Below are 104,831 nucleotides of genomic sequence, written 5' to 3' on the forward strand. Positions count from 1 at the left end.
AATCATGTACTCCAAATTTACTTATGTACTATGTGTGTACAATTCTAGAAATTTGTTAGCTGAATTGCCTCCTAAAATACGATAAAGCCCTGTTCTCTTCATTGTACTATTCTTACCTAACTTATATACATACTTAAGAGTAACTTCTGTATAAACCTTCACTGTTCGTTCATAGGATCATATTTATTTAAACATATTTAATAAGAGTTATATGAAAAATGTGTGTAAAAGCACTAACAATTAGAGGTTGTAAGGCTAAAATATTTTATATAGAAAAAAAAAAAACGATAAATGTGCAGCCACCCCATTGTGGTTTTTTTTGTTTTTTTGTTAATGTCGTAAATTCTGCTGAACATGGTATTTATAAAGATTATTTTACTTTAACTATTTACCTTTACTTTTCTGTTATTATATTTTAGTGGTTATGTAAGAAACTTCTATAAATTTAAATTTCGTTTAAGATAGATTGAGTATTGCGGTCTTGGTATGAAAAATATTTAAAACATGTACATATACTATAAATACATATATCGATAAAAAAAATTATTTCATGAAAACTTATGTCTGATTTTATATGAAGTTTGGTATACACCCAAAAGCATTTATAACTTTCCAGTTAAATATCCATTTTTTTTAGCAAAACATTTGACGAAAAAGTTCCTGAGCTAAGAGATATCGTAAAATGTATTTTAAAAGTTCTTGTAAACAAAAGACTGGGAAATATGCGTATTTCAATAAGAGTATTGTAATAGAGCTTAACAGATATATATGTAGGATTTAACAGCAAATGAATTTCGAGGGGAATAATACCGTATAGAAATATTTGAAAATTTGATTGATTTTTAAATATGGGCTCGAGTTTGACAAGGAATGAGAACTCGTCATAACTACGAATTCAAAGAAAAGCTAGATTGAGAAAATAGAATTATGTGATTTAGGTTATAAATTTGTCATACCTACAATATTGCATAACTTGTGGATCGTAGACGAAAACCAAAATAAGTAAATAGGATTTAGAGTGAAGGTTTTGGAAAAATAGAAACGAAAAGATATATTATAACAGTCAAAGCTATATAAATTGGCGCACTCCAACACAACTTCTTAGCTTCTTTATATCCCAATTCCCCCAAAATGTGGCCATTTGTTTTAATAGACTGCCCATTAAGTTCAAGAAATAATAAGGGAAAATCCAAGATTCCGACAAAAACGAACTAAATGAATGATGTTTAAATATTTATTTCTTAAAACACTTTAAAATTTTGTTTAAAAAAATTGCAATAATCATGCACATGTATAAGTTCTATTATTTATAAAATTTTTGTTCCCTTAAATTCGCAACCAGGCTTGGTTCAGCACTTGATTTTAGTGGCAATGATAATTTGAAAGTATGGGCTGAAGAGATTATTACGATCCTAACCAACAACTATATTGAAAGGGTTCCTTTTTCGTGTATGTAAGTTTTAACGTTGGAGTTGAGTTGCAATTATTAATTTTCCCAACACGATTTATTTTATTCAATAATGGCGATTCGAGAATCCAATCAGAACTTCGAGTTTGTCCTTCTAATCAGATTCACAAAAGCCGTAAAGAAATACATTTGTCGGAGTCCATTGATTTTAAGTGGAGTTTGGCTTACAGCTACAGCGTGAATCAATAACTAGATTACCACATTATTTGTTTAAATGCCGTTACTCATTTTATATGAGCTTCGAATAAATAATATCTACAAATTTAATGTAAATTAAATATAACCGCTGTCTAGTGCCGTTAACTCAGCTCAGGCTCCGCGGCCCCATGCGTGGCACATTCCGGGGGCTACCCTTGGTCTTTGCAGTCTTCCGAGCGTCGTCGACATTTTCGTCTTCCCCGAACAGCAGGGCGGCCAGGCTAGTCTCGAAGGTTGTGGCTTTTCGTTGTGGAGGAGTCACGGAATCTTCTGCTCCATTGGTTATTGGTCCCTTCTTAGTGGGGGACGTACTTAAAATGGTGCTGAGCGTCAATGGGGTTGGGCTACTGGAGGAAATCGTTGTCTTTGGACGGGTTGTAGGAGCGTCCAAGTGGATTTGCGTTGCGTTTTGACTAACTAATGGTAATGCTAGAGGCTTCTGCGTGTTCTCCAATACTTTCAGTTTTTCATTAGTGGGAGTTTTAGGTTGCTCTCCTCTCTCGATGTTGAAGTTAGGTGGATATATTGGCTTGAAACCGCCCTGCAGTTCCGGCTTAAAACTGTCCAAGTCGATGGACTTCTCCGTGGTGTTTTCAACCATAACCCCCTCTGTATGCCTTTCCTCTACAGGCTCGACATCGGCACGATTAATATTATTCTTTTCGTATACTGAATGAGCGGTCGTTGTGGGCACAATGCTCCAGCTGTTCAGAGGAGAGTTCATTGGCGTGGCATCGCTCGCACCGCCTACACTAATACTGGGGTAAAAAGGGGCCATGAAATCTCTCTCAAAATTTTGTCCTCGCAAATTAAAATTTGCACTTAGATCGTCCTCCGTTTGCGTGTCACTATTTCGTATTTCGTTGATAACTGGCGTGGCCAAGTTTACGTTTGAGAATTGTTGATCCCTTTCGGCAACGTTGCGAAGATACGGTTGCTGCTCTGTTGGTGTGTAGGCAATAGCGATGGGCACCTCTGTTCCACTATTTAATGCATCCCTAATAGGTGCAATCAATACGCCTTGCACCGACGCCTTCGGCTGCAACTCAGTTAATGACGAATCCGGTTTCTCAATGGGATAGGGGAAGTGGCCGCTAGGTATTTTCTCAACCTTGGGCTGCTGCGGTTGAAGTTTCTTATTCTTAAGAATCGGCTCCTGCGGCTGGTCGTGTATGACAGAGAAGGGTGTGTTCTGATACTCACTACCGGTGAGTGCCTCCGCATGAGAAAAAGATAGCGACGGAGCTTTCATATTTTCACCAGCACCGGCCTTATTTAATTTCTCGCCACCATTGGGAAACACAACGTAGAGGCCATTCTGTTCGTTAGGTGAATACGGTTTCATTTCTTGTGGGTCCATGTCGGCCGTCACTTGGATCTCGCCGGCGCCGGTATCATCATTCGGCAAACTCACCGGCTTTTTCTGCGAGTGAAGCATTTGAAGTGTGACTACAGGCTCTAGTTTCTTCTCATCGCCGCTCAAACGTTCCTTGCTGGACGTCACCGGCTGTGGTGGGTCATTTATAACCAAGTCCTCCTCCTCGAAATTGTATAGCCCGGTAGATGCGCCTGAGGGCGCATGCCGCTCTGTTAAATGCACGTTGGGGCGAGGAACATGCAACCGTTCAGAAGGAGGCTGTGGCCCCTGTTCTCCATAGGGCGAGGGCGGTAGTCGATAAACTCGTCTATTTATATCGACGCCATTGGGTGGTGGACTTAGTGGGTATTCAGGCTTTCTGTTAAGAGGGTAACGGCTCTGGAGCTGCTGTTGAGCTAGGGGCTGGCGGCGGTGTGCGAACTGCGGAGGCGCCCCGGTATTATATGGACGCTTCATGCCCTGTGCGACTCTGTGCACGTTACTGGGATCCTGCTTATATTTAAGCGGATGGGCATTGGAAATTTTGGCGTTCGGTCGGAATTGCGGTAAGATATTTGGCAGGTCCATGCTGATTCGGCTGTTGCTCTGGAAATTTTTGCGTTGGAATTCATTGTAATGGGGAAAAGGTCCTGTTGGCTGCTCGTGTGGTCGATGTCCCGGAGTTGGGGGTGATTGCGGCGCAGTTGGGTTGTGAGGATAACGCGGTGGTGGCTCCATGTTCTGGGATGGGGAATGTGGGAATTGTTCGTTGCCGCCAGGATGTTGCGAGGCAGATTGCTGTAAGGTAGAGAGAATTCGAGGTAAGAGTATATGGAGATCTAATTTAAATATATGCTTACCAGTTGCTGCTGTCTGTGCTGGCTCATGGTAAGTACCTCATGCTGTTGTATTTCCAAATTGGGGTTTCTGATAGAGCTCGCACCTTTCTCATGTTTATTTGAGGGAAAGGTCACAGGGTTGCTGCTTTTGATTTTTTGTAAGCTTAGCGGCTGAGCATGACCATTGATGTGTGAGCCCGCAGGTGGACCGGGCAAGACGGCTGAAGAAGTCAGCTCCATGGACTCATCGTTGGCGGGGAATCGTATATTTGTCGAGACGAGAAGCTCCTTCGTGTCTGAGTTGTCAGTGGGTCCTTCAGTTGGATGTGCTTGTAACTGCGTAGAGGGCTGTTGATAATTCACAACGGTTGACAGCATGGGTCTCTCTGACCGGTTCGGAACAGACGATTTGGTGGGACGAGAAGGGGAACCGATTAAGGGCAGCTGTTGGTAGGGCGAGGGCGCTTCTGGGGGACGTTCACCATAGCCGAATGGCGCATAGTTTTCGTTTTGTTGAAAGGAGGGGTTCGGCATCTCTGGCATCGGTGGAACTGGACGTTTAATACTGGCTATGTCCTCATTTATAACTTGGCCGTATTGCACCCCGGGCGTATCCTTTGATAATAGCGGATTATTCCCTATAGTGCCGACGTTATTCAGATGCCCCATTTGTTGGCTGCCCAACACAAATGAAGCTGACTGTTGGCCAGGTGAGATGACCACATTATTTATCTGACCAGGTGTTGGACGATACTGCATTACGTGTGGTTGTTGTGCTTGGTACGATACGTACTCGTTGCTGTGGACTTCTTGGCTGCCTGAAATAATCTTCTGTTCGTTAGCGGGTAGAGGTGCCTGATGCCCGTACGTTTGGCCATCGGACACTGACGAGGTGGTATAGTTTTTAGACCGTAATGGCACACTGGGAAGGTATTGTGGTTGCATTGCGAATGGGGACGGCCTGGAGGGTGCGATAGGTTCGATTAAATTTCCTGAGGCATCAAAACCCTGATTTTGCTGATAATTATGAGCCACAGCAGATTCCTCCTCCACTAGACTGTTGAAGATATCGCCCAGCGTCATCGGAGGCTTAACTGTAGCTTCCTGCGCCTGAGTCTTTTTATTGCCCAATGTGTGGTAGACGTCTGCGGGTTCCAAATTTGGTATGTGGCTGAAGGCCGGTTCGCTGACTGTAGTCGATCGTATGGGATCTTCGGTGAAGACCACAGGTGGACTGCTACTTGAAGTGTAAATTTTGACGGTTGATGCTGACTCTGTGGGGAAAATGGGGGCCTGTGGAGTGGGATGGTGAGTAGTGTAATCCACTATGTGGCTGCTTTGGGTCGGCTTAGATGGCGTTGCTGTCGTGGTGGATGGAAGCTGTTTCTTAGCCACTGCTGTGCTGTTTGCCATCGGAGTGGTCTTCTTTATTGGCACAAACTTTTTTCGTGTGGGGCTGGTGCGTACCGTTACTGGCGCTCCCGTAGTCGTAGTTGATGCAGGGCGGCGTGTTGTCGTGCTCTTTGTAGTCGTTGGTCTAGCACTAGTTGGAGCCGAGGTGCTAGCTACTTTGACGGTTGTGGTTGTTTGGACCAAGTTAGGTGTCGCTGCGGAACTTGAGATGTAACCGGCCGTAGTGGGAGGTACTGCTGTCAGTTTTGTGGTTGGCACCGTAAAGAAGTTACTGGCGTTATGAATGGGAGGAGGTGTAACTGGTGCCATAATTGATGTTGGTTTTTTATTCGTCACATAGTTCTTATTACTGCCCTGGTACTTCAAGTTGGCATACGAGCTAGACACCAGTGGGTATACAAATTTCGACGAGGAATACTTAACGGGAAGATTGAGAAAGTCGTGTATATTTGGCCCGCCTCCACTCAGTACGATTTTCTCCTTAGAATCGACTACCTCGTTTGCTGCGGGCTCAATGCCTGCCGGCTTTTTGGCGCTAAAGTCCAGCTGCCCAGAAACAGGATCTTGTCGAGCATAGTATGGCTTGCCATCATTAAATATCTGATTGGGCAAGACGTAGCTAGTGGAGATTATATCTTCCTCGCCAGATAAGTCTCCGCCTCTTGCTTCCATACGCAATTGGCTGGACGGTATTTCAGTGTCGGTTGTCGTTGTGCCTTGGCTAGAGCTCGCCAACAGAAACAAGAGCAAAACGCAGTAATTTATGGTCTGCATTTTGCGTGTCAAAGTCAATTGCTGGAAGTATAGGAAAAACAAATAATGTTACTTTCCACCTTTTGTTAGCTAATGACTTAAAAAGAGTTGAAATCTTGAATTTCATAGCTAAATAAATATACAAAAGATTGTAACATTTATTACAGAAATAAAAAATTGCTGAGCACGTCATTCCACAGTTGTACATATACTATATACAAGTATATATATATATGTGTATTTAAGCCTTGGCGAAATTGACAAGGCGATTAGTTTACTTTCTTTAACTTAATTGAGACTAGCTACTAGCTAGGTTATTGCTGTAATTTCAGCGCCAATTCCGGTCTCTGAGCATATGATCACCACCCCGAAACAAACACTTTTGTTTTTCACGATGCCATTAAAAGAGTGCTCCTCAAGTTATTGTCATGTTACCCATGAGTTGGTGCTTTGTAAGGGGCTATTAAGAAATGACTTTTGAACTATACATTTATCATGGGAAATTATGTATACTATATGACTCATAATGTTTATATATACGTACGTACATAGTGATAAATAAATAATGATAGAATGATAAATCTATGCAAAGGTATGTACATGTTTAAAAACGTGACGGAATGAGGGAAAGTGTTTGTCTTCTTTAAAATTTATATTGGTATTCGTTTTAATTTTTTTAATCTTAATTTTAGAAATGTCTGCACTTGTGGCATTTTTTTGTTACTGAAAAATGCATATTGACTTGCGTGTTTTATGTGGATATGAATGGCAAGCGAGGAAAGTAAAACATTCGGGCCCGCTTCCATTTCCGCTTCCGCACGAAGTAAACAAAACCAAATGCACAAAATTTACAAACGGATAAAAGAGTATGAATATGGCATCGACTGGTGCCAGTTAAAGAAAATATTAATAGAAGTTTTTTTTTTCAAAGGAGAAAGTCGGTACTAAGATGGGAAGTAAAAAAATTGCACCCACAATTAGGTTGAATAAATGAAGGCATGAAGGGAAAACAAACCAATTTACTGTGTCGCGAAAAATGTATTTTTCAAACAAAAGAGAATGATAGATTATTATTATTACTGAAATGTACATTTAATTTTTTTTTTGTATGACATTGAAATGAAAAGTTTAGTTTGCCAAGTATGTTTCAGTTTAAGGATTTCTTAAATGCTTCCTGGGGAATTTAACAAATGGACATTGAAATATAAATAAACATTGGGAGAGTTCTTCTTATTGTAGCACTACACTATGCTACCAAATTTTATTGGCAAGTACAGCAGCAGCATTTGCACATATTCAAGACATAGGAATAAGACATGTTTATAAGCCATCTATTCTTGCTTAATACACATACAAGTATGGATAAAAAGGGTTTAAAATGAACGTCTTTTACTCGTATTATAGTTTTAAATATTTTCGCATTGGTTCATGTCAAAACTGAACTGCATATACTATACTTGTAAATTGATTTTGCCGTAAAAACAATTTGTTCTGTTTTTTTTTTTTTTTAAAGTCTTGTTTACTTTGGAACACACCTTGTAATAAATTTAATTTTTCCAACGCTTCATTTATTAGTGGCAAACAGCATAGTTTTGATTTATTCCCGTATGCCTCTCATTACGAAATTGATTAAATATTAGGATAGTGAGTCAGGGTATCTGTAAAAATGATTCAAATATTTGTAAAACTATGTACCTTCGCCTACTCTGGATTTATGTTCTCTTTAATGTCATTGAAAGAAAGTGTATATGTATGTAAAAAAAATGCTATTCTCGCTATTACCTTGTCGATAGGCGAATATGCTATGTTGTCGGTCGCGCTTACAACAAATTATAGAAAAGCAAACAAGTTTCATAAATTGTGACCCAATTGCCCAGTTTTCGTTGTCGTTGTTGTTGGCTTGAATTTACATACATTCATAAAATGTACAAGTACTCGTACGTACATAGATGGACAGTTTTGAGTGCCGACGTGAGTGTAAAAATTGTTTATATAAGGAAGTAGATACTTCAGTTCTCAGACGACTTGTCATTCTTTCAACAGCTTATTTGCATAAGACCTAGACAGCGTTCCCACTAACTAAGAAGCGTAGTAAAACAAATAGTATAACTATCTTCTATTAACATGCAATAATCCACAATTATATTTATAAGTGGCGAAAACAAAGGAAAGTAGTGTAGCTATATTTATACATCAGTTCGATAAAATCGACTTTGAAAACGAACCGAACGGCACTAGAAAGCAACGGACAAACACGTACATGCATTACCATTTCTCTTTAGGAGAAATATTTAAATATAAGCTTCAATCTCCATCTAAAGTTCCAAACTACATTCCTATACATACGAGCGTTTTCTATGATTTCTACACCAACAACCTTTTTTATTTGGTATAAGTACATAGTACACCTTTCAGTATATATGTACTCGTACTAGAATTCAGAAGACTACTAGCTTTAGACAATGTAAAATATATTTGTTCATTAGGTAGTCCACAAATCCACTCTTTTGAATGTTTCATATTTCATAAATTTACAAAACCGAAAAGTCAATGGGTGAAATGGCTATAGGGACGAAGAGCTTCCAAGCTATAACTTTAAGAGATGTTAGCTTCAATAATTCCCTTTTTTATTCCAGCATTGCTGGATATACGTTATATATATGTGCACAGAATGACAAAACATCTATCTGTCAGCTAGTCAGCACGGGCTAACACATTTTGTTGAGCTTCGAAAAATAACCATAAATTTGTAAATCTTGCTCTCATACTTCTGGAGATCCAGACACACAGGCGGACATGTTAACGACTCATCTTGTCAGGGTGATTAAGAATAAATACATAGTATAGTAACAGTAGCATGCAATAAGATATATATCTCACTGACAAAATGAGTAGGTAAAGCACGTTTCTTTTGCAAAGTATACGAGGTGTTATCACTAATCCAAACTGGGTATGTACAAGTATTTTTTTAGCTTTCGATGTGTCTATGACTCCCCGCTAGAGACGTTTTGTTATAGCTCCCATAAATGTATCTTGGCTTTTTGTTTTCAAATTTCACAGTTACATTGTTTTAGTTTTTTGTCAAGTTTTTACTCGTATAATGAAAGTTAGTGCCGGAAATGTAATCTTTGTTCATGCACAGCAAGAAGCTGTTATTGTTAAATACTAATTTATTCATTTGAATTACTAAAATTTTCATTACCGAAAAAAAAACACTTCATTAATATGCATATCTGTATAGCAGACGACTATAGCATTCCATTCATTTTTTTAATTGACTTGCGGTGATGCTTTCTTTATTTTATTTGCACTCATAAGATTTTATGTATATTTATAGAATGCACTTAACTATTTTATGCAATTGAATATATACATATGTACGTTGTTGTTATTCATCTATTATTAGTAATAAAAAATTGTTATTTATGTTTTGAAGTTCAGGGTTGTTTTAACCGGTCCTGCGCGCACGACTCTCGCATTCCATTTTAGTTTTATGTAGAAAACAAATCAAATGCGCTTCCGAAACACTAAAGTGAATAACTTTTACTTTTTGCAAACGTAAAGCGTCTAAATTTCAAAGCTTCAAACAAACTATTCCATAATTGCAAGACACAATATAGCTTAACTTTATTAACCAATAGTAATGACCATCGTTGTAAAAGTAATAACAATCCAAAAAATAAGCTCCCTATGCAGTACAAGACTTAAAGCACTGTGAGAAGGAAGTTTCAAAAGTAAAACAAAGCGAGGCCAAACCTAAAGCCCAGTTGGTCAATAACCGATTTTAATTTAAACTGTCGTTGAAGAGCTGATTTATAAACCACTGCCTGTTTGCCGCTTTTCTATATTTTTTTTTCAACACCGTTGTAGCAGCAGCGACTTTCACTTTTGCCAGCCAAAAATTTCTCGTTGATCTTTTGACGCACATACATATGCAGTATAAATACAAACGTATATACACTAACAGTCGTATACCGATAGAGAGATAGAGAGAGAGAGAGAGAGAGAGAAAGAAAGGAGAGAGAAACGAGTTCGGGAAGAGAACTGCTTACAGTCTAGCAAAATTGTATTTTAGCTTTGAAAAATACAATTAATCCTAAGAAATTCCAGTTTGAAATGGCGCCAAAGAAAAATTGGTAGCCTGTGGAGCATATGTAATTAAAATGAGTGAAAATTAATAAACTCACTGCCCTCCCACACACACATACACAGAAGTTGCTGAGTGTATGCATGCACTCTCGACCAACGGCTTTTACTTACACAATTTACCAGCTGACCTTATTAACGGCCAATGCACAAATATTCGCTGCCGAGTGCGCCAGTGTTGTCACCACAGAATGTTTTCATGTATGTGGATGTGAGCGAGTATCGAGACTGATGTGTGGTATGTCCACAATTTTATTAGGACACGAGCTTAAAATATGCAAATATTTCAACTATATATGCAAATTGAAATTTTGTATATATGTCATAAAAATTGGTCAGTGACATTGAATTTCATTTATTTTTTGGAAAAATTTTCACTTTTTTGGTGTGTAATCAAAAAAGAGAGATGAATCATTTCAGTGTAGAAAAAACTAACGCTTTCGCATATTTGAAAGTCATGCACATTTTTTATATGTACATACATACATACATGTGTGTAGCTGCGTTCATAAGAATTACCTAGCGGGTCAAAAGCAGAGCCAAAAAAATGAAACATATGTCACACCGTTATAGTCAAGCCATATTATATAGAAACTCAATTCCTCATTAGCTAAATAAGGTAGGTCGTTTCAGACGAAAACTACGCAAAATTATGGTCTCTAAAGAATAACAATGAAAGTAACAGTTCGTGTTTATAATTTTATATTTGATTCGAGCAGCAGCGGCAATAAAAAAAGAAAATCTGGTACCCTTGTAAGAAGCACAGGCAAGTAAATGGTGAAATTCTTTCCTACTATATATTTGTGTGCAATGCTTATGAAGTGTTTATATTAAGCTTCTACTATTCTATCATAAATGGAGCGAAAAACGCACATACGTGTTTGGGGTTAAGAGTATTAATAGAGCGGACTCAAGCAAACAAAATGTATGTTTTCAACTCAGAAGAAATCAAAAAGTTCGAGTAAGTTTTGGAATGAGTCATAAAATGGATAACTATATGCTAGGCTTGACAAATTTTGATCTGTGGGCCCTGATAAATGTTGTTAAGACAGCTAAATCCATTCTAATGAACTTATTATAAAAGGTAAGCTGCCAGGAAATAGTACATAAGATAATTTGTAATTATGTAGATAAGTACATGCATATGTGTAATAATGCTGCTTAAATAATTCAGATGATTGGCTGAGCACGCTACATATTTATGTATGTATATACATACCCGTAAAATGTTTATAATCACGCGAACTCAGTAACTTCGAACATCAATTTATATAATAATTCAATGGTATGTATTCTCTATAAAATAACATGCATGAAAACTTCAACGGTACGCCTGAAATAATGCAATACCACAGTAGTTTAGAGCAAAGAACTTTACAAATTAACATATTTGGTCCGCAATTATCGGCATTGTTAGTAAGAAGTTGAAGCCGAATAAGCGGCACGATTTTATTTGGGTCAACGAAATTAGATAGAAATCAAAATATGACCATATGTATCTAGGTACATATGTTTATGTCGAAAGAATTTGTTGTTTGTATTGGAGAAATTATTACCATAATAAATACAAGCATTTAGAACATTATATATCGAAATGATTCTTAATATATAAATGCAATGAAAAAAAAACTGCCAAGCTACAGTTATAAAACAGAAACAGAAGAAGGCAAAGAGGCCAAATTGTCGATCAGCTCCAACAAAACAAAAGACTCAGGGCAGAAACTTGGTCATTTTTATGCATTGTCGCATACTATTTACCTAATTATTGATGTGGAACTCGTTTGGTGCATTTGTATGAATACAGTCTTTTCCTGAGTGTACAATGCATATCTTTGTCGTTCTCCGACGAATTAGCTACATTTTATAAGTTACACGACCATGTTAGTTATTGCCTTACCCAAAATGCTGGCTCTGGCTTCCGAAGTTATGAGGCGTTTCTTTCTTTGTGGACGCTGCTTTATAGAAAATGACCACAATTCACTACTTTCGAGAGTGCAAAGGTATTCAATGCACACAGCAACGGCGCATAACTACCGTTTTATTATTTCCATTTACAAAGCCGTGCAAAGGTAAATTGAAGTTTTCTTTATTTCACGCTATTCCTCGTCCGTGATATCTTACTCTTTTGCTTGCCACTTCTGAGTCAACGCGGCAGAAACTCACAGAACGAACCAATACCAACGATTATTTCAAATATTATTTTTAACAGCTCTCGTACTTTTCGTTTAACATTTCTTTTGCGCACTTTCTGCCTCTTCGCGAACACGACCGTTGCGTTCGATAGTCTTGCACTGAATGAAATTCAAGCTGAGTCAAAGAAATTTTTATTTAAAAGAAAGCACAATCAACCAGCTGTAGCTGTACACGCACTTCGGCCACAAGCCATGCTGTAAAACAACTAACAGAGCTACTGTTAAGACCACTGTTTACATTTTGAAATTGAAATTTACTGCTCTGGAACATTTTAATTGTTTTGTAAAGCTTGTGGGATTATATTTTTAATGCTGATTAGGTGCTATTAATAGCTACTAAGCTACTTACTAAGAACACGGTTACGAAGCTGCACTTTCATTTTGGCATGGTACTTTGATTTTAACTATGAGTTATGCAAAAATCCAAATGGACAAGTTTTATAGCGTTCCATTATAGTTTTATTGTCATCGACAAATGTTGAGACTCCCGAATAGCAATGACAGTGAAAGCGGAAGCGTTCATTGATGTGCATTTTGCGCAAAAGAGCAAGAAATACTATAGTTTAACAATGACCGAGGCAACAAATGTTCAAATTACTTCATTCGTAGAAATCATGAACGTACGCAATCAAATTATGTTGACAGTGTTTTCTTTTGTACTCAATTTTATTTTTATAATTTAGGTGCATACTACAGCTATTTGTACCAATAAGCTGCGATGTTTTTCAATATTTTACAGTAATATAAAATGGGATAAAATACGCAAATCCATATGTATGTTGACATATAAATAAGTACATAAGTCTGTTCAGTATTTGAGGTGAGATCCTTTAAAATGAAGATTCTCTCCAATTCGTCTCCAATTTTAAATAAGTTAACATAAACAATTAATTAATTATATTGCAATTTGTATGAAGAAACTCAGATACCTGTAATCTTTATTCACATTTATGACTTATTTTTTTATATAAAGCAAACTCACGTTAAATAAAGAAAACAAAATGCAAAAAAATACATAATAATGCCGGGCCAAAGTGAAAGCAAATTCAACGCTCAAAGGTGTGGGTGGCATAATAGTAACATTATTTAATTTTTCTTTCTGGTTTATTTGTAGCAGTGTCGATGTTGAGTCAGTGGGTCATTTCGGTAAGGTGTCTGCTTGTTAAATATAAGTTACATTTATTTCAGACTAATACATTAAATTCTATGAATTAAATAAGGATATATACTTTTCCGATGCTTTTAGCGCATTTCATTTAATTTAGGTGCCAGTAAACTGACGGTCACTAGAGTATGCACACTTGCACTAACTTTATTTGTAGCTCTTTATTGCGCACTCGTCCCTTAACGACCCTGATTAAATGGATTATCAGGGGACTTGTTCCACTCTTTCATAAGTAGCTGCTTCCACTGGGACATACGGAGTTGAGGATTTTCCGCCTTAATGCGAGGAAGGTTTGCGGCTTCAAAGCTTTTGTACGCTGCACGCATACGCTTTTCCGGGTGTTTATCTTCTTCATCATTAATGCTAAAATTTAAAACAAGCAGGTAAATTTATATTATAAAAAATTAAAACCCAATTAAGTTAATATTTTAGTAGATATACTCTTTTTAGGTACCGCCTAATACACTCCAACCCATACAGAAAAAAGTTCTCACCTCAGCACCGCCAGGGCCTGGTCAACATTTGTAGCTAGACATGTATCTGCCATTGCACGATTGAGGTTCTCCTCAATGACAACGTTTTGCTGCACGACAGTACGAGCGGCGGGTTTGTTGGCAGAATTAATTGCTTCAATGACTCGTTGTTTTTTGTCCAGTTCTTCCAATATCTGCTGTCGATTGATTTTTGCAAGTGGTTGCTTGCCCTGCGTTCGTATGGAGCTCATTTCCTGGTCCAGCAGTACTTTTGCTTCGGCCTTGCGACGTGCAGCTTCTGCACGTTTTAATTCATCATTCTCGCGGCGGCGCTGCTTCGCCAAATTTTTCTTGTCATCATCTAACCACTTGACATCTTCTGCCTCTTTTGCCACCCGTTCCTGCGCTGCCTTTTTTATTGCATCCTTTCGTTCACGCGCCTCCACTGCTTTTGAGTTCAAACCCATTTTCTTTGGCATGGTGTTGTTGTTGTGTGTGCAAATACTAAGTGGCCGTGTTTCTGTGATTTTATTGTTTTTAGTTATTATGTTCTAACGATGCCTATAAAATATCGATGGTTGAACTTCCTCGACACTCTATTTTGATAAAGATGGACAAATTTCGATAGTTTTAAATACTGTTTTAGTATTTCATTCAATTCAACGATTAAGTACCATCAGTATTTTCAAGACCGATCAGCTGCTCAAACACTTGGTATTTCCTCTCAAGTTCATTCGAATCATTAGTGGTATTCCTGCAACTAATTTTGTTTTGTAAAAGCCCTCCTAGCAAACAAAATATATTTAAATAGACTCCCTAAAGAAAGTACTTACAGCTAAAACTAATACATTGAAGTATACTTTGGTTGTTAAATCAACTTTAAATAGGGCTGCCCAAATATTTTCTACATGAAAAATTTGCATCTAATCTGATTTATTCACTAATAAAAATTAAAGTCAGCTGCAAGAGTAATTTTTATTTCACTAAGAAGCAAGAATATATATTTTTATAAATGTACATATATTACACACACACTCAGCGGAAATACGTGCATCCCTATGTGGATATATGCAAGTATACATATTAATGTAGCTATAAGCGTATTATTTTGAAAATATTCGATATAGGATACCGTATCTATTTTACTTTTTGCCCAGCTCAGCTGATCGCTGCGCCGATTTTTCTACGGCATTGATCAGAGTCGCCCTGCAATTGTGATGGAATAAATTGTTTAGACTGTTAAAGTATTGAATTTACGCTACTTGCCTAAGGTTCCCTTTTTCCAATTCGTGGACCCCCACAATGGTAGAACCACCGGGCGAGCACACTTCATCACGAAGAACTGCTGGATGCTTTCCAGTCAAAAGCACCGTTTTAGCCGCTCCCAGCAACGTCTGAGCAGCAAATTGCAACGCCATTTGTCGTGGTACTCCTTGCTTAACACCTCCATCTGCTAAAGCCTCGATGATCGTGTAAACAAAAGCAGGGCCGCAGCCAGAGAGGCCAGATATTGCATCAATCATTGTCTCCGGCACTTGCTGTGCCACTCCAAGTGAGTTCAGCATTAAATGCACCTTTTCAAGGTCTTGATGTGTAACATGAGAGTTTCCCGTGTAGACAGTGCAGCCTTCCCCGATCTGCATTGACGTGTTTGGCATTGTTCGAATAATTTTAATTTCTGAGCTGCCGAAGAAAGTTAATTTATCTTCCAAAGACTTCACAGTTGTGCCTGCTAACACTGAAATGAATAGTTTATTTCCATCCTTGGCCGACGGCACGTATGTGTTTTTAAGTGCAGTTGTGCAGGGCTCTAACATGTGTGGCTTTACACAAATAAAAATGATGTCGGTGTGCTCCACCACTTCGTTGTTTTCGTCTGTGGTGCCTGCGCCAATCTCGCGCCATCGTGCGAGGTTTTCAATGTGCGGTCCCGATGTCAGAACTTGGCTTGGCTTTACTATTCCTCTCCCAATCAACCCGGAACCAATTGCAAATGCCATGTTGCCTCCTCCAATAAACCCGATGCGTTCGTCCAATTTTGCCATATTGCAATTAATTTGATTCCGACTTTTTCAAAAACTTGTTTGCAACCAACAGCGATTTTCCTCTCCAGTAATAATTTCTTTTACAATATACACACATATGTTTGTATGCATGAGTTCGTATGATATGTTGACGGAAAAATTTGTCGATGGCAGCTTTTCGATTACACTCGATTTTAAAATATAACCTTTTTTTATTTGGAGTACAGTATTTTTCAGCTTGGCAGTATAATGTTGACAGTAAGAAATGTACTCGATAAGAAAATCAGTTTGTGCGGGAAATTTAAAAACTATAATTTCGTGCAAAAACAGATCAAAGATCAGAAGAAGCAGAATATATTGGCTCATCTTATTTTCTAGGGAATTCCAGGGCTTAGCGAGAAAATACGCTTGTTAAAGATAATGCAGATGTGTAGCTTTAGCGTCACTATTCATATACAATTTAATTTGATGATCACACTTTCGACGTACTGAAGGGTACATGTATAGTCGTATATGTATATATGTATATGTATAGTACATACAAATATTTTATATACACATTGAATAGGTTATCTGATCTAAGATTTGATTCAAATCGGTGTATAATACATACATATATTTTACAAAACAAATAATAAATACAAATACGAATATTAGCTTTGGGGCTGAAAGCTTGAAAACCCATAAAAATATATGTATATAATATATGCAATGCACTCAATTTTAACTCGGACATTATCATAAACAAAAAAATTTTTCATACATCTTAAACATGATTGTACCTATGGAAACTACATACAAGTATATGATTAGTAATCCGATTTTAGTATATGTTGTAAATTTATTTCATCCTATATAGTGGTTCAATTCGTGAGGGTTAGACAAATTTCAGCGTGATTTCATTTTAATAAATGTACGGTTAGTTGAAAGAATCAAACAAAACGCAATGCATAAAATCTAAAAAATGTATTTAGTATATAGATAGCACAGTTTTTCAGTGAAATAATAGTCCAATTATCTTTTTACATAATACTATTGGATGTTAGCAACTCGGGCCATATAAGCAAATGAAAACAATCATCTTGAAAGAGTGTTCTTTAGTTTATTTACAATTGTTGATTTTGCGATTTTTAATGACATTTAGCGAAAATTGAAACAAATCTGCTTTAATAACTATAATTTAATTTTCTGAACAAAATTAACTACTTAACACAATAAACGTAAGAATATAGTTTTTTTTTACTAGTTTTTTATTTGTGCATAAGCTCAATTTTAATTTTGCAAGATAGCCTATAGACTAATGACTCTAGAATTTTAACATGTAGCATGAAAATATTTTATAATCGTCTACGATTTCCATATGTCAGTCTTATTTAACTAAATTACTACCTAAATACATACATATGTATTTACAAATTTAATGTGCTCTTGTAAAATATAAATGCATCATTTAATGGCAAATATACAAGCTAGCAAAAATATTAACTTTTGGACATTAGTTTAAAATGGGAAATGTTAAAAATTCACTACATTAGAAATTACCTACATATGTTTAACAAGTAGAGTAAGCAATAGTGGCGGTAGTTCTGCGAGTGATTTCGATTTTTCAAATATTGATCTAACTAATTGAATGCCTAAAGGATGTGGTAAAATGAAACTGTCGAGGATGGTTTCCTTCTTAAATGCAATCAAGCCAAAAGTTAGTCCAGAGTCGTTTCTGCAGAGAACACTTTCATGCGTATTTTATAACATTGAAATGGGGCAACAAGTTACTTTTGTGAAACGAAATCATTTACAAATATAAATCACTCGCAAGATTACCGCTAATGTAGAAATAGTCTGCATGAATTCATCCATATTTTGAGCAACACAGAATACTTTTTAATGTCATGCTCATAGAACCCATTGATTTGAGCGATCATTAGAGGACATACGAATATTGTGCGTACATGGGGAACCAATTATGAGTGAGCTCTATATGGCAATTCATTCTTTTTGAGTACAAATATTTCAGTTGTCGTTTTGAATAAATTCATGCGGACATTTGATACATACACACATATAGTATGTGAACGGAAATATGTACCTAAATATGTACATGCATGCGTAATTGTACGCCACTTGGATACCTTTAACTCTAACGAAGCACTGCTTTTAGCTTTGCATTTTATTGCTTATAGCTCCGTTGTGGTTTCCACCTCTGACCTATCCAAGTCGTTAAGATATGAGAATCCCATCTGACCGTAGCTCCGCTTTCCGAAGGTGACATTTTCGTTTGTAAGGCTCAGATCACCATGGGAGCTGTTAAAACTGAAATCAATACAAAAAATACATAGTATGTACTTCTGCAGTGACACAACCAATTGAGTAACTTACTTTGGATAAATCGGGCCATTGTGTTGATTGTTCCGACCTAGGGTGCCATCATTTCCTGTATTGGCAGTTATAGCACTGAGAGCTCCCACGCCGCCAAAGGTGTTGGAACGTCTGTCCATTGTGCTGTATGAATTGTTTTGCGAGTTCTCAAGATTGTTGCGGCTCATAGTATCCGATTTAAAGCCGTTATTCTGATAGTTGTTGCTATTTATGTGCTTGATTCGTCCCAGAGTCAATGTGCCCGGTAATGTGCCGTTATTTGGAGAGGCCAGTGGGTTTGCGTTATTTCGATGAAAGGTGTTTTGACGATTATTCATAGTCATATTACTATTCATGTTGTTAAGGTTGTTATGACGACGCAGAGTCGCAAAGGTGGCAGTAGCGGCATCTGAGTGAGTGGGACTAGATTGCCCACCGCTTTTGTTTTCCTTGTGCGTAATATAACTAACGTTGTCTAGCGAGAAAGCGTGATTCTTGGCACTGAAGTCAATTTGCAGATCATCGTCCCCATCAATCGGCACTGCCATTGCCAGCATTTGAGTTTCATACTCCTTCATATTAGCCACAATATCGCCAGCGTTTAAGGTTTGCGAGTTAACAATCACGGGATCATAGCGCGTGGTACTAGGAGCCGAGTAATGACTTATGCGCTGCTTAAAGTTTTTGTATCTAGAACAAAAATAATGTTGATTAATAATTATAATATTTCCTTAGTCTATACTAATATTATCAAGAGGAAAGATTTGATTGTTTGTATGTTTGTTTGTTTGTTTGTTTGAATTGAAAAGGCTCCGAATCTACTGGACTGATTTAATGGATTCTTTCATTGTTGTGTAGCTTACTATCGACGGTTAACATGGGCTTATTATATTTGCAAAAAATAATGGAATCCTTACTAAAACGCCTATAAAGTAACCAGAGGTGTAAAAAAATGGCCTTAAAAAACTCCTGAACAGCATGCTGTTAATTCATAATCATCCACGAAACATTGTCACTTTAAATATTAAGGAAATATTATTCAAAAGCCCTCCAGCCAAATAAAAAATTACAAATCGATCGACAACGTGATTAATATTGAAGACATTTAAATTCACTAAACCCTTCTGGACTGACGCCACATGAATTGACGGTAAAATTAAGAATTGCCATCGTGCTTTTGAGAAATTTAAGCCTTCCTTCAGACGAGGCTGCTTATTAAGGAATTGCAGGACAATTTAAGTGTATTAACTAATATCAATGGCGATGATCCCATTTGATCATTTATATGGCTTCAATTTCCGGTGGTGCCAAGGCCAAGCCTTCGAATTAGTATGGATCGACATACGAAAGCAATGTTTAACTGTATGTTGACTTATACCGGGTCGGAGCTCCTAAAAATCAATTTGTTTTGCTACCACAAAATAAAACATCAAATATCTTTTACAGAGAACATTTGACCTAATAAAGAATAACAAAAAAATATAAAAACGAACAAAAAATCATTAAAATAATAATATCCAAGCTAAATTTGACTCCTTCTTAGTAACTCATAGCAAAATGAAGGGTGTATGTGGCTTAAGTGTGTGTGTGTTATAAAAGGTAAATTTTTTTAAATTTTTGTAAAAATACCCGTGCGAAACAGGGGCAGGACGCTAGTATACAATAAATATGTATTGCATTGATCTTGGAACATTGCCTGGTTTTTTTTAAACTTACTTGGACCAACTTGAACATATATACACGATGCCAATGGTGCCCAAAACCAATATAATAATGGATATGGCAATGAGCGTGTAGGGAAAGATTTCATTATCAATAGCCATGGTCGCCTTGACCTGCAATCAAAAGATTAGTCATAGTCATTAGTTATTATATATAGTAACTCCTCACACTTACTCTGTGGATTTGGTGTTTTATGTTAATCGGCCCATAGATTCCTTCTGCAGTTGCGTGTGCAACTCCCGACGCCGCATATGTAAGATCCGGTAAGAACTGCTGGACGACGCTATCGTTGCGCATCAGCAGCTGCTCAGTCTTGGGGTCGATTAAGTAAAACCACACGTCTGTGGCTGTGGCATTTTCCATAACTGTCCCATTGTCCAACAGGAACTTTCTATTGCTGAAGCGCTCAATTCCACTGATCAGCCCTTTCGACTTTTCCTCGATCACTTCTTCCAAAGCGGCAAAGTGGCTGCGCAGCTGGTTGGGTGCTGCATCCGAAAAGGCTAGAGTCATACGGTTGAGATCTGTCAGTAGATTAACCACGATGCGAGCTCGCGTTCGGTGCGAGTTCAGCTCCAGCCCGTCGTTGTCGCGAACTTCTGCAAAAAATATCATTGGAAAGTGTGCTCCATCGCGGAAAAGTTTGGTCGTTCGCAAAACACCCGTATCTTCGGTTATCATAAAACAGGTTGTGGGCTGCAAAAAAAATATGCATGGATGCAAAATGTTGACAGAGTTGTGGCGCGAGTCGAACACTTACGTCGTCGTTATCGTTGGTGCTTCCATCATCGTCTTTGTAGATGCTGTAGCGTAGCATTCCGAATTTTCCTGAGTCGCGGTCAGTGGCACGTACCTCCAAAATAGGCGTGTCTATGTCCATTTCGGCTGTAACGACGGCGTAGAAAGTATCCGTTCGTCCATGTAGTCGATTGAATATAAATTCTGGCGCGTTGTCATTCACATCCTGCACAATGATCTTGACTGTTGCCTGATTCTTTTGCGAGTTCACCAAATACTTGTGGGAGCTCAACTGAAGCTTCAATGTGTAAACCGTTTGATTTTCAAAATCTAACGATCGGGCGAGCACAATACCGCAGGCATGATTCTCTAGCGTCACATTGAACACGCCCTGTTCATTGCCTTCCACAATCTCGCATTTGTATTTTGGAGCATTACGCGAATTTATAATCTGCACAAGTTTCAATGTAGTGTTTACACTTGTTGACTCGGGCACGTCTGTCGTATAGCTATCGTCACTAAATGCTAGTTCCATGTGCTCGGAATCTGATTTTAGGCCGCTGTCCATTTTACTGTCCATCATGTTCTCTTCGTTGGGATCCAGAATCGAGGGCCGGACGAAAACAGGAACGGTAGCCATTGAACTCAATTGTGGTTCACCCAAGTCATAGGCGCGTATGTCCACGTGATATTCCGTATCTGTCTGCTTCCGTAAATCGTCACGTATGCGTACGATGCCAGTGTCCGGATCGACCTGAAAATACTTAAGGGCTTTGCCACGACCCACTAGTTCGTAGCGCACTACGTTGCCAGGTGATGTGCCATCGGCGTCTACGGCCGGTACTGTTGCTATAATCGCACCTATAGCCTGATCATCACTTATTGTTATAGGCTCGGGCATTGAAATAAACACCGGCCGTACATCGTTGCGATCCTCAACCTCTACAACAAGCCGTATCGTATCTCCGGGACCATCGCCGTCATTTTCGATAGTACCAATGATTAGCTCATGTTGCCGTTGTTTTTCGTAATCCAGACCTTTGGTAGTGCGTATTTCTCCAGTCTTGGGCGCTACCTTAAACAGCTCCGTCTCGCCTTTGCGTATGAAGTATGTTATCTCCGGAGTAGAGTCCGGATCATTGGCTTGTACAGTAGCAACCAGAAAATTGGGTTCGTTTTCGGGAATGCGCACAACGATACGGGCATCGCTGAACCTAGGAACTTCGTCAGGTAGATCACGAACCAGTACCGTCACACTTGCCGTGCCCAGACGGGCATCTGGTGCACCATCCTTCGCAGTCACAACGAATCTATATTCGTGCTGTCGCTCAAAATCTAGCTGCGTGCTAGTTCGTATCTCTCCCGATTTATTATTTATGGCAAAGGGTATGTCCGATGGTATTGAATATGTGATTTCTGCGTTGATGCCCTCATCAGCGTCCGAGGCATGAACTATACCCACAACTGCGTCGGCCGTTCCTTCGTCCACAGTAAATACATATGGCAGCGTAGAAGGGTCAAATTCTGGATTTTTGTCGTTGATGTCGGTAACTTTGATATTCACTGTCGCACTGCTGGAAAGTCCTCCGTTATCTTCCGCTTTTATGATCAATTGGTAGCGGGTAAGACTTTCGCGATCCAATGTGCCTAGAATAATAGATAGGGAGTATTTTTTAATAAACGAATGTTTGTCCCATTTTTATTTAAAAAGTTATAGTAATGGAAATTTTAGCTCAGTACCTCCGGTATTTCGGGCCAAGTAATGACTAAATGAATGAATCAGTCAGTCGATGAGGATTAGGAGATTCATAAGCTATACCCACTACCTTAATTGATAAAATAGTTTACTTACGTATCACCATTATGACGCCGGTCTCTTGACCTACAGCGAACTGCCGTAAATCGTTGCCCGATATGATTGAGTAGATAACGGGATCATTCTCAGGATCATCAGCATGCACGACGGTTACTGTCGAGTTTATTTCAGCTCCTTCGCTGACGTGTACTTCGTATATGCTTTTCTGGAAACGTGGAGGCTTCGTATTCGGTCCCGGAACCACACTTATCTCCACAATGGCTTGGGACGAGAGTCCACCGATGTCGGTAGCCTGTACTGTTATGCTGTACTGCTCGCCCGTAGAGAAGCGTCCTTGCGTTTCTATATCCCCCGTATGCGGATTTATGGTGAACTTTTGCTTACCATTGTTGGACACATGGTAGATGGAATAAGTTATCTCTGCATTGACGCCATCGTCGTTGTCCGTCGCCGTCACTCGTGTGACCTTCCGTTTTTCTTCACCCGCATTTAATGAAACAGGGGCTATCATGGCTATCTTCGGTGCATTGTCGTTTATATCGCGAAGATGTACGGTGAGGCTCAACGGTGCGCTGGCCGCGTTTGTACGTGGCTCGCGTGCGACTGCCTGGAACGTGTACCGCCCTGGAGAGGGTGGATCGCGGTCCAATCCCTCCTGGTTGACCACCAGTATTCCATTAAAAGTAACATTAAACGACGGCGTAGTCAGCTCATAAATGTAATTGGGTTTTGGATCACCCTCGCCCAAGTCCGCATCCGTAGTTTGGAACATGATAGGCACATTATTTGCGTCCACAATCTTCGTACCTATTGGAGAGTTCTCGTCTACATAGCCATCGACTGCACTCGAGGATATAACAGGAGGACTTGCGTCTACAGGTTTCACATCTATAGATAGCTTGGCTGTGGTGAATCGTCGAGCTGGAGATATTTCCTCAGCGCGCACTATGATGTCATACCTCTTAGCGGTAGAGGTATCCACAGCTTTGATCTGTTTCAAAATGCCTGTTTCTTCATCAATCTCAAAGTAGTCTGCATAGTTTCCTGGCATGCCATTAGCAAAGCTGTAACGTATACGTGAGCTTATAGTGTCAAGATCAACGGCCTGAATACGCTCGGGCAGAACTGTTAGCACCCCTTGTAGTGAGCCTGCGGGCACGGCGGCTGTGTATTCGGGATTAATGCAAGCACCTTCGATTAGAAAGCAGCCACGGTAGATGAAGGACGGATCTAAATCATCGGAGTCCGCTATATTGACCGTTAAAGTGGTGGTCGAAGACAACCGCTCCGATACGTTACGTCCTCGGTCCTAAAAGTAAGACAATTTCATAAAGAATTATAAGTATAAGTATACTATAATATTAATTTATGCTGTGAAAGGTAATCATAAAAATTCGAACTTAAGCTTTAAATGGCAACGACTCGTCTTTTATTTTTGTGCACACAAGAACTATATATGTGGGATGGTTGGTAGAATATAAGCGAATAAACTAAACAACCCTAGACAACAATAAGTATAACGGAGCCATAGAGAAGAGGCAAAACTACAAAACTACGAAGGCGACAATTATGAAGTGATCGACGGCGCAAGCATAGAGTTCGGCGAAATGACGAGAGGCGACAACAACGGCGGCAAGAAGTGCAACACAAAGCTATGACGGGCGGCGTGTGGGAGAGTCTTCGAGAGTTCGTCGAGCAGGACAGACGGTCCAACAACGATTCGAGTAGAGTTCGTCGAGCAGGACAGACGGTCCAAGAACGTTCGAGTAGAGTTCGTCGAGAAGGACAGACGGTCCATGAACGACGCAGAGAGTTCGCCTTGAGTCATAGTGAAGGACAGACGGTCCGCCAACGATGTATAAGACGAGCCAACGATGTTAAATGAAGTTTAATCACTTTTATATTTCAAATACTCCTAAATATTATATTGTAATCCAAATATCAGCTTAACCAATAAACAGAACCCCACATTTTGGGCGCTCGTCCGTGATCGTGAGTGTGGTTAAGTTTGGAAAAGAAGAATAGTGAAGCTGAAATACATAATAATTTTTATTAAATCGAGAAACGTGTCTGGTCGGCAGTACACATGTACATAGCTGCCTTAAAAAAAAATTACGACGTAAAAGTAAAATTCATAACAACGATGTCAGCATTGAACGATTTGATTAGCAACAATTTGCGTGTTAGCAAAAGAAGCAGCATAGTCGCGCTGCACAAATTTGTGTTTGAGTGTGAAGGAGACAGAAATAACCGCAAACGACTACGAGAGTTTAGAGGATTTGATTTTAACGAAAATAGTGAAAAATTTATGAATAAAAGAGTCTATATAAATGAAAATTTAACTGACGGTGATCTTGTTTCGATTTGTAATTTGCTAGAAATTGGCTACAAAGTGGAAAACGAATTATGTGTGCATATATTTTGCAATTTGCAAGTGAATCGTTTGTTGTCGAGCAAACATGTAGAGGACGTATTTAGCGACGAAGAAGAAATATTGAGTGAAGAAGATAGTGTCGTTGAGATGAGAAGCGCAAACAGTAACATAATGTCGACACCGCAACAACGAAAAGAATTACCAAGTACAGCAGCAATGCAAACGGTTTGTCAAGGTCAAAATAGTTGCGCAGGTAGCGGCATACGCGACGACCGTTTCGGTAGCGGCCATCGAGGCGCCGTCGCCAATGAATTCTTAGAAAACGGAGACCGTTACACAAGTGATAGAATGCAAACGCCTAGGTTTGCGATCAGTTTTCGCGATGTCGAAGAGAACATTCGATGTTTTGATGGCACAAATGCTATTCCAGTGGAAGTGTGGCTAGAGGAGTTTGAAGAGCAGGCGACGTTAATGTGCTGGAATGATTTCCAAAAATTTTTGTTTGCAAAGAAAGCGTTAAAAGGCATAGCAAAACTTTTTGTGTTTAGCGAGCGGGGATTAAATTCGTGGTATACCCTTAAAAATGCTCTTCTCAGTGAATTTAAATCAGTCGTTAGTAGTAAGCAAATTCACGAGCAACTCGCGCAAAGTAAACATGGCAGAAACGAGTGTCTATTCGAATATTTTTATCGGCTTAAAGACATTGCGTCCCGTGGAAAAATAAAAGAAGATTCTTTGATTCAATATTTGATTGACGGCATAGATGATAAATCGGCAAATAAAACAATTCTGTACGGTGCGAAAAATATAAATGAGTTTAAAGAAAAGTTAAAATTTTATAAAACGATGGTCGATAAAGAAAATGAGAGTGAAAAAATATATCGGAATGATGACACAAAGTTGAAAATGAAAAAGAGTGTGAATGAAAATAGAAATATGAAAAAGGAAATACAGTGTTACAACTGTGGTGAAAAAGGGCACTTTTCGAGTAATTGTCAAAACAAAGAGAAAGGTCGAAAATGTTATAAGTGTCAACAATTTGGGCATATTTCTAAAGAATGCAAGCAAAGTGAAAAGCTAACAGAGAAACAAAGTCCCATTAAGATGAATACACGTAATTTGCAGCAGAAAAACGATTTAACGAGCAAAGAAATTTTAATCGGTGAAAATAAGTGCACAGCCCTATTTGATACGGGAAGTAAATATAGCATAATACGCGAAGATTTTTACAATGATATCGGCAAACCAAAACTGGAAAGTTGTAACGTTTTTCTTGTTGGATTTGGTAGTGACCGTAACGCGAGTAAAATTAAACCGATTGGACAATTCAAACATAAAATTTTTGTTGATGGTGAACAATTTTGTATGAACTTTATGGTGGTTCCAATCAGATGTATCGATGTGAAAGCAATTATAGGTGAAGAACTGTGCGAGCAAGCTGAAATAATTTTTAGCCGCGATGGAGTAAAAGTGCGTAAGAATGATACTGACAATTTTGATGTAAACATGCTCAATATAGGTACTGTGGTCGTCAGCAATGAATGTAATGTAGACGAAGAGGCAAGCGACGCAGCCAAACAAGAAGTGCGAAATTTAATTTCAAATTACGTGCCAATGCAAACGAAAACAACAAAAGTCGAAATGCGCATTATCCTAAATGACGAAACTCCCATATGCTCGCGTCCGCGTCGTTTGGCTTTCACTGAAACGGGCATTGTTGACAAACAAATCGACGAATGGTTAGAAAACGGTATAATTGAAGAATCCACATCCGAATTTACAAGCCCAGTTGTTCTTGTTAAAAAACGAGATGGCACAACAAGACTATGCGTCGACTTTAGAAGAATTAATAAGGTATGTGTTAAGGATCAGTTTCCTTTACCGCTCATTGAGGATCAACTCGATCGACTACAAGAGGCAAAAATTAGCATAGGGATAGAAGAGCAAAACGCCATCGATAGTCTGAAGAAAATGCTGACAGAAGGTCCAGTCCTGAATATCTACAGCCAAACGTATGAAACCGAAGTTCACACTGATGCTTCTCAAGATGGATTTGGGGCAGTGCTCATGCAAAAGTCGCCTGACGATGGGCACTTACACCCTATTTACTTTATGAGTAAGAAGACGACCCCTGCGCAGAGAGAATACCCAAGTTACGAGTTAGAAGTATTAGCAGTTGTAGAAGCTATTGCCAAGTTTAGGGTATATCTCTTGGGAATAAATTTTAAAGTATACACCGACTGTGAGGCATTTGCAAAGACCATGAAGAAGGCAGATGTAAGTAAGAGAATCGGCCGTTGGGTGATGTTCCTCCAAGAGTATAATTGTGAAGTGTGTTACCGCCCTGGCACACGTATGAAGCATGTCGATGCGCTCAGTCGCTATCCAGTGAGAACCATAATAGGCGAACAAATCAATATAGGCATCGAGGAGGCACAGTCACATGACGAAACAATAAAGGCGATCAAACAAATTCTCAAAGATGGAAATACTTCATACAACGACTATTTCTTGAAGTCTGGTATTCTGTACAAATTAGTTAACGACGTAGAACTAATTGTAGTCCCCAAAGAGATGCAGAAAAATATTATCAGCCAAGCACATGATAAAGGTCATTTTGCTGCCAAGAAGACGAAGGAGTTAGTGTGCAGAGATTATTTCATCCCCCAGATTGACGAAAAGATACAAAAATACATCGATTGCTGTATTCCGTGTATTTTGTATAACCGAAAACGTGGTAAGCAAGAGGGCTTACTACACCCATTACGAAAAGAAGATATACCACTGCACACATATCACATCGATTTTTTGGGTCCACTTAAGTCAACGCATAAAGACTACAACCACATCTTGGCGGTCATCGATTCATTTACGAAGTTTTGTTGGCTGTATCCTACGAAGTCTACAACAGCAAGCGAAGTTATCACAAAACTAAGCATCCAGAGTACAGTGTTTGGCAATCCTGCTGTCGTTATTTCGGATAAAGGATCTGCTTTTCTGGCCCAAGATTTTATAGACTACTGCGATAAGGAAGGTATCAAGAGAGTGAATTCGACGACAGGCCTACCACGCGTAAATGGTCAAGTGGAGCGCCTAAATACGATAATAATTGCAGTCCTCGCCAAGCTAAGTATTGATGACCCGACGAAATGGTATCGACATGTTGGCAAAGTTCAGCAGGCAGTTAACTCGACGTTTACCAGAAGCATCAATACTACTCCATTCCAGCTATTGATCGGCGCAAGAATGCGAACTAGCGAAGATCCCCAGCTACGAAAACTTATCGACGAAGAAATTATAGCCAGATTCGACGAAGACCGCAACGAGTTAAGACAAAAAGCGAAGTCACAAATCCTGAAGGTGCAAGAAGAGAATAAAAAGACGTACAATCGAAGGCGTAAAGAGGCACGACAATACGATGTGGGCAATCTTGTCGCAATAAAAAGGACACAGTTTGGTAGTGGATTAAAACTGAAGCCTAAGTTTTTGGGTCCCTATCGTGTCATTAAGGTGAAGCACAACAACGCTTACGATGTGCAGAAATTGGGCAGCTTTGAGGGCCCAAAGAGCACATCAACATGTGCAGAGTATATGAAGCCATATTCGGTTTGCAGCCTAGAGGATGTTGGTAGCAGCGCATTCGGGGCGAATGCGTAGTCAGGACGGCCGAATGTGGGATGGTTGGTAGAATATAAGCGAATAAACTAAACAACCCTAGACAACAATAAGTATAACGGAGCCATAGAGAAGAGGCAAAACTACAAAACTACGAAGGCGACAATTATGAAGTGATCGACGGCGCAAGCATAGAGTTCGGCGAAATGACGAGAGGCGACAACAACGGCGGCAAGAAGTGCAACACAAAGCTATGACGGGCGGCGTGTGGGAGAGTCTTCGAGAGTTCGTCGAGCAGGACAGACGGTCCAACAACGATTCGAGTAGAGTTCGTCGAGCAGGACAGACGGTCCAAGAACGTTCGAGTAGAGTTCGTCGAGAAGGACAGACGGTCCATGAACGACGCAGAGAGTTCGCCTTGAGTCATAGTGAAGGACAGACGGTCCGCCAACGATGTATAAGACGAGCCAACGATGTTAAATGAAGTTTAATCACTTTTATATTTCAAATACTCCTAAATATTATATTGTAATCCAAATATCAGCTTAACCAATAAACAGAACCCCACATATATGGACTGAATTCGAACACCTATTACAAGAAGCTATAACCGACAGAGTTATATTATGAGTGTTTTGCTGAAAAACAGGGAACGACTTACAAGCTGAAAACTTGCCAAATTTTTCGCAGTTTTCTCATAGAAAAATACAGAATCTTTAAGAAATTAACTTGATATACCCAACTAAGCTGAATGTCAAACTTAAGAGTCCAGTTTCGATTCCGAATTTTTGACGTAAAAAAATATCCTTCTAAAATTCCCAAATTCTACTTTAAATATAGTTTGTAGAGTCACAATTGAACAATTTCTAAGATATTATTTGTTTGTCCTTATATGTATTTACAAACAATTTTTTATTCCAAAAATTTATATATTTTTTAGGCCACAACTCTTTTACTTACCGATGCAATAATGGTCAGATAGTACCGCTGTATTTTTTCATAATCCAAGCTTTTGGCTACAGTGACCTAATAGTAAGAAAGACTGATCAGTTTTTCAATTGTTCAATGTAGTTACGAGTTGATCGTACCTGTCCTTGATGAGGATATGATATATCAAAAGTCCCATATCCATCTGCACTCGTCAGTCTTTCATCTTCGGTGCCGTTTGTTTTGCCAGCCACTATAAAGTATTCAACCAGACCATTAACTCCTGCGTCTATATCTACCGCTTGTATGTTGCGAAATATAGTCGTGCCCACCGGAGTGCTCTATTAAAAAAAAATAAATAAAATAACATTTAAACAATTAAATACCAAATAGAATATTGTGTTTCAGGAAGCTTGCATTATAGTTTAACAACAAGGGTTATAGCAGCGCTGGAAAATTTCAACTCAAAAAATTATGAACAATACTGGTTTACAAAATTAAAACAAAGTTTAGTGCTCCCGTTTATTTGATATTGATTAGACACATCGGCTGAACATGAAAACGAGGTCTTCGAATTGTTAACTTATTAATTTGTTTGATATTGACGTATTAATTTATTAATTTTTTTTTTGCGCATCAACTGTCTATTGCCGGGTGTTTTGTTGAGGTAATATTTAGAAAAGTATATTTATATATGTATGTTGTTGTAATCCAATGGCATTAGGCCTTTAATGTTTTTGAAAGTTTTGAATGAAATATTATTATTTCAAGAGATATTGAATATAAGTTTCATAATCCAAATCTGACGATCCAGCATCGTTTAAAGGTTGCGTTCAGTGGTCATGGATGGTCACAAAATTATATTAAGTCTCTTTAGAATAATGCATAAAAGGGTATAAGAATGTGTAGGGCATAAATCAGCTACTTCCGTGTATATTAAATGAAATACAATACGAGCGTTCAAAACTATCTTTAGCTTTACGAATTGGGCTCACCTCTGGCACTGTTACTTCATAGGGTGTGTTGAGGAAACGGGGCGAATTATCGTTGACATCGGACACTCGCACAATAATTGGTATATTACGTTTTCTATTGGAAGAACGTATTGTACATGACACCTAAATAAAATAATTTAATCGGTCAGAAAAATGATTAAAATAAGCTTCGGGAGTTATTATCTCACTTGGAAGACAATGTGACTGAGATTTTCTTCATCTCGATCCAGTGGCTGCAACAACTGCAGTTTCTTTCCATTTAGTTTAAACGCTGGATTTCCTTTTGGGAATATTAAATCAAGAGCTATATCCATGTAGGGATCCCCAAAAATTGGCAGCTCAGGAGGCGTTGTTTTTTGGTCAACAGCTGAAAGATAATTACGTTGTCAGTTTTGTAGCCTACTTAGCGCCGCACGTCCATTGTTAGGCAAATATAGAAAAAAAATGTTTAAATATCTGCACCAAAAAAGTTAAAATCGTTCTATTAGCGTCTCAATTTTGGTTCTAACGTTCTATTTGGGGTATTTGATCATAAGATCATAAGATTAAAAAATAATTGGGTTGCTGGACATTTTATACAACACTAATTAATCTACAGTTGACAATCAGTATCTGATTGTATTTACTTACAGCCATTACGACTTTCTTCAATATCCAGAATAATATTTGTCTGCCCAGTTTCCACTTCACACATTTGTGACTTTCCTAAGGCAGCCGCTGCTGGCCGATAGTTGCTTACTTGTAGTATTAATAATAGCACAAAAAGATGAAGACATTTTTGTGTTATTAAGTTGGGCGGATTCATTTTTACTGAAAGTACAGATAACCAAAACAAAATATTTAGTTTAATAAATGAGTAAAAATATATCATATCAGTGGCATAAATATAATGGAAGTTTTGGTAATTCAATTCAAAACAAAAAAAAACCCACTGAAGTTTTGAGTAGTCCCCCAAAATTTCTAGGCTAAAAGATGCAAATTTTTTACAAAAAAAAAAAAAAAAAAAAAAAAAAACTATGCGGCTATCAATACTATATATTTACTAATAATTAAGAAAATAAGCATTGATTGAGTTCCTGAAATTAAACCACACTGTCCCACAAATTCGAATTTGATTATGAATCCTGAATAAACAGAATCAGTCTCAAATTTTTCTATCAACTAAAATTGAAAGCAAAAAAGTTACACACGCTTAGTCAATAAAACCTAAAGAATATTAGCACACCTTCCATTAAAAATAATGACAAACAACTTGTTACATTTATAAATTTGTTGCTTTTAATCTTTTTAGCGGCTCCATTTCGAATAAGACATGTGTGGGACAAATACATGGCCGGACGGCCCTATATTTTGTTCTTTCTATGCCATACACTACTTAACGCACAATTCTAACCCTTTTTGATATGAGAAAAGCGCAAAATGTAAAAGTCAGCTCACGAAATAGTTTGCGACACTAAATAAAATCCACAATACCAACATATGATTTAATACATACAGGGAAAAAATAAAGAATTACGAACTTGATCAAGATAATAAATCATTTTTTAAGTACATACATACGTCTTTTCAATGTCGCACAGTCTTGACTTCAGAAATTCGACTCTTACGACTTGATTTGAATATTTGTAAACTAAAGTGAGGTTTTTATTCTAATCTTTAATAATTTTTTTAAATTTGTTGTTATTATTGATAACGTTTTTAAGTAATGAATAATAAATAAAAATTTAATCCATATATGCATATATTCAATTTATATTACACGTTCGTATTTATGGCACCCTTGCGCTTAAAAATGAATTGGAAAAAAAGGCATGTAAAGCCACACTCAAGTAGATTTCATACTTGAAATTTCAAGTACGATTCGAGGCGAAGCTAAGCACGTTCGGCGTAAATTTCAGACCACCATTTCTATGTCGTACTTTACTATTTTTCCTATCTTGATGCAATGTTTTTTTAAATAATCTGACATACATACTATGGCAGCTATATGATATAATTGCCTTAAATGATTTGTCTGGACAGGTTTGATGCGATATTTCAGTTCGATAAACTGTAGGACTCGCCATGAAGATCACTTATGTTTGTATAGCACATACAAAATACAAGTAATGCTATACTTAAACCTGTGTTTTACAATCTCTAATTCTAATAACAACTTTTCAGTAAATGGATTAGTAAGTGGCCTATTTAAAGTTATTTTTAGGGTGATATTTAAGATTTAAAGGCTAAGGTTTTGAACAGTTTGCTAGCCATTAGAAATAAGGTGCTGCTGAATCAGAACAGTATTATGGCAATACGGACACGGTGATGATAACATTATTTGATTCCAGCTTTAATATAACACAACAGAAGTATCCCATAAAACGCGTGTAAGAATGTACCAATTAAAATTTATTAAAATTAAACTGTCGGGTACTAATAGAAATGTAAGCAAACACAAAATATTAAAAAACAAAAATCACAACAATTTCCATTTTATTATTTTCCTTTTATTATCTAGCAAGTAGATTTATATTAATGTAACATTGTAATATACCATTCACCCAGGAAAAAGGCACATCATTTGCATATACTTATAAAGATCTGAAAGGCATAGAAATGCCAAAATGTTAGCTATAACAAGCAAATCTTTTTTAACTTCAACTATACCATTAAGCATATTGATATTTCCGAATATGCATAACCACTTGGCTCATTCGAAGTCTACAATGCTGATATGGCACAATTTTCGCTGCTTTGACATTTAAAATAATGATTATGTATTTAGTTGATGATTTGTTTTTATGCTTTGCGTGATTCGAATCGTTTGAGGAACGAAAATTTGAAACTTAATTTGGCAGCGTTAATAGGGCAATATCCGCAATTGCACATACATTACACAATTATATAGTTCTCGGAGTTCAATACCATTTCGTAAAATCATTTTTATGCATTATTAAATTTGGGGCGCAGTTGCTTTTGTGCTACGTAAACGGAAAAGTTTAAGCAAGAAATCACTATACTAGTCTGGGAACCAGCAAAGCTCGTTGACATTTTCTTTTTTCGCCAAAACCTTTAAGTTTTTAATGCATTTTGAATTTTTTTTTAATTTTCGCAATGGTAGCTATGATGACTGTTAGTCAATAGCCATCACGTAAGACAACAGGTATTAAAAACTTTAAAAAAGGCATTAATGCAAATGTTGCCTGCTCCATGCAATAAAAGTTGTGCGACAGGTTATAGTTGAATATGATTGTGCATACACAGGGAAAAATCAGGTAGAGCCTTATATTCAATTTTCACAGAACGCTCCATAACATAAGTGGGTATGTTTATGCTCTTCACCAAAAACGTAGCTAAGTATTATGGAATACCAGACTAACTATATTATTTATATATGAATATTCTTCATCAATATAATAAGACGAATCGATCTGGACATGTCATAGTTGGGAAGTACAATCATCATGCTTGAAAAATAGTTCTCTTTTTGCATTTCCGTTTTAAAGCTGAAAGAAGTTCTAGCACGCAAAATGGGCCAGTTTTTCTAAGTGTATCTGCCATTGGTGACTGTGATTCGAGTTTCTTAAGCACTACATTTCGCACAACCATATATACGGCCTCATTTGCTAACCACAATAAAGCATTCTTAAATACATACACACAAGTATGTACATACATACAAGTATATTGTAGATATATTTGATTTTTTTGGCTTGTAAATGTCTTAAGTTAAATTTTTCTATCGCATTGAGGAAGTGCGATTTTTTCGCTAAAGCGTTGACTTTGGATATGGATGGAAGTTGACTCCGGTTTGAAATTTGCGCTGAGAGAAAGTTCATATTTCTATTTCCCGTTTTTACCGACAAATATAAATCGAAGAAAGTGTCTGCATGGAGTATTTTGGTTAATGTTCAGGGACATGTGTGTTTAAATTTCTTTCATTGCACATACTATTAGCGTTACAGAACATGGGATAAACAGCACTCACTTCATAAAGGTAAACACTTTCTAAAGCACACACACACACGCACACATAAGTGGGTTTAAGACCTTTGTGGTATTATAACTCTGCAAAGAAGAATCCCGTCGCGAGCGCGACGCGTACATACATACGCTGTCTTACGAACTGTGGCAGCAACAAGTGGGCGCAGTCCATTCGACTGCTCAGGAACGTTGGAATGCAACGCGCGGAACACGCTGGAATTAACACTCTTAAAAGGTTGTGTTTGTATGTATACACATTGCGTTAAATATGAATGAACTAATGTACAAATTAAAATGTTTAATTGCAAATTTGTATTCGATGTAACATGAAACCCTTAAAAAACAATCCGATGTCCATGAATGAATTTTATAATTTAAAACACTTTAAATACAATTATTAATACAACCGCGATATCAAACACAACGTACAGGTGCAGTCGTTTACAGTGTGCTGTTGAAATAACAGCTCAACCCAGCGGCCATGTTCATTTTCCGCACAGGTTTAAGAACCGGTTTAAAGTTATTTTATTAAAATGTTTGTACATATCTATGTATGTATAGATGTATGAATGTTTAGGCATACATACAAGTGTATTCAGAGCTGCTTTGCAGCAATTGCTTAGAGAATTACTTTTATTTTAGCCTTATTCTTTTTTCTTTTTCTTTTTTGATGGTGATATCGTTTGGCATTTCGTGCAGCAAGAGCAACAGCAACGACTGCCGAACTGTGGTTGGCGCTTTGACTCTATCAGTATGGCAGCTGCTGCATGATTTCGCATGCCCACCCCTTGCCCCTTAACGCAGCCGGAGCTTGGTATAACATGTTGGAACCGAATTGGATTCAACTTTGCCATGCCATGCCACGCTCCATTAATAATAATGTCCAAATATGTAACACTTTGGCAACATTTTTTGGGGTGCAAATTGTACATGCTTGATCCAGTGTAAATACATACATAGGCCTACCATAGAGAAAAGTTAACCGATAAATAATATTGCTACCAAATTTGGTATTGTATATTGTTATTATCAGCAAATAATGTTTAATTTACACGTGGGCTGGTCCCAAGCTTTATAAGGCCCTGGGTAAGCCTCCGATCCAGAACTTTAATTCCAATTACAAGCAATCGCTTGCACAAGTGTAGGTTGCATTTCTGGCTTTGTACGCCGCCTTTTACAATAGCCAGACAGTCGACTCATTTGCATACTCAATGGCTTTATTTTGCCATTCAGGCATGTTCAATCAAACTGCGACACAATAAAACAATTTCCTATAACACATTCATCGTGATCTTGCTACGATATTTAAATGAATCAGAGCGGCATTTGTTGTTTATATAAATATCATTTTATTCTTTTTTAAGTGTTTACAAGCACCTGTTTTTCTTTTTTTTTCGTAGTATTTGTAATGCCAGAAAATGTAATATTATAATCTCTAGCCCAATATTTTAAGTTGATTTTGTTTAGTAAAACAGGTATATTATTTGTTTTGAAATAAAAACAGAATTTAAAACCGGCCTTTTTAAGGTATTCAAGTCGTATGTATTTGCCTTTCGCAAAACGTGATTTTTTGCTTAATAAATAAACTAAAGTCGACTTTTGCTACCCTTCTGTGTTCGTTGCTTAAGAGAAATATTCCTTGCACGTGCCAGAGAAGCGATCTTGTCGCGTCATTTAAACGTTTACAGATTGATATAAGGCCTAAAATTGATAAGTTTTTTGTTTAAAAGATTTCAAAAGAAACTTTCACTTTTATTATTATTATTATTATTATTATTATTATTATTATTATTATTATTATTTCACTATATTATTTATCGAGGCATGTATGTTTATAAAGTACCGCGACTCATATTTGGCTATCAATTAATGAAATGATCTTTAACAAGAAAGGAATGCTAAAGTCGAGCAGGCTCAACTCTTAAATACCCTGTACCACCCCATAAAAAAGTATTTAAATTAATTAATTAATTTAATTTAAATAATTAACTAAATTAATTTAATTAATTAACTAAATTAAATATAAAATATTCCATGCATGCATACATACATTTACATTTACATCAGAATCGTGCCTTATGCGTGTTTGTGTACTTGTACATATGTATGTATGTGTGCATTGGGCCTGGTTATATGGCTATAACTTTCTTTCCGATCATTCTATCATAATGAGAATTGGTATACGGTTATATAATAACTAACCTAATATGACTACCAAATTTTAGTTCAAAATTCCACATTCCAAGAATTACGGGAGTTATAGAAAATCGGTAATAGGGGGGGAGTGGGGGGGTGGATAAGAAAAAATGAACAAACTCGTCCTTTCTTGGTCTCAGGAGAATCTGTTTACCAAGTTTGGTTATTCTAGCTCTTATACTTTCGGAGATCCTTGCGTTCATACAGACAGACAGACAGACAGACGGACAGACGGTCAGACGGACAGACGGACATGGCTATATCGACTCGGCTTGTCATGCTGATCAAGAATATATATACTTTGTGGGGTCTACCAAGCCTCCTTCTGTGTGTTCCATGTGCACTCGCACAAAACTAATATACCCTTGTACCCTTTGGGTACAGGGTATAAAAATATTAGTGAAATTAGCCATTTATGAGCAATGGTATGAGCCAATTTGGTAAGCGCCAAAACAATCCTCGGATCAACAGATACCCGAAACATTATTTAGATAAGTTTTGCTGCACAATGAAAACAGGTATAAGGTTTTTTTATTTTCAAAACATATTTAAACACTCTTTACTGAATGGTAAGCCAAGACATGCGCAAGCAAAAGCTTTAAAAATCATGAAATGCCATTATTCTAAGGCACTTGATAAAAAGTTTAGTAAACGAAACAATTCACTTATCCATATTGTACGTCAGTCAGAAACAAAAAGCTAAAAGATTAAAAAAAAAAAACAAATCATGAAAGTTTCTTTTCGTGCCAAAATAATTGTCAACAGCCTAGGGCCTAGCTAGTTCGTGATTGATTAATATGTTGCGCTTCAAATACAGAATCACTTGCATAGAAAGTGCAGGAAAGTAGTCTGTCTGATCCCAAATACATAAAAAAATATAAATATCATTGGATTTCAGACAGCATGTGATATGCTCACACAAAAAATTTCAATTCGCGAGCAGTCATCAGATATTACTCGACTAAGCGCTCCAAGAAGAAAGTTAGTCAGTTACAGTTAGGGACAAATAAAAGGCAAATTTTTAACCATTTAGTGAAATTGGGATTTATAGTTACAATGTTATTATTAAATGGAATATATCACACTTCTATTCCATGCGGATCATGAGTTATAATTACGTATCCGAAAAATATATCCCCAGGATAGAAACAGGATTCCGAGTAAGCACGACAACTTTTTATAGCCTGTCCCTTGTCTATCTTGTTTTAAAACTTCCTTTAATCATATACAAAATTTGTACTCCTTAATATCTCACGATTCCAACAAAATAAGTTTGTGAAACTGGCTGAACACCTTTATCTTAATTTAATAAATTCGATTAAACATTCATTTTTAGGGGAGGCTATTATTTTCAAGAGCAATTACATAACAATAAAAGTAATTTACAGTTGTTTTATACATATCAACATATGTATATAGTATGTATGTATGTATGTATGCACATTTATGTACATACATATGTACGTGATGGGAGCGGTTAAAGCAGTCAAATGCCGCTTCGGCCCAGCAATGGCTCAAAAGAATGCGGTACTTGCCTATCAAGTAAACATACATATGTTGGTACATCTTTTGTACGAAATATTTTGTCGATTTTTAATCGCATTTTTGCTGAGTTTGTGCAGGTATAAATACTGAAGGTATTTCTTAAATTGCAAACTCTTCAATTTGAGTTTTAGTTAAAGCTGAGAATAGAGTTCTGAGAAAAGATTTGGACTGGGTCTGGGTATGGCCGACAACCCAGATTTTAATCGCAATTTTTGCTGAGTTTGTGCAGGCATGAAGGGAGAAATTAATTTGTTTTAATTTTTTGACTCTTGAATTCGAGTTTTGATTTAAGCTGACAATAAAGTTCTGAGAAAAGATTTGAACTGGGTCTGGCCGACCATCCATATTTTCTTTCTCTCTCTCTATCTCTCCATCACAGTTGAGTAATATGAACGTACCAATCGTTCCTATGCAGCTTCAAACCGATTCCAATTATTCCAATAAAGTTCATTTCGATGAAGTAAACAAAATTTAAAAATTCCAAATATAGTTAAATCAATCTCATTGAACAAAGAAGTTTTTGGTACTAATAGCGATTAGTGTCGGAGAAAACTTCAGATAATAATATGGCTGGTTAAGAAATGTAATGAATACCTTGGTTGCGAGTTTTTCAAAGACAAAAAGTCATGCCAGCAAGACCGAATATTGCGCTGATTGCTCCTATGGGAACTACATATATAAAACAATATATCTAGTTGGTAGTTAGCATGATCTGCTTTTAGATTAGACAAGCCTAGCTGTTGTGTTTTAAAAGTTCTCTGCCTGTTACATAAATTTGGCATTTAGACTTTCTAGTATACCCTTTCGCCCTTTCTTTCGGGTAGAGTGCATAAAAAGTTCATTTGAAATCATTCGTTTTAATAAGCCATATTCCACAAATGAAAGTTAACCTTTTCAATCACAATTAGAAATAGATTCAAGACCACAATTAGCTCGCTCGCTTAAACGATCAGACAAATGGCCAACACTGTGCTATTTTTACATAAATGTGTCCTTATATGGTAAAACACCAACGATGAAAGCCGCGTCACTGTGCGATCATGTAGGAGGAGAATAACTGATTGGTTGTCGATCAGAGCAGCGGGGCTATTATAGCAGTAAACAAAGCATGTGACGTCACCAATTTGCTTAACGTGGGCTAACAAGTTATTAAGCAGTATTTAGACTGGTCAACAAAATTTTTCGTCAGCTATTGATACTAAAGGTTAAGCTTCTAATTGAGCCAACGCCAGTGAAATTAAATATTAAATTACATTCGCTTTAGCAGTTTAATATATAGCTCCTTTCTCCGATAATGAAGGTAAAAAGTAGTGGAGTTTTCAGAGAGATAAATGGAAACATAAAAACAAAAACCGAGTCAATGCCATCTGAGTGAGGGCGGGGAAAAAACGAACTGTGATAAACATGACAAATAAATTCATCCACTTTGGTAGCCAGTGTAGTAGTTTTTTCAGCCAGTCATAAACAAGAAATGACACAACAGACGGTGAAATCATATTTTACAATATAGACAACAGTTTCGCAGCTCATTTAAGTATTGGATCGCCTCGAGAGCGCATGGGCTTTTTCGAAGGGAAAAAAATCAAATAATTTATAAAAAATGCCTCTTCACAAGAAAGACGATTATATACCAATCAAGTGCGAGGGTTGGAACGGCAAGTTCCTATACCCGGAAGGTGCAGTCAATAATGTATCCAAAATTCGGCGTCAAAATCAAAATGTGACGAATACAAACAACTTCTACGGCTTCAATACAGAGCCTATTGTGCTCCCCACCACCTGGGACGGTACTTTTGCCAGGAGCGGTGAAACACGCATGCAGCCTCAACGTAATTGCTCCGACGATCAAAACTATTTCGACTACGACACTTCAACAACGGTTTTACCGCCTACATGGAATGGAGAGTTTGTTACCGATTCAAATGATGTACGCATCAAGCCGGAGCGCAATTATTCCGATCCCCGAGATTTTGCCGAGGCAAACCGTTTTAAGTTGGTCAAACAATAGGAGCTGGGACCTGCTTCCTAACCGAGTTATGCGTGCATGCACATGAGTTTGTTATTATTCAAAATAATTATTTTCCGGTTTATTATTTTCACTATTATCCCTAATTAACTCTTAGTTTTTGTATTACGTGTATTAAAAACATTTAATAAACGGAACACAAATTTCAAAAGACAAACAGTTTAATATATTGTTTCCAATTCTAAGATTGATGTTGGCATGGGTGGGACCCCAAAGTGGAAAGGAAAACGCTCGTACAGAAGACCCAGCACGATTCCAGAACGTTCTAGCAAGGTCTGGAAGCCAAGACCGAGCGGTGACCACTAGAAGCATATATCTCTAGTAAGAGCCTTTCTTACATATGTATTTATGCTTCCACCGTCTGGGTTAGTGCATCATCATAAGTCCCACCCGATTCATTGTTGCATTGGTTAAAAATCAATTTAGAAAACGTCAAATTGGCGCCGCCGAATTAGGATGATGGATAACGTAACATAAGAAAACTTGAATGCCACAAATCAAATTACTTGTACTTTCTGAGGGCTTCTACTTCTTTAACATAAGAGGAAAGACATGTGATTAACCATTGGCGTGATCAGGGAGCGCTTTGCTATAGAAAGGAAACAATATGCATACTGAGTATGTATGTATGTACATAGTTACATTTTTTTCACGCTTCTTATATTCTTTCTGAAAAACGTGAAACGGAACTGCCATAATGAGATAAGCCTTGTTATTAATGTTTGATTGGTTTAAAATAATATAGTCACACATGCATTTCATAATATAGTTATAATCGGCAATTTAGCTTTACTTTTTACAAAATTTCCGATAGTATCCTCCGCCTCCAAATGTTTCTATACTGTTACTTTGTTCATACCTATGTATAAACAATGAGTCTTTTCATATTTTTTTTTTTTTCTAAAAAAGCGGATTTACTTAAGCTGAGGTGTCATGCAAAGCAATAACTTAACAACATGATAGTATACTATAACAGTTTTTAAAGGCGGAAGTCAGATAAGAAGTAATTCAAAAATAACAGAGCAAGCGCCAATAAACATTATTCAATGCAACTCTGCCGTCAGTGAATACACACTCGAATAAATATGCTTCGACGCGCTATCGAAGTCACATTTAACTGTTATGTCGTTATTTATTATTAATTCCATAAATTGTCACCAATTGCTTAAATGTGATGAATGTGTTGTAAATAAAATAATATATATAGTATATGTTTTTTAGAACCCGTGTGGCATTTTTTCTGTTAGAAGATATGGTAACATTAACAGTCCTAAAACCAAATTTATAGCCTTTTCTATTTTCATATTATTGTTTGCATTAAAGTACTTTATGCAATAACTTGAGTTTAAATATTGTCCCCAAGGCTACACAGTCATTCAGAATATATGAAAATCGTGAAACGCACTTTAAACGCTGCATCGTAAGCCAGGAAAAATTTTAGTGTCCAACGTAACAGCAACAACAAAAGTAATAACAGAACCCAGTAACTGGAATCCAACATAAACTGTCCACCGATGAGTGTACGTTTTTTTAAAAGGAAAACAACATAATTTGTTAAAAATGCCACTTCAAAATAAAAACGATTATATACCAATAAAGTGCGAGGGATGGAATGGCAAGTTCCTATACCCGGAAGGTGCAGTCAATAATGTATCCAAAATTCGGCGTCAGAATCAAAATGTGACAAACACAAATGATTTCTACGGCTTCAATACAGAGCCCATTGTGCTCCCCATTACCTGGGATGGTACGTTTGTAAAGACTGGTGAAACGTGCCATCAACCTCATCGTAATTGCTCTAACGATCAAAATTATTTTGATTATCACACTACAACAACAGTTTTACCGCCTACTTCGAATGGAGTGTTCGTTACTGATCCAAACGATGTACGCATCAAGCACGAGCGCAATTATTCCGATCCCCGAGATTTTGGCTATTATCCTTAATTAAATCTTGTTACGTATTACATGTATTAAAAATATCTAATAAAAGGAACTCAAATTTTAAAAGACATAGGCAATTTCATATGTTGTGTCCATTTATAAAATTAATGTTGGCGCGGCTAGGGCTCGACACTCCACTCCGCAATAACATAACAATAGGAGAACATGTATAAGCCATAATAGTTTATGAAGGCAATCATATGATAAGGAGGTTTTAAAAGGAACAAAACAAGCGCCAACGCTAAGAATTGAATACAACTCTACGGTCAATGAATACAAAGGAATTAAAATGTTTCGATACTTCGACTAGTTTTTGATATCGAACTTAACGACATAACAGTCGTTATTTATTAATAAATTACCATTAAAAAGGCAAAAAATTCCCATAGAAACAGTCGCCAAAATAAAATATTTATTAATAAAATAAAATTACCAAAAGTACGTTTAGTATATATTTTGGTAGAAGTCGTATGGCATTTATTCTGTTGGATGGTATGGTAACCTTAAACAGTCCAAAAACATAAAATTTATAACATTAGCTATTATCAACATATTTTTGGCATTTAAGTAGTTTATGCAATAATTTGTGCTTAAATGTTGTCCCACAAGGCTACCCGGACATTCAGAATCTAAGAAAATCGTGTAATGCACTTGAAACGCTGCAACGGCAGCCTGGACAAATATTTGGTGCCTAACGTACAAACAAACAACAAAAGTAAAAACATAAATCAGGAACGGAAAACCTGCATAAAATGTCCACTGATGAGTGCACGTCATGGCGAGAGCACGTCATAAAATGTCTGCGTGAACGTAATAGCAAGGAATGCGATAACTTCAAGGAGATCATTTTGCAGAGTAAGTGTTACTTCCAACGACGCCACTGCACTAAAAGTAGTTGTGCCTTCAATACAATCTGAAAATACCCTAACGAAATGTTTTTTTTTAATACTCCCATTTGTAGATAATCGGCTCATTGGTCAATGTGCACAACTCAAATCGGACAATTTAAAACTGTCGGTCGAAAATGAGCAGCTGCGCAATTCCGTGTCAACAGGTGGTGCAGGCCCTAATGTAGCTATTGTGACGTTGGAGAAAAAACTGCTCGAGGAGCTGACCGAGCTGCACAAACGGAAGGGCGAGAACTCGCAGATGATCGTGGACTTAAATGTCAAAGTGGAGCAGCAGAAGAAGCTTATTGCTGAAAAAGAGCAGAGGTGAGTAGCTATAAGCTGTATGTACCACACATTATTGTATTTCAACATTTATTTTTCAGCCTTTTCGAACAACAAACTGCCAATAACCGCCTACGTGCAGAGGTCCAAATGTTACACTCCAATCTTGAAGAACTTAAGAAACTAAATACCACAATGCTGGACGAGCACACAGCCCTGCATTTGGCATTCAGTGCTTCCGAGGAGAAGCTTAGAAGTGTACAGGTGAGGGTGTCAGAGATTCTTTTCATTTTCCTTCAAACAAAAAATTATATATGTATGTATATATACATATATAAAGTTATGTGCGTTCTGAATTCTTGGTGATTATTTTGACTTCAAGTTGTACCTTGCAAAATTATAAGTTTTTAAATAAGTTTTGAATTTTCTAATTAGTAAAAAATCACGGTATTCTGTTTTTTTGATTTTGTTCAAAGCTTGAGCATATCATTATCATATAAGCAAAAACTAAAATTGCTGTAATTTTCGAATCTCACGCATACATACATATATATTCTGATAATTGTGTTTGAGTAATTTCTATAGAGCAACATAACATAACTTCGACATTGTACAAGCCTGTGAGTTTTAGGAGTTGTATATAATATTGTACATTATGTTCGTATATTAAAGCTAATCCTGCGAGATTAAATATTTTCACTATCTGTAATATTTGTGGTTTGTGTACCCATTTTAAATGTTTCTTTTATATATACAAAAAAGAGGTATTCATTGAAATGCGATGTACGATATTGAACGCTACAATAAGGACCAAAAGTGGTGTATAAACTTCCTTTTTACTATTACATATATTTCTAAAAGAATCATTTGTTAAACCCTCTGGTACCTTTTAGGATGAAAATCGATGTCTGCTCGATCGTTTAATGCGCTACAAGTCTAAGGATGCTGATAAATTAAACGAAGAGAACGAAAGTATTTTACGGTGAGTTACAGCTTGGACACTGCATTTTTTTTTTTCATATACATATGTATGTATTGGCCTATTCATACATAACCTGTTGGGCCATTAAAATTAATAAATACACATATTTTTTCTTCTACGCTGATTTAATAATTGCCTGGTGTTTTGTTTTTTTTTTTTTTTTTTCAATATATTTTAATGAAATAAAAGTTGGAATATGTTCTTAATTGAACAGCTTACCACCAAACCAATCTTAATCAATTTCCTCCATTCAGTAACACAAAAACATTCAATTCACATATACTTAAAACACATGTGACTTACCATCCTTCAACTCCAATTTTTTATCATTTTTTTTATTTTTTTTTTTATTGTATTATGGTCCAATCAAAAATATGTAACCGTTCTTAAAAATATCTAGAAAAAGACTGCCGTCAATTTTCAGAAAACGTTCGGATAAATTGAAACGAGACATCGAAGACGCTGTCCGAGAACCCGGCTCATCAAATAATTTTAGTTCGCCTGTGCCACGCAGTTCGACAAGTCCAGTGCCATTTGGGAGCTGCGCTGTTAGCGACAACGAGTGCGAGGAAGCGTCTATAAACGGTGCCATGGACGCCCTGGGAATGGGTGACGATGACTATATAAGTGGGCGTTTCTCGGCCGGAGAGGCTGAGACGGCCCGCCCATCGATAGACACACTTAAAGCTGCTGGTTATTTAGGACAACCAAACCCGACAAAAATAATAATGAAATTTGAGGCCCATGAGAATGAGTCTCATGCAGTGCGATGGAGTCCCGTTGAACGGATGGTAGCTACAGGTGGTGCCGATCGCAAGGTCAAGCTATGGGATGTGGGGAAGGGTATGTATGCGTCGTATAAATGTATTGCCGTGAAAATGACTAACACACTTCTTGCAGCTTCTACGGAGCCGCGTGCTGTGCTCAGCGGTAGCAGTGCTGGCATAAACTCCGTAGATTTTGATTCAACGGGCACCTACATATTAGGTACATCAAATGACTATGGGGCCAGAGTGTGGACTGTAATGGATAATCGGTTAAGGGTATGTATAACACAATTTTGTAAAATATTTCTAAAAAGATCAATCAATAACCACTTTGTTATAAAATCGTCAAGATAACAAACTTAACATTCGTATATGAACATAAGTATTCACCATTATTTGATCATTATGTACATTGTACACAACTGATTTGACAGCTTGATTTGTTTATTTTTGGGAGAATAAAACAGACTTTATGGTAAAAGCCATGAAATGCATATAACGACCACGACAACCACCAGCTTCATCACCACATAACCATTGTACTGACAGATAAAAAATAATAAACTATTAATTAGTTAACATACACTTTATATTTGTGTTTTTAATAGTTTCTTGTTCTAAGTGCGGAATATGCGTCACACAATATGAGAAAGATGTTCACAATATACTAATGTTTTGCATTGCATTTTATGTCTTCACAAATTTCCTTTCTTCAGTAATTACTAATTACACTAACTACTCTTCAAAAATCTGTTAAAATTCAGTTTTGTTTTGGCCGACTGTTCATACATAGTCTTTGTAACTGTTTAATTGGAATTTTCTAAACCGTTTTCCTGCTATGCAATCATATAACCAAAGGACACTTGTGTCCACATTTCAATTCTCTATCTCCAATGGCTGGTCCTGAATGGTGCTAAGTCAGTGAGGATAAAGCTTTTTATATACGTTCTAGGAGATTAATTAATTGATTGAAAGGTCTATTCTGCTAATTAAGCCTTGATGCTTCACGGCGTTTATTATTTATTTTCGCTATAGAGGTTAGACTATTTTACCTCGTGCTGGAAGCCGCCTAACTTGCACCCACATTCAGCGTCTACTTCTTCCGGCGTGTCCTCTTGCTGTCGTATCCTTTTAGAGATGTTAATACAAATCTAAAAAAAAAACGTATACTATTTAAGCATACGTAGGCATGGCGATTTCGACGTGTCCAGTTCTTATTCGGGTCCAATCCGCACAGATTCTCACGCTTGAATTCCACCGCATCTGGATTACTTAATTGCCAAGCAGAAACCAAAAATACTTTTCTTGACGTGCTTCTTTGAATGCGTAATGGGCAAGCATTTTCTCATTATGATCTTTAGACAGATGATTCATGACTCAATTCGATTTTCAGATACCTCACTTTAATACCACTTTTCCCAAAAGGAAGAGTGAAAATTTTGTCACATATGCAGTTGAAAACATTTCTTTAACCAATTTTCAATAATTATAATAATAATATTGTATAGTATTTCCTCCACGAATTTATTGTAGTTGGATTACAGAGTATACAAGAGTCACTTACTACAGCATTTGAAGCATTTTTCTGCAATCAAGAGTTTGTGTAAAATCCACTTATACTCAGTTATTGGTAAATAAAAATAAATAAAGTAAATGGAAAAATGTGACATCACAGTAGACAACGAAAGCGGCAATGATCGACAAAGGTTAATGCCTCGTATTATTTTAGAGCCCTAGTGCAAACAAAGCAGTGGCAATGACTTGCTTTTGGCCAAAACTTTAACATTAGCAAGTTTAGTTTACAGTAGCTCCATTTATAAAAAGAAAAACTGTCGGTGAAGTGCCGACTGAACCTAACCCAATAAATCATTTTTGTTTTCTTATGCGCGTAACTCTAAAAGTCACAATTACCAGGTTTAATTGTGGCTTTAATTGCCGCCTTTTCCACTGAAAGACACTTATGCTGACATAAGTAATTAGCGGCCACTTATGTAACACTCATATGGTGCCCATAAGTTGTCTTCGCACATTGGTTCATGGGGCATATGCGGTCGTAAGACAAACGTAAGACGACGGAATTATGCTTGTTCTTAACGGTTGTTGTAACTGCCTGTCCTTTGATCTTGCTCACCATAGCACACGCTAACCGGACACAGCGGAAAAGTTATGGCCGCAAAGTATGTGCAAGAACCAATAAAAGTGGTCACCGGAAGCCACGACCGAACGCTTAAGATCTGGGACTTACGTAGCATAGCATGTATAGAGACGAAGTTTGCGGGTTCCAGCTGCAACGACTTAGTCACCACAGATAGCCTCGGATCCACGATTATCAGTGGGCATTATGATAAAAAAATACGCTTCTGGGACATACGCACCGAGAAACAGGCGGATGATGTGATCATGCCGGCAAAAATCACTTCATTGGATTTATCAAAAGGTGGGTGGGGCCAACGATATACTATATAGTATGTACTATAATATCATTAATTTACGGTTATATGCGCGCATTTCTGTTTCAGATTGCAATTACCTCATATGTTCAGTAAGAGATGATACAATAAAACTTTTAGATTTACGTAAAAATCTAGTGATTTCCACATTCACGTAAGTAAACCCATAAGTCATACACATATAGTATAAGTTAGTATGTTCTTCCAGAATAATTGTCATTCTCAAGTTTTCAATACATATGAGTATAAAGTTAAAATCTTAACTCCAAAATAGGCCTATCTCTTTGTTCTCCTCTTCGAAAGTACTGTTTGGAATATATGCAGTCTCTATATTTTTTTAACACATTGATATTATTATTGCGAGCTGATAAAAAGTGTTACTAATTATTGGTTGTTTAGAGTGCGTATTTCGAATTGAAGGTCTGAAACCCACGTTTCAGTTAATATACAATTACAATAATAATTATAATCTGGCATAGTCTTGTATCAAATTTATTTAATTTTTCACAGAAACGAACACTTTAAAGTTAGTTGTGATTTTGCGCGCGCAACCTTTAATTCAAACGCATCAAAGATTGCCTGCGGCTCGGCGGATGGTGCAATTTACATATGGAATATAAATGGGTTTTTGGAGACAACGCTTAAGGGGCACAGGTGCGTAGTAATACCGTCAACTGCATATTAAGGCTTATATAATTTGACTCACATATGTTATGCACGTATGTATATATATAGCACATATTTGTATATATACTATATATGTATGTACAAGGCTTTCATGCACGCATAAAATTACAATTTTGCACTTTATTGCATTTCTTCTTTTTTTATATACTCGAATATGTACCTAAAACAAACAGTTTTGGTTCGGGCTTCTTCCACAGCACGGCGGTCAATGCAGTCAGCTGGAGCCCCAATAGCAATTCTCTGGCATCCGTGGGCAAGAGCAAACGCTGTATAATCTATTCAAACTCGTAGCCTTCAAAGCCAATGATAGGTAATAATAAAGTCTATTTGCCATTAGATGGCTGGTTAATAACATTTGAAAGGATAAGCTTATGCTAAACGTGATTGAAAACATCACCTTTTTACCTTCAATGCAGCTTCGTTTTGGTTTTTATAAGGACTTTACTAAAGTTGTGAACTTAAGATTGACAGAAATCGATTACCAAAAACAAAAGGATTTAATAAATTGTATAAAATATAATATACTTACTTGTAAATTTGGATGTGTTTCTAATTTTTAAATGTATGTAAAAGAAGTAAGTAAAACATTTAATTTTTATAAAATGTATTTTATGTATTACTTGAGATAAAATTCTTATCAACGGCCGCAGTTGCGCTGCGCACCAACTCAAAGGTTTAAAATATTCGAGTTTTTTCAGTGACTCAGTGGTAATTAAACTTTTCTACGGAGCATTCAGTGTAATAAATAAATAATAAAAAAGTAGGCGTCTCAAAGCAAAAAGTACATGGCGGTTTTTTAAAAGATAACTCTGTTGTATCATTTTCAAGATGACCGTACTATGACTTAACATCAAAACCATCAGCATAACAACTGTTACTGCTATATCCATATATATGCCATAAAAGCCAGCCTCTGTTTGCTGATTTTTTATTTCAATAAACAAATTGTCAGGAATTATTGCCTCCACTCTATTTCCTTACTGCTATGCTATTGAAAGCTTCTGAAACTCAACTCAATCTATGATAAAATCGAACAAACAAATGAGAGAAATATCTCATCGAAACATTTCGTTTTTGCAGCAAATGTGTAATGACAAAACGCATAATGCTATAACCCATTTAAAAAGAGATAATGTCACTTCGATTTCTAAAAACTCGATGACTACTTTAAATTAAGACCAAAAATATATTCCCATGTGTCATTATTAAGAAGATTATTGCATTGGCTGTTCCATAGCAAACATTATGTAACTGACTTTCTCGTGCTAAATAGCTTTCTACACACAACGCCACGATAATGTGAGAATGTGACATTATCTTCAGAGCTTCTGCAGGCTGTGCAAATGACTGAAATAATGCAGGTAATAAGAAAAGTACTTTTCATAATACAATTACAAACTAGATTATCTTTGGATTTTAAAATAAATGCAATTAAGCGTGATGCTACTGCTTCTCATATATATACTCTCATACATATACTCGTAGAATATGTATGTTTGCATGTATGATCTCAAAATGCATCTTAGGAATCGGCCTATTCGTTAGAAAACAAAAGCGAAGTTATACGGTCATAATAAATAAATAAATTAGTGGACGTAAAATGTCTTTAAGGTTCTCTACATGGTGAGCCTTAATGAGCTATAAACGATCTGCCTGTCACTGCTCTGCATACAGTGATGGACTAATTCCCAGTCTTCTACATCATAGGGCTTAAGAGATAACACGCCTATAGCTTGTGGCGTGACATTCTCTCTAAAGCTTACATACAATAGCCATAAAAAGAGCATACAAACTTTCTATTTTACATATGTATACAGAGCAGGGTAAGCAGCACACTTCTCCCTCATTGTATGTAGTTATAATATAAAGATAATTGACATAGTATCATGACAAGTGGCTTTTTAATTAATTGCATTACTTGATTTTTTTCACACAGCGCGCTAAAGCTAGAGCCCAGCAATTATGGAAATAATGGCACATTATCATATCAGATTGAACGTCGCGGAGAAGATGTCGTGGCGTTGTTCAAAGTCATTCATCTCTGTCGTGCAGCAAATTATTTAGTACCAGAAAGCCGGTTACATAAATTTTCACTTGCTATGCGGACTTTGTCGTGTGAAAGTATGTACGAAGCGTAGTCACCGAAATAATTAACTAAATGACTAATCATGGTCATATAATTTACGTAATCTGATATTTTTGAAATTCGTTCGAAAAATGTTTTAAGCTGAAAAAAATAATAATAGGGGTAACACGTTTACCACTACATGAATTATAATGAATAAACACCTTCCATCTGCACTATTCATACCTAAGTAGTACGTACAGAAGTCAATCAGATTGTACCAAAGCACAAATTGGTTTTACCTGCTACCATGCTGCTGGGGAAACAACTTTGGCGATACGATCAATATTAAGAGGCTTTCGCCGCTCTTCCAAAAATATTGCAAATTCTACTTAACGCCAAATTATTATGAAACATTACAATAAAAAGTAATGGACCAGCATTTTAAATACACACAAACAAATCGAGAACGTTCCTTTTTTGGAGAAATAACGTACGACCAATCAGAAATAAAGCTTACAATAAAATAAACTCAGAAATCATCGTCACATATGCTGAATCATATTTTGACAGCAGTCTAATCGGCGTAGATATATAAACCTTTAGTTATTTGGTGTTAGCTTTGTAAAATTACAAGTCTCTATTTAGAATTTTAAAAAGGTTTTATATATATTATGCCTAGATATAGGCATATATGTATATCTAATTAAAAAGTCAAAGTTCCCACCATATTAATTGCTCGGTATATTGTGTTACTTATGATCCAAACAATATGTATTACAAAATAAATAATGTCTCGGTCCTCCAGGGTTCTTATCAGTCTCGAAGCACTTAATAACATGCTTCAAACAAGCTATATGTATATCAGGGTATGAAATACATTTGTATACTTGTATTCCCAAACACTGATGCTCTCGATATCAAACGGCCTTTGGGGATAAAATTCCATGAAATTAACTTTTCAAATTAAATTTGTTTGAATGTGTGTATATTTATATTTTTTTACACTTAAAACTAAGAAAAATAAATACATTTTTATAATTCCTATGTGAGTATGTGTTATAATCCGAATTAGTTTCATGATTTCAAATTGTATATGATTTTGTCGAACATTTGCAATGCGGCTAAGCTACTATGACATTCAAAATTGTATAATTTAATTAAATGTTATACATACGTTACAATACGTTAATTCCGTTTACTATCATTTCCAAGTCACAAAAACAGTACAGTATGCATATTATACTGTTTTTACAAGTAGAGAAAATAATGGAATAATCAAATATTTTGTTTACCTAATTTTATACGCAATGATCGCGGTGCTAACTAATCTTGGAGCCACTTTTTAAAATGTGACAAATGTCTAGAATCGTTCATTGACTAGATAAGATATCGATATTAATGTCACTGCGGCGATGACTGTTGCAACCAGCTCTGCATTGCGTAATCGAAAATTGCACCTTGTATACTTTAAATAGACATTGGTGGGGGAAATAAGCTAAGTTTAATGTTGATAGGGCTGCAACTTCTGGCGGCGTTGGTAGCAGTACGTCCAGATGGCAATCACACCCAACTGAGTGAGTAGAAAAATCGTGGCCGCTGTAATCAGACCTAGATAAAAATTACAAAAATAATGTTGTAAATTAAATACGTTATACAGGTAGATGATTTATACACATAATATTGGTCTACATATACAAGTATTTCGGAACTACCCAATAGATTAGTTACTTGGGGCTACCTTTTTGCCCGCTAACTACTAATAGTAAGTTATTTACGATCTAGTTACTTCGTTGGCTACTTATTTATGTTCCCATCCATAAAGCGTTTTAAACTTTTCAACGTTTGTCAACCCCCATAAAGAGTTTTATTGGCACGCAAGACGCCACAACTGCTGCCACAAAGGCATTAGTGGCCAGCATTTGTTTGCTGTGGACATTTGCGTCGGTGTGGATTTCAGCTATTGTGTATACATCGGAGCAGCATTTAGTAGCACTTTTCTCAATGACTCGACAAAAAGATAAAATTTTTTTTGATTTTGATTTTCTGTGCAGCATGGACTTACATACATATGTGGTTCGGTGCGTGAAATGTGATTTTGTGCGTCACACGTGCACCAAATTTTCAAAAGAAAAGCTTCGACAGTGAAGCGAAGCTTGTTAAAATAGCTAAGAGAGTGCGTTATTGAAAGTATTTAGATTTACCCATCCGAAGTTTGACCGCAATTTCCCAAAACATTTGTCTAAAAGTCAGCTCTCTAGTTTCTGTGCTTTGGGCCGCACGCTTCTCAGCTCTATACTATACTACTTATAGCCCGCACATTTTACATTTTATTACAATTTTTGTAAAGAAATTTGTGCATTAAAGTTATTGGATTTTGTCGCTTCTTTTGACTTATTGTATACATACATAGGCCAATAATTGTTAGTCCAAGCGGTTCCGTTAACATTTGAACTGGAACTCTTAATCCAGTAAATCTGTGGGGAAAACTTGTTCTGGTTTCTGTTTATAATAATGGTCCATTGTTGGTTAGCTACGTTTATTTTGTTTGATTTAGAGAGATCAGAGTCGTTATAAGATATTGTTGTTCATTTTTATAAGTACTATGTCTTCTGTACATTCTTTTTTTATCTACATGTGTTCGGAGAAAATCTCTATAAGGGCTGGTGAGGTCTAACTCATAAGTTATAAATGTAATTTGACGCCAAAAACGAAAGGCTCATGTTTTCAGTAGTCTTTAACCATTAAAACACACAGGGGGTTCACAATCGATTGATCTACTTTTCGAATAAGTGTTAATTGAGAACATTGTTTGCGATTACTTACCAATGGCATTCACGCAAAAACTCGGTACCACAACTCCAGGCATGAATGTCGTTTCATTGCTCTCGTAGTAGCTGCCTCCGCTTCGTTGGTGCTGCTTTTCGAAGCCGAATTTGTCGGTGATTTGAATCGATTGCACCAACAACATATCGCTCAGATTTGGTTGTGAAAGCGTCCCCAACTCACGACGAAAGCGTGGTTTGCTGCTGTTTGTAGCTGGATAACAAATATAAAAAAAAAAAAGAACATAGTACATATAATAAATTCGATTGAGTTCGGATTCAATGCTATCAGCTTAAGTAATCAACTTTGTGACACAAATATGGAATAATCCGTCCACCCACCTTCCACGTTAAGCGATCGGCGTTTGCGCCCGTATGAAGTCAGCGAGCGCAATTCGCCGCTCGAATCCTCCTGATCACACAGCACAGGCTCGCAACTAGGTATGCAGGGGGTCACCAAAGCGCGGAATTGCACCATTTCGCTGGATGGGAACTTGAAGGCATCGAAATGCGACAGCAGAATCTTACCAGAGAGCGAGCGCTTCTCTATGGGACCCATAATGAAGTGGTCCGTGGGGCAGCCATTCGAGTCAATTAGAGTTATTTCAGAGTTATCAACTCCGTCCATTGCTACCAGTTCGCGCACAAATATCTGGAACGGGCTCTCCTCATCAACAATCTCAAACTGGAGAGCCAACGGATCGCCGACCTCGGCCGAATGCATGTCAGACCCATCGCGCGAAGTGATCTTCATTATGACATTGGGGGAATCCACAATCACTTCCTCGGAAAGCGCTGGTACAATGTCGCCACGCACATCCAAGTCCACAACGTTGCTGACAGACTGGTTTTTAAGATCATACTGACAGGCTAAGGCCAGCCCCAAGTCGGATGAGGTCACTATCATGTCATGGTGCTGAATGATAATGTCGTTGACATAGCGTCCTGAACCGCTTTGACGTACATTGCACTCCAAATCTTGGTAGTTCATACGCAATTCAAAGTCCAGTGCGCTCTTTACATCGACGGCACAAGATTTGGGAGAGCCCTTGGCGTAAACCTTTCCGCTGAACAACTTAGACGTACGTATACGGGCCAGCATGTCTCCACCGCCGCATTCTATGGTTACGTTGTAGCAGGAGGCCAGCTCGTAAGTCGACGCTTCAGGCACCTCTAGGTAGGGATCCTGGACATCGGTTAGGGTGGCCCGACTGTGATGAGATAAGCGGCACACCATATCGCCAGTGTCATTGTAATCGTAAGAATGGCATCTAACGGGAACAAACAATTTTAGTTTGGTAAGGGGAATGCGCTGGCTTCATGGATGGCTATATCACCTATAGGGGGTATTTAGACACAGCTCACGGCACTCGTCAATGCTGTTCACTTCCTGGTAGACAGAGTCCACAGTTTTAAGTATCCGTCCAGGAAGACGCTTGAATTCACACAACTTATTGGGCTCCTCAATGCAATGGTTCTCCAAGTAGTCGGTGCCCTCCATTTCCTGGAAGGCATTGCTTCCAGCCAAAGTCATGCGATCGAACTCGCTCAACTCACACATACCCGTCTTCCGTTCATAGTTTGCGGATCTTCAAAACAAGTGACGAATATATTAATCTTCTCGCATGACTACTTAATCAGTATGGTCATTAAAAAAAATAGAATATATGGCTTTTGCTCTGCTTTACTAAGTATGTACCTCTGTACAACGAGAAAAAAAATCAAAATTTGATATATAGTGTACGGTATAGTCGGCACTATGGAAAGTACTGCTGATATGTTTGCAGCTTCTGGTCTTAGACATGTCCCCTATCTCATCACAAAATGCCAATAGGCATACAAATAATATCACCTCAAATCAAAATATAGCTTCATTAAGAGGTTTGAAATAGCAGACTAATTATAAGAGACTTTACAGAAGCATTCAACACTACATAGAATCGACTTACCTGCATGAGAATTCCGTTTCGCCCAAACAAAGTTCAAAGCACTCGCGCCGGGAAGCCACCGGCACTCTACGCCTCATTTTTGTTGCCAACTTGTAGTTCTGAACGCGGTCGACGTACCAGGCTCGCGAGCAGGGCTTTTTCGAAATGCACGATTTTTGCGCATAAATGGTAAAAACGGGGAACTGCGATTTGGTCAAAGCACCTGAAGTTTGAATTTATAAATTGAATTCAAATCAAAAATAAAACTCAAGCTGTAATTTTGCCTGAAAGTATTTTTAAGGATGTTTTCTTTTGCCCAAAACTGTACTATAGGGGTTCGTATTGGCTTATTGTTTAAGAATATATTTAAAAGGGTTTAATTTTGTTCAAAAAATCATAATTAAATAATTATCATTATTTTATGAGTTTTCTTTTTTTGCTCAAAAATAATGATTTTAATTAAAAATCAAGTAAAACTCAAAATTAACCATTATATTGTGAACAAATGAATAGAATTTTAAAAAATCTTCATTTTTATATTTTAATAATAACACTTATAATGATAACAGTCCCTGGTATTACCAAGAGCTAGAATCTAAACAGATTTAAATGGTTTTTTTTTAACTGTCCATCGTGGACAATCATTAAATTGGTTAAACAAACTTGACAATTAATTGTTTTCATTTACGAAAATAGTTTTCTGACTGAATTGAAAACTTAACTAGGTCGATCGATTATTTATGAATTAATTATTTAATTAATGACTTACCCGGTAACTGATCGGCATGTGCCGAGAACAACACACACAGGCCGGTCTCATAATTTACAGATTCACACGTTTCGTTTTTCTGGCAAGTGGCCAAACAATCGGTCAACATCAAAGTTCCCGGCAGCGAGTCCATAAGCTTGCCAGGTGCGGAGAACACATAACTGCAAGATAAACACCATAATCGGCGATCAATCAAGAGCTTAATCGTATCAAAGGCATTATTATCACATACAAATTGAATTTTCTTAAAACATTGGTTGGCCATTGAACAAAAGATATTTATAAAATTTGCATTTAAATTAGAAAATTATTGTTAACTATTTTGTTATTTATTATCCATGATCACCTGTTGCATCACTCAAGAAGAAAAGTACTTTACAAATTTGCACCTTGAACAACTGTTTACGGCTCACAACTATAATTTGAACACTTTGTTCTATTAGCACCTTTTATTAACCTACTTTCTTGTCCGTTTGCTTGTGCCTGCAGGTTATCATCTATGTATTACACAAATTTGAGGTTCTAGCTTGCTCTATTCGTTATAACAATTACTTTATAGAAGTTGCGGATTTGATTAAATTATGAATAGATTTTTTTTAACATACAAGATATTTCTGTGTATTAATTTATAAAGTATATATAGTGTGCACTTACCCAGTAACAATTTCAAATCCTGCCATTCCCGGGTCACACGGTGCGGACACATTGTCATAATAGAGTTCGCTTTCCCCCGAGGGAGCGGCATCAGCGCTTGCATTGAATTCCTTGGACTCTGTGGCTGCGGAAATGTTTAATTCGGCGTTACGGTTTTCAGCGGCAGATGGTACTACGTCCAGCACAAGTGTAGATGTTTCTGTGGCAGTCGGAATTTCAGTTGTCGTTAGCGCTGCCGGGCTGCCGGTAGTTGGGGCAGGCGTGTACACCTTCTCGGCAACGGTTGTTTTATTTGGCTCAGAAGTTGCTCTGCGCACGCGAGGATGCTGTTGGGCCATGGCTGCGGAAATTAAGACGCAAGCCACAAACACGTCTCGCAACAGGCTTTTGTGTCTTGGATGGCGGACCATTGCTGCGGTGAGAGCTATTTCGATCGAAGTGGAAAATACAAAAAAAGAAGAAAACTATTAGAAAGAGATTACATCAAGTGGTTGAGTCAAGTGTGCACTCCCCACAGTCTTATAAAACACAAATTTTGCATAAATAATCTATTACTTTGTGTTGGTCTGCGCCGATGCATATACCCCTAATTGTGGCTCACTACAGGAACACGTTTTGGCCATGGTCAGGGCCACAAACTATATACTCTGCTGTGTCCGCACGATCTTATTTTACATTATATCGCATATGTTACCTTGTTTTGTATATGATCACAGAAATATCAGTTCTATAACAACTAAATGAAAAAGGCTTGTCTTTTTGGCGGACAAAATAAGCAATATTTCAATGGAGCAGTAATAAGCGTTTCAATGCTTGGAAGTACACAGAGATTGATGTGATGTGGATGCTCTTTTATGGGTGTAATAATCTTATACAAGTACTTTTCAGTGAATGGTATACAAAAATAAGTATCAATTTATTTTGCGTTATCGGTAAAAACACAAGTGATGTTAATTTTTGATAAATCTTCAATCATCTTTAAAATTAATTTCAGAATTAGGTGAGTACGCCTCTAAGGTATAAATAAATTCTATAAAACTTGTAAAATGTTCTCAATCCCTCTTCTCACATTAACGTTAAAAATAAACCGAAAAATCGTAATCATCAGATTTAGAAGGCAGCTGCAATGATACTTTCCGAGGGACTAGTATGTATCGGTAATGCAAAAATGTGCCTAGAAGATTATCTAAATTTAAGAGCAAAACGTTAATGTCAATTAATCCCGCCAAAAAAAAAATTTTTCAATTTATAATAATTGGTTATTTTTAAGGTAATACAAATGAGGATCTTTTAATCTTTATTTCTTGTTATGGACTATATTATATTGATATACAAATCGTCTATAAAGATGGCTTCAAACGCAAAAATGCTTGTGAACCTAAAAGAATGGCCCAATATATCGAATCCGCAAAAGAACCAGGGAGCGGGCCCAATAGTTATGAAACGCACTGTATTCTGAAAGAGCAGCGCACGTCGATGACCTCTTGGTTCGTTCAGCGCCACAGCGTTCCATGCAGTGTCTTGGTTCGTTAAGTATGAGCTTGCCAAGTTAATAACAAGAATTTTATGGCCAACGTTTACTGTTGATGTTCGCGCAGTAACTTCAATGAAAAGGTCATGCACTTTATTTTTCCACAAATGTGCGACCACCACAACATGTTGTAACAATAGTCAAATATTCGAGTCAACAGCACACAAATGAATTCTTTGCCCCCAGATGCAATTGTTTTATTGGTTGATGAAAATCAGATAAACGCCCTTTTGCCAATCTAGAATGTGTATAGATGTAATGGTTTCTTAATTGCCGTCATATATTTCATTAATTTAGATATTTAAACAGTCCGCCTTTATTGTAATCTTTTATAAGCTAAAAAGAAAAGAAGGAGAGAACATTTCTTATGTGTGTATTTTACGCGAAGAAATATAAAGTCGAGGAAGTTCTGCGAAAAGTGAAAAGAGAGTCTTTCGCGTTTGCAGAGGAAACTGACATTCAACGCGATTGCTGGTCGCCTATGACGATGCTCTGCAGCTCTGACCGCTAAGCATGCTAAAATAATTATACCTAGATTTTCTTTTGGCCGTTAGTCTCGCCTCGCTACTAATTAGCAGCGCATGCCAAGCGCGACCGCTGGTCACTCACTGGCAACTTTTGCGTTTTAGGAGCCGCTGCGTGTAGCGAGTTTAAAAATAAAACGCACTGACCAAAAACTTGTTATTCTAACAGTTAATTTGACTGTGTCTATGTGTGTGTGTGTGTGTGTGTGCAAGGTGCACTTCTGGTCTGAGACTGCACCTCCGACTGCAATAAGCTTGAATGTTGCATGCAAGAATCGTCTTCGCGTACTGCGCTGCTGCGGCATGCAGCTTTGTTCCGATTCCCAACGGTACCTGTTTGCGTGACATACACCTACTTAGTCAGCTATAAAAAGCAACAACAATATTTTATTCATAAAATAGCCTGCACTTTTCAGGACAACATCTTTGTTTCCGCACTTGTGCCAAGAGAGAGTCTTCTATTTACAAGTACATAGGAGTGTACCAAGTCCATCAAATATTTCCTAATTCTTTTCTTGTACATATGTACATTTTTCAAGCTAGTCCCCATTTCTTCTTGCCAAAGCATGTGAATTGTTTCAATTCCCATAACGTTTCAATACTTAGCAACTAATCTGTTTCATGAAAATGAAATGCAATTGGAATTAAGCAGAGAATGTATTCTTTTGATGCAGCTTTGTGGCTTTCCGGCACTTTTCGTTAAAAAAAATTACAAAAATTAAGAAAATGTGTTAATTGCCATACGTTTGAAACTAAATTTTTACTACGTTCGGTTCACTGCACTGAAACGTAGATTCAATTATTACTTTATTTTTTTCTTAAAAGAAAAAGACAAAGCAGATGGATCGAAAACTCAACTGGTGTTAAAGACTTCGACTTCTATTGGGATGCAGCTGCCAGCTCTAAACTCAAAAGAAGTCCGCTAATAAGTATAAGCCAATGTGTTAAGTGGCATCATAGGCGCGTAATCGTTCGTTTGCACTCAATTGCTTTTAAATTACCTTTATTTTACTGTAAGTTTAATTATTATACTCTCATTGAAACTCTTTCTAAATAAGTATATACGAGTATTAACTCTAATTCTATGTAATGCTGTTCAGATCAGAGACATATGTACACATATGATCTGAAATAAATTCAAAGCTGACAATATGAAATCAAGTGATTTTATTCATTTATTCATTGCTTTTATATTTTAGATTTTTAATTTCTTATTACTAATATAACTTTACTACTTACTACAAAGCTTAAGAACTAAGATAAGTACTTAACAATTGCATTCGAACTGCTGCGCTGACTAATATTTATCTATCTGAAGATATTTTTAGATAAGTGCAGTTATTTTATGTGTAAGTTCGAGTATATTTTATAACTCGGAATCACTAAAGCTAGCAGTTCTAGCTCCTAATAAGGGTAGGTACTTGTTTTAGAATAACAATATAATATTCCTATTGGAAAACGGTTATTGTTAGGGCATTGTTGTGTACGATCTCTCAGCCCTAATTGGAAAGTTAGACATGAAATTCTTTGATTATTATTAAACTTTAGTTAATAGGTTGGGCCAATAAACACTTTAAATTGCCATTAGCTTCCAATAAAGTGGGTTGTCGGTAACGATCTTGCTTTCGCCCCTAGACTTTTTATTTACATCTTCAAGAGCCACTTGTACGTACGAACATGGGAGAAATTTCATTTGCATACAAATAAAACTGAGCTATTTTAGTATGCGAATGAACGGTGTTCGTATCACAGTTATAACCTATATACGAGTGTGTATGGAAGTCGATATGGCCAGGAATGGTTGAATAGAGATGCGTAAACACAAAATTAAAAAGAACCGTATCTGGTCAACTATCAACATATTTGTATAAAATGACAAATTAGCACTTTTGTTTTTCTTTTACTCCGAAATGGGGTCATGGGAGTTGAAATTTCTCATTAATTGAATCTTATTTTGTATTCTCTGGTATCTACGAGTGCGCAGTTCTAGCCCGCAGCCAAAATACAAATGAGTAAATATCAACAAAAGAGAGAATTGCATATTTTAAATGTCGATGAATTCTAAAAAGTTGCCCTCCTTTTAGCAATGGAAAAAAAACTCCAAAAACTTTTTGATTACCATGCTCCACACAGCTTTATGATGTCATTACGAAGCTGGTGCCCCACCAAAGTAAATAATATACAATGGCAAGAACTTTCTCTTGTTAACTGGTGCGGGCCGGGACGGGATGGGACGGGACGGGCGGGCTAGTTGACTTCTGATTCAAAGTCTTTTTACAGCACAGCTGCGCGCCTATGTGGTTGGCTGCCTACGTTACTTTATCGGCTATCAATCGGCTTGGCTAGAGGCTAGTGACGAGATAATAGTCTTCGACTAGACCTAAGTAAGTAAATTCGTCGCACAATAGGTTTTTGGCACACAACCACATACAAGCTCACATACATATGTACATACATTCGATGCATGTGTAGTGTGTTGCTCAGGCGATAAGAAATCGTGCCACACATATAGCTGATCTTTTACCTCAGGTGTTAACAGTTAACTTTATAGTTAATTTGTTTAAAAAAAAATAAGTAAGTATATAAAGAGGAAATGAAAGTCTAAAAGCTAAGCGGCTTACTCACAACTAGCGTTTGAAGCAACCAGTGGACGGTTTGGACTGTGCTTTCGATTCGTGGATGCTTCTTTTCGAAATAAGAGCGGCACACAAAATGCAAAATGCACGGCATATGCAAAGCGTTCTTGGTAATATGCAGTTCGGTAAAAGACGACAATCTACATCTACAACAACAGCCAGCACATTGACAGCATTGGCAGAATAAGAAAGAAAAACTACCGTTTGAATGCCAATCATGTATTACCTGTTATTGAGGGGTTCAGACCCGATGCGATGCGTTATGTTGTCGTCTGCTATGATGCCTGCCTGCATTTCTTATTGAGGTTAACTCTAAGAACTTGTTTTTGGTTCGCATAGCTTTTGGCTAACTACCGAAGAAATCAGCAGATGCGTACGAGTACCAGCACTAACACACAACTGTAATGCTGTGGGGGAACACTAGTATCTCGCATTTCTAATTGCCAGCATTAAACATAATGGTACATAGCACGTATATATATATATATGTGTGTGTGTGTAAGTGCATACCTAAGATCATATCGATCTATGTGTTTATTCTATTTGCAAGAACCTTGCATCTGTCTAGCAATTAAACAGGCGAGCCTTATTGAGATACCTTGCGTGCCCAGTCACTAGCATGTACGACGCTAATAATAATTACCCAAGGATTAATGCATTTTTTCTACCAGCAATTAAAGTACAGAAAACGGAATGAGTGCCACTCAGTCGGCAACTGATAAACCCAAGTGCTGGCTGACACACGTAAGCCAACATCCGTCCGTGGCATTGAAAATTACCAACAACCAAACAACTAAACAGCCAAACAAGCAAAGCCTTCGTCTTGTCTTGGACTTGGACTTGACTTGGCTGGACATCATGTACGAATATACTATACACGTATGATTGTGTGCGTGTTTGCTTTTTACGCTTTTCATTATCTTTTGTGCTGCACAAGTATTTGCTCCTGGGCTGCTTTTTTATACTTTTTTATAATCGCACTCAAGTGGTACGTCAGTGCGGTGCAGCAGAGATTCAGATTCATGTTCGCTAATGTTTTGACGGAAGCTGTTGACTACCTACTACCTATCGTGGCTAGGGCCTCAGATCTTGGTGATTCGCAGTCTTGCGACTAGATATTATTTATGTTTTATTTCACAGTTCTCTCTGCATTTGCTGTGCAGCTGCGACAGCAACGGCGACTACTACTTTTTCCACTTCAATCTTACAGTTTGCTTTTTTAAAAGAATCTTTCTTTACCGCTTTTTATGTGTTAGCAGCAGTCATCTATCGGAGTCAGTGCTGTTCGAACAAACCGGTTAACATTTTTTCAGGAGTTTTCTTAGCCATTCTTCACTTGCAACCAAGATTCTTTGTAGCCGTTGCCATTGTTGTTGTTACTGTTGTTGTTACTCTTGTTGTTGTTGTTGTTGTTGGTGGTGTTGTTAATCTTCCTCGCAAAGACACTGTTTGCAATAGCGGTTCATGTAGAACAAACGACTTAAGTGACAAACTTGCAGGCAGTGTGTGAAAAAAATATGCTTGAGAAGCAATCCCACATACGAGTATCAGTTACAATTACGGGAAAATCCAACCGCCCACAGTAATATGAGAAGAGGCCACTCATACAATAATGCTTCATAATTGATTTGGTTATGGATGCACAATTGAAATGAGTCTTTGAAAGAAATTTGAAAAAAGCATACCTTATTTAAAATTAAGTAAAAATCTGCGTAAATAATTAGTCCAACAGTTTTGGATTTATCACTATTCCATTATTTTCTCAACAAATTGAATTGTCGAAAACGCAAAGCACACGCAAGAATCGAATAATTGATCTTAAAATGTCTTACACTTGTGAACAAGTCAAACAAACTACAACCGCACTCAACCGAACCGAAGTAACTTGTTGACCACGCAAAGGTCGATGCCGAACTATTTTTCACAGCCAAATGCCTTGATATAAAAGTTAGATGAAGAAGTTCTGTGGTCTCGGCCTCGGTCTCTGTCTCGGTCTCTGTCTCGGTCTGGGTCTGCTGTTGCTACGAGTATATCATGCCATGAGAAACGTGGCAGAGCACGCAACACTCAGGGAGTTGAATGCCAATGCCGACCGAAACCAGCAGCCGCATCAAAAGATCAACAACATGTCTACATCCACAACATGTCTTCTGATGCCGTGAAGAGAGAAAAGAGCGCAGGCCTGAAGGCAGAAAGCCACTAGCATGACAAAGATCGCAGGTTGCGTACTCACGGGCAACGACTTACGGCTTGTTCTACGTTTCGACGTCACTATCTTCAATTCTTTGTATAAATATTATATGTTTGTGTACCATAGTTAAATATTGTAAAAGCAAATAATGATTACACTACCGCCAGTATATTTTTCATGCACTAACAGACATTCGAACAAGAATGTTTGGGTAAAGTTTACTTTACACTTGACTCAAATTGTTAAAATTATTCAGTTAAATATTTAGTCAGTTAGTTAAAAATTTTTTCAATTCTCAGCTAACTACTATTCAAACTTTAACGAATTACAACCATTCATGCTTTTCATATGTAAAATGTTACCAACAGCTCATCCAACCAAACGAAGGGAGTGAGATCCAAATATTTTACTTACACATGACGTAGATGTGCAGGGCAAACAAAATGTACCCCTCTTTGTGACAACTGTAAGTTTTTTTATCATGACCACTATAAGCAGAAAGTGTATGAAATTGCGATAAACTTGAAATTGTAAGTGTGGTAAATGTTGGCCAGCAAAACAGGCATAACATTCTGTCCACAGGTGAGCTCAAACTTGTCTGCGTTGCTACAGTGAGTCGAACAATTATGTTGGCTCCAACAGCACTACACACCTGTTGAGGTTTGTTTTCCTCTCTTGGCTGTTAGGACAATATTCTTATTAGAACGCCTTGACTGGATCTGCAATGTTATGTTACAGAAACGAATGTTTAACTAATTCTTTCAAATAAAAATGTTAATTCTTTATAATATAACAAATTACTTTTACCAACGCGATGAAATTTTGGTAAGTTTTTGCATGCACAACTCCCGACAATATATTCTTAGATGGAAAACCACCTCATTGCATTTTGCGAAATATTGGTCGGGCGTGCCTATTTTATTATTTATGTACATACTCTTATAAAGATATTTACTCTATCCAATTTATCCACATTGACGGGAGTCTTAACATATTCCCTCACCAAATAGAAAATTTTTATTGGGAAAACTGAAAACTTTTATAAACAACCTCAGTGGCTGCGATTTAAGTCAACAGTTTAAAATTAAATTAGTCTTCACCAACAGCAACACTTATTGCCAATTGGCCTCATTAGCAACGAGAAGCACGACTGGAAAACTATCGAGAACATTCAGCTAATATCTCTAATTCGCAAAACAATTTGGGTCGGCTAAGCTTGGGGGGCTTACTTCTCCTATCATGTCATGCGAAGATTGCTAAGCGAGATGGCAGGAGGCGAAGCCCACTACTTGTATATCATATATACATAATACACAGGTTTCTAAATGCATATGTGCATATATGTGCATTTTTAAATGCATAGATTTTATGCGCGTATGTGTGAGTACGCACTTAAATCACAGGGACTTAGAGAATAGGCAACAAACTGGAAATAGTTTGGTAAATGTTGACCAGCGAAACAGGTATAATGTTGTCTACAGGTGAGTTCGAACTTGTCTGCTCTCGTGGAGTGAGACGAACAATTGTGTGGGCTGCAACAGAGTTTGCTTTACTCTCTTACATGCTGTTAATACAACGTTATTCATGTAAGTTTTCCCTTGAACTTCACTGTTATATTAACATAAACAAACACATGGTTCCGGTCAACTGAGCAGGTACTAGGTTGTAAATAAAAAAACAGTAATTATCTACACTTGGGTAAAAATTTAATTAACAATTCTAGAACTATTTGACTTGAATTTACTTATGTCATCTTCGGAAATTGTTAATGTTTTTTCATACTTAAGCTAACGTAAGAAAATCATAAAACAATATTAAATGTATATATGTATATATAAAATCGAGGTGGAGAATTACAAATTAAATACACTCGTGATACTTAGGCACCAGGATTATCTTTTTACCAAATTTAGGGGGTCAAAAACGCACCCTTATTTGTAATACCAGTCCGTTTTTCCGGACAACTGGTATTACTAAATTCCATTATAAAGTCACTTGATCAACTTCTTATAAAAACAAAAGAGCGATGTATTATACCTCATATGCTTTCTAAATTTTGAGTTAGAACTATCAATCCCTTGTTAATCAAAATTAAAAATTTCTTAATTTTTTACGATTTATTTATAAATATGAAATTATTTAGCCAACTACGCTTCAAACCACACATTTCAATATGACTGTCACAATTGTAATATACACCTTTCCATAAATCTTTTACATATGTTAAATACGACCCAAATCCGTTAAATATTTGTTGATGTAAACTAAACTGGATTAACAAACAAATGAAAAGCAAACTAATACCAAATACAAATTTTCTGTTTGCTTAGAACTAAAAATGTGCTTAATCATTTTTTTCCCCTGGATGCTCCAATTTGGCGGCACGTTTGGTCATTATCCAAAAGAAGAGTCGGGGACAGAAGTGACGCAGATAGTAGGCAATTTTGGGCTGCAGATCACATATTAGGATGTCAGGCTCTTTGCGCAAAATGCATTGCAAAATGCTCTCCGCAAGTTTGTCTGGCGACATACCCTTCGCGGTGCTTGGATCCATTTCTGTAAGAGCAAAGAATAAGATAGAATACGTGCACATATAAAGGTACAAAGGCACAAATAAAGGTTTACTTACTGCCGTAGTTTTTTCCTGCTCCGGTCAAAGCATTAATTGACATCTGCGTTCGCACATAGCCAGGACTTATGCAGGAAACGAACACCTGCTTGCTGAATACCTCAGCCCGCAAGGAATCAGCAAAAGCTTGCAGCGCGTGTTTAGATGCCGAATATGCCGCACGTTGTGGTATTGCAAATTTACCCTGCACCGAGCTGACGAAGCAAATGTGGCCATTCTGTCGCTTTGTCATGGATGGTAATAGAGCTAAAATTAGAGTTTCATGAGTCATCACCATCCAAACTGTATTGCAAAACAACCTTTAGTAAGAGCCACGGCACCAAAATAGTTAACTAACATAACCTTGAGATCCACATCGACTGTTGTTGAAGCAACATCAGCACGCACGCTAATACCGCCATTGTTGATCAGTATGTCCACTTGGTTGTGCACCGCCAAAGCACGCGTAGCAAATTCAGGAATTGAATTTAGCTCAGCTAGATCCAGTGCCAACACAGTAGCGGGGTAAGCAGGTTGCTAGAATAGTACTTAATCAAAATAAAAACTTTTTACTACTTAAACCATGTTACCACATCCAGGGCCATTAAGTCCCTTTTTACGCGCTGCAGTTCTTCTACGCGACGCGCCGCTAATATAACTTTGCAGCCGGCGCGATAGAAAACATGCGCCAAAGATTCACCCACGCCGGAACTAGCACCAGTGATGAGCACAACCTACAAGAGTTGATTGATAACACGAAAATGTAGTATTAAAGAAAAATTACGCACCTTTCCCGGTAATTGGTTTCGGTACTTATGTGCGCGCATACGCTGCCACACATTTATTAGTGCCAGTGGCAAAGCCACGGGCATCAAGACGGTCCCCAGAATCCAGTATAACACATTCCAATCGCTGGAGGATGCGTTGCACTTGTCTACTTCCTGCATGTTGACTTCCTATTGAGCAAAGTTCGAGATTTGCAACAAAAACAAGTTCCGTTACTGCAAATTATCGTCGTTATCGATAGAAAATCAGCGCTTCATTGTGACTGCCCGCAATAACAGCTGATTGATGTTTTGTTACGTCGTTTGCCGCTTGCGGCGACTCTGCACTTCAGGCTAACACAGTTTAGGCCAAATTTTAACCATTTAAATAAAATATGCTTAGATAGTTAAAATGCACAGTTTGCTGAGACAAACACAACGCTTGCACTGCCTGGCGCCAGGAGGAGCTATGCTGATTCATACAACGGCCACGCAGCGCACGTTCTGGGAGCGCGAAAAGAAATCCGGCTACAAAACGAAACTACCTGAGCCGTCTAAAAAACAACTAATAGTTGATGGTTTCCGCGAACTAAAGCAGGAGATAAAACTTTGGCGTCAAGAGGTGGAGGAACATCTGGTGAGCGATCCGATTTTGGTATTTCGACCAGGCGAAACAGATGTAGTGTTTGATTTCAAAGCGCCAGATGCGCTTGACAAATGGACTGTAACCACAGACAGCGATCATGGCGAGGGTAAAAGCAGTGCAACATTGGAATTGAGTGCATCAGGAGCTGGCTTATTTCACGGTGAGGTGAACTCAGAGCACACCAAGGATGGTATAATCAAAAGGACAGGCTATGCCAATATACGCACGAAGCGCGTGCGCGTAAGTAAGTTCAAAAGATTATAAAACGAAATAACTTCTTCAGATCCAGCCCACAGAAATCATTTAAACGTGAATCCACCTACGACTGGACGCAGTACAATATGCTAGTGATGAAGGTGCGTGGTGACGGACGCAGTTATCTAATCAATTTACACACCGAAGGCTACTTCGATATTATGTGGAATGATATCTACCACTATGTGCTGTTCACGCGGGGCGGCCCACACTGGCAGATTGCCAAAATACCCTTCTCCAAGTTCTTCTATTCGTCCAAGGGTCGGGTTCAGGATCGCCAGGGCCCTATTCAGTTAAATCGTGTTACCCACTTTGGTTTCTCAGTGGCTGCCAAGAAAGGGATGGACGGACCCTTTGGCTTGGAAATCGACTATGTTGGTCTGGAATACGATCCCAGTCATCGGGAGGAGTTTGCATACGAAATGTACAAGACCCAAAAGTATATCGCAGCAACGTAGTAAATCTATTTAACTATACAAGAGCCAATAAAACACAAGTTAGTTTTCGTTTGTTGCAACAACAAAAAAAGCCGTCTGTCTGTTTGGATCAAATGAGCTCGATTTATTTCGCGATAAACCTTTATCGATATCGTAAAACCAATTTAGTTGCGCTCCTTATCAATTGCCAGTCAGCTGTTTAAATGTTTACATTCGTCGTTGGGGGGGCATGAGAAAAATAGGTGCACGAATTCGTACTAGTATTGCAAATTGAACTGTTTTCATATATGTAATGGGTTGCTGTTGAAACGTGTTTGTGTCTCGTCCGCTTTGTCGTTTTCACGGCAACCAATTAGAGGTTCGCGAGCAACGGCCGCTTTTGTTATTTCTCAGTCTCACATCGTCTTTCAATGTTGACGAAAGCAGTGCGTGTTGTTTTAACTATTGAAAAAATATAATTTCCGACACTTCCGCATCTTGTTGATGAAAGATAAGATAAGAATATGGTAAGTGATCCCACTAACTTCTCTGATGTATGATGTATAAAAGGGAAGTAACCATTTTGAGTGAGCCTGCAGTGTGGGGAGGGGGCGACCTTGAACGCGACACTAATCCATGTGCAAAATTGAGAAACTAGCACTATTTCAAAATCAATAATAGCGGCGTTTTACACATTTTACCGGTTTGCACTGACTCGTTGTTGAACATACATATGTATGTATGTATGTGTGCATTAATGTTATGCTTCTAAACCAGTTGGCGCAAGAAACTTGTTGCCCAAAACACACACCTACCATTCCTGCTAGCTGTGATTATTCAGTTACCTGTTGACTGCCTTCGTTTAGCCAGCTCGTTGCGCTTTACCTTCTATTTTTACTGTATATGCACCAACTGCTGACGTTGACGATTTGCGTTTCGTTGTCAGAATGGTGCAATTAAAGGTAACTGTAGGAACTCATATTGTATGTATATAATTAATTCAATTGCTTGCAGGAGGAGACATATCTTTACGATCCAAATGTGCTGTTGAAACTTGACTTTCACCGCAGCCCCGCCAAGTTTCAACCCTTTATCTCAGCAGCAAGTCCCGGAGAGACATGGCTAAAAGTGCGTCCTTTGAAGGATACGGACTTTGATCGTGGCTTCCTTCAGCTGCTATCTCAGCTCACGACCGTTGGCAACGTGTCACGCACGCAGTTTTTGAGTAAGTATCAGGTGGGCATGATGACAAAGACCACTTCAAATTACCCTTTTATACATTTGCAGCGCGTTTCTCGCAAATGAAAGCTAGTGGGGATTATTTTGTCACCGTCATTGAGGATACGCGCAAGAATGAGATTATAGGCGCAGCTTCGCTTGTAATCGAACGGAAGTTTATCCACAATTGCTCTGTGGTAAGCTGCTTTTTCTTCTGTAATGTCTATGCTTTGTATTACATTTACATTATGTACCATTGCAGCGTGGCCGTTTGGAGGATGTGGTCGTTAATGATACATATCGCGGAAAGCAGTTGGGCAAGCTGTAAGTCCACTGTCCTATTCGAAAACATGGTGATTATTTACCAACCTTTCTTCTCATTTTCAGAATTGTGGTAACAGTGTCACTGCTGGCTGAGCATTTGGGCTGCTACAAAATGTCCCTAGACTGCAAGGATAAGCTGATTAAATTCTATAAGTCCTTAGGCTACGTGCTTTTGCCTGGCAATTCCAACTCAATGACCATACGTTACGACGAGACGCCCAATCTCAAGCGTAACACTACAGCCTTAGGCGTCAACACAGGCGGTGATGCGTGCCAAACTGTGAGCCTTCATTTACCCTCTTGACAATTAGCCGCCAACGCTGCACCAAAATCCAAGCTTTAAGTGTACTCGCATTTATGGCAATAATTGCGCGAAGCGCAATGCTACAATTCAATGCCCAGAAACCAATATTCATAAACAGTAAGGCAAAATTTCATTGCGCTTGGTGCATGGTTTTTTGGACAGCGCTGGCAGGCGGTGGTGTCATTGTAGTGCTCACCTCAAGGACATACTATTAGTAATACATATGTATTTGCATGTAGTCAACACAAATGCAGTTTGTGCTATTTTTATTTACTAAATTTTTTTACTTTCTCTTTTTTGCTTCTGCTCGATGGGCGCACTAAAAGGTAGTAGTTATATTACCCTTTAAGAGCACCTTCATTAAGTAGCCTTAACGTGCAGCTTTGTGCATAATCATACCAATTGGAATAAATACAAATATTTTACAATTATACGAAGTCTCAGGATCATAAAATACAAAATCAATTCTTGCTTTTCAATATTATATTGTAAGTAATAAAGTAAGTGAGATGATCCTTGCTAGATTCATAATACCGTGACTTCGTTTTATGTTACTTATTTACTAATAGAGAGTAATATTAATAATTTCACTAAGACGTATTCACTATTCAACAAAGCCGCGCATAACTGGCTACATTAACTTCAACTTTAACACTCCACACAGAGTCTGCATACAAGTATAAATGGGATCCATTCTAACTAAGTGTTGTCAAAGTATGGCCCAAAATCCTCCTCGTCTCAGGAGTATGAACACAAATGCCCACACTTTGGGCACTTTGCGTGCTTGGCAAAGTATTTCTGCAGGTGCTCGATGTGGCCGCCGTGCGAGCAGCCCTGACACCAAACGTACAGGCCTCTAACAATTAATCCGCAGACACAGCACTTGGCCGATTGCATCGATTTACATTTTTCACAGTACCATCCGTTAGCTGTCATGGGCCGGCCACATTCACCGCAGTTTGTGTGCATGGTGGTGGAGTGTTGATTCAATTGGCGCACCGAACGGAACCAAGAACGGTTGATAACTAGGCATGCCTCGTTCCACAGGTCATAGCGATGGAGCTGATCAACATAGGTCTGGAACCAATGCTCCTAAAAATAAACAGGCGATAACATGATGGTTGAATGAAAAATTTTAAATACTGTTTGTTCATATTAAAAACAAATTTGGCTTAATTAGAATAACGTCTTTTAACGTTTCTATGTTCATTCGAGGTTGAAACTATTGAAAATAAACCAAATACAAATTAAATTATCTGAAGATAACGAATAGTAGCCTGTGTTTCTTTCTTGCTCTTTTTCTTTTTTTCTTTTTGTAAGCACAAAATCGATTTTCCCCCATATGTAACGTGTTGGACAAAAGAAGTTCGAACTGGAAGCGATATTCAGAAGATCTGTTTACTTACAACTAGATCATCCTCAATAGGCAGCAGTTTCCGAGCATCGCCCAGAACAATGAGCACAGTTAGGGCTGTCTGTACATCACCCACATCGTTTTGGAGCATTAAAGCGTCCGCGACAAACTGGTGTGGCTCCCACATAGGTATGGGCGGTATTTGACTGACTTTCAAGACGCTCGGTACATGTGGCGGCTAAATGAAAAATGATTTAAATGTAAGAAATTGTGTCATTATTAATCAAAGACAAAATAAATAGATTACTTACTGGTGACTTCTCGTGATCCGACGCTTTAAGATCTAGTTGTGGACGCGCTGCTTGGACGTCGTGATGCAGGGCAGTATCCGGAAATGCTAAAGCTTTTGTGAGATCTGCTGGGCCTACGTAAATGAAGCCATTGCGCAGTAATTCGAAGTTATCAAAAGTTATCTCGCTAATAATTTGCGACTCCGAGAGTATAACGGAGCTAGTGGGCGGATGTTGCTTGCCACTGCCGCCTAATTCAGCATCGTCATCGTCTGCATGGGTTATTTCATGAGGTGCCTCTTGACTATTGCCATTCACATCCTGCCCCATATCAATACGTTGCGGCGCCCAATCACTGGCTACCTGTGTGGTTCGGCGCGAATTCGTTGGATTCTTTTGATTGGAAAACGAGGCGCGGTGCTCATAGGGCGGCTCAAAATTATTGCTACCGTAAAAGAGTTTAACGAAGTTCCACAATGTTGTAGCCTTCAAATGAAAATGTAGAAATGTAAAAACGTCGATCATGTAAATTTTAAAGAGCAAATAAACTTACATTGTGTTTACCGTACTTCTTGCAGACTTCAGCATTATGCTCACACAACTCGGACAACTTCTTGCCACTTAGCAGCATTTCTCGTGCACACCCCATAAATGATTCGTGGACGCGCAACACAGCGGTTGTATTGTGTACGGGGTAGCCCATTAACTGAATAGATTGATATTTGAAAATGATTCCACATTTGGTAATGCAAATTGCTCACCGTATCCTTTAAGATAAACATGTACAACTTTGAGTGATCCAAGTGGAATTGTACAACGCCGCTCGCATTAGATTTACGGCGAGATCTACAATTAATATTGAGTTAATATCAAGGGCGTACGCAGGGGGGTCAGGAGATGCCGTTCCCCCGCCCTAAAAAAATGTTGCCACATAAAGTCGACCACACGTTCTTTGTTATCACGCACTATTTCGCCTTAAAATGTTACTAAGTTGGTTTTTTCACTGATCATATAAATAAACTAGCAGGTATTGCCCGTCTTAACCCGGCTCAATATAATGTTTCAAATTATATTTATTTTGTGTGTGCATGACCTACCCATATGTTTTCACCTTATTTATTTAAAGAAACATTTTTTGTTCTTGACAAAAAATTGTTCAGTAGTCCGTTACATTTTTGTTCTTGCCAAAATATTTCGTTAAACATACACACACATGACTAAGGGCGTACGAAGGGGGGGTTTTGATTGAAGTTTTTTCATTGATCATACTTGTATGCATAAGTTATTTTTTAAATGCATCGTGCATTATTTAATCAACATTTTAATTTGTTGGCGCCCCCTTTGGTAAAAGCTGCCTACGCCCTTGCACATGACCACTATATTTTTTTAAGCTTTTTTAGTGCGCACATACACTATGATGGATACTATGAAAGGATACTTGAGTCCAAATTTCAGCTTTTACCGTTTGGGCAGTGCGTTGATTATCAATCAGTCAGGACAAACTGATATATATATATAGAGATAACACAACGTTTTAAGATAGACTATGTGCAAAAAGGGGGAACAGTTATAAGAGTATATCCTAATTTTAAATTCACACTTGTGTCTTTTCGTGCCTTATTGAGTCAATACGATCACGCACGAACTCGGAATGACACACTAGGGATGTAAGCCGATGGGAAAACATCGATGCTTATGTTCATCGATGTCTCTTTATAAAAAATCGATGCATGATCGATGCATCGCAAAAAAAACATCGATTTATCGCTGTTTTAAAAAATTAACTTTCCATAGAAAAAAGCTATTATTAGGGAGGTAATCAACATAGATGCTTGAAATAAAAAGAGACTGTTATAGCATTTTACTTAATGTTGTTAATGACATCGAAAACATCGATGCATCGTGGTAAAAACCTCGTCGATGCTCTACACATCGATGTTTTTTTACATCCGTACACACAATCGTATCAATGCCGTGCGGCGATGAGCCACGATCAAAAAGCACTGACAATGAACATCTCAATTTGCTAGAGTAAAGCTTTCGATAGTTGAATCTACCGATACTATCGATATCAATACATCGAAGTTTGAATGCAATAATAACATCTTATAATTTATTGAGATCAATTCGAGTTTTCCAAAATCCCTTCTTAGTGCTTACTTTCACTGTGAGAGGGATCTTGTGCCCAAATTTCAGCTTCCTAGCTCCGTTACCGTTTGGGCTGTGCGTTGATTGCCAATCAGTCAGTCAGGACAAACTGTTTTATATACATACATATGTATATAGAGATTATTTTTTACATACATCGTGCAGTATTTAATCCAAATTTTAATTTTTTGGGCCCCCCTTTGGTAAAAGCTGCGTACGCCCTTGGCTATTATCATTCTTTTGAAAATTTCTTTGACTTACATAAAACTCGTGGTTTTTGTATTAGACACACCACTGGTCTTTGGCGCATATTCCTTGATTTTCTTGGTAAATGTGATATCGCCATGACGACCCAAACTAGCGCCTTGGGTATTGGCCTTCAATGCTGGTCGAGTGGCATCCTTAAATGCGTGCTTATATATGGTGGAGTCCTTGCTGGTGGATAGCAAACAATGCGAATTACTACCCTGCCACGCGATGGCTGTGGTTACGTTTGTGTGCTCATTAAACGAAGCGAAGGGTATATAGGGTCGACGTATATCCCACACATGCACACTATAGTCCATCACCAAGGCGCAGCTGGCAATGTGGTAACTAGGGATAGGAATGAGTAATTAGAAAATATTCAATAGAAAACCATATTTCCGCACTCACGTCCGTTCCGGGCGCCATTTAACACGCCCTACCACAGCAATGGTGTGTATCGTATACTCTAAGTTTACGCGACCGTCCATATTCCACACCTTAATCTGTTTATCCCGACTTCCGGTGGCTAACCAGTTACGTGTTGGATGCCAATCGCAAGTATAGATGGGACCACTGTGAGCGGTGTATTGAACAACGCATTTGTCACTTTTTCTCATATCCCACATTTTTACATTTCCATTTTCCGAGACAGCGGAAAACAAATTTAACGTGTGCGGACTGAACTTGACATCGCGCACAGACTCAGAGCTAAAATACGTGCTCACAGATTTGTCACATCTTGTGTCAAAGCACTTGATGGTGCCATCCTGCGAACCCGAGATCAATATGTTCGGCTCGGTGCTGTGAAAAGTGACGGTGTGGGCTGTTCGCTCGTGCTCGTTAAAGACCAAAAGCTGCTTTTGTCGTCCGAACTTAGAAAGATCCCACACTGAAACCACACCATTGGTGGCCGCAGTGGCCAATATGTTGCTGTCTAGGCTGCTCCAAGCCACGTCGTTAGAAGAATAACTGAGATTTTGATTCTTCCCGCCACGCATATTGCACACCTCCGTGAACCCGAAGCCGCCATCGCTATCGATGGCAAAGACCTTGAGTACTAGAAAAACAAATAACAATGTAACAGAGTTGACGAAGAATTAGGGCATGGGGAATTAGGACTTACAGCTGCGCCCGGCAACAGCGACTTGGGTGTTTGTGTTATTGAGGGCCAAAGCGTTGGCATGTCCCTCCAGGCAGATTCGCAGAGATGTTGTTGAATCGGAAGTATCTTCCGGGGAGTCAGGCATTTTCTACTTCACCAATAATTTCGGTTTTATTAAAACCAAACGAAAACAATACTCGCTTATTTTTACTCTTGTTGATAAGACCAAATAAGTGCAACCAAGTTAAGAATCAACCGCTGAATTGGCAGCACTCAGTTATCGCCGTCCATATGTGAAAACAAGTGGCTTGGTACTGTCGCATGTTTTTGGTTTATTTTTGTGCGTATCGCGTACGGAAAACTTGAAATATCTGTGTTGTTTAAACAATCAACGATTTAAACGCCAGCCGAGAACAAAGAGTTTGGTTAACGCGGTAATCGCCACGCCATGCCGGACATCAAAATAACACCCCTTGGAGCCGGCCAAGACGTCGGCCGCAGCTGCCTGCTCCTTTCCATTGGCGGAAAGAATATAATGCTCGATTGTGGTATGCATATGGGATATAATGACGAACGGCGCTTTCCGGATTTTTCGTACATAGTGCCCGAAGGACCTATTACCAGTCATATTGACTGCGTGATCATATCGCATTTCCACCTGGGTGAGTGGCCGCTCAAAAGTTTATCAGTTTCACAATGTTTTATGGATATTACTAAATTAGAGTCTTATTTTAACTATGCAATTAGATCATTGTGGAGCACTGCCCTACATGTCCGAAATTGTTGGCTACACCGGTCCCATTTACATGACGCATCCTACAAAGGCGATTGCACCCATCTTGTTGGAAGATATGAGGAAGGTAGCCGTCGAACGCAAAGGCGAGTCGAATTTCTTTACGACACAGATGATCAAGGACTGTATGAAAAAGGTTATTCCAGTGACATTGCACCAGAGCATGATGGTGGATACAGATCTTGAGATAAAGGCCTACTATGCCGGCCATGTGCTGGGCGCAGCTATGTTTTGGATCAAAGTGGGTTCGCAGAGCGTCGTCTATACGGGGGACTATAATATGACGCCGGATCGGCACCTCGGCGCAGCTTGGATTGACAAATGCCGACCGGACTTACTCATATCGGAAAGCACATATGCAACCACCATTCGCGACTCGAAGCGGTGTCGGGAGCGCGACTTTCTCAAAAAGGTTCACGAGTGTGTGGCTAAAGGAGGCAAGGTACTTATTCCTGTATTCGCGTTGGGACGCGCTCAGGAACTGTGTATTCTTCTAGAAACCTACTGGGAGCGCATGAATCTGAAGTATCCCATTTATTTTGCATTGGGCCTGACTGAAAAGGCAAACACTTACTATAAAATGTTCATTACTTGGACTAATCAAAAGATTCGAAAAACGTTTGTGCATCGCAATATGTTCGACTTCAAACATATAAAGCCATTTGATAAGGCTTATATTGATAACCCAGGTGCCATGGTTGTCTTTGCGACACCGGGCATGCTGCATGCCGGCCTATCGTTGCAAATCTTCAAGAAGTGGGCCCCCAATGAGAACAATATGGTAATCATGCCCGGTTATTGTGTCCAGGGCACAGTGGGCAACAAGATTTTAAGTGGCGCCAAAAAGGTTGAATTCGAAAATAGACAGGTCGTTGAGGTCAAAATGGCTGTGGAGTATATGAGCTTTTCGGCACATGCCGATGCCAAAGGTATAAATTATAATTTGAATATGGCAACAACCTTTTTATAATGAGTTTTCCCCAATTGCAGGTATAATGCAGCTTATCCAGAACTGCGAGCCAAAGAATGTGATGCTCGTACATGGCGAAGCGGAGAAGATGAAGTTCCTTCGTGCTAAAATTCGTGATGAGTTTAACTTGGATACCTATATGCCGGCCAATGGCGAAACCTGTGTCATATCCACGCCCGTCAAAATACCTGTTGACGCATCTATATCCCTCCTAAAGGCCGAGGCGCGCTCCTACAATGCACAACCGCCTGATCCGAAGCGTCGGCGACTTATTCACGGCGTACTCGTCATGAAGGATAATCGCATTATGCTGCAGAATCTGACCGAAGCACTCAAAGAAATTGGTATTAACCGTCACGTTATGCGATTCACATCAAAGGTTAAAATGGACGATCCAGGTCCAAAGATACGCACCAGTGAAAAGCTCAAGTCGTTGTTAGAGGAGAAGCTAGTTGGGTGGACGGTAGTGCTGCAAGACAACGGCACCATTACCATCGAAACCGTAGAAGTGAATGTCGAAGAGGATGAAAAGGACCCCAAGCAGAAGACGATATTGATCACATGGACCAATCAGGACGAAGACATTGGCGCCTATATACTCAACGTTTTGCAGAATATGTGCTAGTGGGAATTGCGTTTCGCTGCTGCCTTAATTCCATAGTTTTTAAGCTTACTGTTTTGTTTCTGGAAATAAAAGCTCGGTCAAATATATTAATTACGCGCCATAAATAACTTGGTTCGTTCGTTCCACTCTATTTATTTTCGGGATAAATTTGATAGTTGTAACTTTAAATATTCAATGCGCTAGCGCTGCGTTTTGAATGGCTTTTTGAATTAGATTTATAATCGTTTGGAGCTGTTCGAACTGGAGTGTTACACTTCTTACTCCAGAGCAGAGGCACCGGAGATAATTTCAATCAGCTCGCGAGTGATGACAGCCTGTCTGGTGCGGTTGAATATGAGCGTCAACTTTTCAATCATCTCACCAGCATTCTTCGAGGCGTTATCCATGGCAGTCATACGCGACGATTGCTCAGAGCAAGCGCCTTCCTTCATGGTGTAAAAGATTAGGGAAGCCAGCGAGAACTCCAAATAGCTCTGGATGACATCGGCGTCCAGGGAATCGAAGACCGCCAGCTTCTCCGACTTCTCCACAGTGGCGCCACTGTAGATGGGCAGTTGGGACAGTGAGTAAGATACCACCGAGTTGAACTTGTTGTACACGATTTGTCCCTCGGAATACTCGTAACCGGTTTGCAGGACCTCATGCGCAATCCTAGAGGCATCCAAGAAGGTAGGTGGCAGACGACCCACTTCGTTGGCTACCATCAGAATATTCTTGCCGTATAGACGCGCCAGGATCGAGCGCGACTTGTCGCCGACACAGAAAATCTTGGTGTTAACATCGTCCTTAGCAAGCTCGTTGCGGATGTGACGGGCCACACCGGTGTGCACAGCGCCGCAGAGACCACGATCGGATGTCATCGCGATAAGAAGCTTCTTGGGTTCGGCCTTCTCATCGACCTGGATCTCGGTCTTTTCGAAGAACTGTTGCGCTCCAATGCCATAAGGACGCGCCGCCTTCAAATCACGCTCCGCCCTGGCGTATTTTGCGGCGGACACCATCTTCATTGATTGCGTAATTTTCTGAATGTTCTTCACTGATTTCAAGCGAATGGAAATTGACTGCAAAGTGGCCATACCACGTTGCTGTTGGGCATGCATCGTGGCTTCAACCGCCAGGGGTAGCAAGAGCATGGAGCGTTGCATCATCATCCTGTAAGCTGTTGAAAATCCTGCACGACAAAGTTAGCTAAATTTTCACGACGGCTACTGCAAAAATTTACCTGCGTGTGAATGGCGACGAATGTTATAACACAACGGTGCTGCCAACTCTCTTCACATTTGCCAAACTGCATGGTGTGGTTATAAAAACGATTTAAGGTGTGAATGGCAAAAATGATCGCTTTGCAATATAATAGTTTAATTTAATTTAGATTGTCAATTTAATATAACAAAAAAATCTATTGATCAAATACACGATGTTGACAATTTATTTAAGATTCTACCAGAAAACGGATTTTCGATAACAAGATTTGGTCAGCTGCTTCAATAGTCGATTGAGCGCAATTTTCTTCGCGTGCCATCACTTACCAAAAGCAAAAAAAGAAGAAGATAAAAGCTGACGTACTCGTACTTTGAAGATTTCGCTTATATTAATTAAGTGCAATATTTATAATGTAATATAGTGCAACTTACATGTACTAAACCCCGTTTCGTACCAAGCAAAATAATGAAACCACTCAAGGCAACACAGACGTGCATAAAAAGACCTAGAGTATGTTAAAGAAGCTATAGACGGATGTACATTCAACCGAGAGGGCGAGTAAAGAAGGCGATTTGCATGTAGTAGATAACTAAAGTGCAACAAGGTAAAAAGTTAACAACTGGCAAATTGGAAGATCGCAAACAATTTTAATGCCAAAAGCAAGGAAGAATACACGCTTTGATATTAACTTCCAGTGGTGCGTTTAACAATAATCAACAGCAACAGCTGTGCGTGTGTGTGTGTGTGTGCACAAAGTGGTGGAGGTGTTGTTGGTATTTGGGGGTCTGTCGGACGTTGTGTGACACAAACAGTAACAAAATATTGAGCCGTCGAGCAAAACACATCATGTGGTCGTTCTTCTCGCGCGACTCTTCAAAAGATTTTCCGTACGATATTGGCGAACCAGTGCTTGGCTTTGACAACTACTCCATATGGACACTCCACAAGGCCAAGCGCAAGGGCACCCAAGAGGAAGTGTCCGTCTTTATCTATGACATACGTAGTGGGTCAGATACAAAATGTGAGCTGGCCAAAGCGGCTCTCAAGCGCCTAAAAACGTTGCGTCACCCGAGCATTCTACAGTACTTGGACTCGCTAGAGACTGACAAGATGCTGTATGTGGCTACCGAATCCGTGGAACCTCTGGGCATATATTCCGCACGACTTGCTACAGACAATGTTCAAAAGGGACTTTATTTAGCCTGGGGCGTCTTTCAAATAACAGTAAGAATAAATTTTATGAGAAAGAATCAGCAGATTATCTGATACAAATGTTCTTTATATAGCGCGCCCTCTCATTTCTGAATAACGATGGTAATTTGCGACACAACAACGTGTCGGCCTGGTCTGTTTTTGTAAATTCCTCCGGTGAATGGAAACTGGGCAGTCTGGAGTACGTATCGGCAGCAGATGGCAACCCCATGCCTCCAGTAAAAATACCTGTCACCCTGGAGGTGTATGACCCGCCGGAGAAGAATGATCAGAGCAAGCTCAAAGCGACCACAAAATGGTAATATTTTATCTATGACTCACGAATCACCCATTTTAATATTTTATCTACCTACAGTTCCGTGGACATGTGGGGTCTAGGTTGCCTGGTGTGGGAGGCTTTTAATGGCGTACTTAAACAGCGTTCTAATCTTAAGGATATTGATCACATACCCAAATCGCTGCAATCGCTTTATTGTGAGCTTGTCGGTGCATCGCCTTCAAATCGTCCCAATCCAGCCGACATTATAACGCGCTGCCGCAAGCCGGGTGGTTTTTTTAAAAACGATTTAGTGGACACATTGTTATTTCTGGAAGAAATACAAATCAAGGATAAAGCTGAGAAAAATCGCTTCTTCAGCGGCCTTACAACTCATCTTGACAACTTTCCCGACAATGTCTGCAAGTAGGTCACTAAAAATATATTTAGCTGATCCCGTTTGCTTATCTAATTATGTCTGTTCTTTGTACAGACACAAAATACTTCCACAACTGATAACAGCTTATGAATATGGAGATGCGGGCTCGGCGGTGTTAGCTCCCATGTTTAAAGTAAGCAGCGTTCAAAAATTACATTATCACTTTAACATGAATGCTCTGATTATTTTTAGCTGGGAAAACTTCTGGACGAAACGGAATATCAAAAACGCATTGTTCCCTGCGTTGTTAAGCTGTTTGCTTCCACAGATCGTGTTACACGTTCGCGCCTGCTTCAGCAATTGGATCTATTTATTGCACATTTGCAGCCGCAAGTAGTGAACGATCAGATATTTCCTCAAGTAGCTCATGGTTTCCTAGATACAAACGCCACAATACGCGAGCAGACAGTGAAGTCGATTATACATTTGGCTCCAAAGCTAAACTACAACAATTTAAATGTGGAGGTGCTGCGACATTTTGCACGTTTGCAGGCACGTGATGATCAGGGCGGAATTCGCACGAATACGACGGTGTGCTTAGGAAAGATAGCGCCACATTTGCATCCACAGGTGCGCCAGCGTGTTCTCGTGTCCGCGTTTATTCGTGCTATGCGTGACCCCTTCCCACCGGCTCGGGTGGCCGGCGTCCTTGCCTTGGCAGCAACTCAGCAATATTTTTTGCTCAGCGAGGTGGCAAATCGTGTCTTACCATCACTGTGTTCCCTGACCGTTGACCCTGAGAAAACCGTACGCGACCCGGCATTCAAAACAATCAAAGGTTTCCTGGGGAAACTAGAAAAGGTCTCGGATGATCCAAGTTTACGCGAAACAATGGGCAAGTATTGAATTAATACTCTATTAGAATTAGATACGTTAACCTCTACCAACAGAAGCCGATGTGCACACAGCCACACCTTCGATTGGCAATGCAGCGGCCACTTGGGCCGGCTGGGCCGTTACTGCAGTGACCGCCAAGTTCTATCGCAGCCAAAGCGATTCCTCAAGACCACGACCGCCTTTAACTGGACGTAATCTCTCTAAGCCCGCATCACTAGGTAAGTAGTTTGTGTATTAAATGCGTCCGGGCTGCCCCGATAATCCATTTAATATTGCCCACAGAGCAACCTTCCAGCAGCAGTCTCTCAACCACCACAAGCAGTGTTACGTCCATGACATCGCTTGAGCATGAAAGCAATGATACATCGGCGTCAGCATCGGACTATGGCAATAACGATTGGGACAATGAGAACTGGGGTGAAATGGACGTAAGTGTAACTACAACAATTAATAATTAATAACTCATAATATATATATAATATAATATAATACCTAACAACCTTTTTTTTTGTAGACCTCACAGGATCCAAGCAGTCCGCTGGCTGCAAATTCAAACAATGGCCAGCTGATTGCGACCAATGCCTTGAGTGAAGTCCGGGATGGTTGGGACAACGAAGAGTGGGGCAGTCTTGAAGAAGATCCGGTAAGTCAGAAAAGCATAAGTTTTGCAAAGCAATTTTTCTAAAATCCCACAAACCCTAAACAGTGTGAGGAGGAGGAACAGGCAGAACAGGAGCAGCAACAACAGCAGTTGGCACGACAATCGATATCCTCAACGACATCATCCAGCCAGCAACATAGGCCGCTCCTGCCGCATCAGCATCAACAGCAGTTGCTGCAGCACGAACTCAACGAACTCATCGAACCACTGGCCAAGCTTAACTCCCACGTAACATCACCATCGAAGCAACAACAACAACTACAGTCAACGCTGCGACCAAAAGAGCTTGCCAATTTGTCAAGCAGCACCACATCGCCAACTACGCCTGGCGCCTTCACCAATTGCAATAACATAAGCCCACCACCGCCCTCATCGTTGATAAACCACTCCACGCACAATGCTAATTGGAATAGTGATTCGTGGGCCGATGGCGAATTCGAGCCCATTGATGAGCCAGGCATGGGTGAGTTACACATAATCATATTAATAGCATAGTCATAATCCAATTATTTGTTTTCATAGGCAACAGTAAACTGGACGAGGCCCGTCGAAAACGTGAGGAAAAGAAGCTGCAACGACAACGGGAGCTGGAGGCTCGTCGTGCTCAACGCGTCAGTGGCCCAATGAAATTGGGCGCTAAAAAGCTTTAAAAGAAATCACGAAGACCGATGCTTGATCTGCAAGCATGAGCATATATTCGATTTGTATATTTCCTAGCTATTACTCAAACTAAGCCTACAAAGTATGAGGTACATATTATGTAAATGTATTTTGATGTGTATGCGTTTGCGCTATGGCATTGCATTAAATGCAAGGAATTATTGAGTCTCTTCGATTTCCCAACGCATACGCACGACGAAGAGAAAAAGAGGGACGTATTAAAATTTTCTGTTAAGTTAATGTACAAGCCGTTGTTTAGAATACGCAATTAAACTCCATACAGATACGTTTAACTTATGATATATGTACATACATATGTATGTATGCATAAAATAGATATATGTATGTATTTTGCATTTTGAAAGCTAGCTGTGCACGATATTACTTGAACTTTGTTGGATAATAGAGCGTTCGGAAATATTTTATTTACGCTCTCTACGCTAACGAATGTAACTTGAATCGTAATTTATAACACAAAAAAGAAAAAGATAAAAATAACAAGTAGCTAGTAAATTATTTCAAATTTATACTTTAGTAAGCGACTAACTGATCGAAACAAAAAAAAAAAAACGAAAAAAAATCTAGAAAAAACAAAATTAATGCGAAGCCTTATGGCTGAGAAACTATATCAAAAAAAGAAAAGGAAAAGTGTCGTAATGTCTTCTTCAATAACAAAACTACACACACTCTGTTTTCCTCACAGAACGATCTAATGTTAAATCGAACCCATAGACGACGATATGCCTCTGTAAAGTGTACGTACAAGATTTCTCCAGTTGTGTGATTGTCGTGTCAAATTGATATTGTGAAAGAACGTTCTTCATATTCTCCCATTTTTCAAAGCTAATGCTAATGTCTTTGGTTGTACATAAAGTAAATTAATTATTTTTCCCAGAGAAATGTAACGTATTTTCCGATAGAGCGAATACAGAAAACAATTGTGACTTTTAATAAAAACAAAAATTAAATAAAAAGTATTTTTATAGTACCTTAACCTTGATGGAATCCAAACCAAAAAGCAAAGCAACATAAAAGAACATAAACAAATTAACTATAGAATCAACAGGCAGATACCATTGAAGGCCGGAAAGTATTTAAGCTTATCCAGTACTTAGTAAAAGAAAGCGCACCCGTTAAATAATATGTTGCTATGGGAACGAGAAATCGTTCCATTTGTTTTTCATACATGTTGTTGATTTTTGAACGTGAATTTTCCCACTAACAGCACCAAGCGCAACATTTGCTCCCAGCGCAGGCCATTTTTGCATGTCAAACTAGTAGAGTTACGTACGAGTACATACATATAGATATATAGAGTTTGTACATATAATTGCATTATATGCATAACATTTGATTAATGACTAACATACATATACGCCGATTTTTTCCAATACCTCAATATCAGTGTACAATTTTTCCATAAATATTGAAATTGTTTTTTAAAAATCTCATTGTTTTTTATCGAAACTAAGCAAAATATACATATTACAAAAGAACTCGGTGTTTTCTCAAAACATTCTCGCTGTCTTTCGTCGCGTCTCTTTGTAAATGTGTGTGTGTGTCTGTATTCATTGTAATGAACGTATTGTATTGTATTGTATTGAAACGTAATGCAACTCCCTCTAGATACTATTTTGGCATAATTTTGAAAATATTTCTAGAAAACGCATTTCTTGGAGCAACTACTATTAGAGCAAGAAAACACAAAATCATAGCAAAGAAGATAAATATTTAAAATTAAAAGAACATGGAAATTTATTGTTTAGACAAATTTTTAAGACTGCAAAGAATTCATTGAAAGTGGTAATACAAAACAAACAAAATTAGTGCTAATCATCAATAAAATAAAAACTAAAACGATTTATAAATGAGTTTAACTTTATCGCACATCAAATTTAAAGCAATTAACAAATGTATTACTATACATACATATATGTAGATATTATCTATATACCTACAGACATCTGTACTTTGTTGCTTGTAACCGACATCGCTAAGCATTTCAAGTCTTCAATTTTTATTTACGCACCCACTACATGGACATTATAAGTTTGTTTTGTCAGCTGTTTTGCTTTGTTCGATAATGACAACAATTAAAGCAATTGCTTCAAACCGCCTTCTCCAAATGGTCATTTAAACAGCTGGTTTCACTATCTTTCCCCTGTCTGGAGAGAAAGAGTTGCACAAGGAATCGAAAGTGATTTTTCCATTGGATTATTAGTTCTAATTGTGGAGCGCTTAACCAAAACGATGCACTGACAAAATGATAACAACCTTGTGGGACTACCGGAATGGCCAGACATGTGCCGAGATCCGTTTTTAAATAAGAGAGAGAATTTAGATAAAAACATTATGAAGAGTTAAAAACCAGAAAGGCGATAACAAATTGGCGGAAGGAGCTATTAGTGGAGCTGCTTTGATTGAATTCTTTGATCTTGAGACTAACTGAATGTAGTTGCTTTCGGGGAAGTGTAGCAGAAAGCACACACAGCCTTGTTTTGCTTTTGTCTCAGATGTATAGATATGAATACCAAGTTGGTGATTCTACGATAGCTCTTATACTCTCCGGCATACTTTTATTCATACAGACGGACATGGCTATATCAACTCGTTTCTACATGCTGATCAAAAATATAAATACTTGTACATTACTGCTACATACTTGTACTTTCTCCTTCTGATATAAGAACGCTCACTTAACTACCCTTTAAGTACAAGATAGAAAATATTTTCTAATTTGGAAAATTGATGGGGATTCCGCCCGATATTCGTTCATGTTATAAGATATTACATGAAATGGGAAAGAACAAAGCCAATTCTCTATGAACTTCTCCTGCTAAAAGGATAAACGGGTATTTTGAAATTATTCTGATCGAAACAGCCATATGAAGGCGATGCAGACCCCAGAAAGTATATTGATATGGTATATTCTTGATCAGCATTATAAGACGAGTCGATATACAAGTAGACATGTTCGTCTGTCTGTATGAATATAAGGATCTGCAAAAGTATAGAATCTAGATTAACCGAACTTCGTATGCCGACTCATTTATTCATTTATTTAATTTAAAACTTTAAAGGAAGGTATGGCCAAAAATATACAACTATAATTTGTCTTTTTATGAGAGTACTGGGTATTTAAGCATTTCTAATAATTTTTTTTACCGATGAATAGAACTTTCAAAACAAAAAACCGTAGTACATGCAGGCCTCTAAGGATTACAGGTTATTGCATAATTTGCATAAGAAATGATGATCCCACAAAATGCCAACCAAATGAGCCAACATTTAATTTGCTTTTGAATACATACTACCATATATAGTCTTTTTTAGAGATACTTGTATAACCTACATTAGAGTCTTAGTGGCTGGCGATCTTTTTTAATGGTTTCGCTTTTAGAAATTCGCCAACATCACGCCATTTGCTCTACTAATATAAAAATGCACATTGGGCTATAAATGTCTATATACATGTAGTATGTTTGTATTTAAAGTCTGGCCGTCAACAAAATGCTGCAATTTTATGGCCCAGCTTTCTCACGCGCCCGTTCTCTGTTAATTTGTTGCACTTGAAGTTGTTGCGGCTGCAATTGTGGCTGCCCTTGCATGAGTAATTGCTGCCATTGTTGTCGCTGTGGTGCTGTGGTGCTCGACTTCAGCAAAAATCTGCCCCAAAATAGTATGCCTTTGGAAACCAAAACGACTTGCTTGAAATTTATTTTTAAATGCTGAAGTCATAGCTAAGAACAGCAGCAACAGCACCACCACTCCCCATAGAAGCGTTGTGGGGAAGGGGGATGGAGGATGACGAGATGGGTGCATGAAAGGGGAAAACAAAAACTAGAAGAGAACTTGGAGCGATAGCGCTGCACTTGCATTACTCATACGCCCTGTCAGTCCGTCTTTCCGTCCGTCTAGCTTGCGTGTCTAATCTGTGGGCCAGAAATTACGCGAACGGGCAAAAGTAGCGACAACACAAAGGCCTCCACAAAGCGTATAATTAAATAGTTGGTCGTGATAAAGTTGTGCAAATATTGAGATCATTATGTTAATTTCGACTGCCCTCGAGCCAACGGGGGGTGGTTGCTGTAACATGAGATCTGAGTGTCTCTATGTCTCCCCGACTGACTTGACTGACTGACGGACTGACTGGCAGCATCCATCATCATCATCACCATCACCATCTCAAATGGCACCCATTTTTCGCTTATTAAACTTGAAATATTTTGTCACTGATGCCGGCACGATTTTGCACGCAGGTGTGCGCGCGGCAACAACAACACACATGCATTCATACAGTGCCAGCCATTTGGATAGATGCACCACTTCGGGTGCAATAGTTTTGTGAACAACTTCATGGATTTTACTTTGCACGTGAGGCTAAATTTGTTAGCCATAGAAATCCAGAATTTCGAACATAAACCGCGCTTGCAAATGGCGGTCTTGCACTCTATAAGTATATATATATAAGTAGTATATAGTATAATTACCTGGTAATTTTTTCTCTTTACTGCTGCTGTTGCAATTACACTTGAATTGTGTTTTTTTTTTTTTGTTTTTGGACATAAATTTACGGTTTACTTATGGCGTATAATCCATTGAAGCTAGCTGGGGCGAGTCGCAGGTATCCGGCACGACCGTAAATATTAAGGTAGGTTTCATATCCGCAACAAAATTCCATTCGTTTTATCAAAAAATTGGTTTTCGCTGTGCATATACGTACTATATACGATATTAGGGTTTTCAACGATGAACAAGTAACTAAATCCCTAAATTAAAAACTCCACTGTACCTTTGCTATAGTCCGGTTCGCATTGATCTTTGCATTAAGGCTTCTTTTAGAGAAACCCAGATAATAAAGCATAATAACAAACCATATCAGATCATTATAAGTATAATATAGCGACTATATTGGCAGTATGACTTTAGTTTTTTTTTAGTGATCAACTTGTAATTTATGGAGATATTGACACTAAATAGAATGTTGAAAATATTGTTGTCATACTTGATGGTAGAAAATGCTGACTTTTAACACAGTATTAACACGTTTATAATATACAAGTATACTATTATTCTCATGAAGGAATAAAGTTCTTGTTCTTCTCCAGGAGTTGACAAGTATTTGAATTAGTTGTCTGATTATTATAAAAGATTCAATCCTTTGGAATAGCAAACGACATGCAATTTGTGAGAGTTTGTTTTCACGAATATTTCATTTATTTGGAAAACCTTGATTGATATTTGATTTATTTAATTTCATCTTTTTGCAATACAATCAAAGTTTCCAATTAGTTTTTTATTATTTCCGGTTCTATATTTTCTGAAATCTAAAGGGGAAAATATGTAAAACTCTAATATCGCGTATCCAGAACTAATTTTTTTGCACCGATGTAACCGATTTATTTACAAATAAGTATATTATTGTTTCTGTTAACATTTAACATTACATTTATTATCAAATTATAACACTCGTGAATGATTTAAATCAGCGGTGGGCACAAAATTTCTAGTCGAGAGCCCCATGGGCGTAGCCAGGATTTAGCTCAGGGGAGCGAGATTTTTTTGGCCGTTTTTTTTACTAACAAATTATTTGCACTATACAAAAAACACCCGAAAAATATGAAAAAATGAAATTCAATCGATCGGGAGTGTAAAATTGTACAATTTGAAATATTGTTTTCTTACATAATTGATCAATTTTTATATACTCGTCTATATACGTGTACATACTTTAAAATTATTGAAATCTAGATTAACATGCAATTTCCGATTTCCGAAAAATCATAACTAACAACATCAGCCCTACCATTCTTGTGTACCTATTCATACGACTGATGCTGTACATAAATAGTTATGTGCATAAATATTCACATAATTTGCTGTAAGCGCGCGAAAAATGCATTAAATTTAAGTTTGGTTTTGTTTTGTTTTGTGTTTTGTTTTTTTTTTTTCATTTTTTTCGTGCATTCGAATCGTATTCAATTCAATCAAAGCGCGACCGCAGCGTTTCGCGACTGTGACTGTGACTGCGACTGAGGCCGAGACCGAGGCTGCGACTGCGACTGTGCCTAGTGGGGCTTGTTTTCGGCAAATCTTTTGTTGTTGAAAAAATTGTTTAAAATTTCAAATTAGCTGCAGTTGCATTTGTTAATGCTTTTTGTTTTACTTGGCTATTTCTGTTGTCATTATCGCCGTTGTTATTATTCCGATACCCTACACTGAAAAGTGTCAGCTGCTAGCACGCATATCGCTTGCCGGACTGGAATTCAAATTTTCCCCCACCGGGTTGGATATTGCCCTTTTAATTAGCTTTTAAGTAGAATTATTTTTCCTCCTCTTCTTACTATTTTTTAGTTTGTTAGGTCTATAATGTCTCCGACCACATATGGCTGCGATTCGGGGCTTAGTTGGCCAAATGACAAATCAAATTCCCCCAGCGTGTCGGAGGCATTCATAGACGTTATTGTACAGCTTTTTCTTAGTTAAAATTATATTATTACATATCATTATTTTATTTTGAAATAAATACATATCGACAGCACTATTTTTTGATTTATTAAATAAAATAAGAATTAGAATAGCATAGAATTTATATGTATAGCTATGATCGACACGAATCCAAATCGTGTAAGAGGATGAGAACTTTCTTTCGACGGACACAGATAATACGCCTAGAACCAACGACATTCCCATATCATATACATAACTATCATAGAAACGATATGATTAAGGTACAGTTTTTGAATGTCATATTTGTTTGTACTTAAGTCAATTGGAAGCTAACTGCAGGCAATTGTGTTTTTTTATATATTTTTTTATTTGTGTTTGATGCAAGGACTATATCCGTGCAGAAATTAAGGCTTTGTTCTTATCCGAGCTATACACGCTTCAATCTGAATACTTGTCGTAATGCTGAATCTTTTTTGTGGAAGACATTGTCCATGAAAAAAAGGAATAAATCAAAGAAACAAAATGTTGACGCCCCTACCTTTAGGCCTAAAGAGGGCCATTGCGATGCCATTTAATTACCTTGGTTTTTTATTGGTCCGTTTTTAATGAAGCTTCAAAAGAATTTCATGATCTGCTGTTCCGTTATATCTGTGAGATCATTTAGGATTGGTTATCCTAAAGTAATGAACCAGAGTCTGTTTAATGCTGCCTTCTCTTCCTCACCTCCTTCCAAATCCAGGGCTATTGGAATCGATTTTATCGATTTCAGGCTTAAGAAAGAGATAAATTTATAAAAATAAATATAAATAAATAATAAATGTAGTATTTTCGATTTGATATTTTCTCTTATTCTTGCGATCAGCAGAGATGAGAGAGTGCCTGCCTAATGCGCGCATAAGGCACAGTAGAGGGTATATGGCCTCGGTGCAGACAAAGACAGCTTCTTGACTCGCTTTGTTTTCGTTCGTGTTTGTTTGTAGGAGCGGTAACCATTCATTTTTTTGTCATGCTTTTGAGCCATGCAATTGTTTTTGCAATGCCAACTGACCTTGACGTTGCAACATTACATCATCAGGCGGCATACCGTTGATAACCGAGATAAAAGTGTTGTTGCCTTGCATCCATAGTGAAGAAAATTATCTAAAATGTGACAAAATATTTGTTTAACCCCTGGCCACATGTCCATACGGAAAGCCAAACACAATAGCTGTAATAACAAATGAAGTTATTTAGCTGTGAGGTTTGGAAAAATAAATATTAACTACTTATATTATAGCAGTTATCAAAGGACCTACAATATATGTACTTGTAAGCTAATCAGTTAATGCAAAAGGTATTAGCATGCGCCAATCTAACATAAAGGCCTCATAAAAATATTATACAGCATTTTAATTTATGCACAATTTCTTCGAAAGACATTTCACTATATACTTGTAAATCAAATCATCATATACTATGTACATATACTATATATCCATAAAGAAAATTGTTTTTTTTTTTTTTTGGAAGGAAGATTGCTGAAATGTCCAACTGTAGAACGCCGGAAGGGTAAATATAATATATAATTATTGTAACTATAATAATGTATATTATATAATTATATTATATTGTATTGTATTCTATATTGTATATAATTATTGTAAATAACCATTCTGAGGCTTAATCTGTTGGCTTGCTGGCAGAACATTGGGAAAAGTTGTGCGTCACGAAATAAGAGACCTTTTAGCAGGGTCTAAATATTCTCTATTCTCTGCTAGATAGCGCCATTTTCTTCTGATGTAATTGACTTAAAAAAGCTTTAATTTTATATCACACTTATGGACACTGTCTTGTGAAGACTTCATGATATGCATGGAAAAAAAGAACATGTGCGGGTTTTTCCCGGCGGCATTAAACGCACGTAGCATAAGTAGTTTCCGTTTTGCTTGTGTAAATATGAAACGATCGTTGAAAATGAACAATAAATAAATATTGTTCCACACATCGGCCTGGGCTATAATAAAAAGAACACACTTTTGTCGCTAAATGGACAAACCCTCAAAGTAAATAAACGAAATACACACACATACATACAAGTAAGTACATATCCACGATATAGTATGCGTACAAATAAATATAGAAATGCACGAGTATATGGAGCCATAACACAATAGACCAGAAACTCAGAACCAGCGCTTAAATAGAAAAACCAGCAAACCCAAAACCGCAACAGATAAGAGCAAATGGCCCCCACCGCCACTTATGGGGCGTCGTCTGTCCGAGCGGCCAACACTTGAGCATGCGTGCGGTGGAAGGTAGGACAAAAAAAAGTGCAAAAACAATAACAAAAGCAAAAACAGAAACAGTCGACGAGCACACCAGAAGCACAACCGCAACAGCAACAAAAACAACAGCAATGGCTCAGATGACTCATACGACGCGTGTGCTGGGCCAAGTGTTCGTTCCAAGGCACGAGCGCCAAATTTTTGAGCAGCACGCTGCATGGCAGATACTTTTCTGATCCATGCTGCATGAATGAAAATAGCAACTGCAATTGTACAAGTATCTGTATCTGTATCTGGAGCTCTGCACAGTAGGCATTCTTTGAAAACTTATTGAATAAAAGTCGATCGTTTGTGGCAAAAGATGCTTAATTTGTTAGTGATTATGTTTTTTTTTTGCATTCTTAGCATAGCATCGAGACAGCTTTTGTTTTTTAAAACGACTTCAAAAAAGGAGGAGGTTATAATTGATAGCCTGCATTTTTTTTTTAATGTTTGTTACGTCTGCAAATTTGATTGGGTAAATCGATTTCGATGATTCTTTTGGCATTTGAAAGCTGGTGCTTGCCCTTTCAATTTGGTTCAGTTCTGACAATGGCATCCATAATAAAAGACTTGAATTCGCATTAAGTATACGCGCGACAAATGGGCGAATAATTCAATATCACGTCAACCGATGTCGATGATTCTTTTTTTTTATTGGAAAGCATGTACTTCAAGGGTACTTTGATGAGAGTTTGGTTAGGTTCTGCAAAGGAGAACGTTCGCAATTCGAGTTAGCTTAGAACTTTCAACTGGATGAACCGATTATTATGAATTTATGATGATTTTGTATTTGAATGCTGATGCTTCCCGTATGAAAGGATCCAATTTGATCCAGTTCTGACAATGGCATCTATGAGAAAACTACCTTAAACATACCTCAAATAGCTGAAAATTATATTCCTGAACAGGATGCTGTTACTTCAGAATCATCCTCGAAACATTGACTCACATTAAATGGCAAAAAAAAAAAAACATTAACTGGACTAGATCTGAAGTCGATTATTTTGTTTAAATTTTATTTGCATTTTATTTAAGCACTTTTTGGTCTACCAAGCTGAATTTAAAACATTTCTAGAGCATTACTACATATTTATACTTCCATGAGGAGTGAACAAGCACCCTTTCCCCACTGCATGTCCTTTGTTTTTGAACTCTTCTCAATTTTTTCAATCAAGCTGCAAGCAAGATGTGATTCATGACAAATATATACATATTTGCATTTGTATTTTATAGACGAGTGGCCGACTTTGTACATAACATGTAGACATGTTTACTACACTCAACTAAGTAGCGCTCTTATCGGATTTCAGGAAAATGAATCTGACAATGTTAGTTATTTTTTAATGGCATTTTCATAAAATTGCTAGTACAATTCCTCTTTAATTTGCAATTTGTCAATTAAAACATAGTTGGTTTGAGCCAGGCAGTTTTTTAATGGGTTGCAAAAAAATTGTGCTAGTAATCAGCGTAATTGTTTAATACGGTATATGTTATTGTAGCAATAATCGAGTGTGGAACTATGGCTGCTAATGCCGGTTTCAGACCCAGGAAGAAGCCTTTATATCCATGCCTACGAATCAATGATGCACAAACACCTCGCTTCGTTGGGAAATCTTCATGATCGGCGTTCATGATTATCGTTTTAACGGCATCTACTGGCGTGAAAATCAATGAGAGAAGGCCGCCCGTTAATAGGAGGGATATCAGACTAGTCCTCCAAGGAATAACATTTCCGGTGTGCAGTTGAATAAGCACATCATGAATCTTTAATGGGAGATTGACAACACATTATTCTCACTATTACACCCACACCAAAAATATTTGTCAAACCGTATTATAAGTGGGCGGAGTTGCAACTGCCAGGGCGCAGCTGGTGAAGGTGTGGAGCTTGAAGCCGGCAAAAAGGGGTCTGAAGCCTCCCTTGTGGAACACACAAAAAGCACCTTTCCAAAAATTGTTATAACTGAAAAAATAAATCACATTTAAGATCCACCATCATAGCCACATGATTGCAAGCCTATACTTGCGTCGATGATACACACTACGCGTTAAATCTGTCTGACGAATAATGACAAATTTTGCAAAGGGGGTTGAGATGAGTCCCGAACAAAATCCACTTATCCCAGCTATGGCAGCGGTCTCCAGAAACTGGAATTTCTTTTGCAGATGGTGAAAGATTATATATTGAGAAAATGTGTGCACAGTGCAGCGTGCAAAGGCACCGCCGAAGCCAAGGTAGAAACCACGAATCCCCTCCTTATAGAACATAATTTTCGCGATCTTTCGGAGGGTCATGTATCTTAGGGCATTGGCCTGCATATTAACACGCATCACATCAAGTGGATGCGCCAGAGTAGTGCCGGTCAGATTAGTGAAATAAACAGCATAGGCGGGTACCTTGGATATGGTTTCGTATCTGTTCACTGGGTCTTTAAGTTTCATTTTACCAAAAAAATTTAGATTCAATATTAAAAGGCCTACTAGGTTGAAAATTAAATGTTGTGCTCTTAGTCGAGTTTATTTATTTATTTTATTTATTTACTTATTATTAGTTCCTAGTGCGACAAGAAAGATTCTTATAAATTAAGTTAGTTACAAAATTAAATCCTTAGATAATAAAATTGAAAGTGATTTGATTAGCCTACTTAACCTATATTTATTAGGTACACTTTATTTATTTAAGTGAAAAAAATGTGTCTAATAAATATAGGTACGTTTTATTCAATTTAAATTTTTTATTTTTTTATTTCCGCTTCCTCCTCATCAATACTGTCCACATTCCCAAATCTGCATAAACTACACGTTATCCATACACACAATTAAATACACAATTATCTACTTTGGTTTTAAATATCATCAAAATCGGTAAATTCTTTCTTCTTCTTCTTCTTTACAACTCAGTGCCGAAAGTTTGTCTGGGTATAGGGTATTTCACTGTCGGGCCTGCTCGATTGTAGCGTTCTCTCTTGTTTTAAACGAATACATGAAAATTTCATCATCGAGCCCACATTTCAGTGGAAATGGAATGACTGGGTAACTAAAAAGCTAATGGATATGGGTGGACTAAATTTTACATCAGCGCGTTATTTGAGAAAAGTGTAAACTTGTATTGGATTATATTTGCTTTTTAGCTCAGTTAGTATCTGGCTACTCCAGAAGCCTTGGATCAAGATTTTTTTATAAATGAGGTCATACTATCATAATGTTTTCATGCATACTTAGTATATAGTACTTATAATATGTATTTTTGTGCCCCACCTAATATTTATTCACCAATTTTATAATCCCAGCCAAAAAGTACTACAGTTTTCTCAATAGTCTCAACTTATTAAGAACGTATTATATATTAGGGACTCCTGTGTTTTTACGAAAGATTAGTGGAAATAGCTCGACGCCGCATAGCTATCTATGTTGTGCATAACATTTTTATAAACTGTACCCGTAGGGTAAAAAGGGTATATTAGGTTTGTGCAAAGTAACATGCAGAAGGAAGCATCTCCGACCCCATAAAGTATATACATATATTCTGAATCAGCATGACGAGAGAAATCGATCTAGACATGTCCGTCCGTCTGTCGTCCGTCTGGATGAACGCAAAGATCTCAGAAACTATAAAAGCTAGAATAACCAAAGTTGGCATCCAGATTCTCCTATGTCCGAGAAAGGACGAGTTTATTTTTTTTATCCCCCCCCCCCCCTTCGGACAATTCTAAGAAAAGTTATTAGCGAAACAAATTGTCGCCAGTACAACCCCCACAAACTGCAGCAACAAGTTCGCTCTTCTTCTTCCTCTTTTTGCTGCTGCTTTGAGCGCATATAACTCAGTGACGGAAGTTTACCTGAGTACAGGGTATTACACTGTCGGGCTTGCTCAACTGTAGCGTTCTCTCTTGTTGTTAATCGTGTTGGTTGGAAATTTGTACCACCGTACGGCAATTGCATTAGGAGCGGGCGAGCGGTCATTGAGCGCCTGAAAACAGGTTTCGCTTTTTGCACAAAAGTTGACAGAGACACATGGACGTTCAGACGTTGGTGCAAGGGGGGCATCAGGGGGGAGCAAAGAAACGGCTGGCGCACACGTGTTGCCTGGCATCGTCGTTGCATTGACTTAATTTGTTATATGTAGTATTTCTTTTATACATAGTATACTTTTTTTGGCGCTGCAAACTGCAAAACTAAAGTTCATGCTGCCAGGCCAACCCCCAAAGCGGCTGGCAGCGACAGTTCCAATGACCATAAGTGGGTCAATTGCAATGAGCTGCTGTAGCTGTTGTTGTCACATACTGTTGCTGTTGCTGTTGTCGCGCGTCTGTTAACAACAGACTTATGGTATCTACTATGTACACCATGCATACATACATACATACATACATACATATGTATGTGTGTATGTACTCGTATATGGAGCTTGTGTGTCGTTGCGAACTTGCGAAATAATAAATTCAATTTCACAAAATTGAAAACAACAAGAAACTCAGCAACAGTAATATAAACTACAACAACAACAACAACCACAACGGGTACAACAGTTAAAAACGCGTGTTAAAATTGTTTTAAAATTCTAGGAATTGTCGCTGCGTAGCTTTGTCCGCTTGTTGTTGTAGCGGCTGCTACCGTTGGCGACATCGCCCATGGGCATGGGTCTGAGCCCGCCGGTAGTCAAATTTTACGCCACATTTTGTTTCCACACAGCTGCGCTTGCCTCCCGCACACACACACACACACACACACACACACACACACACACACACACACACACACACATGTTAGCTATACGTACATACATGCATAGTAAATACATACATATATGTATATATGTGCACAGACTCTTCCATCGCTTAGATTGGCAACTTGCTGAGCTTTTTCACTGTTGCCCGCCCGTCAACCTCATCGTGTTCTTTTTGTAATTTTTGCGGCGGCGGCGGCTTCGCTTTTTATTTACACTCTTTTTTTATTTGTTTGTTGTTAATTTTTTTAACGCTCTGTTTGTGTGCCGCTCTCCATTTATTAAGGTGTGTGTAAGCGGTTTTTTTCTTACTTTAAAATTCAAGTTGTTTTATCTGCGCCCGCAGTTGCCAACAATGGAGAACTTTTTTGATTGCTTGCCACACTTTTTGATGTGCAGGCAGCAAAATATTAAATTTTTTACATAACAATGCACGATACACAGAAATATTGTTACAGTTGAGTTACCCAAAAAGTTGACAGAATTCCTGGCAATTCTAGAATATTCAGTTATCTCTGTTAATATACTGTTACAGAAGTAATGAAAGGAAGACCTCGAGCAATGTTATTGACCTTAGAAAGCTATTTCTTTCCCCTAATATAAGTGAATCCTTTGTATGTAATTGTTGTGGGAATTGAGTTTTTTTCTGATCATTCGTCTCATTTGTCCGTCTTTGATTTTGGTTTACTGTCTTTGTGTTTGTGCGGCTGTGTTTTCCTGTGGCGGCCTTTGCCCGACGATTAATTACCTGAACTGCTTGCTGATTTCAGCTTTACGAGCCTTTTTCACTTGACAAGTTGAATTATGCGTCGGGCACTTTTGCATATAAAAATACAAATAAACACAAACACTCAACGGCCGTAAGAGCCGGCTTGCCAGCTTGAGGTTTTTATAGTTTTTGGCAACGCATTAAAACATTTCGCTTTGTTGTTGGCTTTGCCTTTTTACGAGCTGAATATAATATCTCTCTGATCACCTAAAAAGAAGCCGGACTATTGGGTACGCAACGATCAATATACAAATGCATATACATATCAATATTTTGTTGCTCATTATAGTAAATACGACTAGAAAACTTAATGCTTATAGACCTAGGTTCAGTAACAGTGCTAACGAATCGTGAGCATTTCTAAAGCTGAGAGAGAGTGAGGAAGAGAAAGAGAGTGTGGGACAGAAAGTGAATCGCGCGCATTTTTAATTTGTTGTTGTGCTATCGACAACAGTGATGACGCTCGCTTAATGTAGGTTAGAAATCGAACGAAGGGCGAGACGGTCGATGAGTCATGACGATGAAACCCGCTCGATCGCAGCTCTGTCTGTAAGAAATTACCAGAGACGTCACTCGCAAGGCGATAAGGATGATCAGGATGACGTCATGGGGGCCGATGAGCCCTTGCCTAGGCCTAACAACAAGTTCAATGAACGTTGCCATATAAATCAGTGTGTAACTGTATAGGCATACATACGTGCGTGTATGTGTTTAGTTGTTGTGGGGGGGTGATGGGTCGGGGAGTGGGTAAGGGAGAGACACCTGTCTAAAGAGAACAAGAACTATGAGCAATAAACCTGCGACGCAGTAATAAAAACAGAACAACAGCAGCAACAATTCACGGGGAAATCACGCTACGATCATAAATTCAAAACGTGCTAATAAAAGTAAGAAATACAAATAAACAACAAAAACTACAACACACATGAAGTAATTTTTCGCATTGATCTAGGAATGTGAATGTAAACGTAGAAAGATAGAAAGAGAGAGCGAGAGCGAGAGAAGAACAACTATGTTTTGGTATTCCAGCTATTTCCGCCAACTCACAGACTCTCAAAGAGCAGAAGAAGGAAGCACGCAAACATCAATGCCAAAATGGGGCCAAGGCAATCGAGAGACAAGATTCACTTGCCAAAAAGAGCAACAAGCAATGAAAAAAAAACAGTGCGTTTATAGCAGCGAGCAAAACGCTTGCGGCAATGGACGTCGCTTCTGTTCTTTGCCGTTTTCAGTTCCATTGCTTGGCGGTCGCGTGTTTGACTTTTGTTTTGGTTCTGCACATTCGCCAACAAGTTCTTGGCCATATGCTACTCTCGCCCATGTTTTGGCGCTCGCTTTGCCAGTGCATCTATAAATAAAGCTTTCGGGCCAGCAATTCGTTGATCATCGTCGCGACTACTTCGTTCCGAGGTGATTTTTCTCGCACTCACATGGCATGCGAGTTCACTGTACTCGTTACCTTTTGCATTTTGTTGTTATTGTTTCAGTTTGCAAACAAGTCGCTGTCTGCAGCATTATTAACTTAATACCAGCAGCAGCAACAAAAACAACAGCAACAGGAACAGTTGTTGCTCGTACATCAAAAACGCCAGTAAATCTCGCCATGTCAATGAAATAAATGCATTTCACATTGCTTTTTTCTTTTTGCGGCCGCTCCCTTGTCCATAAAACGATTTGTAATGTGCGCAATATCCTCGACACTACGTCGCGCATTCGCATTCCCATTACCTCTCTCCCAACCTCTTTCTTTCACTATGTTTCTCATTTACATTTTTGCGCGCGCTTAACCCTTTGGGAAGTACTGGGCTATAAATATACATTTTATCTTTCAGTGGTTCCTAAGTGGTTAGCGCAAAAGTTGAATGGACTGAACCGTATCAAAGATTCTTTGCATTCAAAATTGGATGGATTTGAATAAGTATGTCTTTTCCTTAAAATATATTCCGGAGCTTTAAAAATATATTATATTAAATACAATCTTTTGGTAAGCTTTGCTCAATTAAATTTTGGTTTCAAGAAATGTTGGTTTAAGGCGACAAAAAATCATAACTCTCAAAGACTTGTAAGAAAAATAATACTGTATACTAGACTTGCTGACAATCTCTCTTCCGCGCGAAACAATCGAGCAAATCGTCCTTGAACATATGTGTATATAAGTAGTTGTACAGTGAAAACTCCCTTAATGGACACCTCTTTTATCCAGACACTCTCTTCTCTCACTCTTTTTTAAAACATTCGATCGGTGTTTAAATTATTTAAGTATCCCCTTAAGCGGACATTCCCCTTGGGCGGACAAAAATTGGCCGACCGTGAGTGTCCGGCCAAGAGAGTTTTCACTGTATATAGATATAACGAACATGATTTGATTCGTTTCATAGCCAATATTTAAGGTTAATATGTATTTGATAAAAATATCACTTGAGTTCCACTTTCTTAAGAAATGGATATATGTACATCCAAGCCTCGATTAAATTGAAACAAGGAATAAGTATAAGATAATTGGGGGTTTAAAAATCTATTCTTAAAATTCCTTCTGGTTTTCAAGTTATTACGTATTTTTTTTATTTTTTATTTATTTATTTATTAATTTTTTAAAGAGATGAGGTATTTGAAAAAAATTCACTGCTTACCATTTCGGTTTGCCAATAGGAACCACCGTTTTATTAGGGTTAACGGTACGATTTTCTGTTGTGTTGCTCTGGTTGACATTATACTAATGTCGCTAACATGTCAACAGTTGAAGGAGTAGCCATAATGTAGCGCCGATTTGGGCATACGTTTCAATATACAAACACAATCAAAATGAACTTGACTTTCATTGAGAGAGCCTGCCGATAAGAGCCGGCCAATGCCTCACCCTTTTTTTATGCCGCCCCCACCCGTAACGCTTTAACAAATTGCCAAATTTAAAGCGAACCGAAAAATAAATAAAAAAAAACTTCAACCAAGTGACGCCAGCGTCAAAAAGTCAATGATCGGACGCCGAAGCCGACGCCGACGCGCACGCAGCGTGTTGCTGTTTTAGTTGTTTTCGTTTCTGCTGTGGTCATAATTAAACGCGACAAATAAAAATGGAAACGAGTATAACGTTGAGTTCCGCGAGCGCAACTCTTGCATGCCCTTTACAAGTCCTTAGTCCTTGAACTAGGATACACTTTGTTTTCGCAAATTTTGAAAATTTTGTTTCGATATCGTAATAAACGGAAAAGTTGACAGTTGCTTGACAGCCATATCGGTGCTCTACAACGATTTCCAAGAAACTTTATATTATCTCGGGGATTATGGAAAAGCTCATATATAATTCTAGTAAATATGAGTGATTAGATTATGTATCATATGGACGGACTGAGCATAGCATATGTCCGCTATGCATGGATATCGTGTCATTTCGCCACGCTGCATTTGATCTGCCACGCCTCCTTCTGAATGTTTCATGTATTTATAGGCTTTTATAGAATTTCTAGTATACCCCTTCCACCCTTCGGCTGCAGGGTATAAGAACAGCAAACAGACAAAGACACTCTACAGAGCAGAGACAGCCATAACAGAGAACAATGAGACAACAATAAATTCTTCAATTAACATTGCTCAGGTAAAAAGCGTCGGGAGTCGATGTCGCGCCGGCCAGACGATTGCTGCTGCACCAGTATGTGTGCGTCTGTGTGAATGAGAGTGCGCAAGAGAGCGTAACAGTTGTGCGTATGTGTTTGTATTTCTGTGCCAGGATCATTTGCATTTTCATTTAAAGTGAGACGCGCAAGGTGTCGCATAGCCGAGACAGCAGCCGCACCAGCAGCAGCACCAGCAACAACAAATCTGATTAAAATGCATTACAACAACAACAACAACATCAGCAAAAACAGTACACTCAGTACAACTGGCTGATGTTATTTTTGTTGTTGCAAAAAGTGGGCACGTCGCGCATATTTATTCGGTTGTTGTGTCATGTTTTTGTTGATGTTACTGTTGCTGTAATAAATAGATTGAAAAAGCGTGCAAAATAAATTCAGCAACAAAATGCATAAAAAACAGCAATTATGACATGCTTTTCAAATTTTTCTTTTTCCACCGACGCATTTGACGACCGAAAGTGACAGAAGTTTATAATTTCTTTAAAATATTTATTCATATACATATGTATGTACATGTCTCTATTTAGAATCTAAGTTAATGTTGATCAAACCTAACAAATTGTATGACCTCACCCTCCGGAACGGCAGCTGTGGAAGTCATATGCATATGTAAATATTGAAGTTTTCTAAATATATCATAATCATGAAGTAGATAATACTTTGCAAGCAGAGACGTACTCGTATAACTTTTACAGAGATCCATTTGAAAAGTGTGAGTGCTTAAGATGCAAAATGCGCGTACTTCACGCCTTCACGTATTATTAAAATTAATTATCTATGTGTTTATTTATTCAATTCAAACCATTTACATTTGTTTGTTTCATGGTTTCAGTATTGCATTATACAATTAAAACAAAAATTCATTACCTATTTATAGGTTCCGTAAATTAAGCCATTTTATGAAAAATAGAGAATGTAGCCATCCCGAATTTGAGAAAGAATTACAGTTATATACAACTTTTCAGTCTGCCTGGCACTTGTTGATGTTCTAGTTGGAGCTGCCCGAATGCCTTTTTGCATTAGTCATAGGCACTGGCGTCAGCGTCAGCGTAGCCGACAACTCTGGCAAAGAGCGATGCGCAAGACAACACGCGCCAATCTGCAGTCACAAATCCAGAACAACACACTCACATTCATATAAATATTAATACATACAAATGTTTGCATGTATTTATATATTAAGTACATACATATGTATGTACGTATGTACATATATTGAAATCAGTTGGCAATAGGGCGCCCGCCACACGAAAGGTGTTTGCCAATTTGCTGGACATTGACGCTGGTGACCACCAAAAGCGACTCAGTGACGCTCGCATGTTTATAACCCACAAAGAGAGCAAGAAAAAAGAAAAGCAGCCGCTCGTATTTTGGCTTTTTTCAATTTGCGGACTGTCTGTTAGCCTTTTTGCTTCCATATATGTACATGTATGTATGTATATATATTTTTGGCAGCAGCCACGGACACACACACGCACACACACATTTGAACACAAGCACAGTTTGAGCCAAAGACCCTAGTCGAGCCGTAGCCAAACCGAAACGAGCCGAGCCGAGCCGAAGCAGCCAGAGCCGAAGAGCGAGCAGCGATCGTACAGCAACGAACAACCGAATGAGCAAGTCTCTCCGCATTTGTATGTGAGTGCATGTATGCATGTGTGTGTGCGTGTGTATGTGTGCCTGCTGGCTCAGCGTAGGTTTATCAAAATTCGATTTCCACTTCGAGTTTTAATACTATTTGTGCCTTACTGCCGTGTGGAAGTGGCAGGAGCAACAGTTGCGTCCACAATTAGTCGCGAAACAACGTGCGCGCCAGCAAAGGAAAATCATCGCAATTGTACATAAATGTGAAATAAAAGTGAAAAATATTTGAAAAAAAAGCATACAAAAAGCTGCTACTGCCTCATCGTTGTCGTTGTTGTTAACATCACCAGCAACACCGTCTCCATTGTTTGTGCATTTTGGCATGTTTATAAAAAATCACGTAATTTAATCCGCGCGCGCGATCGTCAACAAAAATCAAAGCACAGCAAATGGAAATGGCCGACGTCTGAGACAAAGGGCCAAAACAAATCAAAACCAATATCCACATTGTTGTTCACAGCTAGCTGTGACTCGTGTTGCCTGTTTATTTGGTGTTTCTTTACATACGAGCATATTCACACATACTACTATATAGTGTACCACAAATACGAGTATATAGAAAAGTGCACGTGTTCGCAGGGCCACAAAGGTGGGCGGCCCCTTGACGAAAAGCTACAAGAAAATCAAATGAAATGAAACAACAATAAGAGCACATGTGTGTGTGGGTATCTGTGTGCGGTCACTGATAATCAATAAGTAAATTTTTTGTGGGTGCGTGTGCAATAATTAACTAAGTACCTTTGTAAATACAAATTCATGCCAAAAACGCTTAAGCCTCAGCAGTATCAACTTTAAAACGATTCTAATATTGAAACAGCAGAGCCATACAAAACCATATACTCGTATATAGTATTCATTCATAACTATATATACGTACATATGTAAATAGCTATAGCCAATGAAGTGAGTCATCAGCCTGCAAGTGAAATTGTATTATAGTTTTTATACCCAATAGTCTACACATTGTGCTAAAGAAATAAGTAAGGTGAAGCTCTAAGGGCTGACAGATCTCCAATCAAAAAATTCAATTTAAATGCAAACAATGGTTGACATAATCTAAGTAAGCTACAAAAGTGATAAATTAATAACATTTGATGATAGGTGAAGAAATAAAATCATCCAGACCCAAGATTTTAAAATAAAAATACAGAAGCCCAACAGACAATCTCAAACAAATTAATACAATTTCAAACAAAATAATTGCCGCAGCATAACGAGCAGATCGTGCTTACAAAAGAGTGCTCATCACCATATTTGTGCACTCACTTGAGAAAATTCAGTTGAAAAGTCCCCCGTCCAAAAAAAAAAAGTGATCAACTATACAAAAAGTAAATTGAAGACAAATAATAAGAAATAAGCTGAGCGATAATACAAAACCAAAAAGAAGAGGCGGAGCAGAAGGAGGAGAGGAAATAAAAATAAAAATAAAAAACAAAAACAAAAACAAAGCGCAAAATTGTGATAAACTGCGATAATTTGTTGAATTTGCATTGCATCACATTTTGAATGCCGTAAAAATGCAGCAGCATCAGCAGCAGCAACAACATCATCAGCAGCAGCAGCAACAACAACTGCGTATGCTGCAACAACAACAGCTTCAGCAAGAGCAACAGCACTTGCATTCGCACAATTCGCGCGATAATTATGGTATATGGTCCAACAATAATAACACTAATAATAACACTAATAATAACAATATCAACAATAATATGCAACTGCCGCAACAACGTGCGGCCATGTGGATAGTAGAGAGTAACAAACAACGACAAATGGACAACAACAATATCAGTGGCAACATTAATGCCAATTACTTGCAACAGCATTTGATGCAGCAGCAGCAACAGCAGCCGGTCAAGTACATGCAACAGCAGCAACAACAACAACAGCACACGTATGTGAACTACACGCAGGAGCGACAACAGATAGCAACAACAACAACAACAACAACAGCTGCTCCTGTCTCAAATAGCAGTTACTACTATGACCCTCAACAGCCACAACAACAACAACAAGAGCATTTTATGGCGCCACAGCCGCATGCCTCGCCGCAGCAACTGATGCATCGACATCAACAACAACAACAGCAACAGCAACAAACACACTTATTGCAGCGTGCAGCCAACATCGCACATTTGGAGACTGGACCAACAACTCAGCTGATGCTCCCACAACAACAACAACAACAACATCAGCACCCTAGCAATGTGAGTATTTCTCTTCCCTCTTTGTCCTACACAGGTTAGCGTTCTCTTGCTCTCTTTTTTGTGGCGTTATTATTTCTTGTCGCCTCGCCTTTTGTTATCCACTTAATTTTTTTCTGTCTGTGGTTTCCATCCATTTTATTTTTTGCCCCAACTGCTCTGCCGCTCTGCCGCTCTGTGGGCGGCGCTTATTCGCGATTGTTGGCGCTGTTGTTGCTTTTGCTTTATGTAGTCAAAGGTGGAGCTTTGCGTGCATCTTTTGAATTACGTCTTAGTTCGTCTCGCCTCGTCTGGTGTCGTCTCTTCGCAACTCGCCGCGCCTCGCCTCGTCGCACCTTATCGCT

General features: G+C 38.2%; 16 protein-coding genes across 20 annotated transcripts; 7 read left to right on the plus strand and 9 right to left on the minus strand.

Annotated features, from left to right (window-relative positions):
- Window positions 1-1,762: 1,762 nt before the first annotated feature.
- On the minus strand, window positions 1,763-6,061 carry LOC115620297. Its single transcript, XM_030513479.1, has 3 exons — window positions 3,884-6,061; window positions 2,905-3,821; window positions 1,763-2,868 (listed from the first exon to the last, which is right to left on the minus strand). Exons 1-3 carry the CDS (start codon window positions 6,047-6,049, stop codon window positions 1,773-1,775), a joined length of 4,179 nt encoding a protein of 1,392 aa, XP_030369339.1. The 5' UTR covers window positions 6,050-6,061; the 3' UTR covers window positions 1,763-1,772.
- Window positions 6,062-13,426: 7,365 nt separating this feature from the next.
- Window positions 13,427-14,575, minus strand: LOC115621199 (coiled-coil domain-containing protein 124). Its single transcript, XM_030514778.1, has 2 exons — window positions 14,026-14,575; window positions 13,427-13,894 (listed from the first exon to the last, which is right to left on the minus strand). Exons 1-2 carry the CDS (start codon window positions 14,481-14,483, stop codon window positions 13,711-13,713), a joined length of 642 nt encoding a protein of 213 aa, XP_030370638.1. The 5' UTR covers window positions 14,484-14,575; the 3' UTR covers window positions 13,427-13,710.
- A 430-nt stretch (window positions 14,576-15,005) lies between these two features.
- On the minus strand, window positions 15,006-16,156 carry LOC115621089 (pyrroline-5-carboxylate reductase). The gene is made up of 2 exons (XM_030514622.1): window positions 15,271-16,156; window positions 15,006-15,210 (listed from the first exon to the last, which is right to left on the minus strand). Exons 1-2 carry the CDS (start codon window positions 16,047-16,049, stop codon window positions 15,147-15,149), a joined length of 843 nt encoding a protein of 280 aa, XP_030370482.1. The 5' UTR covers window positions 16,050-16,156; the 3' UTR covers window positions 15,006-15,146.
- Window positions 16,157-17,473: 1,317 nt separating this feature from the next.
- On the minus strand, window positions 17,474-34,664 carry LOC115620610 (cadherin-99C). The gene is made up of 12 exons (XM_030513927.1): window positions 34,541-34,664; window positions 31,201-31,380; window positions 30,759-30,937; window positions 30,571-30,693; window positions 29,737-29,916; window positions 29,609-29,674; window positions 22,696-23,968; window positions 20,866-22,490; window positions 20,280-20,801; window positions 20,100-20,218; window positions 18,405-19,073; window positions 17,474-18,338 (listed from the first exon to the last, which is right to left on the minus strand). Exons 2-12 carry the CDS (start codon window positions 31,373-31,375, stop codon window positions 18,203-18,205), a joined length of 5,067 nt encoding a protein of 1,688 aa, XP_030369787.1. The 5' UTR covers window positions 31,376-31,380; window positions 34,541-34,664; the 3' UTR covers window positions 17,474-18,202.
- Window positions 34,665-39,820: 5,156 nt separating this feature from the next.
- LOC115621367 lies at window positions 39,821-40,460 on the plus strand. Its single transcript, XM_030514990.1, has one exon. The coding sequence runs from the start codon at window positions 39,878-39,880 to the stop codon at window positions 40,283-40,285; it is 408 nt and encodes a 135-aa protein (XP_030370850.1). The 5' UTR covers window positions 39,821-39,877; the 3' UTR covers window positions 40,286-40,460.
- Window positions 40,461-41,677: 1,217 nt separating this feature from the next.
- On the plus strand, window positions 41,678-42,313 carry LOC115621620. The gene has a single exon (XM_030515315.1). The coding sequence runs from the start codon at window positions 41,864-41,866 to the stop codon at window positions 42,248-42,250; it is 387 nt and encodes a 128-aa protein (XP_030371175.1). The 5' UTR covers window positions 41,678-41,863; the 3' UTR covers window positions 42,251-42,313.
- Window positions 42,314-42,780: 467 nt separating this feature from the next.
- LOC115620784 (autophagy-related protein 16) lies at window positions 42,781-48,841 on the plus strand. Of its 5 annotated transcripts, XM_030514194.1 has the most exons (11): window positions 42,781-43,102; window positions 43,209-43,461; window positions 43,521-43,683; window positions 44,313-44,401; window positions 44,802-45,244; window positions 45,302-45,444; window positions 47,305-47,605; window positions 47,688-47,772; window positions 48,129-48,272; window positions 48,479-48,615; window positions 48,722-48,841. In XM_030514194.1, the coding sequence occupies exons 1-10, from the start codon at window positions 43,000-43,002 to the stop codon at window positions 48,594-48,596; spliced, it is 1,842 nt and encodes a 613-aa protein (XP_030370054.1). In that variant the 5' UTR covers window positions 42,781-42,999; the 3' UTR covers window positions 48,597-48,615; window positions 48,722-48,841. The 5 variants fall into 5 exon arrangements, with proteins under 5 accessions (XP_030370054.1, XP_030370053.1, XP_030370056.1 ...); XM_030514193.1 differs by having other exon boundaries at window positions 48,479-48,841; XM_030514196.1 differs by having other exon boundaries at window positions 48,503-48,841.
- Window positions 48,842-51,874: 3,033 nt separating this feature from the next.
- Window positions 51,875-56,956, minus strand: LOC115620298. The gene is made up of 7 exons (XM_030513480.1): window positions 56,547-56,956; window positions 55,893-56,053; window positions 55,145-55,346; window positions 54,533-54,784; window positions 53,534-54,466; window positions 53,197-53,396; window positions 51,875-51,981 (listed from the first exon to the last, which is right to left on the minus strand). The coding sequence occupies exons 1-7, from the start codon at window positions 56,954-56,956 to the stop codon at window positions 51,875-51,877; spliced, it is 2,265 nt and encodes a 754-aa protein (XP_030369340.1).
- Window positions 56,957-65,594: 8,638 nt separating this feature from the next.
- LOC115620722 (dehydrogenase/reductase SDR family protein 7-like) lies at window positions 65,595-67,074 on the minus strand. Its single transcript, XM_030514101.1, has 5 exons — window positions 66,825-67,074; window positions 66,627-66,770; window positions 66,357-66,573; window positions 66,058-66,303; window positions 65,595-65,984 (listed from the first exon to the last, which is right to left on the minus strand). The coding sequence occupies exons 1-5, from the start codon at window positions 66,981-66,983 to the stop codon at window positions 65,773-65,775; spliced, it is 978 nt and encodes a 325-aa protein (XP_030369961.1). The 5' UTR covers window positions 66,984-67,074; the 3' UTR covers window positions 65,595-65,772.
- A 70-nt stretch (window positions 67,075-67,144) lies between these two features.
- On the plus strand, window positions 67,145-68,229 carry LOC115620723 (complex I intermediate-associated protein 30, mitochondrial). Its single transcript, XM_030514102.1, has 2 exons — window positions 67,145-67,686; window positions 67,743-68,229. Exons 1-2 carry the CDS (start codon window positions 67,213-67,215, stop codon window positions 68,157-68,159), a joined length of 891 nt encoding a protein of 296 aa, XP_030369962.1. The 5' UTR covers window positions 67,145-67,212; the 3' UTR covers window positions 68,160-68,229.
- A 158-nt stretch (window positions 68,230-68,387) lies between these two features.
- LOC115621167 (probable glucosamine 6-phosphate N-acetyltransferase) lies at window positions 68,388-70,392 on the plus strand. Its single transcript, XM_030514729.1, has 5 exons — window positions 68,388-68,644; window positions 69,132-69,342; window positions 69,405-69,532; window positions 69,598-69,659; window positions 69,723-70,392. The coding sequence occupies exons 1-5, from the start codon at window positions 68,642-68,644 to the stop codon at window positions 69,961-69,963; spliced, it is 645 nt and encodes a 214-aa protein (XP_030370589.1). The 5' UTR covers window positions 68,388-68,641; the 3' UTR covers window positions 69,964-70,392.
- Window positions 70,192-75,248, minus strand: LOC115621166 (GATOR complex protein WDR24). The gene is made up of 8 exons (XM_030514728.1): window positions 75,125-75,248; window positions 74,410-75,058; window positions 74,017-74,349; window positions 72,369-72,453; window positions 72,161-72,313; window positions 71,629-72,093; window positions 71,370-71,555; window positions 70,192-71,055 (listed from the first exon to the last, which is right to left on the minus strand). Exons 1-8 carry the CDS (start codon window positions 75,246-75,248, stop codon window positions 70,702-70,704), a joined length of 2,349 nt encoding a protein of 782 aa, XP_030370588.1. The 3' UTR covers window positions 70,192-70,701.
- Window positions 75,249-75,423: 175 nt separating this feature from the next.
- Window positions 75,424-77,595, plus strand: LOC115620856 (integrator complex subunit 11). Its single transcript, XM_030514302.1, has 3 exons — window positions 75,424-75,765; window positions 75,851-76,825; window positions 76,887-77,595. The coding sequence occupies exons 1-3, from the start codon at window positions 75,552-75,554 to the stop codon at window positions 77,489-77,491; spliced, it is 1,794 nt and encodes a 597-aa protein (XP_030370162.1). The 5' UTR covers window positions 75,424-75,551; the 3' UTR covers window positions 77,492-77,595.
- Window positions 77,596-77,599: 4 nt separating this feature from the next.
- LOC115620857 (ATP synthase subunit gamma, mitochondrial) lies at window positions 77,600-78,804 on the minus strand. The gene is made up of 2 exons (XM_030514303.1): window positions 78,714-78,804; window positions 77,600-78,662 (listed from the first exon to the last, which is right to left on the minus strand). Exon 2 carries the CDS (start codon window positions 78,640-78,642, stop codon window positions 77,749-77,751), a length of 894 nt encoding a protein of 297 aa, XP_030370163.1. The 5' UTR covers window positions 78,643-78,662; window positions 78,714-78,804; the 3' UTR covers window positions 77,600-77,748.
- Window positions 78,805-79,034: 230 nt separating this feature from the next.
- On the plus strand, window positions 79,035-83,753 carry LOC115620366 (N-terminal kinase-like protein). The gene is made up of 10 exons (XM_030513571.1): window positions 79,035-79,918; window positions 79,981-80,204; window positions 80,262-80,588; window positions 80,656-80,734; window positions 80,794-81,436; window positions 81,492-81,656; window positions 81,721-81,866; window positions 81,953-82,081; window positions 82,145-82,562; window positions 82,622-83,753. Exons 1-10 carry the CDS (start codon window positions 79,541-79,543, stop codon window positions 82,747-82,749), a joined length of 2,637 nt encoding a protein of 878 aa, XP_030369431.1. The 5' UTR covers window positions 79,035-79,540; the 3' UTR covers window positions 82,750-83,753.
- Window positions 83,754-92,943: 9,190 nt separating this feature from the next.
- On the minus strand, window positions 92,944-93,957 carry LOC115620299 (mitochondrial dicarboxylate carrier-like). The gene is made up of 3 exons (XM_030513481.1): window positions 93,539-93,957; window positions 93,346-93,478; window positions 92,944-93,279 (listed from the first exon to the last, which is right to left on the minus strand). The coding sequence occupies exons 1-3, from the start codon at window positions 93,955-93,957 to the stop codon at window positions 92,971-92,973; spliced, it is 861 nt and encodes a 286-aa protein (XP_030369341.1). The 3' UTR covers window positions 92,944-92,970.
- Between the last annotated feature and the right edge of the window lie 10,874 nt (window positions 93,958-104,831).

This window comes from Scaptodrosophila lebanonensis, unplaced genomic scaffold (assembly GCF_003285725.1).
Source record: "Scaptodrosophila lebanonensis strain 11010-0011.00,11010-0021.00 unplaced genomic scaffold, SlebRS2 tig00000024-arrow-pilon, whole genome shotgun sequence".
NCBI classification, from domain to species: Eukaryota; Metazoa; Arthropoda; class Insecta; order Diptera; family Drosophilidae; genus Scaptodrosophila; species Scaptodrosophila lebanonensis.

Bases quoted from the DNA above. Each gene is read 5' to 3' on its own strand.
- LOC115620297 (XM_030513479.1), bottom strand. From the start codon at position 6,049: ATGCAGACCATAAATTACTGCGTTTTGCTCTTGTTTCTGTTGGCGAGC. The intron at 3,822-3,883 runs GTAAGCATATAT...TCTACCTTACAG, and splicing joins AGCACAGACAGCAGCAACTG to CAATCTGCCTCGCAACATCC. The intron at 2,869-2,904 runs GCTATCTTTTTC...ACTCACCGGTAG, and splicing joins GAAAATATGAAAGCTCCGTC to TGAGTATCAGAACACACCCT.
- LOC115621199 (XM_030514778.1), bottom strand. From the start codon at position 14,483: ATGCCAAAGAAAATGGGTTTGAACTCAAAAGCAGTGGAGGCGCGTGAA. The intron at 13,895-14,025 runs GTGAGAACTTTT...TTTAAATTTTAG, and splicing joins CAGGCCCTGGCGGTGCTGAG to CATTAATGATGAAGAAGATA.
- LOC115621089 (XM_030514622.1), bottom strand. From the start codon at position 16,049: ATGGCAAAATTGGACGAACGCATCGGGTTTATTGGAGGAGGCAACATG. The intron at 15,211-15,270 runs GCAAGTAGCGTA...TCACAATTGCAG, and splicing joins TTGGAAAAAGGGAACCTTAG to GGCGACTCTGATCAATGCCG.
- LOC115620610 (XM_030513927.1), bottom strand. From the start codon at position 31,375: ATGAATCCGCCCAACTTAATAACACAAAAATGTCTTCATCTTTTTGTG. The intron at 20,802-20,865 runs GTAAGTGTTCGA...TTTTTTTTGCAG, and splicing joins GCACCAACGATAACGACGAC to CCCACAACCTGTTTTATGAT. The intron at 19,074-20,099 runs GTAAGTTTAAAA...TTTTTGTTCTAG, and splicing joins ATATGTTCAAGTTGGTCCAA to ATACAAAAACTTTAAGCAGC.
- LOC115621367 (XM_030514990.1), top strand. From the start codon at position 39,878: ATGCCTCTTCACAAGAAAGACGATTATATACCAATCAAGTGCGAGGGT.
- LOC115621620 (XM_030515315.1), top strand. From the start codon at position 41,864: ATGCCACTTCAAAATAAAAACGATTATATACCAATAAAGTGCGAGGGA.
- LOC115620784 (XM_030514193.1), top strand. From the start codon at position 43,000: ATGTCCACTGATGAGTGCACGTCATGGCGAGAGCACGTCATAAAATGT. The intron at 45,245-45,301 runs GTATGTATGCGT...CACTTCTTGCAG, and splicing joins GCTATGGGATGTGGGGAAGG to CTTCTACGGAGCCGCGTGCT. The intron at 47,773-48,128 runs GTAAGTAAACCC...AATTTTTCACAG, and splicing joins CTAGTGATTTCCACATTCAC to AAACGAACACTTTAAAGTTA.
- LOC115620298 (XM_030513480.1), bottom strand. From the start codon at position 56,956: ATGGTCCGCCATCCAAGACACAAAAGCCTGTTGCGAGACGTGTTTGTG. The intron at 54,467-54,532 runs GTGATATAGCCA...TGTTCCCGTTAG, and splicing joins TGTCTAAATACCCCCTATAG to ATGCCATTCTTACGATTACA. The intron at 53,397-53,533 runs GTGGACGGATTA...TACAAACAGCAG, and splicing joins TCGCTTAACGTGGAAGGTGG to CAAACCACGCTTTCGTCGTG.
- LOC115620722 (XM_030514101.1), bottom strand. From the start codon at position 66,983: ATGCAGGAAGTAGACAAGTGCAACGCATCCTCCAGCGATTGGAATGTG. The intron at 66,304-66,356 runs GTTGTTTTGCAA...CTCTAATTTTAG, and splicing joins TGCCGTGGCTCTTACTAAAG to CTCTATTACCATCCATGACA. The intron at 65,985-66,057 runs GTAAGTAAACCT...TTGCTCTTACAG, and splicing joins AGCAGGAAAAAACTACGGCA to AAATGGATCCAAGCACCGCG.
- LOC115620723 (XM_030514102.1), top strand. From the start codon at position 67,213: ATGCACAGTTTGCTGAGACAAACACAACGCTTGCACTGCCTGGCGCCA. The intron at 67,687-67,742 runs GTAAGTAAGTTC...TCCAGCCCACAG, and splicing joins TACGCACGAAGCGCGTGCGC to AAATCATTTAAACGTGAATC.
- LOC115621167 (XM_030514729.1), top strand. The intron at 69,343-69,404 runs GTAAGTATCAGG...ATACATTTGCAG, and splicing joins GTCACGCACGCAGTTTTTGA to CGCGTTTCTCGCAAATGAAA. The intron at 69,533-69,597 runs GTAAGCTGCTTT...GTACCATTGCAG, and splicing joins TTATCCACAATTGCTCTGTG to CGTGGCCGTTTGGAGGATGT.
- LOC115621166 (XM_030514728.1), bottom strand. From the start codon at position 75,248: ATGCCTGACTCCCCGGAAGATACTTCCGATTCAACAACATCTCTGCGA. The intron at 74,350-74,409 runs GTGAGTGCGGAA...TCCTATCCCTAG, and splicing joins AAATGGCGCCCGGAACGGAC to TTACCACATTGCCAGCTGCG. The intron at 72,094-72,160 runs GTAAGTTTATTT...TTTCATTTGAAG, and splicing joins AGAAGTACGGTAAACACAAT to GCTACAACATTGTGGAACTT.
- LOC115620856 (XM_030514302.1), top strand. From the start codon at position 75,552: ATGCCGGACATCAAAATAACACCCCTTGGAGCCGGCCAAGACGTCGGC. The intron at 75,766-75,850 runs GTGAGTGGCCGC...CTATGCAATTAG, and splicing joins CATATCGCATTTCCACCTGG to ATCATTGTGGAGCACTGCCC. The intron at 76,826-76,886 runs GTATAAATTATA...CCCCAATTGCAG, and splicing joins GGCACATGCCGATGCCAAAG to GTATAATGCAGCTTATCCAG.
- LOC115620857 (XM_030514303.1), bottom strand. From the start codon at position 78,642: ATGATGATGCAACGCTCCATGCTCTTGCTACCCCTGGCGGTTGAAGCC.
- LOC115620366 (XM_030513571.1), top strand. From the start codon at position 79,541: ATGTGGTCGTTCTTCTCGCGCGACTCTTCAAAAGATTTTCCGTACGAT. The intron at 80,589-80,655 runs GTAGGTCACTAA...TTCTTTGTACAG, and splicing joins TTTCCCGACAATGTCTGCAA to ACACAAAATACTTCCACAAC. The intron at 81,437-81,491 runs GCAAGTATTGAA...CTCTACCAACAG, and splicing joins AAGTTTACGCGAAACAATGG to AAGCCGATGTGCACACAGCC.
- LOC115620299 (XM_030513481.1), bottom strand. From the start codon at position 93,957: ATGAAACTTAAAGACCCAGTGAACAGATACGAAACCATATCCAAGGTA. The intron at 93,479-93,538 runs GTATAGGCTTGC...TTATTTTTTCAG, and splicing joins AGTGTGTATCATCGACGCAA to TTATAACAATTTTTGGAAAG. The intron at 93,280-93,345 runs GTTTGACAAATA...CTCCCATTAAAG, and splicing joins CTCCGCCCACTTATAATACG to ATTCATGATGTGCTTATTCA.